The sequence below is a fragment of the Dioscorea cayenensis genome, chromosome 12 (assembly GCF_009730915.1).
Source record: "Dioscorea cayenensis subsp. rotundata cultivar TDr96_F1 chromosome 12, TDr96_F1_v2_PseudoChromosome.rev07_lg8_w22 25.fasta, whole genome shotgun sequence".
Classification (NCBI taxonomy): Eukaryota; Viridiplantae; Streptophyta; class Magnoliopsida; order Dioscoreales; family Dioscoreaceae; genus Dioscorea; species Dioscorea cayenensis.
In genome coordinates, this window is record NC_052482.1 from 12,247,110 (window position 1) to 12,391,288 (window position 144,179).

Here is a 144,179-nt window from a genome sequence, read left to right on the forward strand (position 1 = left end):
GTAACGTAAATGGGCACACGTTCACGTCGTGGATCACTTGCTTCTTCAATGATATACAAGTTGGTGGAGCTCTTGTTCTATGTGCATAAGTCGGAATGCTCGAGTGTGACTGTCCTTGTGCCCCTCCCAATGGATGTGTGTACTCGAATACGAGGAGGTTGGCACACACTCTAGCATCTCACACCAGACCTATGTCTTCGCGTTTGAACCTTAGCAAGATTTCCTCCAAAATCGGTGCATTATGATCCACATTGGCTTCTTTCCTTCATACTCGACCTCACAACCCTACCTGTATAAAAGTAACATAAAAGCACACATATTAGTGTAAAAACCCAAGAAAAGTAATGCTGAACATAAGGAATGAATGCTTCGCATTCATATCGCACAAGCACTTATCAAACTCCCCCAAACTTAAGCTTTTGCTTGTCCTCAAGTAAAAATTAAACATTCTGTCAATCGATGAAGAAAATATTGAAAGTGCTTGGCCTTAGGTTCACCAAAGTATACAAAGAGAGCATTATACAAGAAAGGGAAATTTCAACACTAAATACGAAAAATCAATGCTCTAGATAAAAACTTGAATCAAAAAGGACAACAAACCCGAATTCGTGTACGTGTGTGAACTCGCTCAAAATAACCCAAGGTATACTCCTCAAAGTTCTAAGTACAAGGGACTTATTTATCAACAAAAGTGAAAACAATTTAAAAGATGGTAGTAGCTTCACACATCCTCTAAGGTAGCCCTTTCCAAAGCAGCCGCTAAGGTGGCTTTCACACTTTCGAGTTGGTAGCTCTTTCTACCAGGGTGGTAGCTTTCACTCATCCTATGAGATAGCTCTTTCTCACATTAGGGCATAACTAGTATCCGACTTATGAGAGTAGCTTCATACTACATAGGTGGTAGCTCTTTCCACCTAACAAACACAAATATACAATAAAACTAATTTGTTTTTTTTAATACAGGAAACAACTATAACTAGTCCCTTTAACATCAAACTTGAGTTTCCAATAGAGTTTAATGAGTGAGTAGTGCACTGAGTGTAAAACGGGCAAAAATTCCTAGAAATTCAAGTAAGAACTAGAGCATGAAAACATTCAATGTTAAAAATTCTCCTAAACTCAAGAATACAATCATTGCAACTAAGGTGAACCGCCATTGGCTATGTGGGCATATATCAATCAAGAACAATAGAAAAGATGTGTGCACTATGAAACTCCCCCCCCCACACACACTTAAGTTATACATTGCCCCCAATGTACACATGCAAGCTCACTCAAAATGTCTCTCATTCAAAAATAGATGTGGGAGAAGCAATTAAAACAATACTCCCCTAATTCCTAGTGTTGCGTTCAATGAAGCCAATTCCATGGGAGTAGTGTTCCAACGGGTTGTGAAGCTCACACGGCCAAGTGCCGAAACACCTTGGCCATGCCCATGACTAAGTCTCAGTTCCCAAGAAGACAAGACCATCTGCACGCGTACACGAGGGGTTCAATGAAGCTCAATAAAAACAAAATAACTCGAGTATATATAAAAGATAGACAATGAATACAACTCGAGATGCAAAATGAAAATATGCTCAGAAGGAGAATCCTTTATGAGTAAACAAGTCTGAAATAAAATGCATAAAAGAAAAGGAAATAAAAGTCAGGTGTCGGTGTCACCCTCAGCTCTAGTGCTGGTGTTGCTGCTGGTGTTGACGAAGATGCAAATGGTGGGTCCACCGATGCCGGGGTAGAGAATGAGAGTGCTGGAGGAAATGAGGGGACCTTAAGAGTCCTCGGCCGCAAGACAAATGAAGAGGTGATGTCTCGCTCTAAGATCTGCTATAATACATCGAAATGTGCTATGAACGCGGTGTACTGAGTGGCCTACATAGCCCTAATCTCTGCAATATTAGCGCGAGCCTCAGCTACCTCAGTCCGTATCACCCCCAACGTGCTCTCGAGCCTCTCAAAGTGATCATAAGCTCGAGATGGTGAAAACATACGCACGGGGGGTGGTTCCTCTGCCATAGGAGGTGTCTCGGTCTCCATCGGTGCTGGCTGAGGCTCGGGAGTAGGCTGAGATGCTCCGGCTTCATCACCCTCATCCTCTGCTATCTCTGGAGCTGGTAGTACTAACGCAAAAACCCCTGTCCGAACCCTGCGGACCATGCCCATCAACCTCATCGTCTCTAGGCTCAAAGGAGCAGGTATACTCGTCTTCTCGGTCCCACGAATTGAATCCAAGAGACCCATGCCCAGTAATAATCTCGTAATGTAAGGGCCCGAGAAGATTGCTCCCGGTCTAGCATAATGCCCCTAATGTCTGATGTACTCGGCCATGATGTGTCCTAAGTGTATTGGTACACGCTGCACCATCGAGTACAAGTACAGAAGTTCCTGTCGACTCAAAACACCAGTGCTATCACCATGGCCATTCACCGACCTACTCATGATGGCATGTAAATATCTGTATGCAGGTCGGGAAAGGCATGTGGCCTTGGATACCCTGGCTCGTACTGACCCTGACCACATAGCACTCTGTAAGCTCTCTGCGGAGTCAAGGTTCCGGGATAATCAGTCGGTAACTGAGAGTACTTCTCAGTATCTGTGAATACCTCCTCATACAAGCCAAGTATAACTGAAAACTGAGTGATTCTTAAGCTATGGTGGTGTCCAAGTGCTCTAAACTGAATGGTGTCCAAACTGTCGAAGCTCACGTACGATGGGTGAAACTCGAATAATGATAGCACCTCCAGTGCAAACTCGCGAATGGCTGGCTCTCTAATTGTCAATAACTACCGCCAACCACCTACTTCAACGAGATCCTCGACCTCATCGGCGAACTCATCCCCATGCTGTAGATCTCACAGTATAGTCGTGTCCAGAAATCGAGTCTGTCCGAAATGGAGTTTTGACAAGCGCTCATAACGAACCTGATGCTCTGGAATTACAAAACTCATGTTCTCGGTCTCAGGGGATGACTCACGCGGCCTCTTATCAGCTTGTTTCTTCAAGCGAGGTGCCATAATCTGCAAAATTTGAAACGAAATCGATCAAATAAGTTGATAAACCAACACTGCAGAAATCCACACAGTCGTGTGGAATTTCTGCAAGCCCGTGCGGATCCACGGGGCTGAACACCTCATGGCCGTGCTTCAAAAATCCAAAAATACAACTTAAAAATACTTCTAATTTTGTTCTAAATATAATCATCTTTCTAATTGAAGAATCGAAGCATTATTAACCAGATTAATCGATGGAGACCATGAATTGGCAAAGAAAATGATAAATAGGGCTTACCGACGAGAAGAGATGAAAAGAATGAAGCACCGGCCAGAAAACCTCACAAAAGTCCTTCCAAATGGGCGCTATAAAATCGGAGAATGATGTGAAAGTGTTTTCAGACGACTAGAGGTTGTGACCATGGAGAGAAACTATTATTCTTTTAAAAAGAACTCGTGACCCTTGATGTTCTGTGCATCCACACGGGCGTGAGGTAATTACCCACATCCGTGCGCCTCATTATAAGAGAACCACAGGGGCGTACCCACGGCCCTGTGCGTTCTCGGGAAAACACTTCTTTGACTCTGACTGCTCTAGCATGGGCGTGCGGAAAATACCCACGCCCGTGCGCCTGACCCACAGGGGTAGCCGCACGCCCCTTTGCCTTTCCTCGACATCTGAGAAAAATGCCAAGTGATCTACACGCCCGTGCAGAAATACGGCACCGGCGTGGACATTCACATGCCCCACTCACAGGGACAGCCGCACGCCCCTGTGTCTTCTCGGGATGGGGAGGACTCCTCTGCAGAGTTTCGCACGGGCGTGTGGAAATTACCCACGCCCGTGTGTGGTTTACAAGGTCGCCCACAGGGGCACGTCCACGCCCCTGTGTGCTCTCGGGATAATCTTCCCAACTCTGCAGGAATTCACACGCCCGTGCGAAAATTATCCACAGGCGTGTGACAGTTGCATGGTCGTTCACAGGGGTAGCCGCACACTCCTATGCCTTCTCTGGATGAGCTCCAGTGCAAATCCACGGGCGTGCCAAAATGCCACACGCTCGCGTGTTTTCTCTGGATGACTTAGAAAAATCTGCAGGCTATGCAGAAAATCTCTGAACATGTTTATACACTCAGAGTCTCCTCTATTATGCAAATTTTGACCAGTGAAAAACATGAAATAAAGCTCAAACGACCGAGCTTCGCCAATCCCACATGAAAACAGACAATGCTTTTAAAAACCCACAATAAAATCACAGCACAAGCATCTAAAAAAAATTCAAGACACCAACACTTAACAATTTATTCGTGTAAACAAACTAAACAAGAAGATAAGAAAACAGTAAACACTTGGGTTGCCTCCCAAGAAGCGCTTGTTTAACGTCACTTAGCTTGACGTACCTTGTCTTACCTCACGAGGGTTCAGAGATGAAGGTTGCTCTCTTACCCATGGCTTGAAAGCATGATGTGCAAAGTCTCTTGATGGTAGAGGGTGTACTATAGGGCTTGGGACCACCTAGCAATGGTTCATCCAACTTCTTTGGTTCATGCACATCTCCAACAGCCTTGGAGCATTTCCGGTGGCCTCTCCTAGCCCTTTTCATTTTCTGGAGTACCTTCTTCAAGATCCCTGGAGTAGATGGTACTTCTTCTGTCGATCCAAGCATCAATACTTCTTCATTGCCCTCCTCTTGGTCGATCCAAGCATCAAACCTTCATATGGATCCGGGTTGAATATTTCCTGCATGTATTCATCAACAATCTCATCAGTAGTGTCTAGAAAGTATAAAGTATCATCAAAGTCAAGAGAATGCCGCATGGTTTTAGCAAGGCGGTAAGTGAGCTTGTCATCTCCAACTCTCAATGTGAGCTCTCCACCGTCCATGTCAATCAATGCTTTGGAAGTCCGCAAGAACGGTCTCCCAAGTAACAAGGGTACATCCGCATCCTCATTGACATCTAGCACTACAAAATCAACCAGAAAAATGTACTTGTCCACCTTGACAAGCACATCTTCAATGATGCCTCTCGGATGTCGCACCGTTCGGTCCGCCGGTTGCAAAGTCATCCAAGTAGGCCTAGGCTCGCCCAAACCTAGATTTTGAAAGAAAGTGTATGGCATGACGTTGATACTTGCCCCTGAATCCGCCAATGTCATTTCTTCACCTAAATTGCCAATATTACACAGAATAATGAAGCTTCCCGGGTCTTTCTTCTTGTTCAGCATGTTCTTTTGCAATACCGCCGAGCAAGCAACATCTAAAATCATTGAAGCACTTTCCTCCAACTTCCTCTTGTTCATCAACAAGTCCTTCAAGAACTTTGCATACTTAGGCATTAGGGCCAATGCCTCAACAAAAGGAATATTGATGTGGAGTTGCTTGAACAAACCCAGGAACTTCTTATACTGTTCATCCGCTTGGTCATTTTTCAATCTAGAGGTATAAGGGATTCTTGGCTTGAAAGGTGGGTGTGGCACCTCCTTCTCTTTGCTTGTCCCCTCCTCTAACTCTATAACCTCATGTGTGTGTTCTTTTGGCTTCTTACTCGGAAGCCTACCTTCAACCTCACGACCACTTCTCAAAGTGATCGCCTTCACATGCTCTCGAGGGTTGGTTTCTGTGTTACTTGGTAAACTTCCATGTGGCCTTTCATAGAGAGACTTCGCAATTTGCCCCACCTGATTTTCAAGGTTATGTAAAGAGGAGGTGTGGTTGCGAAGTGTAGTCTCAACTGATTTGAACCTTGTATTTGCTGATTGCACAAATCTAGTCAAATGCTTCTCTAGGTCACTCATTCGGGTTTCCAAACCTGAAATTCTGTTGTCCACCTGGGGGGCTTGTTGTTGTTGTTGGAAATCCGGTGGCCCCATGGCTTTTTGTGGACCCTGATTACTCCAAGAAAAATTGGGATGATTCTTCCAAACCGAATTGTAGGTATTGCTATATGGGTTTCCTTGAGGTCTCATGCCATTACCTACAAAATCAACGTTCTCCACCAAAGAAACATCACTAATAGTGATCGGGCAATCGGAGGGAGCATGTCCTCCACCACACCCGGTGCAGTTAGTCACGGCCGCCACTCTATTTGAAGTTTGAAGTTACAAAAGTTGCCTTGTGCTCAGGTTCAAACCATTGTAAAAGGTTTGAACAATCATCCACTCCGGGAATCCATGTTGCTGGCACTTTCTCAGGAGCTCCTTGAACCTTTCCCATGTCTCGAATAGAGACTCCAATTCTAATTGAACAAAGGATGAGATCTCATTCCTAAGCTTTGCTTATTTTCTGGGAGGGAAATAACGGGATAGAAAAGCTTTTACCATCTCCTCCCATGTTGTAATTGACGCTCTAGGTAACGAGTGTAGCCACTGCTTCGCTCTCTCCTTTAGGGAGAATGGGAAGGCTCTCAATTTGATGGCATCATCCGTCACCCCATTTATCTTCAGCATATCATACACCTCAAGAAAGCTCTCTATGTGACTATTTGGGTCCTCATCGGCCAAACCATTGAATTGTGTGGATTGCTGCAACATGTGGATGAATGCGGGCTTCAGCTCGAAGTTCTGAGCTGTAATCAGGGGATGCACGATACTTGATTGTGTCCCCAACATTGAAGGTCTGGCATAATCAGATAATGTTCGCTGTTGCTCATTCTGTGTTGCCATGTTTTCATATTATTCTACTTCCAACTCAGCTGAATTAGACTGTTCTTGCACAGGTTCCTTCCCCTTTCTTCAAAGTGCACGTTCAAGCTAAGGAACTCCTTCAATCAATATTGAGGGATTCCCTCTGGTCATAACCTGTAGCTGCACACAAAAAGAAAGAAAAAGAAATCTAAATGATGATAGAATAAGAAGATATGAAATAGAATGTATGGTGAAATAGCTAAGAAAACAAAGTGCAAAGTATCTCTAAATGCCTACTCCCCAGCAACGGCACCAAAATAGTGATATGTGTAACAAGATGTGAAATAACAAAAGTAAAAGAACAAGAAAGAGAGCACAAGTAAAGGAGAAGGTAAGGCAATCGATATATATGGGATACCCGGATATTGTTCCGCCTAGGACAATCGCGTCAAGTGCAAGAACCCTCTATTATATTTTCTAATGGATGTAATAATTAGTTGCGGAGATCCTTAAACACATGGTCCCAAATCTAAGGTCAACCATGCTTAACTCTATACATGTCTTGTAGGAGAAATCGAATAACCTCTCAACCTCGCACTCGTATTGAATTGCAATGAGTTCTAGGGATTCCAAGTGATAAATCCTCTTTCTTGATGTAGACATAACCCTTTGGTCCATATAGAAGGTCCCTAGCCACAATTAAGCCCTAGATGCTAAAATCACTTCAATGCTTCACTCCATTGCACCCGCAACTAAGCCCCACCGGAAGGTCATCCTTTAGCCCATTCACTCTACTATGGCCACAAAGAACTTGAGGAAATGGAGGTAGAATAAATCACACCAGAGTGGAAAGGGGACGCTCCGCTACCTCTCGACTCATCCTCTCAACCCTCTCCAATCTATCTTTGTCTAACTCTCATGGTGTGTCACTCACTCACAAGCGTTACCAACAAGAACTCTCAACCCTAGTGTCACTCTAAGGGAGTATTCATACAATCAAGCATTCAAGATTGGAACTCAAATAAAACATCAATTAATTCAAATCATAATAAAGAGGTTCAATGAAACGAATACATCCTAGGGTTCACAAATAGCCAAGTACCCACTAGGGGGTTTAGCTCTCCATGGAGCTAATTACAATCAATAAAATCAAATATAAAAGCAAAGAATCCATAAAAAACCCCCCCTCGATAGTCATGGAGATGGTGTTGTGGAGAGTCCTCTACTTGTCCAAGGTTCACTTTGTCCAGCCTAGGATACACCTCGCCGGATCGGTGCGCACGAAAGCTCTCCCATTAACCTTCTTCCAAATGGAGCATGATGTTAGAGCAGTAGAACCTCTCTAAATCCTTATCCATTACCTCTCAAAACCCTAGCAGCCGCTCTCCCTCAAGTTTGGGAAACGATGGAGAAAAGAATTCTGAGATCGGGGCTGAAATCGGCCTTAAATATGGCTAGAATCAGGAATCCACGCACCCATGTGGACACGCACGTGGATTTTTCGCACGGGCGTGTAGAATTTCAACACACTCATGTGAATTCTCTGTTTTACTTCTTCTTCGGCAGGCTGTGAACAGTACCTCCTACATGTCTGCTATAGTGTTTGGTATAGCACCCTGCTACAGTCCGGGCCGAAACACTCCTGAATCCATGTTTTCATCGAGGTAACATAAACGGGCACACGTTTATGCCGTAGATCATTTTGCTTCTTCAATAACGGACATGTCGGTGGAGATCTTGCTATACATGTACAAGCCGGAATGCTTGAATGTGACTGCCCTTGTGCCCCTCCAAATCGTTGTGCTAACTTTAATATGAGGAGGTTGGCACACATTCCCGCATTTCGAACCCGACTTATGTCTTCGCTTTTGAATCTTCTAAAGATTTTCTCCAAATGGTGCATTTATGATCCACATTGGCTTATTTTTCTAACCTTTGACCTCACAACCCTATCTGCATGAAAGTAACATAAATACACACATATTAGCGTTAAAACCCGATAAAAGTAATGCTCATCATAAGGAAAGAACACTTCACATTCTTATCGCACAAGCACTTATCAAACTCCCCCACACATAAGCTTTTGGTTGTCCTCAAGCAAAAATTAAAACATTAAAGTATAGACCAAGGAAATATTGGAAGTGCTTGGCCTTAGGTTCACCAAAGCATGCAAAGAGAGCATTCTACAAGTAAGGGAGATTTCAATACTAAATAAGAAAAATTAATGATCTAAATAAAAATTTGAATAAAAAAGGACAACAAACCCGAAATCGTGTAAGTGTGTGAACTCACTCAAGTCAACCCAAGGTATACTCCTCAAAGTTCTAAGTGTAAGGGTCTAATTTATCTACAAAAAGTAATAACAATTTCAAAGATGGTAGTAGCTTCACACATCCTCTAAGGTAGCCCTTTCCAAAAAGGCCGCTAAGGTGGCTTTCATACTTTCGAGGTGGTAGCCCTTTCTACCGTAGTGGTAGCTTTCACTCATCCTATGAGATAGCTCTTTCTCTCATTAGGGCATAAATAGTATCTGACTTATGAGCTTCATACTTCATATGAGGTAGCTCTTTCCACCCAAAATGCTCAACTAAACAATAAAAACTATTTTTGTTCTTTCTTTTCATTTTTCTCTTTTTTTATTTTTTTATTTTTTTGTTTTTATTTTTTTCAGAACTAACAAAAGAAACAACAAAAACTAGTCCCTTTAACATCGAACATGAGTTTACAAAAGAGTTTAAAGACTGAGTAGTGCAACAAATGTCAATCGGGCAAAAATTCCTACAAATTCAAGCAAAAACAAGAATATGAAGACATTCAATGTTAAACATTCTCCTAAACACAAGAATACAATCATTGCAACTAAGGTGAACCACCATTGGCTATGTGAGCATGTATATCAATCAAAATTAATATAAAAGAGATGTGTGCGCTATGAAACTCCCGTCCCCCCCCCCACACACACACTTAAGTTGTACATTGTCCCCAATGTACACATGCAAGCTCACTCATAATGTATATCAATAAAGAACAAATGTGGGAGAAGCAATCAAAACAATACTCCCCTCACTCCTAGTGTTGTATTTGATGGAGCTAGATCCTTGGGAGTAATGTTCCAACGGGTTGTGAAGCACACACGGCCAAGTGGTGAAGCACCATTGCCAATGCCCATGACAAGTTCTTCATTCCCATGTTGACAGGGCCATCTACACGCATACATGAGGCCATTTAGTGAATTTTAATAAAACAAAAACAACTCGTGTATATAAAAGATAAGGTAATGAATACACCTCGAGACAACAAAATGAAAATAAACTCAGAAGGAAAGTCCTTTCTGAGTATACAAGTCTAAAATGAAATGAAAAAAGTAATAAAAATGATGTAAACAAAATAAATCAAATGTCGATGTCATCAGGTCTCTGCTCCGCTGCTGATGCTGGTGGTAGATCAAAGGGTGCCGGTGGAGATGGTCATAGTGATGCTGGAGGGGCATGAGGAGTCCTTGGCCACAAGACAAATGACGAGGCGACGTATCGCTCGAAAATCTATTGTAACGCGTCAAAACTTGCCATGAATTCTGTATACTGTGTGGCCTACGCAGCCCGAATCTCAGCAATCTCTGGTTGGACCTCAGCGACCTCTGTCCGTATTATCCCCACAGTACTTTTGAGCCTCTCAAAGCGATCATGGGCTTGAGATGGTAAAAACATATGTACTGGGGGTGGGTCCTCTGCCACTGGAGGTACCTCAGTCTCCATCGGTGCTGGCTGAGGCTCAGGAGCAGGCTGAGAAGCCTCGGCATCATCACCCTCATCCTCAGCTATCTCTAGAGCTAATAGAAATAAGGCATAAACTCCTATCTGGACACTGCGGACCATACCCATCAATCTCATCATCTCCAGGCTCAGGGGCGCAGGTGTACTCCTCTTCTTGGCCCCGCGAATCACATCCAAGAGACCCATGCCCAAAACTAGTCTCATAATGTAGGGGCCCGAGAAGATCACTCTTAATCTGGCATATTGCCCTTGATATCGAATATACTCTGCGATGATGTGCCCTAGATGAATCGGTATGCCTTGCACCATCAAATACATGTACAGAAGCTCCTGCCAACTCAGAACGCCAGTGCTATCACAACGGCCATTCAACGACCTATTTAGAATGGAGTGTAAATATTGGTACATAGGTTGGGAAAAGCACGTGGCCTTGGACACCCTCGGTGCATATTGACCCTGACCACACAACACTCAGTAAGCTCTCTGTGGGGTGAACGCTCTAGGGTAATCTGTCGGTAACTGGGAATACTCCTCAGTGTCTGTAAATACCTCCTCGTACAATTCAAACAGAACTGAAAACTTAGTGATGCTCATTCTATGGTAATGCCCAAATGCTCTGAACTGAATGGCGTCAAGGCTGTCGAATCTTGCATAAGATCTATCAAACTTGAATGATGATAAGACCTTAAGTGTAAGCTCACGAATGGCTGGCTACCTAGTCAACAATAATTGCCTCCATCCACCCACCGAAACGAGATCCTCGACCTCATTTGCGAACTCATCTTCCTGCTATAAATCTCTCAATTTGCTCATGTTCAGGAATCGATTCTATCCGAATTAAAGTTTCGACAGACGCTCAAAACAAGCCTGATGCTCGGGGATAGTGAATCTCATGCTCTTGGACTCAGGGGATGACTCACGCGACCATTTCTCGGCTTGATTCTTTGACCGAGGTGCCATAATCTGCAAAATATTGAAAGAAAATTAATCAAACCAGTTAATTAAGTAATGCTGCAGAAATCCACATAGTCGTGGGGAACTTCCGCACGCCCGTGTGGATCCACGGGGTGTCAAAAACTCACGGTCGCGCCTCAAAAATCCAAAAATACACCGTTAAATCACTTCTAACTTTGTTCTAAACATGCATAATCATTCTAATTGTAGAAACAAAGAATTATTAACTAGTTTTATCTATTAATATCAAGAATTGGTGAAGAAAACAAAACAAAAGATAGGCCTTACTGACGAGTTGAGATTAAAAACCTTGAATCGGTCTGAAAACCAAGTAAAAATCCTTCCACATCAGCAATGCGAGGTCAGGAAATGATGTGAGAGTGCTCTCAGAAAAATGGAGAATGTCAGGATGAAGAGGAACAGCGATCCTTTAAAAAGAACTCATGTCTCTTGGTGTTCTGTACATCCGCACTGGCGTGCGGAAATTACCCACGCCCGTGCGCCTCCACAGGGGAAAGACACAGGGCAGACGCACACCCTTGTGCGCTCTTGGGATAACACTCAATCTCTCTGAATGCAACCACACGGCGTGCGAAAAATACCCACGCCTGTGCGCCCGACCCACAGGGGCAGCCACACGGCCCTGTGCCTTCTCTGTCCAAGTGGAAAGAATTGCAAAGTGTTTCGCACGCCCGTAAGGAAATTCCGTACAGGCATGGACATTTACAGACCTAACTCACAGGGGCAAGCGCACGCCCCTATGCCTTCTCAGGATGGAAAGAACTCTTTTGTATAGTTTCACATGGGCATTCGTAAATTACCTACGCCCGTGTGTTTTTCACAAGTTTGCCCACAGGGGCGAGTCCACGCCCCTGTGTGCTCTCAGGATAAGTTGCCAAGTCTCTGCAGAAAAATGCACGCCCATGCGGAAATTACCCATAGGCATGTGGAAATAAGAAGGCCGCTCACAAGGGCGAGTCCACGCCCCTACGCTTTCTCCGAATGAGCTCGCAATACAGATCCACGGGCGTGTGGAAATTCCACATGCCCGTGTGTTTTCCCTGGATGCCTTAAAAACTTAGCAGGCTCTGCAGAAAATTCTTGAACATGTTTACACACTCAAAGCCTGCCCTATTATGCAAACTATACCAGCGAAAAACATGAGAGATAGCTCAAACGACAAAAAAATTGAGAAATTTACATAAAAACACACGATGAAAATAAAACCCACAATAAAATCACAGAAACAACATCTAAAAATCAAGACACCAACACTTAAAACCTTATTCATGCAAATACTTAATAAAAACTAGAAAAATATTAAAAACTTAGGTTGCCTCCCAAAAAGCGCTTGTTTAATGTCACTAAGCTTGACATACCTTGTCTTACCTCACGGGGGTTCATAGATGAAGATTGCCCTCTTACCAATAGCTTGAAAGCATGATGAACAAACTCTCTTGAAGGTAGAGGGGGAGTTATCGGGCTTGGGACCACCTAGCAATGGTGCATCCAATTTATTCAGTTGACGCGTGTATCCAAAAGCCTTGGAGCATTTCCAATGGCATCTCCTCGCCCTCTTCATCTTCTGGAGCACCTTCTTCAGGATCCCCGTAGTAGATGGTACTTCTTCAGTCAAACCAAGCATCATAACTTCTTCATTTTCCACCTCTTAGTCGAATAAACCCTCGTACAGGTCTGGATTAAACATTTCCGGCATGTATTCATCAACAATCTCATTAGTAGTGTCTAGAAAAAACAAAGCATCATCGAAATCAAGAGAATGCCACATGGCTTCAGCAAGGCGGTATGTGAGCTTATCATCCCCAACTCTCAATGTTAGCTCCCCGTCGTCTATGTCAATCAATGCCTTGGAAGTCAGCAAGAACGGTCTCCCAAAGAATCAAAGGTACATCCGCACCTTCATCGATGTCTAGCACTACAAAATCTATAGGAAAAATGTACTTGTCCACCTTGACAAGCACATCTTCGATGATACCCCTCGGATGTCTCATCATTCGATCCGCCTATTGAAAAGTCATCTGAGTGTGTCTAGGCTCGTCCAAGCCTGCCTTCTGAAAGAAGGTGTATGGCATGATGTTGATACTGGCCCCTGAGTCCTCCAATGCCATTTCTTCACCCAAATTGCCAATATTACACCGAATGATGAAGCTTCCCGGGTCTTTCTTCTTGTTCAGCATGTTCTTTTGCAACACCGCCGAGCAAGAAGCATCTAAGATTACTGAAGCCTATCCTCCAACTTCCTTTTGTTAGTCAATAAGTCCTTCAAGAATTTTGCATACTTAGCCATTTGAGACAATGCCTCAACAAAAGGAATATTGATGTGGAGTTGCTTGAACAAACTGAGGAACTTCTTGTACTGCTCATCTCCTTGGTTATTCTTCAATCTAGAGGGATAAGGGATTCTTGTCTTGAATGGTGGGGGTGCCACCTCCTTCTCTTTGCTTGTTCCTTCCTCAACCTTTATAACCTCGGGTGCGTGTTCATTGGGCCTCTCACGCAAAAGCCTACCTTCAACATCACGATCACTTCTCAAAGTGATCGCCTTCATATGCTCTCTAGGATCGGTCTCAGTATTACTCAGCAAGCTTCCTTGTGGTCTTTCCAATAGAGACTTCACAATCTGCCCCACTTGATTTTCAAGATTGTGCAAAGAGGCGGTGTGGTTACGAAGTGTAGCCGCGACTGATTGAAATCTTCTATCTGATGATTGCACAAACCTATTCAAGGCCTTCTCGAAATCGGTCATTCGGGTCACCAAACCTGAAACTCAGTTTTCCATGTTTGGGGCTTATTGTTGTTGGAAACCTGATAGCCCCATGGCCTTTTGTGGATCTTGGTTGCTCCACAAAAAATTGGGATGATTCTTCCAACCCGGATTGTAGGTGTTGCTATATGGATTCCCTTGGTTCGTCATTGCATTACCCAAAAAATTGACATTCTCAACCGAAGATGCATCACCAATAGAGATTGGGCAATCAGAGGGAGCATGTAATCCACCACACCCGGTGCAAGTAGTCACTCCTGTCACTGTATTCGAAGTTAGAAGATCTAACTTCTTACTCAATGATTCCACTTGAGCCACCAATGAAGTTACTTCATCTATCTCATGGAGCCTGGTCACTTTTTTCTTCTCCCTAGCATTTAATTGGTATCTATTTAACTTCATTTCTTCAATTAGTTCACGGGCCTCACCGGGGATCTTGCTACCTAAGGTACCTCCTGTTGCCATATCCATGAGTTGTCTTGTACTCGGATTCAACCTATTGTAAAAGGTCTGAACAATTATCCACTCTAGGAATCCGTGTTGCAAGCACTTTCTCAGGAGCTCCTTGAACCTTTCCCATGTCTCAAATAGAAAATCTAATTCTGATTGTACAAAAGACAAGATCTCATTCCTAAGCTTTGCAGATTTTCTGGGAGGGAAATAATGGGCCGAAAAAGCTTCTAGCATCTCCTCCCATGTGGTAATCGATGCTCTAAATAATGAGTATAGCCAACGCTTCGCTCTCCCCTTTAAGGAAAATGGGAAGGCTCTCAACTTGATGGCATCATTCGTCACCCTGTTTATCTTAAGAATATCACACACCTCAAGAAAGTTCTCTATATGACTGTTTGGATGCTCATCTGCCAAACCATTGAACTGTGTTGATTGTTGCAACATGTGGATGAAAGCCGGCTTTAGCTCGAAGTTCTAAGCTGTAATCATGGACGCACAATACTCAATTGTGTCCCCAATACTGAAGGTCTGGCATAATCAGATAATGTCCGATGTTGCTCATTCTGTTCTACCATGTCTTCAGATTCTTCTACATCAAAATCAGCTAGATTAGATGGTCTTACACAGGTTCTTTCCCTTTTCTTCTAAGTGTATGTTAAAGTTTAGGATCCCCACTAATCTTCTTTCAAATAGAATGCGATGTCGGAGCCGTAGAACCTCTCGAAATCCCTAGTCAATCCCTCTTTAAACCCTAGTCGCCACTCTCCCTCAAGTTGAGGAAAAGATGGAGAAAAGAATTCTAAAATCGGGGCAGAAATTGGCTTTTTATATGGCTAGAATCAGGAATCCACACGCCCATGTGGGCGTTCTTGTGGATTTTTCGCACGGGCATGTGGAATTTCCACACGCTTGTATGAATTCTCTATTTTACTCCTTCTTCAGCCGTCTGTAAACAACACCTGCTATAATATTTACTACAGTATTTGCTGCAGTACCCTGCGATAATGCTCCAACCTTCCTCTCTAGACATACATCTTCTAACCACATGGTCTGCACAAACACAGAATAGGTAGGGATCATCCCAAAAATAGTTTTTCAAGACACTGAAAAACTTTTTCTTCTGTTAAAGACTGAGTCCTTCGTTCAGTACCTTCCCAGACAAACAGTTTGCAAAATCCGTGAACCATGGAGCATCCTCTGACTCTGACTCCTGAACTACATACAACTGCTCTTCGGGGAAGAAATCATTAATTTCCTTGCTTGCCGGTTCTTGCCCCTGGTAATCTCCCAATCTTGAAAGATGATCCGAAACTACATTTTCAGTTCCTCTCTTATCTTTTATTTCCATATCAAACTCTTGTAATAATTAGATCCAACAAATTAATCTTGGTTTTACGTCATCCTTGTTCATGAGATAGCGGAGTGTTGAGTGAACTATAAATACTGTGACCCTAGATAGATGAGGTATGGCTTAAACTTGTTGAATAATTCTCCTGAGCACTTGTGAGAGTCTTGCTAGCATAATAAATCGGTCAGAACTACTTATCTATCCTTTGACCCAAAACTGCTCCAACAGCATAATCACTTGTGTCGCACATGAGCTCAAACGGTTCGTTCCAATCCGGTATAGTTAAAATTGGTGCCTACACTATTCTCTCCTTCAGCAAGTTGAATGCAGTCAGACAGTCATTCCAAAATCAAAAAAGGCATCTTATTCAATAAACATCAATTAATTGAAAGCATAATAAAGAAATTCAATGAAACAAATACATCCTAGGATTCACAAATACCCAAGCACCCACTAGGGGTTTAGCTCTTGTGGAAGTGCACGGGTTTGTCAAAGTAATAATCCCGGGTGAGCGGGTATTGAATCCACAGGGAATAGGGAACAAAAATACTTAATTTGATTCTTAGCTATGCGAAAGATCAATATTGATAAGTGTGAAAATGATTCAATTCTCAACAATAAAAACAACAAGTAAGAGAGCAAAAGTAAAGAAGGGGGGTAAGGCAATCGATAAAGATGGGGTACCTGGATAATGCAACGCCTAGGATAATCATTTCAAGTGCAAGAACCCTCTATTATGATTTCTAATCAATGCAATAGTGAGTCATGAAAATCCTTAATTACATAGTCCCAAATCTAAGGTCAACTATAGCTAACTCTACACATGTCCCGGAGGAGAAATCGAACAATCTCAACACCTCGCACTCGCATAGAGTTGCAATGAGCACTAGGGATTCCAAGTGATAAATCTCTTCCTAATTATAGACCTAACAATTTGGTCCAGGTGGAAGGTCCCTAACCACGATTAGGCCCTAGATGCTAAGATCACCTCAGTGCTTCACTCCATTGTACCCGCAACTAAGCCCCAGTGGAGGTTCATCCCTTAGACCATTCACTCTATTATGGTCGCAAAGAACTCGAGGAACAGATGTAGAATTTATCACGTCGGAGGGGAAATGGGACGCTCCTGTACCTCTCGACTCACCCTCTCAACCCTCTCGAACCTAGCTTTGTCTGACGGTCATGGTGTGTCACTCACTCACAAGGTTACCAACAAGAACTCTCAACCCTAGTGTCATTCTAGGCGAAATGTTCATACAATCAAGCATTCAAGGTTGGAACTCACAATAAACATCAATTAATTGAAAGCATAATAAAGAGATTCGATGAAATTAATACATCCTAGGGTTCATAAATACCCAAGTGTCTACTAGGGGTTTAGCTCTCCATGGAGCTAAATACAATCAAAGAAATAGAATGTAAAAGCAATGAATCCATAGAAAAACCCCCTCGATGGTCATGCCGATGGTCTTGTGGAAAGTCCTTTAATCGTCGTCCAAGGATTCCTTCATCCGGTATAGGATATGCCTCGATGGAAGCTCCCCTACCAACCTTTTTCCTAAGGAATGATGATGTCGGAGCCGTAGAACCTCTCCAAAATCTTGGCCAATACCCCTCAAAACCTAGTCGAAGCCCTTTCACAAGTTGGGGAAAAGATGGAGAAAAAAATAGAAAAATCGGGGCTGAAAGTTTTAAATAGGGCTGAAATCGGGCGACTCCATGGGCGTGCATAATGTCACATGCCCCTGTTGAATTTCCACACGATCGTGGGTAATTTCCACACGGCCGTGTGGATTCTCTGGTTTCCTGCTTTCTAGCCGGCTGTGAACAGTGCTGCTACAGTATTTTGCTATAATTTTGCTACATTCCTCTGCAACAGTATCCGGCCTGAAATACTTCCCGAATCCATACTTTCATCAGGGTAACGCAAACGGGCACACATTCACGTCGTGGATCATTTGCTTCTTCAATGATAGGTAAGTTGGTGGAGCTCTTATTTTATGTGCATAAGTCAGAATGCTCGAGTTTGACTGTGTTTGTGCCCCTCCAAATGGTTGTGCTCAATTAAATACGAGGAGGTTGGCACACACTCTAGCATCTCACACCCGACCTATGTCTTCGCGCTTGAACCTTAGCAAGATTTGCTCCAGAATCGGTGCATTATGATCCACATTGGCTTCTTTCCTTCATACTCGGGCCTCACAACCCTACCTGTATAAAAGTAACATAAAAACACACATATTAGTGTAAAAACCCGAGAAAAGTAATGCTCAACATAAGGAATGAACGCTTCCCATTCATATCGCACAAGCACTTATCAAACTCCTCCACACTTAAGCTTTTGCTTGTCCTCAAGCAAACATTAAAACATTTTGTGCATCAATGAAGAAAATATTGAAAGTACTTGGCCTTAGGTTCACCAAGGTATACAAAGAGAGTATTGTACACATAAGGAAAATTTCAACACAAAATACGAAAAATCAATGCTCTAGCTAAAAACTTGAATCAAAAAGGACAACAAACCCGAAATCGTGTATGTGTGTGAGCTCACTCAAAACAACCCAACGTATACTCCTCAACGTTCTAAGTACAAGGGACTTATTTATCTACAAAAGTGACAACAATTTCAAAGATGGTAGTAGCCTCACGCATCCTCTAATGTAGCCCTTTCCAAAGCGGCCGCTAAGGTGGCTTTCACACTTTCGAGGTGGTAGCTCTTTCTACCCGAGTGGTAGCTTTCACTCATCCTATGAGATGGCTCTTTCTCTCATTAGGGCATAGCTACTATCCGACTTATGAAAGTAGTTTCATACTTCATAGGTGGTAGCTCTTTCCACCCAACAAACACAATTAAACAATAAAACTATTTTGTTCCTTCTTTTCATCAATTTTTTTTTTTAGAATTTAACACAAGAAACTACTATAACTAGTCCCTTTAACATTGAACATGAGTTTCCAATAGAGTTTAAAGAGTGAGTAGTGCACTGAGTGTACATCGGGCGAAAATTCCTAAAAATTCAAGCAAGAACTAGAGCATGAAAACATTCAATGTTAACAATTTTCCTAAACTTCAGAATACAATCATTGCAACTAAGGTGAACCGCCATTGGCTATGTGAGCATATATCAATCAAGAACAATAGAAAAGATGAGCACATTATGAAACTCCCCCCCACACTTAAGTTATACATTGTCCTCAATGTACACATGCAAGCTCACTCAACATGTATATCATTCAAAAATAGATGTGGGAGAAGCAATCAAAACAATACTCCCGTGACTCCTAGTGTTGCGTTTGATGAAGCTAATTCCATGGGAGTAGTGTTCCGATGGGTTGTGAAGCTCACACGACCAAGTACCTCAGCACCTTGGCCGTACCCATGACTAAGTCTCAATTCCCAAGATGACAAGACCATCTGCACGCATACACGAAGGGGTTCAGTGAAGCTCAATAAAACAAAACAACTCGAGTATATATAAAAGATAAAGCGATGAATACAACTCGATAATGCAAAATGAAAACAAACTCAGAAGGAGAATCCTTTCTGAGTGAAAAAGTCTAAAGAAAATAAAAATAAAATAAAATGCAAGAAAGTAAAGGAAAGGTCGAATGTCGGTGTCGCCCTCGGGCTCCTGTACTACTGCTGCTGCTGAAAAGGAACATGGTGGGTCCACCGGTGCTGGGGTAGAGGATGGAGGTGCTGGAGGAACTGAGGGGGCCCGAGGAGTCCTCAATAGATCTCATAGAAAGTCTAACTGGGCCATAAGATCTGTATACTGAGCTGACTGTATAGCACGGAGCTCCGCTACCTCGGTCCAAATCTCTCACATCGCTCTCAAGCCTCTCAATACGGTCATAAGATTGAGTACCCTGTGCTATAGAAGGTGTGGGAGTCTGCTGGAAATCTTCCACAGTATCTCCTTCGCTCTTGGTGCTATCTGGGGTAGCTGTAGCAAGAATATAGACCCCTGGCCCAAATCTCCGTACCAACCCCATCCTCCTGATCGTATCAAACGCAAGAGGAGTAGGCACAACTGTCCTCTCAACACCATTTAAAGCGTCGGCCAAACCCATTTACAAAATGAGTTTGGTGATGTAGGGACCAGCAAATAATAAACCCACTCTCGTCGAATGACCCTGGTACTGCAGAATATCCGCTAATATACACCCCAAATGAAGCGGCACATTATGGGCCATGGAGTATAAAAAGAGCAAATCCAGCTTGGTAAGAGCAGCTATGTTATCTGCTCGACCTGACACAGACCTGTTGATAACTGCGTGCAAATACCTGTAGCTGAACCGCGATAAGTTAGTGGCCTTCGACAACCCCGGTTCATACTCACCATGTCCACACAGAATCCTATACGCATGATATGGAGTCACTGATAATGGAAAATCTGTCGGTAATCATCCATACTCCACTGTACTTGTGTAAGCGACATCGTACAGGACTGTCCGAATCAAAAACTTAGTGACACTCATGGAGAACAGATGTCCGAATGCCCGAAACTGTATCGCCTCCGTAGTGTCAAATCTCCCATGCATCAAACGAAACTCAAAAGATGCTAAAACCTCAAGCATCAATGCGCGGTAAGCTGGCTCACTGATCGCCAGTAGCCTCCTCCAGCTTCCTACTGCTAGCATCTTATCAATTTCATTAGCCAGCTCGTCACTCTGCTGAATGTCTTTCAGCACTTGCAAATCCGTGACACAAGTCTGACCAAACCCGAGTGCTGAAAGTCTCTCAAATCGAGCTTGATGCTTGGGGTTTGAGAATTCCATGTGCATTGGATCAGGTGGGGTGAGTCTGAAATGCTTTACTTCATTCTTCTTCATGCGAGGTGCCATATCTGTAGTACAAAAGAAGAAAAATGATCAAAGAATCTCAAAAGCGATATACTACAGAATTCCACACGGGCTTGTGGAAATTACCCACGCCTGTGTGGATCTGCAGGGCGTGAAATCCCTGCACGGGTACAGAACAACTCTCAAAAATTAAATTTAAAACCACTTCTAGATGTTTCCTAAACATACACCATGCATGAAAATTCGCAATTACAGATATTTAATCTGTGAAAAATAAGTGTTGGAGAAGAAAAGAGGATGAAAAGGTTACCGAAGAAATAAATGTGAAAACTCTGAAAACCGGTATGATATGTAAAGCAAAATCCTCCAAAACAACAATGAGCAGTCGAACAGATCATCAGAAGTAGTTTCCAGGCGACTGGGGATGAAGAATGAGACGGATCACAAGCTTTTTAAGGAAAAAATCGCGTCTCTTGGAATTCTGTGCATCCACACGGGGTTGTGGAAATTCCCACGCCCGTGCGCCTTACTTCAAGAGCACCACAGGGGCGTACACACGTCCCTCTTCTCTCTCGGGAAAATGCTCTTTTGACTCTGACTGCTCTCGCACGGGTATGCGGAAAATACCCACGCCCGTGCACCCGACCCACAGGGGCAGCCGCACGCCCCTGTGGCTTCTCTGGACATCCGAGAAAAATACCAATTGTTCCACACGCCCGTGCAGAATTTCCCCATGGGCGTGGACATTCACATGGCCAACTCACATGGGCAGCCAAACGTCCCTGTGTCTTCTCGGGATGGAGGGTTCTCCCTGCAGAGTTTTGCACGGGCGTGTGGAAATTCCCCACGCCCGTGTGTGGTTCACAAGGTTGCTCACAGGGGCGAGTCCACGCGCCTGTGTGCTCTCGGGATAAATCGCCCAACTCCGCAAGAATTCACACGCCCATGCGGAAATTACCCATGGGCGTGTGACAGTCGCATGGTCGTTCACATAGCCAGCCGCACGCCCCTGTGACTTGTCTGGATGAACTCGCAGTGCAAATCCACGGGCGTGCGGAAATTCCAAACGCCCGTATGTTTTCTCTGGATGCCTTAGAAAATTCTGCAGGCTGTATAGAAAATGTTTTTAACATGTTTACACACTCAGAGCCTACTTTAATATGTAAGTTTTACCAGTGAAAAACATGAGAAATAGCTCAAACGACCAAAACTTTACCAAAACACATGAAGCACAAGATAACACTAATAGTCCACAAGAAAAGCATAGCAATGACATATAAGAATCAAAACACCAACACTCATGCTCTTATTTATGCAAACACTAAACTAAAAACTAGGAAAACAGTAATTGCTTGGGTTACCTCCCAAGAAGCGCTTGTTTTACGTCACTTAGCTTGATGTACCTCTTCCTTACCTTATGGGGGCTTGAAAAGAGTGTGTTCCATCCGAGAAAAATATTTGTTTGAGAGTCCAACCATCTTACCTTTGGCCTCCACGGAAACAATTTGGGTTGGGAATTGTCCAAGCTTAGCACAGGTGGGTCATTGGATGGCTTCAATCTCCTACCCACATCTTCTTCCAAACCCAAAAACTCTTTCCTGCAATTTATGAGTTGATCAATCCCAAAGAGTGGAGCTTGTTCCATTACCTTAGGATTTACTTCCTCTTGTGTATTTTCAGCTTGAAAGGAACATGACACTAACAAATCACCTTGAAAATTTTCTCTCTCACAAGCACAATCTTCATTCACAGTGTCCAAAATCTCAAAATGGTATTCAGCTTCTCCCTTTTCAATGTCTACACCAATGTAATCAATTTGCCCAACTTCTTCATTGTCGTTCACTACCACATCATCTCTACAAGGAACTTGAATTGCGTGCTGAAATGCTTGTTGTTCCTTGGAGAGTGTGTCAAGTATCCCCCCTAATTGATGCTCAAGGTTTTTATAGGAGGCTTCATGACATCTCAGTGTGGTCTCCATATTTTGGACGCAGACATCGGATGCTTCAATGAAGTTAGCTAATACTCTTTGTAACTGAAGTGCATCCTCTACGAGTATCTCACCCTTTTGACTTTCCTCTTAAGGGGCTTCCCAAAATTGTCCATCACTATTCCACAAGAAGTTTGGGTAGCCCTTTTCAATTGGATGATATGTGTTGCAACAAGGAATGCTCGGTTGTTGTCAAGCAAAAATTCAATCAACTTTTTCACTCAGAGCTTCAACCTGCAAATATAGAGCAACAACTGGGTCAATCATCATTTAAAATCCTTGCAAGAAAAAGTAAGACATGACAAAAGAAAACAAATGAGAATGATGGAAGAATAAGAAAGTGTGAAATAAATTTTTGTTTCTTTTTTTTTTTTAGAACAAATCAGAACAGTGATAGAGAAGAGATGTGAAATAGAATGAAGGGTAAATAGCTAAGAAAACAAAGTGCAAAGTATCTCTAAACGCCTATTCCCCGGCAACGGCGCCAAAAACTTGACAAGGTCCCCTTGCATATATCCCGCAAGTGCACGGGTTTGTCGAAATAATAATCTCCGGTGAGCGGGTATCGAATCCGCAGGGAATAGGGAATAAAAACACTTAATTTGATTCTTAGCTATGTGAAAGATCAATATTGATAGGTGTGAAAATAATTCAATTCTTAACAATAAAAACAACAAGTAATAGAGCAAAAGTAAAGAAGGGGGTAAGGCAATCGATAAAGATGGGGTACCCGGATAATGCTCCGCCTAGGATAATCATTTCAAGTGCAAGAACCCTCTATTATGCTTTCTAATCAATGCAATAATGAGTCGTGGAAATCCTTAATTACATAGTCCCAAATCTAAGGTAAACTATGCCTAACTCTACACATGTCCCGGAGGAGAAATCGAACAATCTCAACACCTCGCATTCGCATAGAGTTGCAATGATCTCTAGGGATTCCAAGTGATAAATCTCTTCCTAATTATAGACCTAATCCTTTGGTCAGGTGGAAGGTCCATAACCATGATTAAGCCCTAGATGCTAAGATCACCTCAACGCTTCACTCCGTTGCACACGCAACTAAGCCCCAGCGGAGGTTCATCCCTTAGACCATTCACTCTATTATGGTCACAAAGAACTCAAGGAACGGAGGTAGAATCTATCACGTCGGAGGGGAAATTGGACGCTCCTGTACCTCCCGACTTACCCTCTCAACCCTCTCCAACCTAGCTTTCTCTGACACTCGTGGTGTGTCACTCACTCACAAGGTTACCAACAAGAACTCTCAACCCTAGTGTCACTCTAGGGGAAATGTTCATACAATCAAGCATTCAAGATTGGAACTCACAATAAACATCAATTAATTGAAAGCATAATAAAGAGATTCAATGAACTGAATACATCCTAGGGTTCACAAATACCCAAGTAACCACTAGGGGTTTAGCTCTCCATGGAGCTAAATACAATCAAAGAAATAGAATGTAAAAGCAATGAATCCATAAAAAAACCCCCTCGATGGTCGTGTCGATGGTTTTGTGGAAAGTCCTCTAATCGTCGTCCAAGTATTCCTTCGTCCGGTATAGGATACGCCTCGATGGAAGCTCCCCTACCAACCTTCTTCCTAAGGAATGACGATGTCGGAGCCGTAGAACCTCTCCAAAACCTTGGCCAATACCCTTCAAAACCTAGCCGAAGCTCTTTCACAAGTTGGGGAAAAGATGGAGAAAAAGAATAGAAAAATCGGGGCTGAAAGCTTTAAATAGGGTTGAAATTGGGCGACTCCACGGGCGTGCATAATGTCACATGCCCCTATGGAATTTCCACACCGGCGTGGGTAATTTCCACACGCCTGTGTGGATTCTCTGGTTTCCTGCTTTCTGGCCGGCTGTGAACAGTGCTGCTACAATATTTTGCTACAATTTTGCTACATTCCTGTGCAACAGTATCCGACCTGAAATACTTCCCGAATCCATACTTTCATCGGGCTAACGCAAACGGGCACCCGTTCACGTCGTGGATCATTTACTTCTTCAATGATAGGTAAGTTGGTGGAGCTCTTGTTTTATGTGCATAAGTCGGAATGCTCGAGTTTGACTCTGTTTGTGCCCCTCCAAATGGTTGTGCTCAATTAAATACGAGGAGGTTGGCACATACTCTACCATCTCACACCCGACCTATGACTTCGCGTTTGAACCTTAGCAAGATTTCCTCCATAATCGGTGCTTTATGATCCACATTGTCTTTTTTCCTTCATACTCGGCCTCACAACCCTACATGCATAAAAGTAACATAAAAACACACATATTAGTGTAAAAATCCGAGAAAAGTAATGCTCAACATAAGGAATGAACGCTTCGCATTCATATCGCACAAGCACTTATCACTTGGCTTGTGCATTAATAGCGAGATCTTCACTGATGAAGCCGTTGTTGAAGAAGTAAAGCGACCTACAATATGTAAATGTGTGCCCATTTATGTTATCTCGATGAAAACATGGATTCGGGAGTGTTTCAAGTCGGCACTGTAGTAGTGCACTATAGCAAACATTGTAGCAATTCTTTGTAGCAGGTACTGTTCAAAGCCAGCCGAGAAAAGTAAATTCCACAAAATCCAAACGAGCGTGGGGAAATCATCCACGCCAGTGTGGAAATTACATTGACTGTGTGGTGAATCTACAGGGGCATGTGGATGCCCGATTCTAGCGCTATTTGTGGCTGATTTCAGCCACGATTTGAAGATTCTTTTCTCCATCTTTTCCCCAAATTGAGAGAGGGCGGCACCTAGGGTTTGGAGAGGTATTGGATAAGGATTAGGAGAGGTTATACGGCTCTGACATCGCACTCCATTTGGAAGAAGGTTAGTGGGAGAGCTTTCATTGGCACCGATCCGGCAAGGTGTATCCTAGGCCGGACAAAGGGACCCTTGGACGAGTAGACGCTTCTCCACAAGACCATCGTCATGACTATCGAGGGAGTTTTCTATGGATTGCTTATTTTTACATTGGATTTAATTTATTGTAACTAGCTCCATGGAGAGCTAAACCCCCTAGTCGGTCTTTGGATTTGTGAACACTAGGATGTATTTGTTTCGTTAAACCATTCATTATACTTTCATTAGTTAATGTTTTAACTGAGTTCCAATCTTGAATGCTTGATTGTGCGAATACTCCCTTAGAGTGACACTAGGGTTGAGGATTCTTATTGGTAACCCTTGTGAGTGACTGACACACCATGAGAGTTAGACAAAGCTAGATTCGAGAGGGTTGAGAGGGTGAGTTGAGAGGTAGCAGAGCGTCCTTTTCCCCTCTGATGTGATTTATCCTACCTCCATTTCCTCGGGTTCTTTGCAGTCATAGTAGAGTTAATGGGCTAAGGGATGACTTTCTGCTGGGGCTTAGCTGCAGAGGCAACAGAGTGAAGCGTTGAAGTGATTTTAGCACCTAGGGCTTAATTGTGACTAGGGACTTTCCACCTAGACCAAAGGGTTAGGTCTACATTTATTAAGAGGATTTATCACTTGGAATCCCTAGAACTTATTACGATTCTATGCGAGTGCAAGGTTCAGAGATTGTTTAATTTCTCCTCTAGGACATGTATAGAGTTAGGCATGGTTGACCTTAGATTTGGGACCATGTATTGAAAGATCTCCACGACTCGTTAATGCATTAGTTAAAAAGCATAATAGAGGGTTTTACACTTGAAATGATTATCGTAGGCAGAACAATATCCGGGAACCCCATTTTTATCAATTGGTCACCTCCCCTTTACAGTGTGCTCTCTTTCTTGTGTCTTTTACTTTTCTTACGTTATATCTTGTCACACAACTACTTATCACTTTAAGCTTAGTTAAGAAATAATTTAAGTGTTTTTATCTCCTACTCCTTGTGTATATGATACCCACTCATCTGGGATTTATTACTTCGACAAACCCGTACACTTGCTGGACATAAGCAAGAGGCATTTATCAAAGACCAATTTTCAGTTGGCTGAGGTCGTGGAATTTAAGGAGAGAGCAAAAGACAAGGAGGTGCCATGACAACATCTTTTTTGTGTGTACCGTAAGTCCACGGGTTATAGAAGTAATAAAAGTACCCTGGTGAGTGGGTAGTCGTATCCACAGGGAATAGTGATTAGAAACACTAGATTTGCTATTTAACTATGGTGAATATGAATCAATAGTGGTGTGAACAATATCAATGTGAGAAACAAAAGAAATAACAAAAGCAAGAAAGAGAGATGCAATAAAATGAGAGGAGAGGCAATCGATAGAAGATGGGCACCCGAATGTTACTCACCCTAAGACTATTTGCTTTAAGTGTAAGACTAATCATTATGTCTTCTAATTGATATCTAATGAGTCATGGAGATCTATAAACATACAGTCTCAAACCTGAGGTCAACCGTGACTAACCTACACTATGTCGCGGTGGAGAAATCGCTTAGTCTCAATACCTCACACTATGTGATAAGTGCTTGAGTAGACATATTTTTATATATGTTTTACATGCATTGAGCATCATTTTTACTACGGTTTATGTCTCATATTGTGTATTTGGTGTTCTTTTATGCATATAGGTTGTGAATGCCTTGAAGAGTAAAAAGGAAGCAAAGATAGGCTATAAAGACACAATGTTGGGAGTTCTTGTTCAATTCAAGGACCAAGACACGAGAGGAGTTCATAAATGTGGAGATGTGTGCCAACTTCCAAGAAGATTCAAGTCAATTCACTAGTTGGAAGGACACAAAGGTGGCCACATCTTCATGTTCCTTCTCTTTGTGAAGATTGCAAGACCTCTCAAAGATACATCGATGAAGAAAAGTTTTATAGCCTACCACATGGATGTGTGCTCGGACATGTGGCCTCAAGAGAAGAGTGTTTGGACAGTGTTTTTGTGAAAAGTACTGTAGCAATAGACTGCAACAATTTTGCTATAGTAATTTCACTATAGCAGTACTGTAGCGAAATTACTGTGGAAATTCCTTCAACCCACGCGGCCGCGTGGAAAATCCATACGGGCGCGTGAGGGCACGTGACAGTCGCGGTTTTGGGCTTTAAATAGGCCGTTTGCCCTATTTTTGATAGTTTTGACGAGGGTTTGGGCGAGCACTTTGAAGGCAAGGTGACCAGGGTTATGGAAGAGGTCTTTGGCGATATTGGAGGAGGTCATAGCATAGAGGGAGCCTTCGGTGACCTAGCTTTGAAGAAGGATTCTTCAAGATGTTTAGCGACCCATCAAGGCCATCATCATGAATTTAAGGGGGTTTTACTTCATGGTTTTCATTGCTTTTCATTGTATTAATCATTGTTTTGTAACTTGTTCCAAGGAGGGCTATACCTTAGTAGGTATTTGGGCATGTGAACCGTGGGATCTATGTTTTTGGTTATGATTTGCTTTATGTTTCTATTAAATCCGAGTTGATTTGAGTTTTAATATTGTATTCTCATTGCTTTATAGTTTAATTAATCCTTGTGGTTGATTGGATTCACATGAATTGTTACTTTGATGTGAGAGAGGTCTCCATTAGAGTTTGAACTTCAAGGTTAAAGAGGGTTGAGAGGGTGAGTCATGAGATAGTGGAGTGTCCCCTTTCCCTTCTGATTGAGTGTTTCCTATCTCCGTATTTTCTAAACTCTATGCAACCATATTTGGTGTGAGGCGTGAGATTGAGGATTTCTCCGCCGGGACCTTGTAGGGGGCTAGAGATCCTTCATCGGTAATTAGGGTTAGATCTATCTTCAGGAATCAGTTTCACTCTTAGGTGTCCCTAGAGCGTATTGAGGTCATATGGGTTGTGAGGTGTTGAGAATGATTGATTTCTCCGCCGGGACCTTGTAAGGAACTAGTACTTGTGGTTTGGAGGCAAGGGCCGGTAGTTCTTGGATTAGCTCGACTCATTAGACTCGGTTTAGAAGCATTTAGTGAATCACGAGCTTCATGTTAGATCTTTGGGTGAGCATTGTCCAGGTAGCTCATCTTTATTGATTGAGATCTCCTTTACTTGTTTTCTTGCTCGTTTGCTTGCTTATTAATTCTCTTGCAATTAGTTCATTTCATTACATCCATTGATTTCGGCTAGATAACTAAAAATTGGTTAATACTAATACTTCCGTTCCCTGTGGATTCGACTACCCCCTGACCGGGGTAATTATTACTTTGACACTCGTGCACTTGCGGTTTACACGCATATTCGGACGTGTCAAGTTTTTGGCACCGTTACCGGGGAACGAGATATTAGGAACACTAGGACTTGGTTACTTTAGTCATTCACATTTTTATTTACTATTTCCACTTCATACTTCTCTCTTTCGCCATTCTTATTGTTTTTTTTCATTGATTTCAGCTACAAGTTATTACCCGAGGAACCCTTCGACATTAGTTGAAGAGGATCCTGAAATTATGCGAAGAATTCGTAGAAGGGGCAAGGAACCTATTGAGGAATAGAATTTTCTAGCTGAAATAGAGGTTGAAGAATATGAGAATATGGCAGAACAAGGGGTCAACCAAGGACACTTTCAGATTTTGCTAGGCCTACAATTCATGGGACATAATCGAGCATTGTTAGGCCACCGGTAGCAGCCCAGAATTTTGAGTTAAAGCCGGGTTTCATTCAAATTGTTCAACAGTCCGCACAATTTAATGGGTTAGCGGATGAAGACCCAAACAATCATATTCAGAATTTCCTTGAAGTTTGTGATATGTTGAAGATCAATGGGGTTTCGGATGATGCAATTCGCTTGAGGGTTTTCCCATTCTCAATAAAGGGAAGAGAAAAATAATGGCTCCATTCATTGCCAAGAGCTTCAATTACAACATGGAACGAAATGGCAGAGGCTTTCCTTGCAAGGTATTTTCCTCCGGGGAAATCGGCAAAACTTCGTAATGAAATATCATCATTTGTTAAAATGGAGCTTGAATCTTTATTTGAAACTTGGGAACGATTCAAGGACCTCTTGCGGAAGTGTCCACAACATGGGTTCCCCAAGTGGATGGTTATTCAATCACTTTACAATGGGTTGAACTCGAGCAACAAATAACTTCTTGATGCCGCCGCAGGAGGAACAATGGGAAATAAGACCCCGAAGAAGCCCAACAATTGATTGTGGAAATGGATTTGAATATTGATAAGTGCTTGTGCGATATGAATGCGAAGCGTTCATTCCTTACGTTGAGCATTACTTTCCTCGGGTTTTTACATTAATATGTGTGTTTTTATGCTACTTTTACGCAGGTAGGGTTGTGAGGCCGAGTATGAAGGAAATGGGCCAATATGGACCATAATGCACCTATTTTGGAGGAGATCTTGTTAAGGTTCAAACGCGAAGACATAGGTCAGGTGTGAGATGCTATAGTGTGTGCCAACCTCCTCGCATTCGAGTGAGCACATCTATTTGGAGGGGCACAAAGGCAGTCACGCTCGAGCATTCCGACTTATGCATATAAGAACAAGAGCCCCGCCAACATGTACATCATTGAAGAAGCAAGTGATTCATGACGTGAATGTGTGCCCGTTTGTGTTACCCCGATGAAAGTATGGAATTGGGAAGTTAATCAGGTCGAAGCTGTAGCAGAGCAATGCAGGAAATACTGTAGCAACACTGTTCACAGCCGTCCGAGAAATCAGAGAAACAGAGAATCCACACGGGCGTGTGGAAATTATCCACGCCCGTGTGGAAATTCCGCACGGGCGCGTGTATTGTCCACGCCCGTGGAGTTGCCCGATTCCAGCCCTATTTAAAGCCGATTCAGCCCCGATTTTATTATTCTTTTCTCCATCTTTTCCCCAACTTGTTAGAGGACTTCGGCTAGGGTTTCGAGGGGTATTGGCCAAGGTTTTGGGAAAGTTCTACGGCTCTGACATCGTGATTCCATTAGGAAGAAGGTTGGTAGGGGAGCTTCGATCGAGGCGTATCCTATACCAGACGAAGGAATCTTTGGACGACGAGTAGAGGACTCTCCACAAGACCATCGACACGACCATCGAGGGGGTTTCTTTATGGATTCATTGCTTTTACATTCGATTTCTTTGATTGTATTAAGCTCCATGGAGAGCTAAACCCCTAGTGGGTACTTGGATGATTGTGAACCCTAGGATGTATTTGTTTCATTGAACTTCTTTATTATGCTTTCAATAAATTGATGTTTATTGTGAGTTCCAACCTTGAATGCTTGATTGTATGAAAATTTCCCCTAGAGTGACACTAGGATTGAGAGTTCTTGTTGGTAACCTTGTGAGTGAGTGACACACCACTAGCGTTAGACAAAGCTAGGTTGGAGAGGGTTGAGAGGGTGAGTCGAGAGGTACAGGAGCGTCCCCTTTCCCCTCCGACGTGATAGATTCTACCTCCGTTCCTCGAGTTCTTTGTAGCCATAATGGAGTGAATGGTCTAAGGGATGAACCTCCGCTGGGGCCTAGTTGTGCGTGCAATGGAGTGAAGCGTTGAGGGGATCTTAGTATCTAGGGCTTAATTGTGGCTAGGGACCTTCCATCTGGACCAAAGGAATAGGTCTATATTTAGGAAGAGATTTATCACTTGGAATCCCTAGAGCTCATTGCAACTCTATGCGAGTGCGAGGTGTTGAGATTGTTCAATTTCTCATCCGGGACATGTATAGAGTTAGGCATAGTTGACCTTAGATTTGGGACTATGTTTGTAAGGATTTCCACGACTCACCATTGCATTGATTAGGAAGCATAATAGAGAGTTCTTGCACTTGAAGTGATCATCCTAGGTGAAGCATTATCCGAGTACCCCATTCTTTATCGATTGTCTTACCCTCTTCTTACTTTTGCTCTTTCACTTGTTGTTTTTATTGTTGAGAGTTGAATCAATTTCACACTTATCACTATTGATATTCCACATAGTTAAGAATCAAATTAAGTATTTTCAATCCCTACTCCCTGTGGATTCGACCCCGCTCACCCGGGATTATTACTTCGACAAGCCCGTGCACTTGCGGGATATAAGCAAGGGGACCTTGTCAAATATCTAACAATGGAATGCAAGAGAAAAGAAGAAAGTGGTTGGACTCCATGAGATCGACGCGGTTACATCCTTGGTAGCCCAAGTAGAAGCATTGAGCAAGAAATTAGACACTTTGACTTCATCAAAGGTAGCCGCAATCACAAGTTGTGATGGTTGTTAGGGCTCACATATGTTTTTAGATTATCCTATCTCGATTACATGTTCAGCCCCAAGTGAACAAGTAGATTTTGTGGGCAATTCAGGAAGAGGACAAGGTAATCCGCATAGCAACACCTATAAGCAAGGGTGGAGAAACCACCCAAATCTCTCGTGGGGCAATCAAGGGCAACAAAAGACCACTGCTCCACCCGAACTTCAAAAAACACCTTCGATTCCGGAGAGAGTTTTAGAATTAGAAAGGGTTTTATCAAAGTTTATTCAATCAACCGACACAAGGTTCCAAAACATAGAGGTAATACTCCGCAATCATACCGCTTCTTTACATAATTTGGAGAATCAAGTTGCATAAATAGCGAAGTCATTGGTGGAGAGGCCTTTAGGAGCCTACCATGTAACACCGAGACTAACACAAGCGAGCATTTGAAGGCGATCACTTTGAGAAGTGGTCCAGAGCTACAAGAAGAGCTCACTGCTGAGAAAAATTCTGAAATTCTTCAAGCTAAAACCCCCATTGGGAAGACTGCTGAATTTCCTCAAAAACTGCCAAATGATAAGGTACAAGATAATGAGAAGCGGCCAGCTGCGTCACTTCCTTCATATACTCCAAGGATCCCTTATCCGGCGCGTTTGAAGAAAGACTAAGTTGATGTGCAAAACAGGAAATTTTTGGATGTATTCAAATAGTAACACATTAACATTCCCTTTGTAGAGGCATTATCTTAAATGTCTCATTATGCAAAGTTCTTGAAGGACCTCTTGACCAACAAGAGGAAGATGGAGGAAAGTGTGGTTGTGGTGTTAGAAGGGAATTGTTCGGCAATGCTTCAGAAGAATCTGCCAAACAAAATGAAAGATCCGGGATGCTTTATCATACCTTATGCAATCGAATGTTTGGGGAAGAAAAACCATTGGCCGTTTCGGGAGCTAGTGTTAATGTCATGCCGTACATATTGTTTCAGAAATTGGGGTTGGGAGAGCCAAGGCCAACCGCATGACTTTACAGCTAGCCGATCACACCGTTCGTCATCCTCGAGGTATAATTGAAGATGTTTTGGTAAAGGTTGACAAGTATATTTTTCCTGCAGATTTTGTTGTGTTAGATGTCAATGAAGATGCGGAGGTTCCATTAATTCTAGGAAGACCTTTCTTGAGAACCTCCAAGGCTCTCTAGACATGGATGGAGGCGAGATGACATTGCGCATTGGAGAAGAAAAGATCACATACCGTCTCGCCGAAACAATGAAGCACTCTCTTGACTTTGATGATACTTGTTATTTTTTTTATGTCAATGATGAGATTTCTGATGAGTACTTGCAGGAATTTCTCAATCCAGATCCATATGAGGTGTGGCCGGATATTGAGGAGGAGGACACAACCAATTGTGAAAAACATGTCCTCAATGAGCAACCTCAAGGAGGATTTTTGAAATAGATTTTTCACCGAGTCAAGAGGTCGAGACGTCACCACCGAAAGTATTCCAACACAGTAGGGGACAAGCATACAATGGAAGAGCCGACATTCCCTCATTCGGTAACATAGTTAAAAATTTCTCCTTGAGTATGAAGAACTTCTGTCCATCATGTGTGGAGGTTGCTAGGAAAGAGGTTTTTCATCTTTATGAGCCACCATGAGGTAAAAACAGGTACATCAAGCTAAGCGACGTTAAACAAGCGCTTCTTGGGAAGCAACCTAAACTTGTAATTAGTTTTTAGACTCAAAAATTTAAATTCTGCAGAAATAAATTCATGAGTGTGTGTCTTCATTAATTTTGTTGATTGCTGGTGTTTTCTTGGAATTTTTTCAGTGATTTGAATTATTGTTTATGTGTATAGCATGGGTTAGTGTCAATTTGATGTTTAATGTTGAAAAAAAATTGGTGTTAATTTGGAGTTTCAGGCACTTTTTGGACTATCTAAAGTAATTTTGCAGTCCACACGGCTGCGTGGAATTTTCGCGCGGTCGTGTATAGTACCAACGTGGGGGTGTGGAAAATCCACACCCCCATGTGCCTATAAGAACATGAAGGGGCACTATTCATCATCTTCCATTATCAAAGAAGCCTTTCATCTTCCACATTTCACTCCTATAAAACTCAAGTTTTGATCTCTAAAACCAATTGTTTTCAACTCTTTGGAGGATTAGAGGTGATTTGCCAGAGTTTACACTGAGTTTCTTCTCTGATTTGCCCCGGTGAGCCTTCACTCCCTTCCACCCTTTCCATGTTCTTCAAGGTCATTTTCATGGACTTTTCATGGTATTTTTATGGTAGTTCTCATAGGGAAACATGCTATAAACTTGTTCAAAGTATGAGAATGATTTGTATGATGCATAGGAGGCCACCTCCACCCAAAATGCCAGAGTCCGGCACCCACGCGGTCACGCGGCCTGCCCATGCAACCACGTGGGTTGGTGGCGCACTGGCCGCAGGGCCATGCGGCTGCGTGGCCCCCTTGGCCGAGAGCTGCGCCCAGCCACGCGACCGTATGGCTGGGGTGCATGGCCGCGTAGTGCGCAGCCTGCGCGCCCACGTGGTTCACCCATGCGGGCGCGTGACTGCTCGGCCGAGCCGAGCACACGCCCACGCGCCCGCGTGGGATGGAACAGAGGCCAGTTGGCCCTATTTTTTTCCCCGGCTCATTGCTCTTGCGCATGTGGTGCCCAGTTTACACTGTATTCATGCTGAACTGATGTTTTTAATTATTTTTTTCGCAGCTATGGCACCACGAACCAAGAGGATGGCCCAGAAATGTTCTTCCCATGATAGGGAGCCAACCCGACCACCGGTAATCGAATTTCGTGACCCCTTTCATCTGCAGCGGTTTGAGCATCTCCAGCACCTGAAGATTGGACAGTCACGTTTTATCGACTGGGATGCAATAGAGGACATTAGTCTTGCTGAGGAGGTCAGAGCACTTATTAGTGTGGGGGGTTGGGACCGATTATTCTCCATTCAAGAACCTATCAGGCGAGATATCACCTTGGAAGTTCTTGCCTTATTTTCTTTCAATCGTGACACAGTTGATATCAATTTTAATATTTCCATTGCCATTCATTTCTGAGCTTTTGGTCAGCCCCATAGGATGTCTTTGACCCAGTTCTCGATATATCTCGGATTGTACGATCAAAACTATGCTGATACTATCGAGTACACTGAGCTCCTCACCGATTATACTTATTATCTTACTCCACGGCAGGTTTTCCATGATCTAAGCGGTGGTCGTCAATATTCCGCAGTATAGTCGAAGGCCTCATTGCTTACTCGACTGGCGCACAAGTACATCCATGTTGTTCTTAGCAAGTCTGTGATAGGTTGGGGAGATGGTACTGGTTCACTTCGCAGGACAGATCTTTTGTATCTCCATTTCATGGTCAATGGAGTCCCTCTCCACTTAGGATATGTGGTTGCCGATTACTTTCGTTATCAGAGTGAATATTTGCGATTGGGAGCATTGTTCACAGGACCTTACATCTCTCGTCTTATGTTCAAGATGGGTCTTATCCGCTCGGTCAGAGGCGATGAGAGAGTCAATAGTCCAGCACCATTGGGTTTGGCTACTCTCCGTTTGATGGGCATTGTGAGAAGTACAAGCTCGGCGGATATGCACTAGTAGAATCATCATCTGGGGACGATGAGGAGCCTGCTGAGGCTACAGAGGCACCACTTATAGCCGAGCCCATAGTCACTGAGGCAGCTCCGGCAGCATCAGCCGATCTTGAGTCATCTTCCCCTCGAGTTCACGAGCATCTGGCTCGACTCGAGGCTGCCGTTGCTACCATCCTTGAGAACCAGGCACAGATTCGGGAGCATCTTGATCGTATTCAGCAGACTCTTGATGAGGAGGTCTCATCCACTTCTGTGCTAGCACCAGCACCAGCTACAGATTCTGACGTTTGAGGCGTCACATGCATGAGACTGTTATTTTAGTTTCTTGCTCTTAGTTGTTTTGTTAGTAGCTTTTAGACTATTGTACATAGAAAGGCTTCACCTTCTGAGAGTTATCTTCTGGTCTTTCTTTTGTGCGAGTATATGCTCTATTATGTTATTTGTATGAACTCGTATTTTCTTGAACCACTTATATTCAGTGCAGATGGCCTTGAGAGTGATGTTGATGGTGTTTTAGTCATAGAAAAGATCATGTGATGTTGTCACATGGTCACGTGAGCTTCACAACCCATACAACAAGCCCATGAGTTAGACTTCACCAAACGATTAAGGAGGAGTTTAGGGGAGTATTGTTTTAATTGCATTCCCGCACACATTATGCTTCCATTGTTATTATTTTTTTGTGCTTGCATGCGTACATTGAGGACAATGTAAATCTTAAGTGTGAGGTAGGGTTCACCTTATACATGACTTTTACTTGTGCTTTCTTGAGTATGCTCTTGTTGCTAATGACGGTTTACTTTAGGGTTTAGAGTTTAATTCTTAGTTTTTCAAGGTTATAAACATTGGATTTTATGATGCTCTAGTTTTCATCCAATTTTCTTTGAATTTTTTTGTCCGATTGCTCTTTGTGCACTTTTCTCACTCATTAGACCTATGAAGATGCTAGTTCATTATGTTTGGGACTTTAGTGTGCTAGTTTTTATAAAAAAAAAACAAGAGAATTGGAAATTGTTTATTGTTTGTATATAGGGGGTGGAAAGAGCTACCACCCATGATGTATGTAGCTACTATAATAAGTCAGATACTTGTTATGCCCTAATGAGAGAAAGAGCTATTTCATGGGATGTGTGAAAGTGATAAGTGCTTGTGCGATATGAATGCGAAGCATTCATTCCTTATGTGAGCATTACTTTTCTCAGGTTTTTACACAAATATGTGTGTTTTTATGTTACTTTTTTGAAGGTAGGGTTGTAAGGCCGAGTATGAAGGAAAGAAACCAATGTAGATCATAATACACCAATTTTGGAGGAAATCTTGCTAAGGTTCAAACGCGAAGACATAGGTCAGGTGTGAGATGCTAGAGTGTGTGCCAACCTCCTCGTATTTGAGTGGGTACATCCATTGGAGGGGCACAAAGACAGTCACACTCGAGCATTCCGACTTATGCACATAGAACAAGATCTCCACCAACTTTCCTATCATTGAAGAAGCAAGTGGTCCACGATGTGAACGTGTGCCCATTTGCGTTACCCCGATGAAAGTATGGATTTGGGAAGCTATTCAGGCCGAATACTGTAGCATAGCACTGCAGCAACATTGTGGCAAAATGGTGTAGCAGCACTGTTCACAGCCGCCCGAGAAAATAGAAAACCAGAGAATCCACATGGGCATGTGGAAATTATCCACGCCCGTGTGGAAATTCCACAAGGGCGTATGACATTATGCACGCCCGTGGGGTCGCCCGATTCCAGCCCTATTTAAAGCCGACTAGACCAGATTTTAGTATTCTTTTCACCATCTTTTCCCCAACTTGCGAGAGGGCTTCAGCTAGAGTTTTGAGGGGTATTGGCCAAGGTTTTGGAGAGGTTCTATGGCTCTGACATAGTCATTCCTTAGGAAGAAGGTTGGTAGGGGAGCTTCTGTCGAGGTGTATCCTATACCAGACGAAGGAATCCATGGACGACGAGTAGAGAACTTTCCACAAGACCATCGACACGACCATCGAGGGGGTTTTTCTATGGATTCATTACTTTTACATTCTATTTCTTTGATTGTATTTTGCTCCATGGAGAGCTAAACCCCTAGTGGGTACTTGTATATTTGTGAACCTTAGGACGTATTCATTTCATTGAACTTCTTTATTATGCTTCTGATAAATAGATGTTTATTGTGAGTTCCAACCGTAAATGCTTGATTGTATGAACATTTCCCCTAGAGTGACACTGGGGTTGAGAGTTCTTGTTGGTAATCTTGTGAGTGAGTGACACACCACGAGCGTTAGACAAAGTTAGGTTAGAGAGGGTTGAGAGGGTGAGTCGAGAGGTACAGGAGCGTCCAATTTTTCCTCCGACGTGATAGATTCTACCTCCGTTCCTCGAGTTCTTTGCGACCATAATAGAGTGAATGGTCTAAGGGATGAACCTCCGCTGGGGCTTAGTTGCGCGTGCAACGGAGTGAAGCGTTGAGGTGATCTTAGCATCTAGGGCTTAATCATGGTTAGGGACCTTCCACCTGGACCAAAGTGTTAGGTCTATAATTTGGAAGAGGTTTATCACTTGGAATCCCTAAAGCTCATTGCATAATAGAGGGTTGAGATTGTTCGATTTCTCCTCTAGGACATGTGTAGAGTTAGGCATAGTTGACCTTAGATTTTGGACTATGTAATTAAGGATTTCCACGACTCACTATTACATTGATTAGAAAGCATAATAGAGGGTTCTTGCACTTGAAATGATTATCCTAGGTAAAGCATTATCCGGGTACCCCATCTTTATCGATTACCTTACCTCTTTCTTTACTTTTGCCGTCTTACTTATTGTTTTTATTGTTGAGAACTGATTCATTTTCACACTTATCAATATTGATCTTTCGCTTAGCTAAGAATCGAATTAAGTGTTTTTACTCCCTACTCCCTGTGGATTCGATACCCGCTCACCCGGGATTATTAGTTCGACAAACCCGTGCCCTTGCGGGATATACGCAAGGGGACCTTGTCAGAAAGCTACCATCCTTGGTAGAAAGAGCTAGCACCTCGAAAGTGTGAAAGCCACTCGGGAGGCATCTTTGGAAAGGGCTACCTTAGAAGTTGTGTGAAGCTACTACCTATTCTTTCTGTTTATAAATAAGTCCCATGTTAATAAGAACTTGCTAGTGGACATAGTGTTGACATGAGTTGAGTTTTTCACACAAACACGCAATTGGATTTTATCACATTCATTTTTGATTGGATTGTTTGCTAGAGCATTGATTGTTTTGTCTAGTGTTTGATTCTCTCCATGACTGTAGAATTTTATACTTGTACTCTTTTGGTGAACCTGAGGCCAAGCACTTCTCTTTTCGTTCCATGAGTTTAATGTTTAATTTTGCTTGAGGACAAGCAAAGACTTAAGTGTGGGGGAATTGATAAGTGCTTGAGTAGACATATTTATATATATATTTTACATGCATTGAGCATCATTTTTACTATGGTTTATGTCTCATATTGTGTATTTTGTGTTCTTTTATGCATATAGGTTATGAATGCCTTGAAGAGTAAAAAAGAAGCAAAGATAGGCTATAAAGACACAATGTTGGGAGTTCTTGTTCAATTCAAGGACCAAGATACGAGAGGAGTTCATAAACTTGGAGATGTGTGCCAACTTCCAAGAAGATTCAAGTCAATTCACTAGTTGGAAAGGCACAAAAGCAGCCACATCTTTATGTTCCTTCTCTTTGTGAAGACTGCAAGACCTCTCAAAGATACGTCGATGAAGAAAAGTTTTATAGCCTACCACATGGACGTGTGCGCTGACATGTGGCCTCAAGAGATGAGTGTTTGGACCGCGTTTTGTGAAAAGTACTGTTCACACGCCCGCGTGGATGATAAGTGCTTGAGTAGACATATTTTTATATATGTTTTACATGCATTGAACATCATTTTTACCATGGTTTATGTCTCATATTGTGTATTTGGTGTTCTTTTATGCATATAGGTTGTGAATGCCTCGAAGAGTAAAAAGGGAGCAAAGATAGGCTATATAGACACAATGTTGGGAGCTCTTGTTCAATTCAAGGACCAAGACACGAGAGGAGTTCATAAATGTGGAGATGTGTGTCAACTTCCAAGAAGATTCAAGTAAATTCACTAGTTGGAAGGGCACAAAGGCAGCCACATCTTCATGTTCCTTCTCTTTGTGAAGATTGCAAGACCTCTCAAAGATACGTCGATGAAGAAAAGTTTTATAGCCTACCACATGGATGTGTGCCCGAATATATGGCCTCAAGAGAAGAGTGTTTGGACCGCATTTTCTGAAAAGTACTGTAGAAAAACACTTTAGCGATTTCAATATAGTAATTTTACTGTAACAGTCTGTAGTAAAATTACTGTTCACGCGCCCCCCGTGGAAATTCCATGCGCCCACCTGGGAGCGTGGAAAATCCACATGGGCGCGTGGGGGCACATGACAGATGCAGTCTAAGGCCTATAAATAGCCGTTTTGCCCTATTCTTTCTTATCTTTTGTGCTGCTCTTGAGGGGTGATACGGCTAGGGTTTGGAGAGGAGGTCTTTGCGGTTTGGAGGCGCTTCGTCGCCAAATCTGATCGATTCCTCCTCCGTCATAGCATCAAGGAACCTACCGGTGAACCTAGCTTCGGAGTGGGTCCTTCAAGACGTCGAGGCTCTCCATCAAGGCCATCAGTTCATGTATAAGGGAGTTTATTTCTATGGTTTTAATGTACTTTCATTCATTGATGGTGTGTTTTGTATGTTGCTTCATGGAGAGCTAAAACACTAGAGGGTATTTGGACTTGTGAACCCTAAGATTCTCATCTTTTGTGGATTTGCTTAGTGTTTCTATTTAATCCGAGTTTGATTAAGTTTTAATCTTGATTTTCTACTGCTTGCTTGCCTTATTGATCTTTTGGTTACTTGGTTTGCATGATTTGTTACCTTGGTTAGAGAGAGGTCTTCCTTAGGGTTAGAATCTCAAGATCGAAGAGGGTTGAGAGGGCGAGTCATGAGATAGTGAGCATCCCCTTTCCCCTCCGATTGGTGTATTCTATCTCTGTTCCCTAAGCTCTATGCAACCATATTTGGCGTGAGGCTTGAGATTGAGAGATTTCTCCGCCGGGACCTTGTAGGGGTTAGGATTTTCATCGGGAATTAGGGTTGGACAATCTTTAGGAATCGGATACACCTCTTGGAATCCCTAGAGTGCTTTGCAGTCATATGTGGTGTGAGGTGTTAAGATTGAGCGATTTCTCCACCGGGATCTCGTAGTGGACTAGTATCGGTGATCGGGATGCTGGATCCGATTATATTTAGATTTCCATGACTTATCTTACTCTTCATAGAAACACTTTGCTCATTCTGTACCTAATATCTGAATCCTAGGGGGAGTATTGCCCGAATACCCCACTTTTACTGATTGAGATCCCCCTCCATTTCACCCTTGCATATTCGTCTCCGGTATTTATTTCTTCACACATTAGATCACCACACTTTTCCATTTATCATTAGGCTAGAAAGAAGAGAAAACGTTAGTACTAGTAGCCCTGTTCCCTGTGGATTCGACTACCTGACTCACCGGGTATTTTATTACTTCGACACCCGTGCACTTGCGTCCATCACCAACTTTGATCGATCCTCTCTCCGTCATAGCATAGAGGGAGCCTTAGGTGACCTAGCTTCGGAGAAGGATTCTTCAAGACGTTGGGCGACCCATCAATGCCATCATCACGAATTTAAGGTGGTTTTACTTCATGGTTTTCATTACTTTTCATTGTATTAATCATTGTTTTGTAACTTGCTCCAAGGAGGGCTATACCTTAGTAGGTATTTGGGCATGTGAACCGTGGGATCTATGTTTTTGGTTATGATTTGCTTTATGTTTCTATTAAATCCGAGTTGATTTGAGTTTTAATATTGTATTCTCATTGCTTTATAGTTTAATTAATCCTTGTGGTTGATTGGATTAGCATGAATTGTTACTTTTATGTGACAGAGGTCTCCATTAGAGTTAGAACATCAAGGTTAAAGAGGGTTGAGAGGGTGAGTCATGAGATAGTGGAGTGTCCTCTTTCCCTTCCGATTGAGTGTTTCCTATCTCCGTATTCCCTAACTCTATACAACCATATTTGGTGTGAGGCGTGAGATTGAGAGATTTCTCCGCCGGGACCTTGTAGGGGGTTAGAGATCCTTCACCGGGAATTAGGGTTGGATCTATCTTCAGGAATCGGTTTCACTCTTAGGTGTCCCTAGAGCGTATTGTGGTCATATGGGGTGTAAGTTGTTAAGATTGAGCGATTTCTCGGCCGGAACCTTATAGGGGACTAGTACCGGTGATTTGGAGGCAAGGGCCTATAGTTCTTCGACAACCAGGGTAATTGGTTAATACTAATACTAATACTTCAGTTCCCTGTGGATTCGACTACCCACTCACCGGGGTAATTATTACTTCGATACCCGTGCACTTGCTGTTTACACGCACATTCGGACGTGTCACTATGCATGGTTGCTTAAAGCTCTAGGGACTCCAAGTGATAAATCCTATTGCCAAATCTAGATCTAACCCTTTGGTCTAGGTAAAAGACCCCAAGTCATAATTAAGCCCTAGCACTAACGATTACTTCAATGCTTCACTCTGTTGTTTACACAACTAAGCCTCAGCGGAGTTTCTCTCTTAGCACTTCACCCTACTGTGATTGCAAATAACTCTTAGAACACGGAGGTAGGATAAATCACACTGGAAGGGAAAGGAAACATCTCGTTACCTCTCGACTCACCCTCTTAACCCTCTCCAACCTAGCTTTGTCTAATCCTCATGTTGTGTCACTGATCTACAAGGATTATCAAGAAGGATTCTTAACCCAAGTGTGACTCTAAGGGAAAATAAACTTAACAAACATTCAAGGTTGGAACTCAATTCGAACATCAATTAAAGAAACATAATGAAAGATTAATGAAACAAAGGTATCCTAGGGTTTACAAGTCCAAGTAGCCACTAGGGTTTTAGCTCTCCATGGAGGAAGATACAATCAATAATGAAATCTAATGTAAAAACATGCAATCCACACTCTTCATCCTGGGGTTTTATAGTGATTTGCTAAAGTACTTCACTATGATAAGCTACTACAGTACTTCACCAAAATGTTCCCGAATCCACACTCTTCATCGAGACCACCTGAATGAGCACACATCCATGCGATAGATCATGTTACGACTTCAATAAAAATCACATTGACAAAAATCTTGCTAGCCTTCCACAAGTCAGAACACGCGAATGTGACTACCTTTGTACCTCTCTAAACTATGTGTTTGCTTAAACACGATAGAGGTTGGCACACAATCATGTGTCTTTGAGCACAACTTCTATCTTCGTGTTTGTTCACTCCAAGATTTCATCAACAAAGTGCATCAACAATCTACTTTTGGTTTTTTTCTTTCATAATCATCTCCACTAACCCTACATGCACAAAAGAACACAAATACACATGTATAAGCGATAAAACATGAGAAAAGTAATGCTCAATGTAACAGAAGAATACTTCGTATTGTGGCACCCCTATCTTACAAGCCAAGATTCCCTTATGCTTCAAGATTGAAGAACGACCAAGATGATGAGCAATACAATAAGTGATGAGTGCACTTTGCATACATGTCTCCATACACTAATTTTGTTATTTTTACTTGTTCTCAAGTGTACTTTATACATGAGCAGTGCTATTATGGATATTCTTGGCATATGTGCAGAGATTAGGGGTTTAATTCTTTTTAGCGCAAATTCATGATGAAAAGACCCCAGAGGATTTCAAGTGTTCAAGCCTGAAATAGGCGGGACACGCTCGTGTCATTCCCCCCAAAGTTCTCACGCAATTGTTGATGCAGTAACATTTTGGAGCTGAAGATAGTTGCAAGATTGACACGGTCATGTCATTGCCCCCGAAAAACCCAGGCCATTAGCAAATCGCTTGGAAAATTATTGATATGAGTTGGGTGCCCATGACACAATCATGTCATAGCATCGCACGGTCACAACACGATCGTGTCCTTACCCCCGAACTTTGCTGGCTGAGACACTCCTTGTCAGTTATGTCACTCCTAGCATGACACGGTCTGAGACAATGATGAGTGCATTTCATATATACATTTCCATACCCTTTTTCATGTATTTATTATGTCTTCAAGCATTTATTTATCGTGATTTGGTGCTACTTTATGCATTATAGTGTATTTGTGCAGGAAAACAGGTCCCTGTGTAAAAGAGCAAGATTCGGCGCAATTAGAGTGCGAAAAGATGGGAATGTATAGTGCTTTTAGGCCTGACACGGTCTCAATATGACCGTGCACGTTCCATTAATAATTTGCAGGCGATTTGTGAAGATGAGTATTGTAGTATTTCACTGTAACATTTACTGTAGCACAAATCTGGAGAAGGGACACGGTCTGAAAATCTACATTTCGGTGATTCTTCTTTTCAGTGATTTTTAGGCGGATTGGTACCCTCGTGTCCACGGCGTTTTGTGCTTGGAATCCACGTTTTAAATTGGATATAGGGCATTTTTCGGGATTCTTCTCTCCATCCTTCATTCTTCTTCTTGGGGGTGGCTGCCATAGTCTTCTCCTTCACATTTCTGGGGCCAGTAGTGGAGGCACAAGAGATGTGAGGCTAGTAATGGAGCTCGACATTGGAAGTGATCTTGAAGAGAAAGGAGTCGCTTCTTCTTTCTCTAGATCTATTGTTATTTTCTCCATGTTGTATCAATTCCTCAACGGCTAACAGTCCATGGTGCCCTGGGATGTTGAATTTTTATGCTTTGTATGTTTTGAATGCTTTCTTGTAATGTTCTACGGAGTTATTATGGTTTCTTGTGTTTAATGATGTGTTTGCATAACTTGATATGTTTGATGTGCTTAAATGCTTTGGTAAAACTTGGTGTATGGATGACTATAGTTGTGATTGCTTGTTGTGATTCCAAAACTTGATGCGTTTGAGATGCATAGTTAACCTACTAGATCTTGGTGTTTTTGACAACTATAGATGCAACATTGCTTTTGGGCACATGTAAGAACCATAGAATGTACCTGGTAGGCATTAGAGGTCAGTCGGCATAAGATAGCTCATAGGAATTGTCCCGGCGCATTGCTCTCTTGTTGTTTCTATCTGTGCATATCTCACCTAGTTTCATTCCAGCCCTTACCTGTCATCCTTCCCCCCTTAGGATCTAGTTACCAACTATTATTGACCGGCTAGAGATTAGAAGATCAATTATTACTTTTAGTCCAATCCCTATGGTTCGACAACCATACCCCTCACGGGGTACCACTTTACTACTTGTGTACAACCCGTATACTTGCGGAGAACACATCAGACATCGAGCATATCATGGTTTGGGGATCTGCTTGTCCTCTAGGAGGACTTTGTTGAGGACAGAAATCGAGCTTATCCATAACTTCTAAGGCGTAAGGGAGCAAGTTGGAGGCACAAGGGATGTAGTGTTAAAGCAAAGAGCTCGACATCAAAGGCATATCATAGTGTGAAGAGAGTCATGTCTTCTTTCTCTGGATCTAGTCTTTTCTCCTCCATGTTGTACCTACCCATGAGGGGATAACCGGCCATGGTGCCCAGGGTAGAACTTTGTACTTCAAATGCTAAAAATGCTACCACTCTTTTGTTCTACGGAGTTCTTTCGTTTCTTGAGTTAATTTTGTGTTAGCATAAATCGATGTGTTTGATGTGCACAATTCTTGGGGTATAACTTGATGTGTGGATTGCCATAGTGATAAGTGCTTGTGCGATATGAATGCGAAGCATTCATTCCTCATGTTGAGCATTACTTTTCTCTGGTTTTTACATTAATATGTGTGTTTTTATGTTACTTTTATGAAAGTATGGTTGTGAGGCTGAGTATGAAGGAAATAGGCCAATGTGGATCATAATGCACCAATTTTGGAGGAGATCTTGCTAAGGTTAAAACGCGAAGACATAGGTCAGGTGTGAGATGCAAGAGTGTGTGCCAACCTCCTCGTATTCGAGTAAGCACATTCATTTGGAGGGGCACAAAGGCAGTCACACTCTAGCATTCTGACTTATGCATATAAGAACAAGAGATCCACCAACATGTACATCATTGAAGAAGCAAGTGATTCACGACGTAAACGTGTGCCCGTTTGCGTTACCCCAATGAAAGTATGGAATTCGGGAGTATTTCTGGCAGATTACTGTAGCAGGGGTGTGTGACATCATACACGCCCGTGTAGTCGCCCGATTCCAGCCCTATTTAAAGCTAATTTTAGCACCGATTTCATTATTCTTTTCTCTATCTTTTCCCCAACTTGCGAGAGGGCTTCGGCTAGGGTTTCGAGGGGTATTGGCCAAGGTTTTAGAGAGGTTCTACGGCTCCAACATCGTGATTCCATTAGGAAGAAGGTTGGTAGGGGAGCTTCGATCGAGGCGTATTCTATACCGGACGAAGGAATCCTTGGACGATGAGTAGAGGACTTTCCACACGACCATCGAGGGGATTTCTTTATGGATTTATTGCTTTTACATTCGATTTCTTTGATTGTGCTTAACTCCATGGAGAGCTAAACCCCTAGTGGGTACTTGAGTGATTGTGAACCCTGGATGTATTCGTTTCATTGAACTTCTTTATTATGCTTTCAATAAATTTATGTTTATTGTGAGTTCCAAACTTGAATGCTTGATTGTCTGAACATTTCCCCTAGAGTGACACTAGGGTTGAGAGTTCTTGTTGGTAACCTTGTGAGTGAGTGACACACCACGAGCGTTAAACAAAGCTAGGTTGGAGAGGGTTGAGGTGGTGAGTCGTGCGGTACAGGAGCGTCCCCTTTCCCCTACGACGTGATAGATTCTACCTCCAATCCTTGAGTTCTTTGCGTCCATAATAGAGTGAATGGTCTAAGCGATGAACCTCCACTGGGGCCTAGTTGCGCGTGCAATGGAGTGAAGCGTTGAGGGGATCTTAGTATCTAGGGCTTAATTGTGGCTAGGGACCTTCCGCCTGTACCAAAGGGTTAGGTCTATAATTAGGAAGCGATTTATCACTTGGAATTCCTAGAGCTCATTGCAACTTTATTCGAGCGTGAGGTTGAGAGGTTATTTAATCTCTCCTCCGGGACATGAATAGAGTTAGGCATAGTTGACCTTAAATTTGGGACTATGTATGTAAGGATTTCCACGACTCACCATTGCATTGATTAGGAAGCATAATAGAGAGTTCTTGCACTTGAAATGATTTTCCTAGGTGAAGTATCATCTGAGTACCCCATCTTTATCGATTGCCTTGTCTCCTCCTTACTTTTGCTCTCTTACTTGTTGCTTTTAATTGTTGAGAATTGAATGATTATCACACTTATCATTGTTGATACTCCACATAGCTAAGAATCAAATTAAGTGTCTTTACTCCCTACTCCCCGTATATTCGACCCCGCTCACCCGGGATTATTACTTCGACAAACCCGTGCACTTGCGGGATATACGCAATGGGACCTTGTCAAGTTTTTGGCGCTGTTGCCGGGGAGCTAGGCGTTTAGAGATACTTTGCACTTTGTTTTCTTAGCTATTTCACTACATATTATATTTCATATCTTCTTATTCCATCATTGCTCTAATATTTCCTTATTTCTTTTTGCTGCAAAAAACGATTAACATATTTGAATCATTTGACACTATCATGAGAATGGTTGAACATGTAGAGCAGAAAGTTCAAACAGTAGCATGGAATGATACATCGTGTTATTCCTATCGTGGACAATGTACAACTCAACAGCCCTTGGAAGAGTCGGTTGAAGAGTACATTGCCAGGATTCAAGGGCAAGGCGGTTAGTTAGATAGTGTGATAAAGCAGTTTGAAGAATCCATGTTAGTGTCAATGAATGGCTAATTTGATGACAGTATAGAAAGAATCCTTGCTAGGTTTGAGTCTTCCTATCCAGATCAGAGGCAAGAACTCTTTTCAGTTGGTTTTACTATCTCAAATTTGGAATTCTGTGGAATGGACAAGTTGACATCCATTGCAGACTGTAAAGAAATAGATGACCAGATGGATAAGGAAGAAAGTAAGTGTGAACATGAGGCGAATGATTTCGAGGAGATTGATAAATTGAAGGAGGGTAGCTTGGGGCCATCAATTGTTGAACCACCAGAACTTGAACTTAAAACTCTTCCAGCACATTTGGAATATCTATTTTTAAAGGAAGACTCTAAACTCCCCGTAATCGTGGCGTCGAACTTATCTGCGGAGCAAAAGGATAAGCTTGTTAGCATGTTGAAAAAGCACAAATCGGCTATTGCATGGAAGATTTCCGACATTAAGGGTATAAACCCATCATTCTGCACTCATAAGATCCTAATAGAGGATGATTATAAATCTGTAATCCAACCTCAGCGAAGATTGAACCCGAATATGATGGAGGTTGTTAAGCGGAGGTAATAAAACTTTTGTATGCAGGAATCATCTACCACATATCCGACAGCAAGTGGGTGAGTCAGACCCAAGTTGTCCCGAAGAAAGGAGGAATAACAGTAGTGAAGAATGAAAAGAATGAGTTAATCCCCACGAGGACAGTGACTGGTTAGCGAGTCTGGATTGATTATAGAAGACTAAATGATGTCACTCGGAAAGATCACTTCCCTTTGCCCTTCATTGATCAAATGTTGGAGGGATTAGCAAGACATCATTTCTATTGTTTCCTTGATGGCATGTCTAGATACTTTCAAATTCCGATAGCCCCAGAAGATCAGGAGAAAACCACATTTACTTGCCCTTATGGTACCTTTGCTTATAGAAGAATACCTTTCGGGTTGTGTAACGCCCCTGCAACATTTCAGCGTTGCATAACGGCCATTTTTGACGATTTTCTCGAAGATATTATGGAAGTTTTCATGGATGACTTTTCAGTGTTCGGGGACTCTTTTGATGCTTGCTTAAACAATTTGGAAAGAGTACTAGTGCGATGTGAAGAGACGAATCTCATCCTTAACTGGGAGAAGTGTCACTTTATGGTGCAAGAAGGCATCGTTCTTGGACATAAGATTTCTCAGGCAGGTATGGAGGTGGATAAGGCAAAGATTGAGATAATTGACAAACTTCCACCACCTACGAATGTGAAAGTGATCCGCAGTTTCTTGGGTCATGCAGGTTTTTACAGAAGGTTTATTAAGGACTTTTCGAAAATCTCTCAACTGTTGACCAAACTTCTGGAAAAGGATACCCCTTTTGACTTCGGGAATGACTGTTTGAATGCATTCAATGTATTGAAAGAGAAGTTAGTGTAAGCACCAATCCTGACAACACCGAAGTGGGATGAGCCATTCGAAGTAATGTGTGATGCTAGTGATTATGCAGTGGGAGCGGTTTTAGGGCAGAGAAGAAATAAGCAATTTCAACCGATTTATTATGATAGCAAGACCCTCACAAGTGCACAAGAGAATTACACCACTACTGAAAAGGAATTATTAGCAATAGTGTATGCTTGTGATAAATTCAGACCATATCTCATCCTATCCAATGTCACCGTGTTCATAGATCATTCTACACTTTATTATCTCATGAACAAGGCAGATGAGAAGCCGAGATTGATTCGGTGGATATTGTTATTGCAAGAATTCGATATGGAAATCAAAGATAAAAAGGGGACAGAGAATGTGGTTACCAATCATTTATCGAGATTAGAAGGTTGTGAGGGGCAAGAACCGGCAAGCAAGGAAGTTAATGATTTCTTCCCCGAAGAACACCTATATGCGGTACAGGAATCAGAATCAGAAGATACACCCTGGTTTGCGGATTTTGCAAATTATCTGTCAGGAAAGGTATTGAAGCAGGGCTTAAGCTTTCAACAGAAGAAGAAATTTTTCAGTGATCTAAAGAATTTCTTCTGGGAAGATCCGTACCTGTTCCGTATTTGCGCAGATCAGGTGGTGTGAAGGTGTGTTTCTAGGGGGGAAGGGTGGAACATCATTGCGCATTGTCACTCAGGCCCATGGGGGGCACTATGCGTCAAGTCAAACTGCAGAGAAGGTTCTAGCTGCTGGGTTCTAGTGGCCGACTTTATTCCAAGATGTTCATCAATTCGTTTTACGATGTGATAGTTGTCAAAGGGCTGGAAACTTATCACGAAGGGATGAGATGCCTCAAAATCCTATGCAATTTTGCGAGGTATTTGATGTATGGGAAATTGATTTCATGGGACCATTTCCAAAATCCAATGGCAATCAATACATTTTGGTAGCAGTTGACTATGTTTCCAAGTGGGTGGAAGCCCAGGATCTTCCAACTAATGATTCAAGAACTGTGGTAAAATTTCTTAAGAAGTTATTCGCTCGATTCGGAACTCCAAGAATTATCATTAGCGATCGGTGAACACACTTTTGTAACACACAATTAGAGAAAGTGTTAAAGCGTTATGGAGTTCATCATCGTCTTGCGACGCCTTACCATCCATAAACGAGTGGGCAAGTGGAGGTTACAAACAGAGAGCTCAAGAGAATCTTGACCAAAACAGTGGATCAAGGTAAACGAGATTGGTCTGAAAGGTTGGACGACACGCTTTGGGCTCATAGAATAGCATACAGAACACCAATAGGGACCACTCCTTATAATTTGGTGTATGGAAAATCTTGCCATTTACCGGTATAGTTAGAGCACAAAGCATATTGGGCAATTAAATTGATGAATTTTGACTTGTGCAAATCTGGAGAGCAACGGATATTACATCTCAATGAGCTAGACGAATGGAGGATGAAGGCATATGAGAATGCAAGGATATATAAGGAAAGAATTCGGAAGTAGCATGACAAGCATATTAAAATACCAAAAGAGTTCAAAGTCGGCGATCAGGTGCTACTATTCAATTCCCGACTATGTTTATTCCCGGGGAAACTTAAATCAAGATGGTCTGGTCCGTATACCGTAACTGAAGTTTCACCTCATGGAGCCATTGAGATTAATCATTCAGAGAAGGGCACATTCAAGGTGAATGGACATAGGCTGAAACCATACCATGGCGGAGAGATTTGCAGTGATAATAGAGAAGTATTTTTCCTCCATAAACCCCCGTGAGGTAAGAAAGATACGTCAAGCTTAGTGACATTAAACAAGCGCTTCTTGGGAGGCAACCCAAGTGTTTACAATTTTCGTGCCTTTTAGTTTAGTTTGTTTGCATGAATAAATTGTTAAGTGTTGGTGTTTAAATTTTTGAGTGCTTGTGCTGGATTTTATTGTGGGTTTTAAAGGAATTCATTGTGTGTTTTGTTGCGAATTGGCGAAACTTGGTCATTTGAGTTCTATTTTTGTGTTTTTATCTGGTAATTTTTGCATAATAGGGCAGGCTCTGAGTGTGTCAACATGTTCAGAATATTTTTGCAGAGCCTGCAGGTTTTTCTAAGTCATCCAGAGAAAACACACGGGCGTGTGGAAATTACACACGCCCGTGGATGGGTACTGCGTGCTCATCCAGAGAAGGCACAGGGGCGTTCCTGCCCTTGTGGACGACCATGCGACTAGCGCACGCCCGTCGGTAATTTCCACATGGGCATGGGAATTCCTGCAGAGTTGGGTAGTTTTTTCCGAGAGCACACAGGGGTGTGTACTCGCCCCTGTGGGTGACCTCGTGAACCACACATGGGTGTGGGTCATTTCCGCACGCCCGTGCGAATCTCTGCAGGTTGCTTTCTCCATCCCGAGAAAACACAGGGGCGTGCGGCTGCCCCCTGTGAGTTCGGCATGTGAACCACAGATACTAAGATCACCTCAACAGTTTACTCCGTTACACGCGTAACTAAGCCCCAGTGGAGGTTCATCAGTTAGATCATTCACTCTATTATGGCCGCAAAGAACTCAAGGAACGGAGGTAGAATCTATCACGTCGGAGGGGAAAGGGGACGCTCCTGTACCTCTCGACTCACCCTCTCAACCCTCTCTAACCTAGCTTTGTCTAACGCTCGTAGTGTGTCACTCACTCACAAGGTTACCAACAAGAACTCTCAACCCTAGTGTCACTATAGGGGAAATGTTCATACAATCAAGCCTTTAAGGTTGGAACTCACAATAAACATCAATTTATTGGAAGCATAATAAAGAAGTTCAATGAAACGAATACATCCTAGGGTTCACAATCACCCAAGTACCCACTAGGGGTTTAGCTCTCCATGGAGCTAAGTACAATCAAAGAAATTGAATATAAAAGCAATGAATCCATAAAGAAACTCCCTCATTGGTCGTGTCGATGGTCTTGTGGAGAGTCCTCTACTCGTCGCAAGGGATCCTTTGTCCGGCCTATGATACACCTCGCCGGATCAATGCCAACGAAAGCTCTCCCAATAACCTTCTTCCAAATGACGCGCGATGTCGGAGCCGTAGAACCTCTCCAAAACCCTAGCCAATACCCCTCAAAATCCTAGCCAAAGCCCTCTCTCAAGTTAGGGAAAAGATATAGAAAAGAATACCAAAATCGGAGCTGAATCGGCTTTAAATAGGGCTGGAATCAGGCGACCACACGGGCATGGATGCTTCACACGCCCCGGTGGAATTTCCACATAGGCGTGGATAATTTCCGCACGCCCGTGTGGATTCTCTGAATTTCTGTTGTCCCGGTCGGCTGTGAATATTGCTGCTACAGCCCATTGCTACAGTGTCTGGCCTGAATAGCTTCCCAAATCCATACTTTCATCGGGGTAACACAAACGGGCACACGTTCACATCGTTGATCACTTGCTTCTTCAATGATATACAAGTTGGTGGAGCTCTTGTTCTATGTGCATAAGTCGGAATGCTCGAGTTTGACTGCCCCTATGCCCCTCCAAATGGATGTGCCCACTCGAATATGTGGAGGTTGGCACACACTCTAGCATCTCACACCCGACCTATGTCTTCGCGTTTGAACCTTTGCAAGATTTCCTCCAGAATCGGTGCATTATGATCCACATTGGTTTCTTTCCTTCATACTCGGCCTCACAACCCTACCTGCATAAAAGTAACATAAAAACACATATTAGTGTAAAAACCCGAGAAAAGTAATACTCAACATAAGGAATGAATGCTTCACATTCATATCGCACAAGCACTTATCAAACTCCCCCACACTTAAGCTTTTGCTTGTCCTCAAGCAAAAAATAAACATTCTGTGCATCGATGAAGAAAATATTGAAAGTGCTTGGCTTTAGATTCACCAAAGTATACAAAGAGAGCATTCTACAAGAAAGGGAAATTTCAATACTAAATACAAAAAATCAATGCTCTAGCTAAAAACTTGAATCAAAAAGGACAACAAACCCGAATTCGTGTACGTGTGTGAACTCACTCAAAACAACCCAATGTATACTCCTCAACGTTCTAAGTACAAGGGACTTATTTTTCTACAAAAGTGACGACAATTTAAAAGATAGTAGTAGCTTCACACAGCCTCTAAGGTAGCCCTTTCCAAAGCGGCCGCTAAGGTGGCTTTCACACTTTTGAGGTGGTAGCTCTTTCTACTGGAGTGGTAGCTTCACTCATCCTATGAGATAGCTCTTTCTCTCACTAGGGCATAACTAGTATCCGACTTATGAGAGTAGTTTCATACTATATAGTTGGTAGCTCTTTCCACCCAACAAACACAAATAAACAATAAAACTATTTTGTTCTTTCTTTTCCTTTTCCATTTTTTTTAACACAAGAAACAACTATGACTAGTCCCTTTTACCTCAAACTTGAGTTTCTAATAGAGTTTAAAGAGTGAGTAGTGCACTGTGTGTAAAACGGGAAAAACTTCCTAGAAATTCAAGCAAGAACTAGAGCATGAAAACATTCAATGTTAGAAATTCTCCTAAGCTCAAGAATACAATCATTGCGACTAAGGTGAACCGCTATTGCCTATGTGAGCATATATCAATCAAGAACAATAGAAAAGATGTGTGCACTATGAAACTCTGCCCCACACTTAAGTTGTACATTGTCCCCAATGTACACATGCAAGCTCACTCAAACTGTCTATCATTCAAAAATCGATGTCGGAGAAGCAATCAAAACAATACTCCCCTGATTCCTAGTGTTGTGTTTGATGAAGCCAATTTCATGGGAGTGGTGTTCCAACGGGTTGTGAAACACACACGGCCAAGTGCCGAAACACCTTGGCCATGCCCATGACTAAGTCTCACTTCCCAAGAAGACAAGACCATCTGCACACATACATGAGGGGGTTCAGTGAAGCTCAATAAAAACAAAATAACTCGAGTATATATAAAAGATAGACAATGAATACAACTCCAGATGCAAAATGAAAATATACTCAGAAGGAGAATCCTTTCTGATTAAACAAGTCTAAAATAAAATCCATAAAAGAAAAAAAAAAGAAATAAAAGTCAGGTGTCGGTGTCGCCCTCGGGCTCCGGTGTTGGTGCTGCTACTGGCACTGATGAAGATGCACATGGTGGGTCCACCGGTGCTGGAGATGAGGATGGAGATGCTGGAGGAACTGAGGGGGCATGAAGAGTCCTTGGCCGCAAGACAAATGAAGAGGCGATGTCTCGCTCTAAGATCTGTTGTAATACATCGAAACGCGCCATGAACTCGGTGTACTGAGCGGCTTGCATGGCCCTGATCTCGGTGACCTCTGTCCGCACCACTCCTAAAGCATTCTCAAGCCTCTCAAAACGATCATGAGCTCGAGATGGTGAAAACATACGCACGGGGGATGCATCCTCTGCCACTGGAGGTGCTTCGGTCTCCCTCGGTGCTGGCTGAGGCTCGGGAGCGGGGTGAGATGCCCCGGCTTCATCACCTTTATCCTCGAATGGTATAATCAGCACATAAACACCATTTGGATATTTTCTGACCAAACCCATTAGTCTCATTGTCTCTAACCCAAGTGGTGCTTGTATTATCATCTTCTCGGCTCCGCTGATTGTGTCACGTAGACCAATCCCCAAAATAAGTCTAGTAATGTATGGACCTGAGAAAATGACACCTAATCTAGGATACTATCCTTAATGCTTCAAATACTCTGCTAAAATGTGCCCCAGATGGACCGGTTCGTTCCAAACCATGGAGTATAAGTACAGAAGTTCTTGCTTGTTTATGACTCCCGTGCTATCACCGCGACCATTCAATGACCTGCTTATGATGGCGTGAAGATATCTATAACTAGGTCGAGATAAACATGACACCTTAGACACTCCTGGTTCATATCGCCCCTTACCACATAGTATTTTATACGCCTCCGTGGGAGATAATCCCGACATGTCAATTGGAAGACTCTCATACTCCTTAGTCTCAGTGTACATCTCATCATATAGAACAAGTCTAGTGGAGAACTGTGTGACACTCATACTATGATATTGCCCATAAGCTCTGAATTGAATAACGTCGACACTATCAAAATGAGCATAAGAGCTGTCGAACTCAAATGAAGCAAGCACCTCTAAAGTGAGTGAGCGAATAGCAGGGTCATGAATATTCAATTACTTTTGCCAACTACTGACCAATAATAGTTTCTTGACCTCATCAGCCATGTCATCTGCTAGTTGTACCTTCCTAAGTGACCCAACATCCGGGATTCGTGTTTGACCAAACTTAAGCTTTGCTAACCGCTCAAACCGAGCTCGATGCTCAGGAAGTGTAAATTCCATGACTTCCGGCTCAAGGGCAGGCCCTCTAGGACGTTTAGCAACTATCTTCTTCGCTCTCGTGGGCATACCTGCATGTATTAGAAAAAGAAAATCAATCAGTTTCATTCAGACTGCAGGAAAATAAAAACGCACGGCCGTGCGGAAATTCCACGTGCCCGTCCACTTTCACGGGGCGTGGAAAACGCATGACCCTTGTAGCCATTCTTTAAGCTATACCCTCTATCTCACTTCCAGATCTTCTCAAAAACAAATCATAACCATTTTAGCAAGAAAACGATGTGCATTATCCATTTCAATCGGGGTTAATCAGCTAGACTCAAATGAAGTCAGTGACGAGAGGAAACAATGGCTTACCGATGAGCTTAAGCTAAACACCATTATAATCCGCACAACGCACAGTCAATCGATTTGAAGACAACAATAGGAGGACAAGAGAATGCCGATAAGTCTTCTTTGAGCGACTTAGGGTTAGCTGAGGAGCATGGTGTGACTATTGTATTGGAAGAGTAGACAGTCTTTTAATTCCTGGAGATCCACACGGGCGTGTGGGGATCACCCACGCCCGTGTGCCCTCAAACGAAGGTCTCACAGGGGTAGACGCACGTCCCTGTGGCTTCGCTGGATATCCGAGAAGCATGCCCAAATGTTCTACATGCCCGTGTGGAAATTCCGCATGGGCGTGGACATTTACAAGCCCAACTCACAGGGGCAGCTACATGCTCTTGTGTCTTCTCAGAATGGAAAGAACTCCTCTGCAGAGTTGTTCACGGGCGTGTGGAAATTACCCACACCCGTGTGTGGTTCACAAGGTCGGCCACAGTGGCGAGTACACTTCCGTGTGTGCTCTCGGGATAATCTGCCCAACTCTGTAGGAATTCCCACGCCCGTGAGAAAATTATCCACGGGCGTGTGACAATCACATGGTCGTCCACAGGGGCAGCCGCACGCCCCTGTGCCTTCTCTGGATGAGCTCACAGTGCAAATCCATGGACGTGCGGAAATGCCACACGCCTGTGTTTTTTCTCTGGATGACTTAGAAAAATTTGCAGGTTCTGCAAAAAAATCTCTGAACATATTTATACACTTAGAGCCTGCTCTATTATGCAAATTTTACCACTGAAAAACATGAAATAGAGCTCAGACGGCCAAACTTCGCCAATTCCACATGAAAACACACAATGATTTTAAAAACCCACAATAAAATCACAGAACAAGCATATAAAAAAATTCAAGACACCAACCCTTAACAATTTATTCAAGCAAACAAACTAAACAAGAAGATAAGCAAACAATAAACACTTGGGTTGCCTCCCAAGAAGTGCTTGTTTAACGTCACTAAGCTTGACGTACTTTGCCTTACCTCACGAGGTTCATGGAGGAAAAATACTTCTCTATTGTCACTACAAACCTCTCCGCCATAGTATGGTTTAAGCCTGATAAGTGCTTTTGTGATATGAATGCGAAGCATTCTTTCCTTATGTTGAGCATTACTTTTCTCAGGTTTTTACATTAATATGTGTGTTTTTATGTTACTTTTATGCAGGTATGGTTGTCAGGCTGAGTATGAAGGAAATAGGCCAATGTGGATCATAATGCACCTATTTTGGAGAAGATCTTGCTAAGGTTCAAACACGAAGACATAGGACAGGTGTGAGATGCTAGAGTGTGTGCCAACCTCCTAGCATTCGAGTGAGTACATCCATTTGGAGCGGCACAAAAGCAGTCACACTCGAGCATTCCGTCTTATGCATATAAGAACAGGAGCTCTACCAACATATATATCATTGAAGAAGCAAGTGATTCACGATGTGAACGTGTGCCCGTTTGCGTTACCCCGATGAAAATATGGAATTGGGAAGTTATTCAGGGCGAAGACTGTAGAAGAGCATTGTAGCAGTACTGTAGCAGTACTGTTCACAGCCGGCCGAGAAACCAGAGAAACAGAGAATCCACACGGGCATGTGGAAATTATCAACACCCGTGTGGAAATTCCACACGGGCGCGTGTATCGTCCACGCCCGTGGAGTTGCCCGATTCCAATCCTATTTAAAGCCGATTCAGCCCCGATTTTGGTATTCTTTTCTCCATCTTTTCCCCAACTTGCGAGAGGGCTTTGGCTAGGGTTTCGAGGGGTATTGGCCAAGGTTTTGGAGAGGTTCTATGGCTCCGACATCATGATTCCATTAGGAAGAAGGTTGGTAGGTGAGCTTCGATCGAGGCGTATCCTATACCGGACAAAGGAATCCTTGGATGACGAGTAGAGGACTTTCCACAAGACCATTGACACGACTATCGAGGGGGTTTCTTTATGTATTCATTGCTTTTACATTCGATTTCTTTGATTGTACTTAGCTCCATAAAGAGCTAAACCCCTACTGGGTACTTGGGTGATTGTGAACCCTAGGATATAGTCGTTTCATTTAACTTCTTTATTATGCTTTCAATAAATCGATGTTTATTGTGAGTTCCAACCTTAAATGCTTGATTGAATGAACATTTCCCCAAGAGTGACACTAGGGTTGAGACTTCTTGTTGGTAACCTTGTGAGGTAGTGACACACCACGAGTGTTAGACAAAACTAGGTTGGAGAGGGTTGAGAGGGTGAGTCGAGAGTTACAGGAGCGTCCCCTTTCCCCTCCGACGTGATAGATTCTACCTCCGTTCCTCGAGTTCTTTGCGGGCATAATAGAGTGAATGGTCTAAGGGATGAAACTCCGCTGGGGCCTAGTTGCGCGTGCAATGGAGTGAAGCATTGAGGTGATCTTAGTATCTAGGGCTTAATTGTGGCTAGGGACCTTCCGCCTGGACCAAAGGGTTAGGTCTAAATCTTGGAAGAGATTTATCACTTGGAATCCCTAGAGCTCATTGTAAGTCTATGTGAGTGCGAGGTGTTGAGATTGTTCGATTTCTCCTCCAGGACATGTATAGAGTTAGGCATAGTTGACCTTAGATTTGGGACTATGTATGTAAGGATTTCCACGAATTACCATTGCATCGATTAGGAAGCATAATAGAGGGTTCTTGCACTTGAAATGATTATCCTAGGTGAAGCATTATCCGAGTACCCCATCTTTATCGATTGCCTTGCCTCCTCCTTACTTTTGCTCTCTTACTTGTTGCTTTTAATTCCTGAGAATTGAATCATTATCACACTTATCATTGTTGATACTCCACATAGCTAAGAATCGAATTAAGTGTCTTTACTCCCTACTCCCTGTAGATTCGACCCCGCTCACCCGGGATTATTACTTCGACAAACCCGTGCACTTGCGGGATATAAGCATGGGGACGTTGTCACAGCCTATGCCCATTCACCTTGAATGTGCCCTTCTCTGGATGTTTAATCTCAATGGCTCCGTGAGGTGAAACTTCGGTTACAGTATACATACCAGACCACCTTGATTAGAGTTTCCTTGGAAATAAACATAGACAAGAATTGAATAGTAACACCTGATCGCCTACTTTAAAGTCCTTCGGAATCTTAATATGCTTGTCATGCCACTTCCGAATTCTTTCCTTATATATCCTTGCATTCTCAAATGCCTTCATTCTCCATTCGTCTAACTGGTTGTGATGTAATATTCGTTGCTCTCCGGATTTGCGCAAGTCGAAATTCATCACTTTAATTGCCCAATATGCTTTGTGCTCTAATTCCACCGGTAAATGACAACATTTTCCATACACTAAATTATAGGGAGTGGTCCTTATTGGGGTTTTATATGCTGTTCTATGAGCCTAAAGTGTGTCATCTAACCTTTCAGACCAATCTCATTTCCCTTGTTCCACTGATTTGGTTAAGATTCTCTTGAGCTCTCTGTTTGTAACCTCCACTTGCCCACTCGTTTGCGGATTGTAAGGAGTAGCAAGACGATGATGAACCCCATAACGCTTTAACACTTTCGCCAATTGTGTGTTACAAAAATGGGTTCCCCGATCGCTAATGATAATTCTTGGAGTTCCGAATCATGAAAATAACTTCTTCAAAAATTTCACCACAGTTCTTGCATCATTAGTTGGAAGAGCCTGGGCTTCCACCCACTTGGAAACATAATCAACTGCTACCAGAATGTATTGATTGCCATTGGACTTTGGAAATAGTCCCATGAAATCAATTCCCCATACATCAAACACCTCACAAAATTGCATAGGATTTTGAGGCATCTCGTCCCTTCGTGATAAGTTTCCAGCCCTTTGACAACTATCACATCGTAAAACGAATTGATGAACGTCTTGGAATAAGGTCGGCCAATAGAACCCAGTAGCCAAAACCATCTCTGTAGTTCAACTTGATGCATAATGCCCCCCACTGGGCCTGAATGACAATGCGCAATGATGTTCCAACCTTCCTCCCTAGAAACACACCTTCGCACCACCTGATCTGCACAAATACGGAACAGGTAAGGATAGTCCCAGAAAAAATTCTTAAGGTCATTGAAAAATTTCTTCTTCTGTTGAAAGCTTAAACCCTACTTCAATCCCTTCCTGACAGATAATTCACAAAATCTGCGAACCATGGAGTATCTTTTGATTTTGATTCTGATTCCTGTACCGCATACAGATGCTCTTCAGGGAAGAAATCATTAATTTCCTTGCTTGCCGGTTCTTGCCCTTCACAATCTTCTAATCTCAACAAATGATCGGCAACCACATTCTCTGCCCCTTTTTATATTTTATTTCCATATCAAATTCTTGCAACAACAATATCCACCGAATCAATCACGGCTTCGCATCTGCCTTGTTCATGAGATAACGGAGTGCATAATGATTTGTGAATACAGTGACATTAGATAGGATGAGATATGGTCTGAATTTATCAAAGGCATACACTACCGCTAATAATTCCTTTTCAGTAGTGGTGTAATTCTCTTGTGCACTTGTGAGAGTGTTGCTAACATAATAGATTGGTTGAAATTGCTTATTTCTCCTTTGACCCAAGACCGCTCCCACTACATGATCACTAGCATCACACATTACTTCGAACGGCTCATCCCACTTTGGTGTTGTCAAGATTGGTGATTGCACTAACTTCTCTTTCAGCACATTAAATGCATTCAGACAGTCATTTCCGAAATCAAAAGGGGTATCCTTCTCCAAGAGTTTGGTCAATGGCTGAGAGATCTTCAAAAGTCCTTAATGAACCTTCTGTAAAAACTTGCGTGACCCAAGAAACTGCGGATCCCTTTTACATTCGTAGGTGGAGGAAGCTTTTCAATTAATTCAATCTTCGCCTTATCCACCTCCAAACCTGCCTGGGAAATCTTATGTCCAAGGACAATGCCTTCTTGTACCATAAAGTGACACTTCTCCCAGTTGAGGACGAGATTCATCTATTCACATCTCACTAATACTCTTTCCAATTTATTTAGGCAAGCATCAAAAGAGTCCCCGAACACTGAAAAATCATCCATGAAAACTTCCATAATATCTTCGAGAAAGTCATCAAAAATGGCCGTCATACTGCGCTTGAATATTGCAGGGGCATTACACAACCCGAAAGGCATTCTTCTATAAGCAAAAGTACCATAAGGGCAAGTAAATATGGTTTTCTCCTGATCTTCTGGGGCTATTGGAATTTGAAATATCCCGACATGCCATCCAGGAAATAGTAGAAATGATGCCCCGCTAGTCGTTCCAACATTTGGTCAATAAATGGCAAAGGAAAGTGATCTTTCCGAGTGACGTCATTCAGTCTTCTATAGTCAATGCAAACTCGCCAACCAGTAACTGTCCTAGTGGGGATTAACTCATTCTTTTTATTCTTCACTACTGTCATTCCTCCTTTTTTCGGGACCACTTGGGTCGGCCTTATCCACTTGCTATCGGATATGGGGTAGATGATTCCTGCATCCAAAAGTTTTATTACCTCTGCCTTTACAACCTCCTTTATATTTGGGTTCAATCTTCACTGAGGTTGGATCACAGATTTGTAGTCATCCTCCATTAGGATCTTATGAGTGCAGAATGATGGGTTTATACCCTTAATGTCGGAGATCTTCCATGCAATAGCTGATTTGTGCTTTTTCAACATTCTAACAAGTTTAACCTTCTGCTCCGCAGACAAGTTTGAAGCTACAATCACAGGGAGTTTAGAGTCCTCCATTAAGAATGCATATTCCAAATTTGCTGGAAGAGTTTTAAGCTCAAGTTCTGGTGGTTCAACAATTGATGGGCGCAAGTTGCCCTCCTTTAATTTATCAATCTCCTCAAAATCATTTGCCTCATGTTCACAGTCATTCTCCTCCTCTTCCACCTGGGGATCTATTTCTTTGCAATCTGCAATGGATATCAACGTGTCCATTCCACATAGTTCCACTTTTGAAATAGCAACTCCAATTGAAAAGAGTTCCTGCCTTTGGTCTTTGATAAACCCCTAAATGTATGTATTTTATATGTATTAATCGTGTATTATTTGTGAACATGTTAACGAATTGATGCCCGTTTTATGTTTAAATTGGCTCGATACTGTAGCAAAATTATTGTAGCTTAGTACTGTAGCACCGACATGTTTTCTGGGCATTTGGCTGTGAGCTTCACGGGCTCCATGCGCCCGCATGGAGCCTGCATGGACTAACTGGATTTAAATAGAACATGATTTTCTATTGCAAAGGGAGAGCTTTTTGGGGGAGTTTTTCTCTTGGGCCTCTAGGGGCCGCCGCCCCACTCTTCCCACCGGGCGATCTATCGCAGAGGCTTCACCAAGAGGGAGACAAACTTTGAAGGAGAAGATAGGGAGAAGATCCTAGGCATCAAAAGTATCATTTGAGGAGAGATCTCTTCAAATCTTCAAGATCTTCACCATCTAAGGGGATCTAAAGCTAGAGGGAGTAGTTCTTACTTCTTTTTCTTCTTTATTTGTTCCTTGGATTTGTATGAGTGGTCCTCTTTCATGAGGCACTAACTTATTTGTGATTTGGATATGATGAACTCTAGGGTTGATTGTTTGTAATTTGGATGATCATCTTTATTGATGTATTGTTGGATGTTGTATTTCTTTTATGGAAACTTGTAGTTTGTGGTTCAAGTCTTGTGTACTTTGATGTGTTGATTTGCATGAGAACTCTGTATTTCAACTTCTAGGTTGTACTTGGTTCCGTGACCATCGCCCTTGTACTAGACACACTTGGCTTGGAAGGGATCCATGTACAAATACACCGTGACCATCGGGTATTTTGTACCCCTCCAGCAATTAGGGTTGGACCTAGTTTGAGTATCGACCCTGATTAGAGATTTCGCTGTGTAATGCAATCATACGAGGATTTGGGCGGAAGCGATTCTGACCCAATACTTGTATGGGATTAGGGTTCAATTGCCGTGACCATCGGGTTGAGCTAATTTAGGATTCTCTTGGCCCAACTACCATCTCGCATTTCATCCTAAATTCAGGACCTAATGACAACCCTAGGGCGATTCATTATCCAAATCACTCCCTTAACTGTTTGATTCTCCCTTGAGTTCGTATTGTGTGTAGTAGTACCCCGGATTTCATTGTAGTTAATTCTTTCTCTTTTTATAATTACTATTCATCTTTCGGAGTGTTAGGCTAGGAAATAGACGAAAGGGAAGTAATAGTAGCTCCTTGGGCCCAGGGAATACGACCCTCTCGTGCTCGCACGGGAGGTATTACTTGACGACTCCGTGCACTTGCGGATCTCCCACCAGTCTTGATAGGAAGAATCAAACTGAGCAAGGATTCTTTCTATACTTTCCGCCAACTAGTCACTCATTGACATTGACGTGGATTCCTCAAACTGCTTTATCACATTATCTAATGCACAGTTTTGCCCTTGAATCCTGGCAATGTACTCTTCTATTGATTCTTTTACTGGATGTTGATTTGTACACTTCTCATGGTGAGAATAACAAGGTATGTCATGCCATGCAACTGTTTGAACTTTCTGCTCCACGTGTTCAACCATTCTCATGATAGTGTCGAATGACTCACACATGTTAATCATTTTCTGTAATAAAAAAAGAAATAAGGAGAGGTCAGAACAATGATAGAATAAGAAGATAGGGAATAGAATGTATGGTGAAATAGCTAAGAAAACAAAGTGCAAAGTATCTCTAAACGCCTACTACCCGGCAACAGTGCCAAAAACTTGACAAGGTCCCCTGGCGTATATCCCGCAAGTGCACGGGTTTGTCAAAGTAATAATCCCGGGTGAGCGGGTATCGAATCCACAGGGAGTAGGGGATAAAAACACTTAATTCGATTCTTAGCTATGTGGAAGATCAATAGTGATAAGTGTGACAATGATTCAATTCTCAACAATAAAAACAACAAGTAAGAGAGCAAAAATAAAGTAGGAGGTAAGGCAATCGATAAAGATGGGGTACTCGGATAATGCTCCACCTAGGATAATCGCTTCAAGTGCAAGACCCTCAATTATGCTTCCTAATCAATGCAATAGTGAGTCATGGAAATCCTTAAATGCATAGTCCTAAATCTAAGGTCAACTATGCCTAACTCTATACATGTCCCGAAGGAGAAATCGAACAATCTCAACACCTCGCACTCGCATAGATATGCAATGAGCTCTTGGGATTTCAAGTGATAAATCTCTTCCTAATTATAGACCTAACCATTTGGTCCAGGTGGAAGGTCCCTAACCACGATTAAGCCCTAGATACTAAGATCACCTCAACACTTCACTCCGTTGCACGCGCAACTAAGCCCCAGCGGAGGTTCATCCCTTAGATCATTCACTCTATTATGGCCGCAAAGAACTCGAGGAACAGAGGTAGAATCTATCACGTCGGAAGGGAAAGGGGATGCTCCTGTACCTCTCGACTCACCCTCTCAACCCTCTCTAACCTAGCTTTGTCTAACGCTCGTGGTGTGTCACTCACTCACAAGGTTACCAACAAGAACTCTCAACCCTAGTGTCACTCTAGGGGAAATGTTCATACAATCAAGCATTCACCGTTGGAACTCACAATAAACATCAATTAATTGAAAGCATAATAAAGAGATCCAATAAAACGAATACATCCTAGTGTTCACAAATACCCAAGTACCCACTAGGTGTTTAGCCCTCCAAGGAGCTAAGACAATCAAAGAAATAGAATGTAAAAGCAATGAATCCATAAAGAAACCCCCTCGATGGTCTTGTCGATGGTCTTGTGGAGAGTCCTCTACTTGTCGCAAGGGATCCCTTGTCCGACCTAGGATACACCTCGCCGGATCGATGCCGACGAAAGCTCTCCCAATAACCTTCTTCCAAATAACGCGCGATGTCTGAGCCATAGAATCTCTCCAAAGCCCTAGCCAATACCCCTCAAAACCCTAGCCTAAGCCCTCTCTCAAGATGGGGAAAAGATGGAGAAAAAATATCAAAATTGGGGATGAATCGGCTTTAAATAGGGCTAGAATCGGGCGACCATATGGGCGTGGATGCTTCACACGCCCCTGTGGAATTTCCACACAGGCGTGGATAATTTCCACACGCCCGTGTGGATTCTCTGAATTCCTATTTTCTCGGCCGACTGTTAACATTGCTGCTACAGTCCTTTGCTATAGTGTCCGGCCTGAATAGCTTCCCAAATCCATACTTTCATCGAGGTAACGCAAACAGGCACACGTTCACGTCGTGGATCACTTGCTTCTTCAATGATATATAAGTTGGTGGAGCTCTTGTTCTATGTGTATAAGTCGGAATGCTCGAGTGTGACTACCCTTGTGCCCCTCCAAATGGATGTGCCCACTCAAATATGAGGAGGTTGGCACACACTCTAGCGTTTCACACCTGACCTATGTCTTCACGTTTGAATCTTAGCAAGATTTCCTCCAAAATCGGTGCATTATGATCCACATTGGCTTCTCTCCTTCATACTCGGCCTCACAACCCTACCTGTATAAAAGTAACATAAAAACACACATATTAGTGTAAAAATCCGAGAAAAGTAATGCTCAACATAGGGAATGAATGCTTCGCATTCATATCGCACAAGCACTTATCAGCCGTGATTGCAAAACTTGTTGCGTAAGAGACCATAGTTACCCAAGCAAAACTTGGTACATTTGAGAACCATGGCTGCCACATTACTTCTAAGCACACACTAGAACCTTAGAATACACCTGGTGGAACTTGAGAGGGAGTGAGCATATCCGAGTGGAAGTGGAACATCCCGGAGCATTGTTCTCTTCTATTGATACTTAATCTAATCGCCTTTATCTCCATCTCTTCTCTTCCTTATTTTCCCCTTTAATTGTTCCTCTATTTTTCCCAACTTTATCATTTATTTAATTATCACTAAAGATCAGTGTTAAGTTAGTACTTTTAGTACTGTCCCTAAGGTTCGATAACCCTACCCCTCATGGGGTACCACTTTACTACCTGTGTATGACATGTATACTTGTGGAGAACACACTAAGAAGTTCTTGGATCTATTCAAGCAGTTGTACATCAACATCAAATTGGTCGAGGCATTGTCATAAATGCCTTGCTATGCAAAGTTTCTCAAGGACCTCTTGATCAACAACTGGAAGTTGAATGAGAATGCATCTGTGATCATAGATGCCTCTTGTTTGGAGATGTTGCAAAAGAATATGCTGAATAAGAAGGATCCTGGAAGCTTTATCACTCCATGCAACATTTATAATTTAGTGGAAGAAAAGGCATTGGCGGATTTAGGTGCTAGCATCAACATCATGCTTTATACTTTCTTTCAAATGCTAGGCTTGGGAGAGCCTAGACCCACTCAGATGACCTTTCAATTGGCTGATCGAATAACTAGGCATTTGAGAAACATCATTGAAGAAGTACTTATGAAAGTTCACAATTACATATTTCCTGTGGACTTTGTGTGTTGGATGTTGATGAGGATGTAGAGGTTCCATTTATACTTGGGAGGCCGTTCTTGCGCACTTCTAAAGCTCTCATTGACATGGAAGGTGGAGAGTTGACATTAAGAGTTGGTGATGAAAAGTTGACATACAGCCTCCCAAAAGCCATATGATATTCTCTTGATTTTAATGATACGTTATATTTTCTCGACACTACTGATGATATAATTGATGAATATGTGAAGGAAATAATGTGCCCGGACCCATTTGAGGGCTTGCTAGATCAAGAGTTGGAGAATGAAGAAATTTTGACACTTGATCTAGCAGATAAGGTGCAACCTACAGAGGGATCATGAAGAGGATGGTCCAAAAGATGAAAGAGCAAGGAGACATCATAAGAAGAGTCCCAAGGCAAATGGGGATGTGCAAGCATGAAGTAAGGGTAACGAACCCTTGTGTGGTAACAAGCTCGATAACTCTCCCTCTACCTTAAAAGAATTATGTGCATCATGCTTCAAAGTTGTAGGTGATAAGTGCTTGTGCGATACGAATGCGAAGCGTTCATTTCTTATGTTGAGCATTACTTTTCTTGGGTTTTTACATTAATATGTGTGTTTTTATGTTACTTTTATGCAGGTAGGGTTGTGAGGCCGAGTATGAAGGAAAGAAGCCAATGTGGATCATAATGCACCGATTCTGGAGGAAATCTTGCTAAGGTTCAAACGCGAAGATATAGGTCGGGTGTGAGATGCTAGAGTGTGTGCCAACCTCCTCGTATTTAATTGAGCACAACCATTTGGAGGGGCACAAAGGCAGTCACACTCGAGCATTCCGACATATGCACATAAAACAAGAGCTCCACCAACTTACCTATCATCGAAGAAGCAAATGATCCACGACATGAACGTGTGCCTGTTTGCGTTACCCCGATGAAAGTATGGATTCGGGAAGTATTTCACGGCAGATACTATTGCAGAGTACTGTAGCAACACTGTGGCAAAAATACTATAGCAGCACTGTTCACATCCGGCTGAGAAAACAGAAAACCAGAGAATCCACACGGGCGTGTGGAAATTATCCACGCCCATGTGGAAATTCCACAGGGGCGTGTAACATTATGCACGCCCGTGCAGTCGCCGATTCCAGCCCTATTTAAAGCCGATTTCAGCCCCGATTTTTCTATTCTTTTCTCCATCTTTTTCACAACTTGCGAGAGGGCTTCAGCTAGGGTTTTGAGGGGTATTGGCCAAGGTCTTGGTGAGGTTCTACGGCTCCAACATCGTCATTCCTTAGGAAGAAGGTTGGTAGGGGAGCTTCCGTCGAGGCGTATCTTATACCTGACGAAAGAATCCTTGGACGACGAGTAGAGGATTTTCCACCAAACCATCGACAGGACCATCGAGGGGGTTTTTCTATGGATTTATTGCTTTTACATTCTATTTCTTTGATTGTACTTAGCTCCATGAAGAGCTAAACCCCTAGTGGGTACTTGGGTATCTGTGAACCCTAGGATGTATTCATTTCATTGGATCTCTTTATTATGCTTTCAATTAATTGATGTTTATTGTGAGTTCCAACCTTGAATGCTTGATTGTATGAACATTTCCCCTTGAGTGACACTAGGGTTGAGAATTCTTGTTGGTAACCTTGTGAGTGAGTGACACACAACGAGCGTTAGACAAAGCTAGGTTGGAGAGGGTTGAAAGGGTGAGTCGAGAGGTACAGGAGCGTCCCCTTTCCCTTCCGACATGATTAGGGACGACGTCCATTCCTCGAGTTCTTTGCGGCCATAATAGAGTGAATGGTCTAAGGGATGAATCTCCGCTGGGGCTTAGTTGCACGTGCAACAGAGTGAAGCGTTGAGGTGATCTTAGCATCTAGGGCTTAATCGTGGTTAGGGACCTTCCACTTAGACCAAAGGGTTAGTTCTATAATTAGGAACAGATTTATCACTTGGAATCCCTATAGCTCATTGCAACTCTATGCGAGTGCGAGGTGTTGAGATTGTTCGATTTCTCCTCCGGGACATGTGTAGAGTTAGGCATAATTGACCTTAGATTTGGGACTATGTGATTAAGGATTTCCACGACTCACTATTGCATTAATTAGAAAGCATAATAGAGGGTTCTTGCACTTGAAATGATTAGTCTAGGCGGAGCATTATCCGGGTACCCCATCTTTATCGATTGCCTTACCTCCTTCTTTACTTTTGCTCTCTTACTTGTTGTTTTTATTGTTGAGAATTGAATCATTTTCACACTTATCAATATTGATCTTTCACTTAGCTAAGAATCAAATTAAGTGTTTTTCATTTCCTATTCCTTGTGGATTCGATACCCGCTCACCCGGGATTATTAATTCGACAAACCCGTGCACTTGCGGGATATACACAAGGTGATCTTATCAGTAGGTAAGATGGCAACTTTCATTTATGAACCCACATTAGATAAGAAGAGGTACATCAAGCTTAGTGACATTAAACAAGCGCTTCTTGGGAGGCAACCCAAGTCTTCATAGCTTTTCTAGGGTTAGTTTAGTATTTGCATGAATAAGAGTATGCGTATTGGTATCTTGATCTTTTACATGCTATTACTGCGTTTTTCGCATGGATTATTGGTGTCTAAGTTTGCTTAATTGTGATTGGCAAAGTTCTAGGTCATTTGAGCATGTTTTCCATGTTTCTTTGGTCAGTTTTTTATAGTATATGCAGGCTCTTTGTGTGTATAAATGTGCATAAATTTTTCTGCAGAGTCTATAATTTTTTTAAGTCATCCAGAGAAGACACATGGCCGTATAGAAATTAGATACGAGCGTGTGTTTCCGATTAGAGCTCATCCCGAGAGGACACAGGGGTTTGTGAATACCCCTATGAACGGCCTTATGACGGTCACATGGCCGTGGGTAATTTCCACACGGCTGTATGGTTCTCTATAGAGTTCTCAGAATCCATCCCGAGAAGACACAAGGCCGTGTGAATGGCCCTGTAAAGTACACATGGGCCTGGTTAATTTCCACACGCCCATGTGAAACTCTAGAGAGAATTCTCTTCTATCCTGAGAATACACAGGTGCATGTGTATGATCTTATAAGTACCCCTGTGGGCATCCACATGCCTGTGTGGAATTTTGATAAGTGCTTGTGTGTTAAGAATCCAAAGTATTCTTTCGTTATGATGAGCATGACTTTTATCAGGTTTAAGTGCTAATATATGTGTATTTGTGTTCTTTTGCGCATGTAGGGTTGTGAAGCTAAGTATTAAGAAAAGAAGCCAAAATTAGATCGTGAACGCACTATTGCAAGCCATTACGTGAATGTGTACTAACCTCCATTACAAGCCATTACGCACTATTGCAAGCCATTACGCACTATTAAGATACGTGAATGCGTAGGGTTGCAAGCCATTACGCACTATTGCAAGCTAAGTATTAAGATACGTGAATGTGTACTAACCTCCATGTATGCAAGCCATTACATTGAGTTGGAGGGGCACGAAGGCAATCACATTTGCGTATCCCAACTTGTGCAATGATTGCAAGATCTTCGCCAATGAACCCGTTTATTGAAGAAGCGACGTGATCTATGGCATAAACGTGTGCCAGCTTATGTTGCCTCGATGAAAAGTGGATCTGGGAGTGTTTTTAGCAGGGATACTGTAGCAGGTACTGAATCAATTTATTGTAGCAGTTACTATGTATAGCCGGCCGAAAATCAGAAATCCAAAGAATTCACATGGGTATGTGGAAATTCCGCACACCAGTGTTGAACATCCACATGCCCATGTGGATGCCCGATTGCAGCCTATTTAAAGAGGTTATTCATGCCGATTTCAGCATCCTTTTCTCCATTTTTCCTCAACTTGCGAGATGGTGGCCGCTATGGTTTTGAGAGGTATTGGCTAGGGATTGGGAGAGGTTCTACGGCTCTAACATCACGCACAATTTGGAAAAAGGTTAGTGGGACAGCTTTCGTCGACACCAATCCGGCGAGGTGTATCCTAGGCTGGACAAAGGAACCCTTGGACGAGTAGAGAACTCTTCACAAGACCATCGCCACGATTATCGAGGGGGTTTTCTATGGATTCTTTACTTTTACATTTGATTTCATTGATTGTAATTAGCTGCATGGAGAGCTAAACCCCTTAGTGGGTACTTAGGTATTTGTGAACCCGAGGATGTATTCGTTTCATTGAACCTTTTTGTTATGCTTTTAATTAATTGATGTTTTATTTGAGTTCTAATCCTGAATGCTTGATTGTATGAATACTCTCTTAGAGTGACACTAGGGTTGAGAGTTATTGTTGGTAACTCTTGTGAGTGACTAACACACTACGAGAGTTAGACAAAGCTAGATTGGAGAGGGTTGAGAGGGTGAGTGGAGAGGTAGCGGAGCGTCCCCTTTCCCATCCAATGTGATCTATCCTACCTCCACATTCCAAGAGTTCTTTGCGGCCATACTAGAGTGAATGGGCTAACGGATGACCTTCCGTTGGGGCTTAGTTGCGAGTGTAACGGAGTGAAGCGTTGAAGTGATTTTAGCACCTAGGGCTTAATTGTGGTTAGGGACCTTCCACCTGGACCAAAGGGTTAGGTCTATAAATAGAAATAGGGTTTATCATTTGGAATCACTAGAACTCATTGCAATCATATACGAGTGCAAGGTTGAGAGGTTATTCAATTTCTCCTCTAGGACATGTATAGAGTGCATGGTTGACCTTAGATTTGGGACCATGTATTAAAGGATCTCCATAACTCATTAATGCATTAGTTAGAAAGCATAATAGGGGGTTTTACACTTGAAACGATTGTCCTAGGCGGAACAATATCTGGGTACCCCATTTATATCGATTACCTTACCTTCTCCTTTACTTGTGCTCTCTTCCTTGTTGTTTTACTTTTGTTATTTCACATCTTGTCAGACATATCACTATTCATCTTTCATTTAGTTAAGAAACAATTTAAGTTTTTTATTCCCTACTCCCTGTGGATATGATACCTCACTTATATAGGATTTTATTACTTCGACAAATCCATGCACTTGCGGGACATACACAAGGGGCGTTGTAAAGTTTTTGGCACTGTTGCCGGGGAATAGGCATTTTAGAGACACACTTTACACTTTGCTATTTTAGCTATTTATCATTCATTCAATTTCACACTTTCTTTTTCTTCCATCATTCTCATTTGTTTTCTTTTGTCATGTCTTACTTTTTCTTGCAAGGAGTTTAAGTGATGATTGATCCGCTTATTGCTCTGTATTCTCGGGTTGAAGCTCTAAGCGAACAAGTTGATAGAATTATTACTTCACAACAACAGAGCATTCCTTGTTGCAACACAAATAATCCAACTGAAAAGGGCTAAGTAAACTTCTTGTGGAATAGTGATGGACAATATTGGGAAGCACCTCAAGAGGAATGTCAAAAGGGTGAGATACTCAGAGAGGATGCACTTCAATTGCAAAAAGACTAGCTAATTTTATTGAAGCAACCGATGTCCGTGTCCAAAATTTTGAGACCACAATAAGATGTCATGAAGCCTCCTTTAAAAACCTTGAGCATCTATTAGGAGGGATACTTGACACACTCTCTGATGAACAACAAGTATTTGAGCAAGCAATTCAAGTTTCTTATAGAAATGATGTGGTAATGAATGACAATAAAGAAGTTGGCAAAATTGAGTACATTGGTGCAGACAATGAAAAGGAAGAAGCTGAATAACATTTTGAGATTTTGGAGTGTGTGAATGAATATATTGCTAGACACGTCCGAATATGTGTGTAAACCTCAAGTGCACGGGTATCGAAGTAATAATTACCAAATGAGTCGGGTAGTCGAATCCACAGGGAACATGGCTACTAGTACTAACTTCTCCTCTGCTCTCTAGGATAATGATAATGGGATAGTCTGGTGATCTAATGTACGAAGAAATGAGTACTAGAGACGAATATGCAAGGATAAAATAGAGGAAGATCTTAATTAGAAAAATTGGGGTATTCGACCAATGATCCCCCTAGGATTCAGGTATTAGGTACCAAATATGCAAAGTGTTTATATGATGAGTAAGTTAAGTCACAGAAATCCAAATATAATCGGATCTATCTCCAGATCACTAATACTAGCCCTCTATGAGGTCCCGGTGGAGAAATCGCTCAATCTTAACACCTCACACCACATATGACCGCAAAGCACTCTTAGATACCGAAAGGTGTAACTGATTCCTAAAGATTGATCCAACCCTAATTCTTGGCGAAGGATCCTAACCCCCTACAAGGTCCCGGTGGAGAAATCGAGCAATCTCACGCCTCCCACCAAATATGGTCGCATAGAGTCTAGAGAATGGAGATAGATTACACCAATCGGAGGGAAAAGAGGATACTTCACTATCTCATTACTCACCCTCTCAACCCTCTTCAATCTTGAGGTTATAACCCTAATGGAGATCTCTCTCCCACCAAGGCAACAAATCATGCAAACAAAATAACCACAAGATCAATGAGGCAAGTAAGCATTAAACAATCAAGAATGAAACTTAATCAAACTCGGATTAAATAGAAACACAAAGCAAATCCACACAATATGAGAATTATAGGGTTCACAAGCCCAAATACCCTCTGGGGTTTTAGTTCTCCATGGAGAAACATACAAAACACACCAACAATGAATGAAAGTACATTAAAACCATAGAAATAAACCACCTTATATATGAACTGATGGCCTTGATGGAGAGCTTCGACATCTTGAAGGACCCTCTCTGAAGCTAGGTTCACCGGCGGCTTCCTTGATGATATGACGGAGGAGGAATCGATCAAAGTTGGTGACAAAGCACCTAACAAGTTGCAAAGACCTTCTCTCCAAACCCTGCCCGTCTCACCCATCAAGAGCCGCACAAAAGATGTCAAAGAATAGGGCAAACGGCCTATTTATAGCCCAAAACCGCGCCGGTCACGTGCCCCACGCGCCCATGTAGATTTTCCACGCGCCCGTGTGGGCTGCAAGAATTTCCACGCGGGCGCGTGAACAGCAATGTTGCTATAGTGAATTTGCTACATTATTTAGCTACAGTACTTTTCACAAAACACGGTCCAAACACTCTTCTCTTGAGGCCACATGTCCGGGCACACATCCATGTAGTAGGCTATAAGACTTTTCTTCATCGACACATTTTTGAAAGGTCTTGCAATCTTCACAAAGAAATGGAACATGAAGATGTGGCTGCCTTTGTGCCCTTCCAACTAGTAAATTGACTTGAATCCTCTTGGAAGTTGGCACACATCTCCACATTAATGAACTCCTCTCGTGTCTTGGTCTTTGAATTGAACAAGAACTCCCAACATTGTGTCTTTATAGCCTATCTTTTCTTTCTTTTTACTCTTCAAGGCATTCACAACATATATGCATAAAAGAACACCAAATACACAATATGAGACATAAACCATGGTAAAAATGATGCTCAATGCATGTAAAACATATATAAAAATATGCATACTCAAGCACTTAGCAGTGCTTATGAGCAAGAATATTTTCAAGAGGATTTGCTAGTGTCATGTCCCTTTCAAGCCTAAAATACACAAGAAGAAGTAAATCCTAAGGTAATGGAACAAGCACCTCTCCTTGGGATAGATCAATTCACAAATTTCAAGAAAGAGATTTTAGGTTTGGAAGAAGATGTGGGTAGGAGATTGAAGCCATCCAATGACCCAGCTGTGCTAAACTTGGACAATTTCCAACTCAAATTGTTTCCTTGGAGGCCAAAGGTAATATGGTTAGATGACACGTCCAAGTATGCGTGTAAACCACAAGTGCACGGGTGTAGAAGTAATAATTACCCCGGTGAGTGGGTAGTCGAATCCACAGGGAACGGAAGTATTAGTATTAACCAATTCTTAGTTATCTAGTTGAAATCAATGGATGTGATGAAATGAACTAATTGCAAGAGAATTAATAAGCAAGAAAATGAGCAAGAAAACAAATAAAGGAGATCTCAAACAATAAAGATGAGGTACCTGGACAATGCTCCCCCTAGGATCTAACATGAAGCTCATGATTCAAGAAATGCTTCTAAACCAAGTCTAATGAGTCGAGGTAATCCAAGAACAACTGGTCCTTACTTCCAAGCCACCGGTACTAGTCCCCTACAAGGTCACGGCGGAGAAATCTCTCAATCTCAACACCTCACACCCCATATGACCGCAATACGCACTAGGGACACCTAAGAGTGAAACTGATTCCTAAAGTTAGATCCAACCCTAATTCCTGGCGAAGGATCTCTAACCCCCTACAAGGTCCCGGCGGAGAAATCTCTCAATCTCACGCCTCACACCAAATATGGTTGCATAGAGTTTTGGGAATAAGGAGATTGGAAACACTCAATCGGAAGGAAAAGGGGACACTCCACTATCTCATGACTCACCCTCTCAACCCTCTTTAACCTTGAAGTTCTAACTCTAATGGAGACCTCTCTCACATCAAAGTAACAAATCATGCGAATCCAATCAACCACAAGGATTAATTAAACAAGCAAGCAATGGGAATACAAGATTAAAACTCAAATTAACTCAGATTTAATAGAAACATAAAGCAAATCATTACAAAAAACATAGATCCTAGGGTACACATGCCCAAATACCTACTAAGGTTAGCCCTCCATGGAGCAAGTTACAAAAGAATGATTGTTACAATGAAAAGCAATCAAAACCATGAAGTAAAACCCCCTTAAATTTGTGATGATGGCCTTGATTGGGTCGCCCAACGTCTTGAAGAATCCTTCTCCGAAGCTAGGTCACCGAAGGCTCCCTCTTTGCTATGACGGAGAGAAGATCGATCAAAGTTGGTGATTGATGCCCCCTAATATCGCCAAAGACCTCCTCCAAAACCCAAGCCGCCTTGTCTTCCAAGTGCTTGCGAAAACCATCGCCAAAAGTCTCAAAAAATAGGGCAAATGGCCTATTTAAAGCCCAAAACTGCGCCCGTCACGTGCCCTCACGCACCCGTGTAGAATTTCCACGCGGGCGCGTGAACAGTAAAATTGCTACAATACTCCCAACATGTCCTGGCCACATTAATTTTGCTATAGTACTTTTCACAAAACGCGATCTAAACACTCTTCTCTTGAGGCCACATGTCCGGGCACACATCCATGTGGTAGGCTATAAAACCTTTCTTCATCGACGTATCTTTGAGAGGTCTTGCAATCTTCACAAAGAGAAGGAACATGAAGGTGTGGCTGCCTTTGTGCCCTTCCAACTAGTGAATTGACTTAAATCTTCTTGGAAGTTGGCACACATCTCCACGTTTATGAATGACAAGTTCCCCTTGCGTATATCCCGCAAGTGCACGGGTTTGTTAAAGTAATAATCCCGAGTGAGCGGGTATCGAATCCACTCGGAATAGAGAGTAAAGACACTTAATTCGATTCTTAGCTATGTGGAATATCAATAATGATAAGTGTGACAATGATTCAATTCTCAACAATTAAAAGCAACAAGTAAGAGAGCAAAAGTAAGGAGGAGGTAAGGCAATCGATAAAGATGGGGTACTCGGATGATGCTTCACCTAGGATAATCGCTTCAAGTGCGAGAACTCTCTATTATGCTTCCTAATCAATGCAATGGTGAGTCGTGGAAATCCTTACATACATAGTACCAAATCTAAGGTCAATTATGCCTAATTCTATTCATGTCCCGGAGGAGAGATTAAATAACCTCTCAACCTCGCACTCAAATAAAGTTGCAATGAGCTCTAGGGATTCCAGGTGATAAATCTCTTCCTGATTATAGACGTAACCCTTTGGTCCAGGCGGAAGGTCCCTAACCACAATTAAGCCCTAGATACTAAGATCCCTCAACACTTCACTCCGTTGCACGCACAACTAATCCCTAGCGGAGATTCATCCCTTAGACCTTTCACTCTATTATGGCCGCAAAGAACTCAAGGAACGGAGGTAGAATCTATCACGTCGGAAGGGAAAAGGGACGCTCCTGTACCTCTCGACTCAACCTCTCAACCCTCTCCAACCTAGCTTTGTCTAACGCTCGTGGTGTGTCACTCACTCACAAGGTTACCAACAAGAACTCTCAACCCTAGTGTCACTCTAGGGGAAATGTTCATACAATCAAGCATTCAAAGTTGGAACTCACAATAAACATCAATTTCTTAAAAGCATAATAAAGAAGTTCAATGAAATGAATACATCCTAGGGTTCACAATCACCCAAGTACCCACTAGGGGTTTAGCTCTCCATGGAGCTAAGTACAATCAAAGAAATCGAATGTAAAAGCAATGAATCCATAAAGAAACCCCCTCGATGGTCATGTCGATGGTCTTGTGGAGAGTCCTCTACTTGTCGCAAGGGATCCTTTGTCCGGCCTAGGATACACCTCGCCGGATCGATGCCGATGAAAGCTCTCCCAATAACCTTCTTCCAAATGACGCGCGATGTCAGAGCCATAAAACCTCTCCAAAAACCTAGCCAATACCCCTCAAAACCCTAGCTGAGGACCTCTCTCAAGTTGGGGAAAAGATGTAGAAAAGAATACCAAAATCGGGGCTCAATCGGCTTTATATAGGGCTGGAATCGGCGACTCCACGGGCGTGGATGGTACATGCGCCCGTGCGGAATTTCCACACGGCCGTGGATAATTTCCACATGCCCGTGTGGATTCTCTGTTTCTCTGATTTCTCGGCCGGCTGTGAACAGTACATGCTACAGTGTTGTTGCATTACTCTGCTACAGTCTTCGACCTGAATAACTTCCCAATTCCATATTATCATCGGGATAACGCAAACGGGCACACGTTTACGTCGTGAATCACTTGCTTCTTCAATGATATACATGTTGGTGGAGCTCTCGTTCTTATGTGCATAAATCGGAATGCTCGAGTGTGACTGCCTTTGTGCCCCTCCAAATGCATGTGCTCACTCGAATGCGAGGAGGTTGGCACACACTCTATCGTCTCACACCTGACCTATGTCTTCGCATTTGAACCTTAGCGAGATTTCCTCTAAAATAGGTGCATTATGATCCACATTGTCCTATTTCCTTCATACTTGGACTCACAACCCTACCTGCATAAAAGTAACATAAAAACATACATATTAGTGTAAAAACCTGAGAAAAGTAATGCTCAACATAAGGAATGAACACTTCGCATTCATATCACACAAGCACTTATCAAACTCCCCCACACTTAAGCTTTTTCTTGTCCTCAAGCAAACATTAAAACATTTTGTGCATCAATGAAGAAAATATTGAAAGTGCTTGGCCTTAGGTTCACTAAGGCATACAAAGAAAGTATTCTACAAGTAAGGAAAATTTCAACACTAAATACGAAAAATCAATGCTCTAGCTAAAAACTTGAATAAAATAAAAAAAAGGACAACAAACCCGAATTTCGTGTATGTGTGTGAACTCACTCAAAACAACCCAAAGTATACTCCTCAAAGTTCTAAGTACAAGGGACTTATTTATCTACAAAAGTGACAAAAATTTTAAAAGATGGTAGTAGCTTCACACATCCTCTAAGGTAGCCCTTTCCAAAGTGGCCGCTAAGGTGGCTTTCACACTTTCGAGGTGGTAGCTCTTTCTACCCGAGTGGTAGCTTTCACTCATCCTATGAGATAGCTCTTTCTCTCATTAGGGCATAACTAGTATCCGACTTGTGAGAGTAGCTTCATACTTCATAGGTGGTAGCTCTTTCCACCCAACAAATACAAATAAACAATAAAACTATTTTGTTCCTTCTTTTCATTTTCATTTTCATTTTTTTTTGAATTTAGCAAAAGAAGTAAACCTAACTAGTCCCTTTAACATCGAACATGAGTTTCCAATAGAGTTTAGAGAGTGAGTAGTGCACTAAGTGTAAATCGGGCAAAAATTCCTAAAAATTCAAGCAAGAACTAGAGCATGAAAACATTCAATGTTAACAATTCTCCTAGACTTAAGAATACAATCATTGCAACTAAGATTAACCGCCATTGGCTATGTGAGCATATATCAATCAAGAACAATAGAAAAGATGTGCGCATTATGAAACTCCCCCCTACACTTAAGTTGTACATTGTCCTCAATGTACACATGCAAGCTCACTCAAAATATATCATTCAAAAATAGATGTGGGAGAAGCAATCAAAACAATACTCCCCTGACTCCTAGTGTTGCGTTTGATGAAGCTAATTCATTGGGAGTAGTGTTCCAACGGGTTGGGAAGTTCACACGGCCAAGTGCCGAAGCACCTTGGCCTTGCCCATGACTAAGTCTCAATTCCCAAGATGACAAGACCATCTGCACGCATACACGAGGGGGTTCAGTGAAGCTCAAGAAAAACAAAAATAACTCGAGTGTATAAAAGATGAAGCAATGAATACAACTCGGTAAATGCAACATAACATAAACTCAGAAGGAAAAATCCTTTCTGAGTCAACAAGTCTAAAAACAAGAAAATAGAATAAAGTAAAATGCACGCAAGGAAATAAAAAGTCAAGTGTCGGAGTCGCTCTCGGGATCCTGTGCTACTGCTGCTGCTGCAGAGGTGGCATATAGTGGTTCCTCCGGTGCTGGGGTCGAGGATGAAGATGCTTGAGGAACTGACGGAGCCTGAAGGGTCCTCGGCTCCAGGACAAATAATGAGGCAACGTCTCACTCTAGGATTTGCTGTAATATGTCGAAACGTGCCATGAACTCTGTATACTGAGTGGCCTGCGAAGCTCGAATCTCGGCAACATCAACTCGGACCACTCCTATAGCATTCTCGAGCCTCTCAAAGCAATCATTGGCTCGAGATGGTGAAAACATACGCACTGGGGGTGGTTCCTCAGCTGCTGGAGATGCCTCGGTCTCCATCGATGCTGGCTGAGGCTCGGGGGCAGGCTGAGATGCTCCGGCTTCATCACCCTCATCCTCAGCTATCTCAGGGACTGGTAGGACTAAAGCAAAGACCCCTGTCCGAACCCTGCGGACCATGCCCATCAACCGCATAGTCTCTAAACTCAAGGGAGCGGGTACACTCGTCTTCTCGGCCCCGCGAATCGAATCCAAGAGACCCATGCCCAGCACTAATCTAGTAATGTAGGGGCCCGAGAAGATCGCTCCCAGTCTAGCATAGTGTCTCTGGTGTCTAATGTACTCTGTCAGAATGTGCCCTAAATGAATCGGTACACGCTCTACCATCGAGTACAAGTACAGCAGCTCCTGACAGCTCAAAACACCAGTACTATCACCGTGGTCATTCACCGACTTACTCATGATGGCGTGCAAATATCTGTATGCAGGTCGGGAAAGGCACGTGGCCTTGGACACCCCTGGCTTGTACTGACCTTGACCACATAGTACTCTGTAAGCTCTTTGCGGGGTCAAGGTTCCAGGATAATCAGTAGGCAACTGTGCATACTCCTTTGTATCCGTGAATGCCTCCTCGTATAAGCCAAATAGTACGAAAAACTGCGTAATGCTCAAGCTATGGTGGCATCCAAATACTCTGAACTGAATGGTGTCCAAACTGTCGAAGCTCGAATACGCTCTATCAAACTCGAACGAGGATAGCACCTCCAATGCAAACTCTCGGATGGCTGGCTCTCTAATCGTCAGCAACTGCCGCCAACCACCTTCTGAAACTAGATCCTCGATCTCATCAGCAAACTCATCTCCCTACTGAAGCTCCCGCAGTATAGTCGTGTCCAAAAATCGAGTCTGTCCGAAATGGAGTCTTGACAAACGCTGATAACGGACCTGATGTTCGGGAATTGCAAATCGCATGCCCTCGGGCTCAAGGGATAACTCACGTGGCCTCTTATCAGCTTGCTTCTTTGACCTAGGTGCCATGATCTGCAAAATTTAAACGAAATTGATCAAACAAGTTGATAAAATAATGCTGCAGAAATCCACACGGTCGTGCGGAATTTCCGCACGCCCGTGTGGATCCACGGGGCGTGAGAAACGCACGGCCACGCATCAACAATCCAAAAATACAGCTTAATAATACTTCTAACTTCGTTCTAAACATAAATCATCATTCTAATTTAAGAAATGAAGCATTATTAACCAGATTAATCGATAGAAACTATGAATTAACAAATAACAATGTTTAGCTGCAGTATTTTCGCTACAGTACCCGAGTATTGAGAATTTCCAGCAAACCTCACGGGCACCCATGCGGGCGCATGGAGCCCGTGAAACTCACAGCCAAATGCCCGCAGCAAGAACAATGACCTGCTACAATACCGCTACAGTGCTGGGACCCCAAAAATGCTGTTTTCGGTGTCGAATTCATCCAATTTACTTTTTTGAGCATCGTTCGACTCATTTAAGACCTGCAACACCGAAATAACAAATTTAGACATAAAACGGGCATCAATTTGTTAACATATTCACAAATGATACAAGATTAATACATATAAAATACATACATTTAGGCGTTTATCAAACATCCCCACAGCTAAGCGTTTGCTTGTCCCCAAGCAAACACACCTAAGGGCGGAATGATAAATGACTAAACGTACGACATCAAGCTCAAATAGTGAAGAACCCCGCAGGCACAGATGAAATGAATTCAAGGAAATGAGTTGTACAATAACTAACTCAGTAGAGATAGTCATGATTCCTCTAGAGTGCTTTCCTCGTGAGTATGTGTATGCTTCATCCCTCGCTCTCCCTATTCACACCACATTCAATGACAACCGGTGTTAAAAATGTTAAAGACACCCTCAATAGTAGGTCAAGAGTCCTTCGGTCCACATTCAACACTTTAGTAACTAAGTGAATGCATGATTGAGTCCGGGAGAACAAATACTTCTTTCTGTCTTTATTTATTTATTTTTTTCCGAGTCCGCCTAACGTAGACTGCACAAAATATCTTATAATCTTTCAGAGCCACCCAACTTACATGCTAATTAGGCACAAGAGCCACCCAACTTACTTGATTACAATCTACATAGACGCATTCATGCTAAATTAGCAGAGGAATACTGACATAGACTCATTTTTTTTATTTTTCAAATTTTTTTTTCATATATATATATATATATATATATTTTTTTTTACAAGTATCCGGAGCACTTTCATGCAAAACTTCACTTAGGGATAAAGTAAAATGAACAAAAGAACCAAAACCTCTTAAAGGACCATTGAGGAATGAATTTACCACTCTAACACTTTAAATCAAAGCAATAGTTTAGCTGGGGCAAACAAGGTAGAAGTTCAATGTCAAAGTTGCGAAGAAAGCTCTAGAGAGAAAACATGACTTCCTTATAGCACAAATAACACTACAACTCATTACTATCATTCATTCAAGCCAGGAGGTTCTTAACAATAAATCATAGCTATCATGGGTGACTTAAGCATGCAAATAACCCGTCCCCACACCTAGAATCGTACATTGCCCTCAATGTACATTAATCAATAGAACATGGTGTAAAATCCATAATAAAGAAATGAAGCATGAAAAGGAAGGGTAAAGAGACTGCCCCAATTGGTTCATGAAGATTGTTCAGTGAAAGCACAGTCAATGGGCAACAAATTCAGCAAAGAGCAAAGGAGGTGGGGCAACAATCCGTGAGAAGTCCTACAAAAATAAGTAAGGCAATCACGACGTGTAAGAAAATAAAGGAGAAGGAAAACATGCATAATAGTTAAAATAAAAGTAAAACAAGCCTAGTAAAAATTCAGCCTTTGCTACAGTGACTCGTGAAAAAACATTTTGCAAGAGTTTCTCCTAGACATGGAGCTTCCCAAAATTAACAAATGAAGGAAAAACTCGAATAATTAAGCATACACCACATCACAACATCCAAATATGTCATACAAGCTTCAAAGATAAGATAAGAACACAACAAAAGCCAAGTATGAGACAAAACCTTGAATTAGGGCTTGAAAGTTTGGAAGGAAGAGATCCCGTCAAAAAGATGGTAAAATTCTGATTAAATTCCAAGGTTGAGTTGGAAAGATGGAGGAGAGGAGATTAGAGAAGAAAAAACCAAGGAACATGGTGGAGAAATGATGTAGAATGAAAGAGAAATGAGAGAAAACTTAAGAGGAGAAGATGGAGGTTGGAGTAGAGAGAGAAGGGGGAAGAACACCCCTTAAATGGGCAGCCCAGCCCATGCGGGTCCCATGCGGGCGCATGGTGCCCGCATGGGCTGGAAAATTCCAGCCTGAAAGGCTCACGGGTGCCATGCGGGCGCATGGCGCCGGTGAGCTTTTCATCCTGCGCGCGCAGCGTGAGGCCGAGAGCCTCACGGGCGGCCTCGCGGGCGCATGGCGCCCATGAGACCCACAGCCCATGAAAAATACTCCTCGCGAAGGGTCTCTTGCGGCCGCAATGATGCCCGCAAGGCCCTGGAACATGCCACAAGTGTCCATACGGGCCGTATACAGCCCGTATGGACCTGGAAAATTGAAAAATTGGCATGGTTCCTCTTGCACACTCAATAAAATACGAATTACAACCATTTAAGCGCCGGGATGACAATGAAACACAACTAAACAATACTAATTCAAGGCCAAATACAAGCGAGCAAACCAAAGCATGAGTTTAGCACAAAAACATCAACAAAAGAAAAATACGAAAAACACACAAACATAAGCATTGAACCACAATATAGAAACTAAGAAACTAAAAGAAATACGAAAATTTAAAGACAACGAATTTAAAAACTTGGGTTGCCTCCCAAGAAGCGCTTGTTTAACATCATTAGCTCGACGTACCTTTTTCTTACCTCAAGGTGGATCAAATGGTGGGGACTTACCTCCAAGCCCAAGAGAAGTGCTCCAAGATAGGTATGGCTTCAATCGGTGACCGTTAACCTTAAATGTACCTTTCTCCGGATGAGTTATCTCGATGGGGCCATGGGGAAAGACTTGTGAAACTGTGAAGGGTCCGTGCCATCTCGATTTTAACTTCCTCGGGAAGAGTCGTAACCTCGAATTGAAGAGAAGAACCTGGTCCCTTTCCTTGAAGTGTTTCCCATGTTTAATGTGTCGGTCATGATACTCCTTGATCCTTTTCTTGTAAAGCAAGGAATTTTCATATGCCATAGTCCGCCATTCATCCAACTCACTTAGTTGGAACTTCCTCTTATGACCGATTAGCTGAGGATCAAAAATTCAGCTGCTTTAATAGCCCAAAGATGCTTCATGTTCCAATTCGACGGGTAAATGGCAAGCTTTCCCGTAGACTAGCCTATAAGGGGTCGCTCCAAGAGGTGTCTTATACGCTGTCCGATATGCCCAAAGGGCATCATCCGATGATCCGCCCAATCCTTCCTCGTGGTCGACTTTCACGGACTTCTCCAAAATCCGCTTTCAATTCGCATGTTAGAGACTTCAACTTGCCCACTAGTTTGAGGATGGTACGGAGTTCCAACCATGTGGAATACTCCATATCGCTTCAGGGTGTTTGCAAACTGAGAGTTACAAAAGTGGGTACCTCTATCGCTGATGATCGTCTCGGTGTACCAAACTGGAGAATAGTTTTTTTAAAAAAATTTTTACTACCACTGTGCATCACTTGTGGGGGATGCCCGTGCTTCAAACCCATTTAGAAACATAATCTCATGACTACCGTAATAAACCGTGACCACGAGGAACTAGGGAAGGGTCCGATGAAATCAATCCCCCACACATCGAACACCTCACAAGCTTGGGTCCAGGTTTGTGGCATCTCATCTCTCCTTGAAATGTTTCCAGTCCACTGACACCTATCACAACATTGAACAAACTTTTGTGCGTCCTGAAAGATGGTCGGCCAATAGAAACCTGCATCTAGAATTTTCCTAGTCGTTCGGTTGGCATTGTAATGCCCCCAGCGGGACCGGCATGGCAATGCTCCAAGATAGAATACCCTTCCGAATGAGATACACATCTCCTTACCACCTGGTCGGCGCAAGTTCTAAACAAATAGGGATCTTCCCAGAAGTAATATTTTATATCAGAGTAGAACTTCTTCCGTTGTTGATAAGTCAGCCGATCAGGACGTGTCCCTGCAACAAGATAGTTTGCAAAATCAGCGAACCATGGAATTTCTTCTTCTCTCATTATTTGAATGCTAAATAACTGCTCATCAGGAAAACCATCATTTATCTCCTTTCTATCCTTGGTGCTCTCCAATGGGATCACAAGGCGCGATAGGTGGTCGGCGGCCAAATTTTCAGCCCCCCGCTTATCCTTAATCTCCATGTCAAACTCCTGAAGCAAGAGTACCCACCGGATCATACGAGGTTTTGCATCCTGTTTGCTCAAAAGATATTTTAGAGCAGAATGGTCTGTGAACACGATCACATTTGATAACACTAAATATGAACGGAACTTGTCAAACGCAAAAACCACAGCAAGCATTTCTTTCTCGGTGGTCATATAATTCTCCTGAGCATCATTCAATGTCTTGCTTGCATAGTAAATAGGGTGGAAATGACCCCCCCGATGTTGCCCAAGAACTGCCCCCACTGCAAAGTCGCTAGCATCACGCATAAGTTCAAAAGGTAAATTCCAATCGGGGGACACAATAATCGGGGCTTCAACAAGCTTTTACTTAAGGGTAAGAAAAGCAGTCATGCACTCATCACCAAACTCGAATGCCGCGTCCTTCTCAAGAAGTTTTGTAAGTGGTCATGCAATTAATGAAAAATCCTTGACGAATCTTCTGTAAAAACCTGCATGTCCCAAAAAGCTCCTAATGGCTTTCACCGATGTTGGGGGAGGTATCTGCTCGATGGTGGAAACCTTGGCCTTATCCACCGCAATTCCTTGTTGTGATATCCTATGACCAAGCACAATGCCTTCCTTGACCATAAAATGACACTTTTCCCAGCTGAGAACCAAGTTGGTTTCCTCACATCTGGCTAAGACCCGCTCTAGATTTTTGAGGCAGAGGCCGAAAGAATCACCAAAAACTGAGAAATCATCCATGAAAACCTCCATAATATCTTCCACAAGATCATCAAATATGGCTATCATGCATCGCTGGAAGGTAGCTGGCGCGTTACATAGACCGAAAGGCATACGACGGTAAGCAAAAGTACCATAGGGGCATGTGAAAGTTGTCTTCTCCTGGTCTTCTAGGGCAATTGGGATTTGAAAGTATCCGGAGAGACCATCCAAGAAACAGTAATATGAGTGTTCTGCTAGTCGTTCAAGCATTTGGTCAATGAAAGGTAGAGGGAAATGATCTTTTCTAGTAGCATCATTGAGTTTTCTGTAGTCTATGCACACCCTCCAACCTGTGACCGTTCTAGTGGGGACTAATTCATTTTTTTCATTAGTGACCACCGTCATCCCCCCTTTTTTCGGCACCACCTGCACTAGGCTCACCCACTCACTGTCAGAGATAGGGTAAATGATGCCAGCATCAAGAAGTTTGATCACCTCACTGCGTACTACTTCTTTAATATATTAGGGTTGAGCCGCCTCTGGGGTATAGCTGTCGGCCTATGATTATCTTCCATGAGAATTTTGTGTGTACAAAAGGAAGGACTAATCCCCTTAATATCTGAAATCTTCCACGCAATTGCTTTTTTGTGCTTTTTTAACACACTCAGAAGGTCGGATTTTTGCTTAGGGGTCAAGTCTGAGGCAATGATTATTGGAAGTTTTGATCCCTCTGCCAGAAATGCGTACTTCAGGTGCTCGGGTAGCGGCTTCAGTTCTAGATCCGGGGGTTCCTCAATTGATGATTTTAATCCCCCAAACTTCCCAAAATCAAAATCTTCGAATCTTCTATACTCCTCATCCGTGGAGCTACCACTATCCAAGCACTCTTCTATAGCGTGAATCTCACACCCTGATGACCCTGAGTCACTTCCCCCCATGAGATCTATTTCCTCTTCATCTCGCTGAACTAGTACACCAGAGTTATCAGACCTATTCCTTTCCTCCTCAGCGATGGGGATGGAGGGGAGGATAAGTGGAGTAAGCTCAACTATTGGCAACACATTGTTGGTCTTCAGATAATGCGCGAATAGATCCTGCACATCAAGTTCTTCCAAGGGTAAAGTTCTAGCCACACTGTAATGCTCAGACCATCTACAACTATCAAGAATGTGCGTTCTAATCATCCCTTCTGGTTCAAGTGCCACTAGAGAATCAAGTAGGGAATTCGAGTATGGAGTATGCAGACAGGAAGCATCACCCCAACTACTGGCTGAAAACATGATTGTAGTGGATAATGAATAACTAGAAAATGTTAAACAAAAAGAACTATTTAAAAGCAGAAAATAATTTCGAATAAAATAAAAAGGAACAAAAGTGCAAAATAAAAGAAACAAATGTACAGAATTAAGGAAATAATGGCTAAATCAATAAACTCTAAGTTTTCCGAGTATTCCTTGTGGGTCCCCGGCAACGGCGCCAAAAACTTGATGAGCGATCCGCAAGTGCACGGAGTCATCAAGTAATACCCCTCGTGCGAGCACGAGAGGGTCATATTCCCTGGGCCCAAGAATCTACTCTTACTTCCTCTTTGCGTATTGTCTAGCCGAATGATTCGAAGGGTTTCTCTAATCTATTACTTGAAATAAAAGAACTACAAATGGAGTCTATGATAAGGTAGGGGTATAAAATTAGGGGAAAGAAATGGTCACGGATGCGGATTCCCTAGGGGCTACTAAAGTGCAAAGGTTGCTAAGAATGTCATGCAATTGAAGGTTTGGACCTAGAGATTTCCTAAATTAGATCAACCCAATGGTCACGGCAATTAACCCCTAATCCGGTATAAGTATTGACACAGAATTTCTTCTGATCAAATCCTCATACGATTGCATTAACAAGTGGGGATATCCCTAATTTGGGCCTGAACACAACTTGGTCTAGCCCTAATGGTGGAGGGGTACAGAATACCGGATGGTCATGGCGTATTCATACATGAATCCCTTCCAAACTTGGTGTGTCTAGTAAAAGGGCGATGGTCACGCTACCAAGTACAACCTAGCAGTTGGTTTACAGAGTTCTCATGTAAGCAACACATCAAATGCACCAAGAATGAATCACAAATACACAACAATTGCAATAGACAAAATTAAATCATCCAAATACACAAGTTTACCCCAAGGTTCACCGGCATCCGGTGACCTTGGGGTCTACTCATCCATGCAAACAAATACAAGCAACAAGTCCATGAAAACAACTACAAGTGGCATAAGAAAACTCCCTCAAACAATAGAAGTAGGAAGACAAGCCAAGCTAGGTGGAAATGCTTCCACGGACGCCGCGATGGGGGCGGCTTCCCTCGTCGTCTACAAACTCCCAAAGAAGAGATCGATGAAGATCTAGCCAAAATCGAGCTTCTCCCTTTGATTTTCCTTCTCCAAAACGTGTGATCTTGCCTCCTAAAGACTGGTGAAAATCGGCTCCAAGAACTCTCCCAAAAACTCCTCCCCTTACCCTAGAAAAATTGGTTTCATTTATATCCCGTCAGTCCATGCGGGCGCATGGAGCCCGTGAAGCTCACAGCCAAATGCCCAGAAAAAATGCCTGTGCTACAGTATTGAGAATTTCCAGCAAACCTCACGGGCACCCATGCGGGCGCATGGAGCCAGTGAAACTCACAGCCAAATGCCCGCAGCAAGAACAATGACCTGCTACAATACCGCTACAGTGTCGCTATAGTGCTGGGACCCCAAAAATGTTGTTTTTGGTGTCGAATTCATCCGATTTACATTTTTGAGCATCGTTCGACTCATTTAAGACCTGCAACACCGAAATAACCAATTTAGACATAAAACGGGCATCAATTCGTTAACATATTCACAAATGATACAAGATTAATACATATAAAATACATACATTTAGGCGTTTATCAATTTACCAACTAGGAGTAGTGAGAAAATGAAGAGCCGGCCGGAAAACTTCGCTAAAATCCTACCAAACTGACGCTACGGACTCGAAGAGTACTGTGAGAGTGTTTTCAAGTGAAAAGGAGTCATGAAGAAGGAGAGGAATCATCCTCTTTTAAACAGAACTCGCGAATTTTGCTGTTCTGTGCATCCACACGGGCGTGCGGAAATTACACACGCCCGTGCGCCAGACACACAAGGGCAGACGCACGCCCCTGTGGCTTCCCTGGTCATCTAAGAAAAATATCAAGTCTTACACACGCCCATGCGGAAATTCCCTACGGGCGTGGACATTTGCATGCTCAACTCACAGGGGCAGCCACACACCCCTGTGTTTTCTCGGGATGGGGGGAACACCCTGCAGAGATTCGCACGGGCGTGCGGAAATTACCCACGCCCGTGTGTGGTTCACAATGTCGCCCACAGGGGCGAGTCCACGCCCCTGTGTGCTCTCGGGAAAATCTGTACAACTCTGCATGATTTTACACGTCCATGTGGAAATTACCCACGGGCTTGCGCCAGTTGCATGGTCGTTCATAGGGGCAGCCACACGCCACTGTGCCTTCTCTGGATGAGCTCGCAGTATACACCCACAGGCGAGTGGAAATTCCACACACCCGTGTGTTTTCTCTGGATGACTTAGAAAAACCTGCAGGCTCTGTAGAACTATTCTGAACATGTTTACACACTCAGAGCTTGCTATATTATGCAAAATTTACCAGATAAAAACACGAAATAGAACTCAAATGACCAAACTTCACCAACTCTCAACTAAACACACAATGAGTTCTTTTAAAAACCCACAACAAAATCGCAACACAAGCACTTAAAAATTGAAACACCAACACTTAACAGTTTATTCATGAAAACAAACTAAACTAAAAGGTGCGAGAACAATAAACACTTGGGTTTCCTCCCAAGAAGCGCATGTTTAACATCACTAAGCTTGACGTATCTTTCTTACCTCACGGGGGTTCATAAATGAAGGTTGCCCTCTTACCCATGGCTTGAAAGCATGATGAGCAAAGTCTCTTGAGGGTAGAGGGTGTACTCTCGAGCTTTGGACCACCTAGCAATGGTTCGCCCAACTTCCTTGGCTCATGTACGTCTCCAACAATCTTGGAGCGTTTTCGGTTGCGTCTCCGAGCCCTCTTCATTTTCCAAAGCACCGTCTTCAAGATCCCCGGGGTTGATGTTTCTTCTCCAGTCGAACCAAGCATCATTACTTCTTCATTGCTCTCCTCTTGGTTGAACAAACCTTCATATGGATCCGGGTTGAACATTTCCTGCACATATTCATCAACAAGCTCATCAGTAGCGTCTAGAAAGTATAAAGTGTCATCGAAATCAGCGAATGCCGCATGGCTTCAGCAAGGCGGTATGTGAGCTTGTCATCTCCAACTCTCAATGTTAGCTCTCCGCCGTCCATGTCAATCAATGCTTTGGATGTCCGCAAGAATGGTCTCCCAAGTATCAAGGATACATCCGCATCCTCATCGACATCTAGCACTACAAAGTCAACTGGAAAAATGTACTTGTCCACCTTGACAAGCACGTCTTCAATGATGCCTCTCGGATGTCGTACCATTCGGTCCGCTAATTGTAAAGTCATCCAAGTAGGCCTAGGCTCTCCTAAACCTAGCTTTGGAGGAAAGTATATGGAATGACGTTGATACTTGCCCCTGAATCCGCCAATGCCATTTCCTCACCTAAGTTGCCAATGTTACATGGAATGATGAAGCTTCCCTGGTCTTTCTTCTTGTTCGGCATGTTCTTTTGCAACACCGCCGAGCATGAAGCATCTAGCACCACTGAAGCACTCTCCTCCAATTTCCTCTTGTTGGTCAATAGGTCTTTTAGGAACTTCGCGTACTTAGGCATTTGAGCCAATGCCTCTACAAAAGGAATATTGATGTGGAGTTGCTTGAATAGACTCAGGAACTTCTTATAATGTTCATCCCCTTGGTCATTCTTCAATCTAGAGGGGTAAGGGATTCTTGTCTTGAATGGTGGGGGTGCCACCTCTTTCTCTTTGTTTACTCCCTCCTCAACCTCTACAACCTCGGGTGCATGTTATTTCGGCTTTTCACTCGGAAGCCTCCCTTCAACCTCACGACTACTTCTCAAAGTGATCGCCTGCACATGTTCTCTAGGATTGGTTTCCGTGTTGCTTGGTAAACTTCCATGTGGCCTTTTGGAGAGAGACTTCATAATTTGCCCCACCTGATTTTCAAGGTTGTGCAAGGAGGCAGTATGATTGCGAAGTGTAGCCTCGACTGATTCAAACCTTGTATTTGCCGATTGAACAAATCTAGCCAAGTGCTTCTCCAAATCTGTCATTCGGGTTTCTGATAAATGCTTGTGCGATATGAATGTGAAGCGTTCATTCCTTATGTTGAGCATTACTTTTTGCAGTTTTTTTACATTAATATGTGTGTTTTTATGTTACTTTTATGCAAGTAGGGTTGTGAGGCCGAGTATGAAGGAAATGGGCCAATGTGGATCATAATGCACCTATTTTGGAGGAGATCTCGCTAAGGTTCAAACGCTAAGACATAGGACAGGTGTGAGATGCTAGAGTGTGTGCCAACCTCCTCACATTCGAGTGAGTACATCCATTTGGAGGGGCACAAAGTCAGGCACACTCGAGCATTCTGTTTTATGTATACAAGAACAAGAACCCCACCAACATATATATCATTAAAGAAGCAAGTGATTCACGATGTGAACGTGTGCCCGTTTGCGTTACCCCGATGAAAGTATGGAATTGGGAAGTTGTTTAGGTCGAAGACTGTAGCAGAGAAATGCAGCAATTACTATAGCAGCACTGTTCACAGCCGGCCGAGAAATTAGAGAGACAGAGAATCCACACGGGCATGTGGAAATTATCCACGCCCATGTGGAAATTCTGCACGGGCGCGTGTACCGTCCACGCCCGTGGAGTTGCCCGATTCCAACCCTATTTAAAGCCGATTCAGCCCTGATTTTGGTATTCTTTTCTCCCATCTTTTCCCCAACTTGCGAGAGGGCTTCGGCTAGGGTTTTGAGGGGTATTGGCCAAGGATTTGGAGAGGTTCTATGGCTCAGACATCATGATTCCATTAGGAAGAAGGTTGGTAGGGGAGCTTCGATTGAGGCGTATCCTATACCATGAGCGTTAGACAAAGCTAGGTTGGAGAGGGTTGAGAGGGTGAGTCGAGAGGTACAGGAGCGTCCTCTTTCCCCTCAGATGTGGTAGATTCTACCTCCATTCCTCGAGTTCTTTGTGGCCATAATAGAGTGAATGGTCTAAGGGATGAACCTCCGCTGGGGCCTAGTTGCGCGTGCAATGGAGTGAAGCGTTGAGGTGATCTTAGTATCTAGGGCTTAATTGCGGCTAGGGACCTTCTACCTGGACCAAAGGGTTAGGTCTAAATCTAGGAAGAAATTTATCAATTGGAATCCCTAGAGCTCATTGCAACTCTATGCGAGTGCGAGGTGTTGAGATTGTTTGATTTCTCCTCTGGGACATGTATAGAGTTAGGCATAGTTAACCTTAGATTTGGGACTATGTATGTAAGTATTTCCACGACTCACCATTGCATTGATTAGGAAGCATAATAGAGAGTTCTTGCACTTGAAGCGATTATCCTAGGTGAAGCATCATCCGAGTACCCCATCTTTATCGATTGCCTTGCCTCATCCTTACTTTTGTTCTCTTACTTGTTACTTTTAATTTCTGAGAATTGAATCATTACCACACTTATCATTGTTGATACTCCACATAACTAAGAATCGAATTAAGTGTCTTTACTCCCTATTCCCTGTGGATTCGACCCCGCTCATCCGGGATTATTACTTCGACAAACCCGTGTACTTGCGGGATATAAGCAAGGGGACCTTGTCAAGTTTTTGGCGCCGTTGCCAAGGAGTTAGGCATTTAGAGATACTTTGCACTTTGTTTTCTTAGCTATTTCACTACACATTCTATTTCATATCTTCTTATTCTATCATCATTCTGATTTTCTTTTTCTTTACTTTTGGTGCAGCTCCAAGTTATGACCCGAGGGAATCCATCAATATTGATTGAAGGAGATCCTGATCTTGAATGTACACTTCGAAGGAAAGGGAAAGAACCTGTATAAGAACAGCCTAATCCAGCTGATTTGGACACAATCGAGTATTGTGCGTCCCCCAATTACAGCTCAGAATTTTGAGCTAAAGCCAGCATTCATCCATATACTGCAGCAGTCCACACAATTCAACGGTTTGGCCGATGAGGATCCAAACAGTCACATTGAGAGCTTCCTCGAGGTGTGCGACATGCTGAAGATAAATGGTGTGACGGATGATGCCATCAAGTTGAGAGCCTTCCCATTTTCCTTAAAGGGGAAAGTGAAGCAGTGGCTACACTCATTACCTAGAGCATCAATCACTACATGGGAGGAGATGGTAGAAGCTTTTCTAGCCCGTTATTTCCCTCCCGGAAAATCAGCAAAGCTTAGGAATGAGATCTCATCCTTTATGCAGTTGGAATTGGAGTCTCTATTCGAGACATGGGAAAGGTTCAAGGTACTCTTGTGCAAGTGTCCGCAACACGGATTCCTGGAGTGGATGATTGTTCATACCTTCTACAATGGTTTGAACCCGAGTACAAGGCAACTCTTGGATGCGGCGGCAGGAGGTATCTTAGGTAGCAAAACCCCTGACGAGGCTCGTCAATTGATTTAGGAAATGGGGTTAAATAGTTACCAGTGGAATGTTAGGGAAAAGAAAAAGGTGGCCGGTCTCCATGAAATTGATGCGGTAACTTCATTGGTGGCACAAGTGGAGAGTTTGAGTAAGAAACTAGATCTTATAGCTTTGAATAGAGTTGCGGCCATGACAAATTGCACCGGTTGTGGTGGAGGACATGCTCCCTCCGATTGCCCAATCGTCATTGGTGATGTTTCTTCAGTTGAGAATGTCGACTTTGTAGGTAATAGAATGAGACCTCAAGGGAATCCATACAGCAACACCTATAATTCAGGTTGGAAGAATCATCCCAACTTTTCATGGAGTAATCAAGGACCACAGAAGACCATGGGGCCATCGGGGTTCCAACAACAACAAGCCCCTGAAGTGGAAAACAAAATTTCAGGCTTGGAAACTCGAATGACGGATTTGGAGAAGCACTTGGCTAGATTTGTTCAATCGGCAAATACAAGGTTTGAATCAGTCAAGGCTGCACTTCACAATCACAACGCCTCCTTGCACAATCTTGAAAATCAAGTGGGGCAAATTGCGAAATCTCTTTCCAAAAGGCCACATGGAAGTTTACCAAGTAACACGGAAACCAACCCGAGAGAACATGTGAAGGCGATCGCTTTGAGAAGTGGTCGTGAGGTTGAAGGGAGGCTTCCTAGTGAGATGCCGAAAGAACACGCACCCAAAGTTATAGAGGTTGAGAAGGGAGCAAACAAAGAGAAAGAGGTGGCACCCCCACCTTTCAAGCCAAAAATCCTTTATCCCTCTAGATTGAAGAATGACTAAGGGGATGAACAGTATAAGAAGTTCCTAAGTTTGTTCAAGCAACTCCACATCAACATTCCTTTTGTTGAGGCTTTGGCTCAAATGCCTAAGTATGCGAAGTTCCTGAAAGACCTATTGACCAACAAGAGGAAATTGGAGGAGAGTGCTTTAGTGGTGCTTGATGCTTCATGCTCGGCGGTGTTGCAAAAGAACATGCCGAACAAGAATAAGGATCCGGGAAGCTTCATTATTCCGTGTAACATCGGCAACTTAGGTGAGGAAATGGCATTGGCGGATTCAGGGGCAAGTATCAACGTCATGCCATATACTTTCTTCCAAAAGCTAGGCTTGGGTGAGCCTAGGCCTACTCGAATGACTTTACAATTGGCGGACAGAATGGTATGACATCCGAGAGGCATCATTGAAGACGTTCTTGTCAAGGTGGACAAATACATTTTTCCAGTTGACTTTGTAGTGCTAGATGTCGATGAGGATGTAGATGTACCCTTGATACTTGGGAGACCGTTCTTGCGAACTTCCAAAGCATTGATTGACATGAACGGCAGAGAGCTTACATTGAGAGTCAGAGACGATAAGCTCACTTACCGCCTTGCTGAAGCCATGCGGCATTCTCTCGATTTTGATGACACTTTGTATTTTCTAGACACTACTGATGAGATTGTTGATGAATATATATACAAGAAATGTTCAACCCGGATCTGTATGAAGGTTTGTTCGACTAAGAGGAGAGCAATGAAGAAGTAATGATGCTTGGTTCGAATGGAGAGGAAACATCTACCCCGGGGATCTTGAAGAATGTGCTCTGGAAAATGAAGAGGGCTAGGAGACGCCACCGAAAATGCCCCAAGACTATTGGAGACGTACATGAGCCAAGGAATTTGGACGAATGATTGCTAGGTGGTCTGAAGCCCGATAGTACATCCTCTACTCTCAAGAGACTTTGCTCATCATGCTTTCAAGTTATGGGTAAGAGGGAAACCTTCATTCATGAACCCCCGTGAGGAAAAAAAGATACGTCAAGCTTAGTGACATTAAACAAGCGCTTCATGGGAGGCAACCCAAGTGTTTACTATTTTCGTGCCTTTTAGTTTAGTTTGTTTGCATGAATAAATTGTTAAGTGTTGGTCTTTAAATTTTTGAGTGCTTGTGCTGCGATTTTATTGTGGGTTTTAAAGGAATTCATTGTGTGTTTTGTTGCGAATTGGCGAAACTTGGTCGTTTGAGTTCTATTTTGTGTTTTTATCTGGTAAATTTTGCATAATAGTGCAGGCTCTGAATGTGTCAACATGTTCAGAATATTTCTACAGAGCCTGCAGGTTTTTCTAAGTTATACAGAGAAAACGCACGGGCATGGGGAATTTCTACACGTCCGTGGATGTGCACTGTGAACTCTTCCAGAGAGGGCACAGGGGCGTGCGGCTGCCCCTGTGGACGACCATGCGACTGGCGCACGCCCGTGGGTAATTTCCACACGGGCGTGTGCCTTCCTGCAGAGTTGGGGCAGATTTTCCTGAGAACACACAGGGGCGTGGACTCGCCCCTGTGGGTGACCTTGTGAACCACACACGGGCATGGGGTAATTTCCGCACGCCCGTGCGAAGCTCTGCAGGTTGTTCCCTCCATCTCGAGAAAACACAGGGGCGTGCGGCTGCCTCTGTGAATTGGGCTTGTGAATGTCCACGCCCGTGGGGAATTTCCGCACGGGCGTGTGGAAGACTTGATATCTTTTTCGGATGTCCAGGGAAGCCACAGGGGCGTGCGTCTGCCCCTGTGGGTCTGGCGCACGGGCATGGATAATTTCCGCACGCCCGTGGGAGATCGTTCTAAGTCAGTGAGAGTTTTTCCAGATAGCGCACAGGGGCGTGCATACACCCCTGTGGAGCTTTTGAAGTGAGGCACACTAGCGTGGGGAATTTCCACACGCCCGTGTGGATGCACAGAACGTCAAAAGTCATGAGTTCTGTTTAAAAAGGGGATGATTTCTCTCCTTCTTCATGACTCCTTTTTACTTGAAAACACTCTCACAACATTCTCCGAGTCCATTGCGCCAGTTTGGTGGGATTTTAGCAAGTTTTCCCGCCGGCTCTCTATTTTCTCACTTCTCCTCGTCGGTAAATTCATTTTCTTTATCTTCTTCGTCAATTCATGATTTCTATTGATTAATCTGGTTAACAATGCTTCATTTCTTCAATTGGAACAATGATTTACATTTAGAATGAAGTTAGAGATATTATTGAGTTGTATTTTTGGATTGTTGATACCTGGCCGTGCGGTTCTCACGGCACGTGAATCCACACGGGCGTGCTGAAATTCCACACGACCGTGTGGATTTCTGCAGTATTGTTTTATCAACTTGTTTGACTAATTTTGTTTAAATTTGGCAGATCATGGCACCTAGGATAAAGAAGCAAGCTGATAAGAGGCCACGTGAGTCATCCTCTGAGCTCGAGGCATGCGATTTGCGATTCCCGAACATCAGGCCCGTTATGAGCACTTATCGAGACTCCACTTCGGACAGACTCGATTCCAGGACACGACTATATTACGAGATCTTCATCAGGGAGATGAGTTCGCTGATGAGGTTGAGGACCTTGTTTCAGATGGTGGTTGGCGGCAGTTGTTGATGATTAGAGAGCTAACTATCGGAGAGTTTGCACTGGAAGTGCTCTCCTCATTTGAGTTTGATAGAGCGTATGCGAGCTTCAACAGTTTGGTCACCATTCAGTTCAGAGTGTTGGGACGCCACCATAGTTTGAGCATTACGCAGTTTTCCATACTACTTGGCTTATACGAGGAGGCATTCACAGATTCAGAGGAGTATGCACAGTTGCCTACTGATTATCCTGGAACCTTGACCCCGCAGAGAGCTTACCGAGTGCTATGTGGTCAGGGTCAGTACGAGTCGGGGGTCTCCAAGGCCATGTGCCTTTCCCGACCTGCCTACAGATATTTGCACGCAACCATGAGTAGGTCGGTGAATGGCCGTGGCGATAGTACTGGTGTCTTGAGCCGCCAGGAGCTGCTGTACTTGTACTCGGTGGTAGAGCGCGTACTGATCCACTTAGGGCACATCTTGGCTGATTACATCGGACACCAGGGACAGTACACTAGACTGGGAGCGATCTTCTCGGGTCCTTACATTACGAGATTAGTGCTGGGCATGGGTCTCTTGGATTCGATTCGCGAGGCCGAGAAGACAGGTGTACCCGCTCCCCTGGGTCTAGAGACGATGCAGTTGATGGGCATGGTCCGCAGGGTTCGGACAGGGGTTTTTGCGTTATTTCTACCAGCCCCAGAGATAGCTGAGGATGAGGGTGATGACGCCGGAGCATCTCAGCCCACCCCCGAGCCTCAGCCCACATCGATGGAGACCGAGGCACCTCCAGCGGCTGAGGAACCACCCCCAGTGCATATGTTTTCACCTTCTCGAGCCAATGATCGCTTTGAGAGGCTCGAGAATGCTATAGGAGTGGTCCGAGCCGAGGTTGCCGAGATTAGGGCTACGCAGGCCACTCAGTACACAGAGTTTATGGCGCGTTTCGACATATTACACCAGATCCTAGAGCAAGATGTTGCCTCATCATTCATCCTGCAGCCGAGGACTCTTCAGGCACCGCCAGTACCTCCAGCACCTCCATCCTCGACCCCAACACCAGACAACCCACTATTTGCTTCCACTTCAGCAGCAGCAGCAGCGGAGCCTGAGAGCGACTCCGACACTTGACCTTTCTTTAACTTTCATGCATTTTACTTTATCTTATTTTCTTGTTTTTTGACTTGTTCACTCATAAAGGATTTTCCTTCTGAGTTTATGTTATTTTGCATTATCGAGTTGTATTCATTGCTTCATCTTTTATACACTCGAGTTATTTTTATTTTTCTTGAGCTTCACTAAACCCCCTCGTGTATGCATGCAGATGGTCTTTTCTTCTTGGAAATTGAGACTTAGTCATGGGCACAGTCAAGCTGCTTCGGCACTTGGCCGTGCGAGCTTCACAACCCGTTGGAACACTACTCCCAATTAATTAGCTTCATCAAACGCAACACTAGGAGTCAGGGGAGTATTGTTTTGATTTCTTGTCCCACATCTATTTTTGAATGATATATTTTGAGTGAGTTTGCATGTGTACATTGAGGACAATGTACAACTTAAGTGTGGCGGAGAGTTTCATAATGCACACATCTTTTCTATTGTTCTTGATTGATATATGCTCACATAGCCAATGGCGGTTCAGCTTAGTTGCAATGTTTGTATTCTTAAGTCTAGGAGAATTGTTAACATTGAATGTTTTTCATGCTCTAGTTCTTGCTTGAATTTTTAGGAATTTTTGCCCGATTTACACTTAGTGCACTACTCATTCTTTGAACTCTATTGGAAACTCATGTTTGATGTTAAAGGGACTAGTTAGGTTTACTTCTTTTGAAAAAAAAATAATAAAATAAAAAAAATAAAATAAAAATGGAAAAATGAAAAGAAGGAACAAAATAGTTTTTTATTTATTTGTATTTGTTGGGTGGAAAGAGCTACCACCTACGAAGTATGAAGCTACTCTCACAAGTCGGATACTAGTTATGCCCTAATGAGAGAAAGAGCTATCTTATAGGATGAGTGAAAGCTACCACCCGGGTAGAAAGAGCTACCACCTCAAAAGTGTGAAAGCCACCTTAGCGGCCGCTTTGGAAAGGGCTACCTTAGAGGATGTGTGAAGCTACTACCATCTTTTAAAATTTTTATCACTTGTGTAGATAAATAAGTCCCTTGCACTTAGAACTTTGAGGAGTATAAGTTGGGGTGTTTTGAGTGAGTTCACACACTTACACGAAATTCGGGTTTGTTATCCTTTTTGATTCAAGTTTTTAGCTAGAGCACTGATTTTTCGTATTTAGTGTTGAAATTCTCCTTACTTGTAGAATGCTATCTTTGTATACTTTGGTGAACCTAAGGCCAAGCACTTTCAATATTTTCTTCATTGATGCACAAAATGTTTTAATGTTTGCTTGAGGACAAGCAAAAGCTTAAGTGTGGGGGAGTTTGATAAGTGCTTGTGCGATATGAATGCGAAGTGTTCATTCCTTATGTTGAGCATTACTTTTCTAAGGTTTTTACACTAATATGTGTGTTTTTATGTTACTTTTATGCAGGTAGGGTTGTGAGTCCGAGTATGAAGGAAATAGGCTAATGTGGATCATAATGCACTTATTTTGGAGGAAATCTCGCTAAGGTTCAAACGCGAAGACATAGGACAGGTGTTAGATGCTAGAGTGTTTGCCAACCTCGTTGCATTCGAGTGAGTACATCCATTTGGAGGGGCACAAAGGCAGGCACACTCGAGCATTTTGTCTTATGCATACAAGAACAAGAACCCCACCAACATATATATCATTGAAGAAGTAAGTGATTCACGACGTGAACGTGTGCCTGTTTGCGTTACCCCGATGAAAGTATGGAATTGGGAAGTTGTTCAGGTCGAAGCTGTAGCAGAGCACTGCAGCAACAATGTAGCAATTACTATAGCAGCACTGTTCACAGCCGGCCGAGAAATCAGAGAGACAGAGAATCCACACTGGCATGTGGAAATTATCCACGCCCGTGTGGAAATTCAGCACGGGCGCGTGTACCATCCATGCCCGTGGAGTTGCCCGATTCCAGCCCTATTTAAAGCCGATTCAGCCCCGATTTTGGTATTATTTTCTCCATCTTTTCCCCAACTTGTGAGAGGGCTTCGGCTAGGGTTTCGAGGGGTATTGGCCAAGGTTTTGGAGAGGTTCTACGGCTCCGACATCATGATTCCATTAGGAAGAAAGTTGGTAGGGGAGCTTCGATCGAGGCGTATCCTATACCGGACGAAGGAATCCTTGGACGACGAGTAGAGGACTTTCCACAAGACCATCGATACGACCATCGAGGGGGTTTCTTTATGGATTCATTGCTTTTACATTCAATTTCTTTGATTGTACTTAGCTCCATGGAGAGCTAAACCCCTAGTGGGTACTTGGGTGATTGTGAACCCTAGGATGTATTTGTTTCTTTGAACTTCTTTATTATGCTTTCAATAAATTGATGTTCATTGTGAGTTCCAACCTTGAATGCTTGATTGTATGAACATTTCCCCTAGAGTGACACTAGGGTTGAGAGTTCTTGTTGGTAACCTAGTGAGTGAGTGACACACCACGAGCGTTAGACAAAGCTAGGTTGGAGAGGGTTGAGAGGGTGAGTCGAGAGGTACAAGAGCGTCCCCTTTCCCCTCTGACGTGATAGATTCTACCTCCATTCCTCGAGTTCTTTGCGGCCATAATAGAGTGAATGGTCTAAGGGATGAACCTCCGCTGGGGCCTAGTTGCGCATGCAATGGAGTGAAGCGTTAAGGTGATCTTAGTATCTAGGGCTTAATTGTGGCTAGGGACCTTCCGCCTGGACCAAAGGGTTAGGTCTAAATCTAGGAAGAGATTTATCACTTGGAATCTCTAGAGCTCATTGCAACTCTATGCGAGTGTGAGGTGTTGAGATTGTTTGATTTCTCCTCCGGGACATGTATAGAGTTAGGCATAGTTGACCTTAGATTTGGGACTATGTATGTAAGGATTTCCACGACTCACCATTGCATTGATTAGGAAGCATAATAGAGAGTTCTTGCACTTGAAGCGATTATCCTAGGTGAAGCATCATCCGAGTACCCCATCTTTATCGATTGCCTTGCCTCCTTACTTTTGCTCTCTTACTTGTTACTTTTAATTTATGAGAATTGAATCATTACCACACTTATCATTGTTGATACTCCACATAGCTAAGAATCGAATTATGTGTCTTTACTCCCTACTCCCTGTGGATTCGACCCCGCTCATCCGGGATTATTACTTCGACAAACCCGTGCACTTGCGGGATATAAGCAAGTGGACCTTGTCAGTTTCCAAGAATGAAATTCTATTTTCCACTTGAGGGGCTTGTTGCTGTTGTTGGAAACCCGATGGCCCCATGGTCTTCTGTGGTCCTTGATTACTCCATGAAAAATTGGGATGATTCTTCCAACCTGAATTGTAGGTGTTGCTGTATGGATTCCCTTGAGGTCTCATGCCATTACCTACAAAGTCAACGTTCTCAACTGAAGAAGCATCACCAATGTCGATTGGGCAATCGTACGAAGCATGTCCTCCACCACAACCGGTGCAATTGGTCACGGCCACAACTCTATTCGAAGCTATAAGATCTAGCTTCTTACTCAAACTCTCCACTTGGGCCGCCAATAAAGTTACAGCATCAATTTCATGGAGATCGGCCACCTTTTTCTTCTCCCTAGCGTTCCACTGGTAGCTATTTAACCCCATTTTCTCAATCAATTGACGAGCCTCATCGGGGGTCTTGCTACCTAAGGTACCTCCTGCCGCTGCATCCAAGAGTTGCCTTGTACTCGGGTTCAAACCATTGTAGAAGGTTTGAACAATCATCCACTCCGGGAATCCGTGTTGTGGACACTTTCACAGGAGTTCCTTGAACCTTTCCCATGTCTCAAATAGAGACTCCAATTCCCACTGCACAAAGGATGAGATCTCATTCCTAAGCTTTGCTGATTTTCGGAGAGGGAAATAACGGGCTAGAAAAGCTTCCACCATCTCCTCCCATGTAGTGATTGCTGCTCTAGGTAATGAGTGTAGCCACTGCTTTGCTCTCCCCTTTAAGGAAAATGGGAAGGCTCTCAATTTGATGGCATCATCCGTCACACCATTTATCTTCAGCATGTCGCACACCTCGAGGAAGCTCTCTATGTGACTGTTTGGATCCTCATCGGCCAAACCGTTGAATTGTGCGGACTGCTGCAGCATATGGATGAATGTCGGCTTTAGCTCGAAGTTCTGAGCTGTAATTGGGGGACGCATAATACTCGATTGTGTACCCAACACTGAAGGTCTGGCATAATCGGATAGTGTTCGTTGTTGCTCATTTTGTTCTGCCATGTTTTCAGATTCTTCTACTTCCAAATCAGCTGGATTATGCTGTTCTTGCACAGGTTCTTTCCCTATGATGATAGAATAAGAAGATTTGAATTAGAATGTGTGGTGAAATAGCTAAGAAAACAAAGTGTAAAGTATCTCTAAACGCCTAGCTCCCCGGCAACGGCGCAAAAAACTTGACAAGTTCCCCTTGCGTATATCCCGCAAGTGCATGGGTTTCTTAAAGTAATAATCCCGGGTGAGCGGGTATCGAATCCACAGGGAGTAGGGAGTAAAGACATTTAATTCAATTCTTAGCTATGTGGAATATCAACAATGATAAGTGTGACAATGATTCAATTCTCAACAATTAAAAGCAACAAGTAAGAGAGCAAAAGTAAGGAGGAGATAAGGCAATCGATAAAGATGGGGTACTCGGATGATGCTTCACCTAGGATAATCGCTTCAAGTGCAAGAACTCTCTATTATGTTTCCTAATCAATGCAATGGTGAGTCGTGGAAATCCTTACATACATAGTCCCAAATCTAAGGTCAACTATGTCTAACTCTATTCATGTCCCGGAGGGGAGATTAAATATCCTCTCAACCTCGCACTCGAATAAAGTTGCAATGATCTCTAGGGATTCCAGGTGAGAAATCTCTTCCTAATTATAGACGTAACCCTTTGGTCCAGGCGGAAGGTCCCTAACCACAATTAAGCCCTAGATACTAAGATCCCCTCAATTCTTCACTCCGTTGCACGCACAACTAAACCCCAGCGGAGATTCATCCCTTAGACCATTCACTCTATTATGGCCACAAAGAACTCGAGGAACGGAGGTAGAATCTATCACGTTAGAGGTGAAAGGGGACGCTCCTGTACCTCTCGACTCACCCTCTCAACCCTCTCCAACCTAGCTTTGTCTAACGCTCGTGGTGTGTCACTCACTCACAAGGTTACCAACAAGAACTCTCAATCCTAGTGTCACTCTAGGGGAAATGTTCATACAATCAAGCATTCAAGGTTGGAACTCATAATAGACATCAATTTATTGAAAGCATAATAAAGAAAGTCAATGAAACGAATACATCCTAGGGTTCACAATCACCCAAGTACCCACTAGGGGTTTAGCTCTCCATGGAGCTAAGTACAATCAAATAAATCGAATGTAAAAGCAATGAATCCATAAAGAAACCCCCTCGATGGTCGTGTCAATGGTCTTGTGGAGAGTCCTCTACTCGTCGCAAGGGATTCTTTGTCCGGCCTAGGATACACCTCACCGGATCGATGCCGACGAAAGCTCTCCCAATAACCTTCTTCCAAACGACGCGCGATGTCGGAGCCGTAGAACCTCTCCAAAAACCTAACCAATACCCCTCAAAACCCTAGCCGAGGCCCTTTCTCAAGTTGGGGAAAAGATGGAGAAAAGAATACCAAAATCGGGGATGAATCGGCTTTAAATAGGGCTGGAATCTGGCGACTCCACGGGCGTGTGGATTCTCTGTTTCTCTGATTTCTCAGCCGGCTGTGAACAGTGATGCTACAGTACATACTCCAGTACTCTGCTACAGTCTTTGACCTGAATAACTTCCCAATTCCATATTTTAATCTGGGTAACGCAAACGGGCACACGTTTACGTCGTGAATCACTTGCTTCTTTAATGATATACATGTTGGTGGAGCTCTCGTTCTTATGTGCATAAATCGGAAAGCTCGAGTGTGACTGCCTTTTTGCCCCTCCAAATGGATGTGCTCACTCGAATGCGAGGAGGTTGGCACACAGTCTAGCATCTCACACCTGACCTATGTCTTCGCGTTTGAACCTTAGCGAGATTTCCTCCAAAATAGGTGCATTATGATCCACATTGGCCTATTTCCTTCATACTCGGCCTCACAACCCTACCTGCATAAAAGTAACATAAAAACACACATATTAGTGTATAAACCTGAGAAAAGTAATGCTCAACATAAGCAATGAACACTTCGCATTCATATCGCACAAGCACTTATCAATGAACTCCTCTCGTGTCTTGGTCCTTGAATTAAACAAGAACTCCCAACATAGTGTCTTTATAGCCCATCTTTGATTCCTTTTTTCTCTTCAAGGCATTCACAACCTATATGCATAAAAGAACACCAAATACACAATATGAGACATAAACCATAGTAAAAATGATGCTCAATGCATGTAAAACATATATAAAAATATGTCTACTGAAGCACTTATCATTAGACTCTCCAACAAATATTCCACCCCGGCAAGTAGATTTTTGGTTTAAATGAAGTAGCTTTGCATTGTCTAGTTGAGAGGAACATACTCTTTTCAAGCCTCCATAAGGTAAGGAAGAGGTACGTCAAGCTAAGTGACGTAAAACAAACACTTCTTGGGAGGCAACCCAAGTTTTTAATGTTTTTTTTCTAGTTTTTAGTTAGTATTTGCATGAATAAGGCTTTAAGTGTTGGTGTCTTGCTTTTTAGTTGCTTTTGCTGTGATTTTCTTGTGGACATTATGTTGTTATCATGTGCCTAATCATGTGTGACAAGAATCTTGGTCGTTTGAGCGTGTTTTTCATGTTTTCTCTGGTTAGAATTGTATTGTTAGGCAAGCTCTGAGTGTATATCTATGTTTAGGAATTTTTTGAAGAGCCTCAAAAGTTTTCTAAGTGTCCAGAGAAAACACACGCTTGTGTGGAATTTTTGCACGGGCGTGCCTTTTTGTTCAGATCTCATCCAGAGATGGCAGAGGGGCGTGGACTCGCCCCTGTGAGCGACCATGTGATGGTCCATGTCTGTGTGGAATTTTTGCACGGGCGTGTGTTTTCCTACAGAGACTTAAAGATTTTTCTTGAGAAGACACAGGGGCGTGCATCTATCCCAGTGAATTACCCAGTATGGATCCACGCCCGTGTGGAATTTCCGCAAGGGAATGTGAAACACTTAGAGAATTTTCTTGATTGGACAGAGAAGCTACAGGGGCATACGTCTGCTCCTGTGGGTCAGGTGCACGGGCATGGGAATGTTTCACACGCCCGTGTGGATGCATTTAGAAGCATAAGGTGTCATCCCAAGAAACCATAGGGGCGTGGGTATGCCCTTGTGGGTCTCTCCAGTGGAGTCACACGGGTGTGGGTAATTTCCACACGGCCGTGTGGATGTACAGAACTCAAAAGGCTATGTTTTCTCTTTTCATTTTTTCACTCCCAAACATTATGAGAATGCGTCCTTGTACTATCCCAACCTCTCACCGTCGTTTCAAAGGGTTGTTAATTGAGTTTTCCGGCCATTTTTTTTTTCTATTCTTTCATTCTCATTTTGTTGGCAAGCTTCTCTTTCTCGTTCTTCGCCCAATCTTCATTTATTTTGCAGCACCAGCATCATCTTCACCAGCAGCGGTAACAAATGCACCACCAATTGACACAGACACTTGAGGCGTCTTTACCATCTTTGCTCTTACTTTTAGTATTTTATTTTTGCATTTTATTTTGAACTTGTATACTCAGAAAGGATCTTCCTTCTGAGTTTATCTTTTATTTTTGTTTTGAGTTGTATTTCATTGCTCTATCTTTTATATACTCGAGTCATTTTTTTATTGAGCTTCACTGAACCCCCTTGTGTATGCTTGTAGATGGTCTTGTCAGCATGGGAAATGAGAACTAGTCATGGACACGGTCAAGATGTTTTACACATGTTCGTGTGTGCTTCACAACCCATTGGAACTTCACACCAAAGGATTTAGCTCCATCAAACACACCACTAGGAGTTAGGGGAGTATTGTTTCAATTGAATTATATTACTTTTATTTTGCTTGCATACGTACATTGAGGGTAATGTACATCTTAAGTGTGGGGGGAGTTCACATTGCACATGTCCTTTATATAAATTTTGATTGACATACATACTCACATAGCCAATGGTGGTTCATCTTAGTTACAATGCTTGTATTCTTGAGTTTAGGAGAAATTTTAACATTGAATGTTCTCATGCTCTAGTTTTTACTTGAATTTCTAGGAATTTTTGCTCGATGAATATTTGTGCACCACTCTCTCATGAAACTCTTTTGGAAACTCAAGTTTCATGTTAAGGGACTAATTAGTTTTGTTTCTTGTTCTATTTTGGTAAAAAAAACATAAAAAAAATATATCGTTTAGTTGTGCATTCGGGGTGGAAAGAGCTACCACCTATGAAGTATGAGCTACTCTCATAAATCGGATACTAGTTATGTCCTCATGCGAGAAAGAGCTATCTCATGGGATGAGTGAAAGTTACCACCCAGGTAGAAAGAGCTACCACCTCGAAAGTCTGAAAGCAACCTTAGTAGCCGCTTCAGAAAGGGCTAATTAGAGGATGCGTGAAGCTACTACCATCTCTTTGTTTTGTTACGTTTTGTAGTTAAATAAGTCCCTTATACTTGGAACATTGAGGAGTATACTTTGGGTTTACTAGAGTGAGTTTACACACACTTACACGATCTCGGATTTGTTGTCCTTTTTTATTTGAGTTTTTAGCTAGAGGATTGATTTTTCATATTTAGTGTTGAAATTTCCCTTACTAGTAGAATGCTCTCCTTGCATGCTTTGGTGAACCTAAGGCCAAGCACTTTCAATATTTCCTTCTTCTATACTTTAATGTTTTATTTTTACTTGAAGACAAGCAAAAGCTTAAGTGTGGGGGAATTTGATAAGTGCTTGTGTGTTAAGAATGCAAAGTATTCTTTCCTTATGATGAGTATAACTTTTATCAGGTTTAAGCGCTAATATATGTGTATTTGTGTTCTTTTGCGCATGTAGGGTTGTGAAGGCAAGTATTAAGAAAATAAGCGAAAAGTATATCGTGAATGCACTATTTGGTGGAATCTTGGAAGCAACAAACGCGAGAACACAAGTGGGGCTCAAAGATACGTGAATGTGTGCCAACCTCCATGTATTGAAGCCACTACAATGAGTTGGAGGGGCACGAAGGCAATCACATTTGTGTATCCCAACTTGTGCAATGATAGCAAGATCTTCACTAATGAACTCATTTATTGAATAAGCGACGTAATCTACATCATAAACGTGTACCCGTTTACGTAGCAGGTAATGCAGTATTTTACTGTAGCAATTTACTTTAGTAGTAACTGTTTACAGCCTGCCAAAAATAAAAAATCCAAAGAATTCACAGGGGAGTGTGGAAATTCCACAGGGACGTGTGGAACATCCACAGGTCCATATGGATGTGATGAAGGTTAGTGGGAGAGCTTTCTTCCGTACCGATCCGGTGAGGTATATCCTAGGCAGGACAAAGGGACCCTTGGACGAGTAGAGGACTCTCCACAAGACTATCGCGATGACTATCAAGGGGGTTTTCTATAGATTCTTTGCTTTTACATTTGATTTCATTGATTGTAATTAGCTCTGTGGAGAGCTAAACTCCCTAGTGGGTACTTCGGTATTTATGAACCCTAGGATGTATTCATTTTATTGAACCACTTTATTATGCTTTTAATTAATTACTATTTTATTTGAGTTCCAATCATAATGCTTGATTGTATGAATACTCCCTTATAGTGACACTAGGGTTGAGTGTTCTTGTTGCTAATCCTTGTGAGTGAGTGACACACCACGATAGTTAGACAAAGATAAATTGGAGAAGGTCGAGAGGGTGAATCGATAGGTAGCGGAGCACCCCTTTTCCCCTCCGATGTGATTTATTCTAACTTCATTTCCTCAAGTTCTTTGCGGTTATAGTAGAGTGAATGGACTAAAGGATGACCTTCTGATAAGTGTCTAAATGTTGGTGTTTTCATATATATATATCTGATAAGTGCTTGAGTAGACATATTTTTATATATGTTTTACATGCATTGAGCATCATTTTTACCATGGTTTATGTCTCATATTGTGTATTTGGTGTTCTTTTATGCATATAGGTTGTGAATGCCTTGAAGGGTAAAAAGGAAGCAAAGATAGGCTATAAAGACACAATATTGGGAGTTCTTGTTCAATTCAAGGAGCAAGACACGAGAGGAGTTCATAAACATAGAGATGTGTGCCAACTTCCAAGAAGATTCAAGTCAATTCACTAGTTGGAAGGGCACAAAGGCAGCCACATCTTCATGTTCCTTCTCTTTGTGAAGATTGCAAGACCTTTCAAAGATATGTCGACGAAGAAAAGTTTTATAGCCTACCACATGGATGTGTGCCCGGACATGTGGCCTCAAGAGAAGAGTGTTCGGATCGCATTTTGTGAAGAGACTGTAGCAATAGTACTGTAACAACTCTACTGTAGAAGTACTGAATCAAAATTACTATTCACACGCCCGCGTGGAAATTCCTGCAGCCTGCGCGACCGCGTAGAAAATCCACATGGGCGCGTGAGGGCACGTGACAGAGTTTGATTAAGTTTCAATCTTATATCTATGGTTTTAATGTACTTTCATCCATTGATGGTGTGTTTTGTATGTTGCTCCATGGAGAGCTAAAATCCTAGAGGATATTTGGGCTTGTGAACCATAGGATTCTCATCTTTTATGGATTTTCTTAGTGTTCCTATTTAATCCGAGTTTGATTAAGTTTTAATCTTGATTGTCTAATGCTTGCTTGTCTTATTGATCTTTTGGTTATTTGGTTTGCATGATTTGCTTCCTTGGTGAGAGAGAGATCTCCATTAGGGTTAGAATCTCAAGATTGAAGAGGATTGAGAGGGCGAGTCATGAGATAGTGAGCATTCCCTTTCCACTCCGATTGGTGTATTCTATCTCTGTTCCCTAATCTCTATGCAACCATATTTGGTGTGAGGCGTGAGATTGAGAGATTTCTCCACCGAGACCTTGTACGGGGTTAGGATCCTTCTCCGGGAATTAGGGTTGGATCAATCTTTAGGAATCGGATACACCTCTTGGAATCCCTAGAGTGCTTTGCGGTCATATGTGGTGTGAGGTGTTGAGATTGAGCGATTTCTCCACCGGGACCTCGTAGGGGACTAGTATCGGTGATCGGGAGGCCGGATCCGATTATATTTGGATTTCCACGACTTAACTTACTCTTCATAGAAACACTTTGCTTATCCGGTACCTAATACCTTAATCCTAGGTGGAGCATTGCCCGAATACCCAACTTTTACTGATTGAGATCTCCATCCATTTAACCCTTGCATATTCGTCTCTGTGACAAGGTCCACTTGCTTATATCCCACAAGTGCACGGGCTTGTCGAAGTAATAATCCCAGGTCAGCGGGGTCGAATCCATAGGGAGTAGGGAGTAAAGACACTTAATTCGATTCTTAGTTATGTGAAGTATCAACAATGATAAGTGTGGTAATGATTCAATTCTCAGAAATTAAAAGCAACAAGTAAGAGAGTAAAAGTAAGGAGGAGGCAAGGCAATCGATAAAGATGGGGTACTCGGATGCTGCTTCACTTAGGATAATCGCTTTAAGTGCAAGAACTCTCTATTATGGTTCCTAATCAATGCAATGGTGAGTCGTGGAAATCCTTACATACATAGTCCCAAATCTAAGGTCAACTATGCCTAACACTATTCATGTCCTAGAGGAGAGATTAAATAACCTCTCAACCTCGCACTCGAATAGAGTTGCAATGAGCTCTAGGGATTCCAAGTGATAAATCTCTTCCTACATTTAGACTTAACCCTTTGGTCCAGGCGGAAGGTCCCTAGCCGTAATTAAGCCCTAGATACTAAGATCCCCTCAACGCTTCACTCCATTGCACGCGCAACTAGGCCTAGCGGAGGTTCATCCCTTAGACCATTCACTCTATTATGGCCGCAAAGAACTCAAGGAATAGAGGTGGAATCTATCACGTCGGAGGAGAAAGGGGACGCTCCTGTACCTCTCGACTCACCCTCTCAACCCTCTCCAACCTAGCTTTGTCTAACGCTCGTGGTGTGTCACTCACTCACAAGGTTACCAACAAGAACTCTCAACCCTAGTGTCACTCTAGGGGAAATGTTCAGACAATCAAACATTAAAGGTTGGAACTCACAATAAACATCAATTTATTGAAAGCATAATAAAGAAGTTCAATGAAACGAATACATCCTAAGGTTCACAATCACCCAAGTACCCACTAGGGGTTTAGCTTTCCATGGAGCTAAGTACAATCAAAGAAATCGAATGTAAAAGCAATAAATCCATAAAGAAACCCCCTCGATGGTCGTGTCGATGGTCTTGTGGAAAGTGCTCTACTCGTCATCCAAGGATTCCTTCGTCCGGTATAGGATACGCCTCGATTGAAGCTCCCCTACCAACCTACAGTGTATTGCTATAGTACCTGCTACAATAATCTACCATAAATACTACCGAATTCCATACTTTCATTCGGGTAACGCAAACGGCCACACGTTTACGTCATGAATCACTTGCTTCTTCAATGATGTACACGTTGGTGGATCTCTTGTTCTTATATGCATAAATCAGAATGCTCGAGTGTGACTGCCTTTGTGCCCCTCCAAATGAATGTGCTCACTCGAATACGAGGAGGTTGGCACACACTCAAGCATCTCACATCCGACCTATGTCTTCGCTTTTGAACCTTAACAAGATTTCCTCCAGAATCGGTGCATTATGATCCACATTGGCTTCTTTCCTTCATACTCGGCCTCACAACCCTACCTGCATAAAAGTAACATAAAAACACACATATTAGTGTAAAAACCCGAGGAAAGTAATGCTCAACATAAGGAATGAACGCTTCGTATTCATATCGCACAAGCACTTATGAAACTCCCCCACACTTAAGCTTTTGCTTGTCCTCAAGGAAACATTAAAACATTCTGTGCATCAATGAAGAAAATGTTGAAAGTGCTTGGCCTTAGGTTCACCAAAGTATACAAAGATAGCATTCTACAAGTAAGGAAAATTTCAACACTAAATACGAAAAATCAATGCTCTAGCTAAAAACTTGAATCAAAAAGGATAACAAACCCAAATTTCGTGTAAGTGTGTGAACTCACTCAAAACACCCCAAGTTATACTCCTCAAAGTTCTAAGTGCAAGGGACTTATTTATCTACACAAGTGAAAAAAAATTTTAAAAGATGGTAGTTGATCGACACGAAGTGTGTACACCCGCAAGCGCACGGGGTCGTCTAGTAATAAACCACTCGCACACGCGCGAATGGGTCGTATTCCCAAGGGGCCTGAGGAGCTACCCTACTCACTTCTTACCTGTTGTTTAGCTCACCGATTCCAAGATAAGAGAAAAGAAGAAAAGAAAGCAAAACGAAAAGCGAAATGAAATCTTAAGAAGTACGAAACAAGTAAAATACGGGAGATGCCCAAGTTTGGAAAACAGTCACGGATGCGGATTCACAAGGGGCTACTATAGTGAGTAGGAAATTGAGTAATAAAGCACGTGTCTAGTTGGACCGAGAAAACCAAGACCTAGGTCAACCCGATGGTCACGGCAACTGACCCCTAACTCGGTGCAAGTGTTGTGCGCGGAATCTCTTCCGCCCAACTTCCCACATGGTTGCAAGGAGAATGTAAGTTTTCACAAGTTAGGGTGGAAACACAAGTAGTTTTCAACCCTAGGATTGGAGGGGTACAAATACCCGATGGTCACGGCATATTATACAATGAACCCTTCCTAGTTTGGTGGAGTCTAGCACTAAGGCAATGGTCATGCTACAAAGTGCTACCAAGAATTTGATACATCACTCAATCAAATGTACCAAAACAAGCAAGAACACCAAACAAGGATCACAACAAGCGAAACATGCATAAACTACTCAAACAATCCAAAACATCACAAGTTCGCCCCCTAGGTTCACCTACATCCGGTGACCTAGGGGTTTAGTTGTTCATCTTCAACAAGAAAACCAAATAATCCATATAAACAACTAAAGTAAACATGAGGAACACTCCCTCAAATGATGAAGGTCGAATGACACAAGAATCCCCGGAGAAAGCCTTCCGAAGACGACACTCGAAGGGGTGGCTTCCCGTTGTCTTCAACCTCCAAGCAATGATGCCCTAGAAGTAGATCCTCCTCGTTCTTGCTCTCCCCGCCGAGAAAATGCTCGGATTTCCTCCCTTTTTGCCCTCCTAAAGCTTGGGTTCAAGTGATGTGGAAGTGTTCTCCAAACCCTAGCCGGCCTTGTCCCCCAAAGAAGAAGAAAAATCAAGAAGAAGATGCCCAAAAATGACCTTCAAGACCTTATAAGTGCCCAGATCCCGACCGGTAAACGGGTCAGTACACCGGCCGTATACCGACCCCTCGGGAATTTCAGTTTCTGCCGAGAAGCCCACGATGAGCTACAGTGACTGCTACATCGAAACTTCTACAGTAACACCGCTACAGTACTATGCTGCAGTAATCCCGGCCCCCCGGAAACGTCGTTTTGATGCCGAATTCATCCCCAATCGCGTCGCCGAGGTACCTAGGCTTCAAAAGGGCCTGAAATGCAAAAATACTACAATTTAGACCAAAAAGGCATTGATTCAACAAATAAATATAAAGAATAATACAGAACAAATACATGCAAAATACATACTTTTAGACGTTTATCAAACATCCCCACACCTAAGCGTTTGCTTGTCCCCAAGCAAACAAACATGAAGAACTAAGGGAAATAAGATAAACGGCTAAAAATACGACCTCAAGCTCAAAAGTAAAGAACTCCACAAGCACGAATGGACAGAAATCAAGGAGTGAGCTGGTAAATGAATAGTGAAGTGATATTAGCTTTGTCTCATCTAGAATGCCCCAATGAGTGTGTGCAACCTCCCACCTTGACCTCCACACCCTGGATTATCCCAGGATGCCCTTTCACCACACACATAATGAAGATGACATTAAAGTGCCAAAGACTTCTTCAATACTCAGGTAAAAGTCCTCTGGTTCCTCAACACGATTTTAACCCTTAAGTGATTGCGAAACAAGTTCCAAGAGATCACAAGAGATGCTTTATTTTCTTCCCACACATTTATACACACTTTCTCTTTTTCTTGGGTCCGCCTAACATAGACTGCACAGAAAATAATCTTTCAGATGGATGCACATGCTGGTTAGGCACAAGAGTCACCCACTTACTCAATTACAGTCTACATAGACGCATTCATGCTTATAAACTTATAAAGCAGAGGAATACTCGACATAGACCCCTTTTTAACCTCTCATGATCCCCGACAAACAACTCTGTTACAAACAAGTTCGAGTGGAGGAACTCAGAAGCTTTTAAAAGTGCATTGAAGACCGAACTTAACAAATTAATGCCAATGTCATCATGATGGGTTGGTTAGAGCATACAAGGTGAGAGTGATCATGAACATGTATACAGGTGCACTAAAGATGAAACATAGCTACATTCAAGCACATTCAATGTACAGCTCACACCTATCATTCTACCAAGCCAGGAAGCCCCTAACTAAACATTCATAGCCATCATAGGTAGTAAGCATGCAAAAGGATAAAATACTCCAAGTAAGAAAATCATCCCCACACCTAAAGTCGTACATTGCCCTTAATGTACCTAAGTCAGCAGAGAAAAATGGGGAATGAAAAACAATAAGCACAGAAATGAGGTAAAGACACTTCCCTGATTCCCTGGTGTGATTCCAAATTGCTCCACATGGATCAGGGGCATACCACATAATGAGGGTGAAAAGTACAAGCTTCACAAAATTAATGGCCCTGAAAAGAACAAGAAGCCTATCATCATTCACAAATTTTTTTTTTAAAAAGGGGGAAATGGAAATAAAATATGGGAGAGAGAGCGCCAACATAAACAAAATAGGAGCATAATAGGGGAAAGGCCCTAGCTAGCTCAAAAGTACAAGTCTGAACAACACACAACAAACAAAGATAGAATAGAAGAACAAATACAAAATACACAAAAGTATGTCATGGGTCTATGAAGCCGGAGAAAATCCTCAATGGAAAATAATTTATCCCAACCATCATGTGAAATGAGCTCCAACACCTTGCCATCAACACCCAAAGTGCTCAAAGCTTCCCAATCGATTTTTCTCACTGTGCCGAACACCTTGCGTGATAAGAGGGCATAACGTGTTTTGTGTTCTTCTTTAGAAAACCTTGGTTCTTGCACCGGAGGAGTAGGTTCCCTCCTAGCCCTCTTGGAAGCAAATCTCTTGATGGGCATCCTGCACAAGCAAAGTGGAGATCATTCAATCAACTTACAAGAAAAGAAAGCACCAAAAGAATGAAAAAATTCAAGAAAATGCCCAGTGCTACAGTAAAATCGAAAAAAAAATTTCCAAGAACTTTGCTTGTAAAAATAGCCAAAAATTCTTGATAATCATTAAGCATTCATTCAACAACAAAAATCCAAGAAACTTCACCCACAAAAGCATGAAAAGCTTAAAGTTTTGAGTGAAAGAACAAACTTTCAACCAAGAGTAAGATGAGCAAATATAATGGTTGGATCCGGCCAAAAGCTTGCTCAAACTCCAATTTTATGTCACTAAAATGGAGAAGAGGGGGAGAAGAGCAAACTAGAGCAAAAAAAATGAAGGAAAATGGTGGAGAAATGAGGGAGAAAAGGGTAGAAGAGTGGAGAAGATGAATGAATAGTGTGCTGCCCTAAGTCCTTAAGTACCCTTCACTCGGGTGGTCTTGCCGACCATCCTTGCGGCCGCAAGGATGGTCCTCAAGACCCTCGGGATGAGTCTTGAGGGGCATCCTTGCGGCCGCAAGGATGATCCTCAAGACTCACTGGATGAGTCCCGAGGGGCATCCTTACGGCCGCAAGGATGGTCCTCGGGATTTTCCTGACGCACGTCGATTCTCCACGCATTGCACACTTCGTTTATGATTAAAACCATGAAAAATAAAGCCGGAAACATCGACAAAACACTCAAAACAACATCAAGATTGCATAAAAAACAAGAATTACTCAAAGACCACATGACAAATAAGAGAATATGAAGGCTAATTAGCTAAGAAAAACGATGAAAACACAAAAACAACCAAACCACACTAAAAGTACAAGTTAAACACACAAACACAAATGAGATAGATAATACGAGGAATGAAATGAACTTGGGTTGCCTCCCAAGAAGCGCTTGTTTAACGTCGTTAGCTTGACGTGCATTACTTCAAACGATCATGGTGGAACAAATGGATGGAAGTTACCTTGAGCCCTTGGAGTTGTGTTGCCACTTGGAAAATTCAATGAAAGGCATGAGAAAACTTTAAATTTACCATGGTTTCCAAAGAATAAATTATCAACTTCATCCGGGTGTAATGTGGACAACTTTTTCTCCACTTTTTGTTTCTCCTTCGATTTTCTCCAAATCTTCTTAACACCCTTAATTTTCTTGCCATTGAGTGGTGAATTACCCTCCACTTGATTAATTTGTTGTGTTGGTGGAGAGGGAAGTTCTTCCTCGGCATCTTGGCACGGGAACTCATCCAAGTACTCATCCAAAGGGTTTAAGGCAAGCACCTCCTGCACACAATCAGAAATAATCTCATCAGTAGTATCAGTGAAGTACAGTTTGTCATCATGATCAAGTGTGTGCTTCATTGCTTCAGGGAGGGTGAAGACCACTTGCTCGTCTCCGACCCTCAAGGTCATCTTGCCCTCTTTAACATCAATTAGAGCACCTGAAGTACTAAGGAATGGACGTCCAAGGATCAAGGGAACCTCAGCATCATCATCCACATCTAGAATCACAAAATCTAAAGGAATGATGAGTTTGTCAACTCTAACAAGGACATCTTCGACTACCCCTCGAGGCCTTCGCACTGATCTATCAGCAAGCTGCAATGTCATTCTTGTAGGCCTTAGGTCTTCTAATCCCAGTTTCAAGAACAAGTTGTATGGCATTACATTTATGCTAGCCCCAGAATCGGCTAGAGCATGCTCCATCATTCCTTCACCAAGTACACAAGGAATTACAAAACTACCCGAATCCTCTAACTTTCTCTTATTAGTGAGCAGCTCCTTCAAAAACTTGGCATACTTTGGCAGTTGAGCCAGTGCCTCAATGATTGGAATATTTATCTGAAGTTGTTTGAAGATATTGAGAAATTTCTTGAATTGGGCCTCATCCTTATCTTGTTTGAGTCTCGAGGGGTACGGTATCACTGGCTTGTATTCGTACCCCCTTGAAATGTTAGGATTGGGGGAGTCTTCAACAAGTCTCCTCCTGTTGTCGTTGCATGCATGTTCATCCAAATTAGGGTCTTCCCGGACGGTTACCCCATCATTGGGAGCACTTGGGATCTCTTTTTCCCTTGCTTCCAACTGCCTCCCACTTCTCAAAGTAACAGCTTGTAATTGTTCCCTTGGGTTGCATTCGGTGTTGCTCGGCAAACTCCCTGAGGATTGTTCAGCTTGACCACGAGCAAGCTATCCCACTTGGTTTTCTAGAGATTGGATGGACGCTTGAACATTTTTCAGTACGGCACCGAATTCATCAAGTTTCTTTTCATTCTGCGCAAAACGTGCCTCCGTGACAAGCATGAATCTTGCCAATATATCCTCCGTGGAGAGTTTCTTCCCTTGTGGAGGAGGGGCATGGTATTGGTTTCCCTGAAATGGTGGAGGCTTGTACTGAGATTGGCCTTGATTCCAAGAGGGATTTGACGAGCCTCTCCAACCATAATTGTAAGTGTTACCAAATTGGTTCCCTGGTCCTCGTGGTCCACCCCCAACATAATCAACTGTTTCTACATGAGGTGATGGGGCAACAAAAATAGGACATTGTGATATTGCATGCCCAGCCCCACAAGTGTCACATGACAAAACGGCCTTGGAACCCGAACTGGACACCAACCTGAGCTGGTCAACTATTCGTGCTAGGGCATCATGCTTCGAATTCTGCTCAGCGATATGCTTCGTCAAGGCATCAATCTTCGCAGCCAATGCTGTGGATTCATTCACCTCATACAGCCCTGCAGCCCTTGGAGGCTTCTGTCTAGTGCTCCAATGACACTCGTTGCTGGACATATTCTCAATTAATTCCTCGGCCTCTTCAGGAAGCTTGTTGCTTAAAGAACCACCTGCCGCTGCATCAATAAGCTGCCTAGTAGCATAGTTCAGCCCGTTACACAACATCTGTACTCTCATCCATGGAGGGAAGCCGTGATGAGGACACTTGCGAAGAAGATCCTTAAATCGTTCATGGGCTTCAAATAGTGTCTCACTATCACCTTGCCTGAAAGACGATATCTCCTGTCTCAATCTTGCAGCCTTGCTTGGAGGAAAATATCGTGCTAGGAACTTCTCGACCATTTCCTTCCAAGTGGTGATGGACCCCGGAGCTAAGGATGTGAGCCATCTGTATGCTGCACCTCTCAAGCTGAACGGGAACAACCTCAGTCTGATGGCATCATCTGACACTGAATTGATCTTGAAAGTGGAGCAGATTTGAAGGAACCGAGCAAGATGGGCATGGGGATCCTCATCCGCTAGACCATCAAACTATACTGAATTCTGAATCATCCCTATGGTACTCGCCTTGATTTCAAAGTTATTAGTCGGAACGGTTGGTACTTGGATACTAAATTCTTCTCCGGTGAACTGTGGCCTTTCATATTCCGATAGGGTCTTCCTAGGCTCCTCCACGACTGACGGTTCACTTGACTCAACCCGAACCTCTTGTTGTCTAGAACTTTATGCTGCTTCTCTCAATCTTTGATGCAAAGTTCTTTCTATCTCGTTATCGGGTTCAGTCAAGTTTGCTTGACTCGCTCATGTCATAAGATGTGTACCTACACGAATTGAGGAGTCAAGAAGTTAGTTAATAGTAAGAACACAAAGATGGGTAATTACAAAAGATCATCAACCAGAAACACAAAAGACAAACAAAACAAAAGTGCAAAAACAAATGAAAAAGAAAAGGCTAAATCAACAAGTGTAAAGCTTTCCAAATATTCCTCAGTGATTGGTCCCCGGCAACGGCGCCAAAAACTTGATCGACACGAAGTGTGTACACCCGCAAGCGCACGGGGTCGTCAAGTAATAAACCACTCGCGCACGCGCGAATGGGTCGTATTCCCAAGGGGCCTGAGGAGCTACCCTACTCACTTCTTACCTGTTGTTTAGCTCACCGATTCTAAGATAAGAGAAAAGAAGAAAAGAAAGCAAAACCAAAAGCGAAATGAAATCTTAAGAAGTATGAAACAAGTAAAATACAGGAGATGCCCAAGGTTGAAAAACGGTCACGGATGCGGATTCCCAAGGGGGATACTATAGTGAGTAGGAAATTGAGTAATAAAGCACGTGGCTAGTTGGACCGAGAAAACCAAGACCTAGGTCAACCCGATGGTCACGGCAACTGACCCCTAACCCGGTGCAAGTGTTGAGCGCGGAATCTCTTCCGCCCAACATCCCACACGGTTGCAAGGAGAATGTAAGTTTTCACAAGTTAGGGTGGAAACACAAGTAGTTTTCAACCCTAGGATTGGAGGGTTACAAATACACGATGGTCACGGCATATTTATACAATGAACCCTTCCTAGTTTGGTGGAGTCTAGCACTAAGGCAATGGGCATGCTACAAAGTGCTACCAAGAATTTGATACATCACTCAATCAAATGTACCAAAACAAGCAAGAACACCAAACAAGGATCACAACAAGCGAAACATGCATAAACTACTCAAACAATCCAAAACATCACAAGTTCGCCCCCTAGGTTCACCTACATCCGGTGACCTAGGGGTTTAGTTGTTCATCTTCAACAAGAAAACCAAATAATCCATACAAACAACTAAAGTAAACATGAGGAACACTCCCTCAAATGATGAAGGTCGAATGATGCAAGAATCCCCGGAGAAAGCCTTCCGAAGACGCCACTCGAAGGGGTGGCTTCCCGTTGTCTTCAAGCTCCAAGCAATGATGCCCTAGAAGTAGATCCTCCTCGTTCTTGCTCTCCCCGCCGAGAAAATGCTCGGATTTCCTCCCTTTTTGCCCTCCTAAAGCTTGGGTTCAAGTGATGTGGAAGTGTTCTCCAAACCTTAGCCGGCCTTGTCCCCCAAAGAAGAAGAAAAATCAAGAAGAAGATGCCCAAAAATGCCCTTCAAGAGCTTATAAGTGCCCAGATCCCGACCGGTAAACGGGTCAGTATACCGGCCGTATACTGACCCCTCGGGAATTTCAGTTTCTACCGAGAAGCCCGCGATGAGCTACAGTGACTGCTACATCGAAACTTCTACAGTAACACCGCTACAGTACTATGCTACAGTAATCCCGGTCCCCCAGAAACGCCGTTTTGATGCCGAATTCATCCCCAATCGCGTCGCCGAGGTACCTAGGCTTCAAAAGGGCCTGAAATGCAAAAATACTACAATTTAGACCAAAAAGGCATCGATTCAACAAATAAATATAAAGAATAATACAGAACAAATACATGAAAAATACATACTTTTAGACGTTTATCAGTAGTAGCTTCACACATCCTCTAAGGTAGCTCTTTCCAAAGCGGCCGCTAAGGTGGCTTTCACACTTTCGAGGTGGTAGCTCTTTCTACCCGGGTGGTAGCTTTCACTCATCCTATGAGATAGCTCTTTCTCTCATTAGGGCATAACTAGTATTCGACTTGTGAGAGTAGCTTCATACTTCGTAGGTGGTAGCTCTTTCCACCCAACAAATACAACTAAACAAAAAACTATTTTGTTCCTTCTTTTCATTTTTCCATTTTTTTTATTTTTATTTTATTTTTATTTTTATTTTTATTTTTTATTTTTTATTTTTTATTTTTTATTTTTTTTTCAAAAGAAGTAAACCTAACTAGTCTCTTTAACCTCAAACATGAGTTTCCAATAGAGTTCAAAGAGTGAGTAGTACACTAAGTGTAAATCGGGCAAAAATTCCTAAAAATTCAAGCAAGAACTAGAGCATGAAAAACATTCAATGTTAACAATTCTCCTAGACTTAAGAATACAAACATTGCAACTAAGGTGAACCACCACAATCAAGAACAATAGAAAAGATGTGCGCATTATGAAACTCCCCCCCACACTTAAGTTGTACATTGTCCTAAATGTACACATGCAAGCTCACTCAAAATATATCATTCAAAAATAGATGTGGGAGAAGCAATCAAAACAATACTCCCTTGACTCCTAGTGTTGCGTTTGATGAAGCTAATTCATTGGGAGTAGTGTTCCAACGGATTGTGAAGCTCGCACGGCCAAGTGCCAAAGCACCTTGGCCGTGCCCATGACTAAGTCTCAATTTCCAAGAAGACAAGACCATCTGCACGCATACACGAGGGGTTCAGTGAAGCTCAAGAAAAACAAAAATAACTCGAGTGTATAAAAGATGAAGCAATAAATACAACTCGATAATGCAAAATAACATAAACTCAGAAGGAAAATCCTTTCTGAGTGAACAAGTCTAAAAACAAGAAAATAAGATAAAGTAAAATGCATGAAAGTAAAAGAAAGGTCAAGTGTCGAAGTCGCTCTCGGTCTTCGCTGCTGCTGCTGCTGAAGTGGAAGCAAATAGTGGGTCCTCTGGTGCTGGGGTCGAGGATGGAGGTGCTGGAGGCACTGATTGTCACACCCACCCCTTCTACCGAGGTAAATGTGGCACCCATCAGTTAAAAATTTCTTTTTAACTGGAAACCTGACACCTCTCAGAAAACAAATCAGACTTACAAATTATAATTTACAACTTTACACCAACTGCAAGATTCAAATATATAAATACAACAAATATAATAACTCAAATTTGCGGGTACAACCGCTACAAGATCACAACAACAATAAATAGAAAGAAAGGAAGGGGGACCCACTGCAATCCTGGACTTAACCCTGACTAGCTCTAAACTTGAACAGGCAATCTAGGGTCTTGCTCCTGCAGTTACAGCACATTCAGTTGGTCGGTAGTGGCTTAATAATTTCAAATACTCAAATACAATATATATAAAGTATATAAATACCAACTTCTCAAATAATTTTCCAACTTTTCCAAAATACCAGAATTCTAGCAAAATACATTTTTAAAGAACTTTTGAAACATAAATTCATCATAAATCAATATCAAATCAATTTTCTAAGAAAATCCAAATAGTTGTGAGAGACTGCCCTCCTAAGAGCGACAGCTGGGCTTCGCCCCCTCATCACAACCCAAAATAACAAGTAATATAAAAATCTATTCTTAATTCCACAGCCTAAAGACTCTCCCCCACTTAGCTGCCGTCGCGACTAGGTTGGGAGCCGCCAAGGTCTTCGCACCCTTGACGTTGGCCCATCGGTCCCATATGGTGACTCTGGGATCCCGATGTATAATCCAATCAGGGCTCTACGCTCCCACCTGATCTGGACAAATCAACACTTAGGTCCACCACGCCACCTCTAAAGGCTGGCCCGTGGAGACCCACTACTGCAGTAGTCGGGACTTAGCCCGCCGTCACCATCCAAACCAACATGTAAATACAGCAATAAAATAAACTGTATAAATCATAACATATGGTCCTTATCCAGGACAAACATTCACAGTACGATACATGCATAATACCAGTAAAGCTCAAATACATGATACTATTCATATATCAAGAATGAAACCAATTCCACAAGTATTGTCGGTAAACCTTTTTAATATGCGCACATGATTTCACAAATCATTCCAAATCAAAGCATAGATAACCATCAAAAATAAATACATGAATTGAATAATTAAATCACATATACATGTATTTTCACTATTCACAAATACGTATAATTATACAAAACTGATGTATCGATATGATTGTCAGGAACATCAACGGCAAGTAAATATACGTATATTTTAACCTTATACGCAAATTAAACATGATAAAATGAAATACTTAAATGATTATTTCCAAAATACTAGTTATTAAATAGTTATTTCAAAATAATAATAATTAATCAATTATTTAAAATAATAGCCACTACCAACTCACCTGGTGTCCTTGGGTTCCTTGCTAGACCTGGAACTCCCTCCCAAGACTGAACAACACCTAACAGAATAATAATATAAAAATAAATAACACATTTAAACCCAAAATAAAATACAATAAACAATAATAGACTCTCTATTGGGCCCAATCACTCCAATCGGTTAAAATCCGACCTTGCATAATCCAACTGGCTTTCAATTGCACTTAAACCAACTCAGTTTAGGCTAAACACTGCTGAACCAATCTCAATTCCACTAAATCAAGCTTAATTGCACTGAACCAAACTCAATTTCACTGAACCAGATATAATTAAACCAACCAGCCTTGAACCAACTTAATTCTTATATAAAATCCATTGAACCAACTTGGTTCAGTCCAAAATCCTTAACCCAAATCAATTGAACCAAACCCAACCCATCTCAACTTGATTTGATCAAGCCCAACTCAACCAAATCAACTCAACTTAACCAAATCAATTCCAACTTGGTTTGATCCAACAAAATCAACTTGGCTAACTCAACTAATTCATTCTAACCATCATCATTAACACCTTAATCATCATCATCATCAACTTAATTAATCAAACCAAACCCTAATCTCGGTGCTACAGTAATTGCCAACCATCTCAACTTGATTTGATCAAGCCCAACTTAACCAAATCAATTCAACTCAACCAATTCAACTTGGTTTGATCCAACCAAATCAATTGGACTAACTCAACCCATTTCAATCTAACCATCATCATTAACACCTTAATCATCATCATCATCATCAACTTAATTAATCAAACCAAAACCTAATCTCGGTGCTACAGTAAATCCGGCAATCTCATCTTTGATTTATCATGGATACAAGGTTTTCCGGCACAAATTTCATCTCAAAACAACACCCTCATCATTCTCATTAATATTTCTTCAAATTCATCAACATTTTCATCAAATCCAACCATAAATACATATATATACATGCATACATACACATGCCAAAAACAATACAAGGAAGCCTCTTACCAAGCCAAGTCATCCCTCCGGCGAGCTCCCTCCGACGATCTTCAAGTTTTTCTCTTTAAAACCTCCAATTTCTTCCCATTTCTTCATTTTTTTTTTTTAAACTCTCGGGTTACTGTAGCAGCAAGAAGAATGATGGAGAAGAAGATGAACAACACTCAAGCTCTAGATTTTTCTCTCAATTAACTCTTCAGCCGAAATTCCGTTTTAGTCCTTGAAAACATAATTTCTTACAAAACAGTCCCTGAAAAACTCCACAATGGTCCTTGAATTATGAAATAGTATTCTCAAAAGGTCCTTTTAAATTATCCAATGGTCCCTGGATTATAAAACAACATTCCCAACTGATCTCTTCAACTTACCTTTTAGTCCTTGGTTTCCAGAAACATTTCATATCAATCCTTTTTCTATTACTCTTTAACCCAAAATCTTTTAAAAAGTTTTACATTTCGGTCCTTGTTCTTTCCACTTGGGGTTTCTCCACAAGGTTACTCTGTAGAAAACCTTACTGCAACTGTAGTAATACCCTGAATATATTTTCCAATAGTTAATCATAGGTTCAGGGTATTACACTGATGATCCGGGTCTCAAGAGATCTCGAAGGAAATCGAATCGGGCCATAAGATCTGTGTATTGAGCCGACTGCAAAGCCCGGAGCTCCTCTATCTTAGTCCGAATCTCCCTAACATCGGTCTCCAGCCTCTCGATACGATCATAGGCTCGAATACCCGGTGCAACAGAAGATGGAGGAGTCTGCTGGACACCCCCCGTAGTATCTCCTTCGCTTCTGGTGGTATCAGCGGTAGCTGTAGTGAGAATATAAACCCCTGGCCCAAACCTCCGTACTAACCCCATCATCTTGATCGTATCGAACGTAAGAGCGGTGGGCACAACTGTCCTCTCAGCACCACTTAGAGCGTCGCTCAAACCCATTCCTAGAATGAGTCTGGTGATATAAGGGCCCGCAAATAGTAGACCCACTCTCGTCGAACGACCCTGGTACTGTAAAACATCTGCTAGAATGCACCCTAAGTGAAGTGGTACATTGCGAGCCATGGAGTATAAGAAAAGCAGATCCAGTCTGGTCAAAGCGACTGTGTTATCTGCTCGACCTGTCACGGACCTGCTGATGACTGCGTGTACGTATCTGTAACTGAACCGGGACAAACTAGAAGCCTTCGATAATCCTGGTTCGTACTCCCCACGCCCACACAAAATCCTATATGCATGATATGGGGTGACTGACACTGGAAAATCTACTGGTTCGTACTCCCCACGCCCACACAAAAACTCAGTGATGCTCATGGAGAATGGATGTCCGAATGCCCGAAACTGTATCACCTCTGTAGTGCCAACTCTCCCATGTAGCACTCAAAACTCAAAGGACGGTAAAACCTCTAACGTAAGTGTGCGGTAAGCTGGTTCACTAATTGTCAGCAGCCTCCTCCAGCTTCCCACTGCCAGCATCTCATCAATCTCATTAATTACCTCATCACCCTGCTGAATATGTTGAAGCACTTGTACATCCGCAAAGCAAGTCTTACCAAACCCGAGTGCTGACAGTCTCTCGAAGCGAGCCTGATGCTCGGGGTTCGAGAATTCCATATGTATCGGCTCGGGTGAAGTAAGTCTGAGGCGCTTAACTTCGTTCTTCTTCGCTCGAGGTGCCATAGCTGGAGTGCAAAAGACGAAAATAGTAAAAAATCTCAGAAGCAATATACTGTAGAATTCCACACGGGCCTGTGGATATTACCCACGCCCGTGTGGCTCTGCAGGGCGTGAAACTCCCGCACGGGTGCACAACAAATCTTAACAATTAAATTGTAAAACCACTTCTAAATGCTTACTATACATCCATCATGCATGAAAACTCGCATTTAAAAGCATTCAATCCGTGAAAAACCATAATTGGCGAAGAAAAAAGGATAAAAGGATTACCGAAGAGATGAATATGAAAATGTCTGAAATTCGGTAAGATTAGAGAAGAAAATTCCTCCAATTAGCGACGAAGGGTCGGAAAAATAATCGGGAACCGTTTTTCGGCGACTGGAGATGAAGAATGAGATGGATCACAAGGTTTTTAAGGGGAAAATCGCGTCTCTTGGAATTCTGTGTATCCCCACGGGCGTGTGGAAATTACCCATGGCCGTGCGCCTTACTTCGAGAGCGCCACATGGGCGTATACACGTCCCTGTGCTTTCTCGGGAAAACGCTCCTTTGACTCTGACTGATCTCACACGGGCGTGCGAAAAATACCCACGCCCGTGCGCCAGACCCACAGGGGCAGACGCACGCTCCTGTGGCTTCCCTGGACATCCGAGAAAGATATCAAGTCTTCCACACGCCCGTGCAGAAATTCCCCACGGGCGTGGACATTCACAAGCCTAATTCACAGAGGCAGCCGCACGCCCCTGTGTTTTATCGGGATGGAGGGAACAACCTGCAGGGCGTCGCACGGGCGTGCGGAAATCACCACACGTCCGTGTGTGATTCACAAGGTCGCCCACAGGGGCGAGTCCACGCCCCTGTGTGCTCTCGGGAAAAACTACCCAACTCTGCAGGAATTCGCACGCCCGTGCGGAAATTACCCACGGGTGTGCGCCAGTCGCATGGTCATCCACAGGGGCAGCTGCACGCCCCTGTGCCCTCTCTGGAAGAGTTCACAGTACACACCCAGGGGCGTGTGGAATTTCCACACGCTCGTGTGTTTTCTCTGGATGACTTAAAAAACCTTGCAGGCTCTGCAGAACTAGTCTGAACATGTTTACACACTCAGAGCATGCCCTATTGTGTAAGATATACCAGATAAAAACACAAAATAGAACTCAAACGACCAAACATCGCTAATTCTCAACAAAACATACAATGAATTCTTTTAAAAAACCCACAATAAAATCGTAATACAAGCACTGAAAAATTGAAACACCAACACTTAACAATTAATTCATGCAAACAAACTAAACGAAAAGGTACGAAAACAGTAAACACTTGGGTTGCCTCCCAAGAAGCGCTTGTTTAACGTCACTAAGCTTGACGTATCTTTCTTACCTCACGGGGGTTCATGAATGAAGGTTGCCCTCTTACCCATAAGTTGAAAGCATGATGAGCAAAGTCTCTTGAGGGTAGAGGGTGTACTATCGGGCTTCGGACCACCTAACAATGGTTCGTCCAACTTTCTTGGCTCATGTACGTCTCCAACAGTCTTGGAGCATTTTCGGTGGCGTCTTCGAGCCCTCTTCATTTTCCGGAGCACCTTCTTCAAGATTCCTGGGGTAGATGTTTCCTCTCCAGTCGAACCAAGCATCATTACTTCTTCATTGCTCTCCTCTTGGTCGAACAAACCTTCATACGGATCCGGGTTGAACATTTCCTGTATATATATTCATCAACAATCTCATCAGTAGTGTCTAGAAAATACAAAGTGTCATCAAAATCGAGAGAATACCGCATGGCTTCAGCAAGGCGGTAAGTGAGCTTATCGTCTCTGACTCTCAATGTGAGTTCTCCGCCGTCCATGTCAATCAATGCTTTGGAAGTCCGCAAGAACGATCTCCCAAGTATCAAGGGTATATCTGTATCCTCATCGACATCTAGCACTACAAAGTCAACCGGAAAAATATACTTGTCCACCTTGACAAGCACGTCTTCAATGATGCCTCTCAGATGTCGTACCGTTCGGTCCGCCAATTGTAAAGTCATCCGAGTAGGTCTAGGCTCACCCAAGCCTACCTTTTGGAAGAAAGTATATGGCATGACGTTGATGCTTGCCCCTGAATCCGCCAATGCTATTTCCTCACCTAAGTTGCCGATGTTACACGGAATAATGAAGCTTCCCGGGTCTTTCTTCTTGTTCGGCATGTTCTTTTGCAACATCGCTGAGCATGAAGCATCAAGCACCACTGAAGCACTCTCCTCTAATTTCCTCTTGTTGGTCAATAGGTCTTTCAGGAACTTCGCATACTTAGGCATTTGAGCCAAAGCCTCAACAAAAGGAATGTTGATGTGGAGTTGCTTGAACAAACTCAGGAACTTCTTATACTGTTCATCCCCTTGGTCATTCTTTAATCTAGAGGGATAAGGGATTCTTTGCTTGAAAGGTGGGGGTGCCACCTCTTTCTCTTTGTTTGCTCCCATGTCAACCTCTACGACCTCGGGTGCGTGTTCTTTCGGCTTCTCAATCGGAAGGCTCCCTTCAACCTGCACCAAAAGTAAAGAAAAAGAAAATCAGAACGATGATGGAATAAGAAGATATGAAATAGAATGTGTAGTGAAATAGCTAAGAAAACAAAGTGCAAAGTATCTCTAAACGCCTAGCTCCCCGGCAACGGCGCCAAAAACTTGACAAGTATCCCTTTCTTATATCCCGCAAGTGCACGGGTTTGTCGAAGTAATAATCCCCGGTGAGCGGGGTCGAATCCATAGGGAGTAGGGAATGAAAATACTTAATTTGGTTCTTAGCTATGTGGAAGATCAATAGTGATTGGTGTGAAATTGATTCAATTCTCAATAATAAAAGAAACAAGTGAGAGAGCAAGAATAAAGAAAAGGGTAAGGCAATCGATAAAGATGGGGTAGTCGGATGATGCTTCACCTAAGATAATCGCTTCAAGTGCAAGAACTCTCTCTATTATGCTTCCTAATCAATGCAATGGTGAGTCGTGGAAATCCTTACATACATAGTCCCAAATCTAAGGTCAACTATGCCTAACTCTATTCATGTCCTGGAGGAGAGATTAAGTAACCCCTCAACCTCGCACTCGAACAAAGTTGCAATGGGCTCTAGGGATTCCAAGTGATAAATCACTTCCTAATTATAGACCTAACCCTTTGGTCCAGGCGGAAGGTCCCTAGCCACAATTAAGCCCTAGATACTAAGATCCCCTCAACGGTTCACTCCATTGCACGGGCAACTAGGCCACAACGGAGGTTCATCCCTTAGACCATTCACTCTATTATGGCCGCAAAGAACTCAAGGAACGGAGGTAGAATCTATCACGTCGGAGGGGAAAGGGGACGCTCCTGTACCTCTCGACTCACCCTCTCAACCCTCTCCAACCTAGCTTTGTCTAACGCTCGTGGTGTGTCACTCACTCACAAGGTTACCAACAACAACTCTTAACCCTAGTGTCACTCTAGGGGAAATGTTCATACAATCAAGCATTCAAGGTTGGAACTCACAATAAACATCAATTTATTGAAAGCATAATAAAGAAGTTCAATGAAACGAGTACATCCTAGGGTTCATAATCACCCAAGTACCCACTAGGGGTTTAGCTCTCCATGGAGCTAAGTACAATCAAAGAAATTAAATGTAAAAGCAATGAATCCATAAAGAAACCCCCTCGATGGTCGTGTCGATGGTCTTGTGGAAAGTCCTCTACTCGTCGTCCAAGGATTCCTACGTCCGGTATAGGATACGCCTCGATCGAAGCTCCCCTACCAACCTTCTTCCTAATGGAATCATGATGTCGGAGCCGTAGAACCTCTCCAAAACCTTGGCCAATAGCCCTCGAAACCCTAGCCGAAACACTCTCACCAGTTGGGGAAAAGATGGAGAAAAGAATACTGAAATCAGGGGTGAAATCGGCTTTAAATAGGGCTAGAATCGGGCGACTACATGGGCGTGTATGATGTCACACACCCCTGTGGAATTTCCACACGGGCGTGGATAATTTCCACACGCCTGTGTGGATTCTCTGTTTCTCTGAATTCTCTACCTGGCTTCTACAGTACTTGCTGAACTGTTTTGCTATAGTACCTGCTACAATAATCTGCCGGAAATACTCCTGAATTCCATACTTTCATTGGCATAACGCAAACGGCCACACGTTTACGTCGTGAATCACTTGCTTCTTCAATGATGTACACGTTGGTGGATCTCTTGTTCTTATATGCATAAATCAGAATGCTCGAGTGTGACTGCCTTTGTGCCCCTCCAAATGAATGTGCTCACTCGAATACGAGGAGGTTGGCACACACTCTAGCATCTCACACCTGACCTATGTCTTCGTGTTTGAACCTTAGCAAGATCTCCTCCAAAATAGGTGCATTATGATCCACATTGGCCTATTTCCTTCATACTCGGCCTCACAACCCTACCTGCATAAAAGTAACATAAAAAACACACATATTAATGTAAAAACCTGAGAAAAGTAATGCTCAACATAAGGAATGAACGCTTCACATTCATATCGCACAAGCACTTATTATGTCTAAATGTAGGTGTTTTCATATATATATATATCGTATTCACTTTGCATATACTTTGTGAGGTTTGATGCCCGTTTTATGCTTAGTTATCTACTATTTACTTTGTAGGGAATAAGAAAGCCATGGAGAACAAGAAGATATCATTTAGCCGAAAAGACAAAAAAACAGGAATTTCATACCACCCCCATACTATGCAATATGGGGGCTGTATGCACTGTAGCAGCGGAATGATTTTGAGTTGTCTGCCCTGATTTCCATACTACCCAGTATACGGTGCTGTATGGAGGCCGTATGCACCCCGTATGAAACGTGAATCTAGGGTTTTTGAGTGCTATACAACCCCCATAAAACCCCTATACAGCCCGTATATCGTGGGGGGTATAAATACTAACATTTAGGGCAGAACAAGGGGCTTTTACTGGGCTTATTTTGGGAGACCACTTGAGAGGCTTTGGGGGACCTCGGGAAGGAGAAGAAGGGCAAGGAAGCTAGGAGATCATTAAAGGCCAAGGTCCAAGACTCTGAAGGCAAGAAGGCAACATCATTCAAGGGAAGATGTACCACGATTTGAAGGAAGGAGACACGCGGCTAGAGGAAGCATCATTCGGTATTCCTTTGGTTGGGAAGCATTATTCGGCATATATTCTACCTCCTCCTCCACCATTTCATCTAGGGAGTGACACTTATGCTTTTCTTTTGTGTTTCACTTGATTGTATTGCTTGTTTTGGATAATGACACACTAGACCCCCAAGGCCACCGGGTGTTGGTGAACCTTGGGGGGTTTTATCATGTATTTTGGTTGATTACTTGGTAATTCCATGCTTGGGTAATTTTGAGATTTAATCCATTGTTTTCATGCTAAGTGCTACACTAAGGAGAAATCCGTAGCTCTTTTATGAGTGATGCATGTAGATGTGACTTTCTCGCATGTATTAGATCATGAATGGATTAGAAGGGGATACTTGTATCATCACGCCGAGAAATCGGGTGTTTGGTAGCCTTCCATATAGGTTTAAGCCGAAGAAGAGTAGGCTTGCTCCTAAGTAAGATTTCCTCGTACTTAATGCAATCGTAGGAATGCGGATTTGGAATAAATTCCTATCTATGTTCGTATGGGATTAGGGTTCAATCACCAAGAAATAGGGGTTGTTCTAATCTTGGAATCTCATGGTCCACTTTACCGTTACATCTTTTATTCATTATCCATATTTTATGATAACCGCTCAAGGGGATCCACATCCATAGGCCTTTGCATTACATTGCGTTTCTTGCTTGCTTATCGATTGTTCTCTCTAATTTGTTGATAATCTTGTTTTAGTTTTAATTGTACCTAGTAGAGTAAATTCCCTCACTTGAGATCTTAGGCTAGATAATAGCTCGAGAAGGAGTAATAGGAGATCCTTAGTCCCGTGTAATACGATCCTCATGTCTTCACATGAGGTATTACTTGGCGATTCCTTACACTTGCGGGGAAGCAATCACCTTCCACTGGGGCTTAGTTGCTTGTGCAAGGGATTGAAGCATTAAAGTAATTTTATCACTAGGGCTTAATTGTTGCTAGGGACCTTCCACCTAGACCAAAGGGTTAGGTCTACATCCCTTAGCCCATTCACTCTACTATGTCCGCAAAGAGATCAAGGAAATGAAGGTAGGATAAATCCAATCGGAGGGGAAAAGGGACGCTCCGCTACCTCTCGACTCACCATCTCGACCCTCTCCAATATAGCTTTATCTAACCCTCATGGTGTGTCACTCACTCACAAGGTTTACCAATATGAACTCTCAGCCCTAGTGTCACGCTAAGGGAGGATTCAGTCAATCAAGCATTCAAGATTGGAACTCAAATAAAACATCAATTAATGAAAGCATAGTAGAAGGTTTAATGAAACAAATACACCTAGGGTTCACAAATCCAAGTACCCACTAGGGGGTTTAGCTTTCCATGGTGGTAGTTACAATCAACAATGAAATCGAATGTAAAAACAAGTAATCCAAAGAAAAACCCTAGATAGTCATGGCAATGGTCTTGTGGAGAAGACTCGTCTCCTCCAAAGGTCCCCTTGTCGGACTTAAAACACATCTCGCCGTATCGGTGCCTATGAAAGTTTTCCCAATAACCTTATTCCAAGTTTAGTGTGATGTGGAAGCTGAAAATCCTCTCCAAAAACACTGCCAATAGCTCTCAAAACCGTAGCCGCATCCCCCTCTCAAGTTTGGGAAAGAATGGAGAAAAGAATGATGAAATCGGGGCTGAATCACGGCATAAATAGGGCTGGAATTGGGCATCCACACGCCGCTGTGGATATGCCACATGGCCCTATAGAATTTCCGCATGGGCGTGGATAATTTCCACACGCCTGTGTGTGTTCTCTGGAATTCTTCTTTACGGCCGGTTGTAAACAGTACCTGCTACAGGAATTTGCTACAGTGTTTTTTACCGTGCTTGCTGCACTACTGTCCCCAAAACACTCCCAAATCCATGTTTTCATCGAGGTAACACCAACGGGCACATGTTTATGTTGCAGATCACTTTGCTTTTTTCAATAACCGGCCTCATTGGTAAAGAACTTACCATCAATGCACAAGCCGGGATACTCGAATGTGATTTCCTCTGTGCCACTCCAAACCATTGTGCTAGCTTGAATACATGGAGGTTGGCACACATTCTCGCATCTTGAACCTGACTTATGTCTTCGCGTTTGACCCTTCTAAAAATTTCCTCCAAATAGTACGTTCATGATCTACATTGGCTTCTTTCTTTAACATTCGGCTTCACAATCCTATATGCATGAAAGTAACAAAATTACACAAGTATTAGCGCTAAACCCTAATAAAAGTAATGCTCATCATAGGGAAAGAACACTTCGTATTCTTCTCACACAAGCACTTATCAGGTACTCGGATAATGCTCTCCCTAGGACTAATGTTTCAAGTGCAAGACCAACTATTATGTCTCCTAATTGATGCTTAATGAGTCATGGACATCCTTGAATACACGGTCCCAAACCTAAGGTCAACCGTGACTAACTCTACACTATGTCCTGGCAGAGAAATCAAACAATCTCAACAACTCACACTGTGTAAAGTTACAAGATGCTCTAGGGATTCCAGGTGATAAACCCTATTCCTATGTATCGATCCAATCCTTTGGTTCAGGCGAAAGATCCCTAGTCACAATTAAGCCCCAGTTGCTAAAGTCACTTCAACGCTTCACTCTGTTGCTCGTGAAACTAAGCCCCAGAGGAGTTCATCCCTTAGTCTTTCACTCTACTATGATCGCAAATAACACTTGGAACATGGATGTATGATAAATCACATCGCAAGGAAAATGGGACGCTCCGCTATCTCTCGACTCACCATCTCGACCCTCGCCAACCTTGCTTTGTCTAACCCTCATAGTGTCACTCATCTACAAAGGTTACCAAAATGGTCTCTCAACCCTAGTGCCACTCTAAGGGAGAAATTATTCAACAAGTATTCAAGATTAGAACTCAATTAGAAACAACAATTAAGGAAATCATAATAAAAGGTCAATGAAATAAAAAAAATACATCCTAGGTTTACAAAATCTAAGTACCCACTAGGAGGGTTTAGCTCTCCATGGAACAAGATACAATCAACAATGAAATAGAAAGTAAAAAACATGAAATAGAAAGTATCAATGGTCTTCTGGAGTGGCCGTGTTTTTCCAAAGCTTCCCTTTTTAAGCCTAGGGCACACCTCGCTGGATCGGTACCGACGAAAACTCGCCCAATAATTATCTTCCAAGGGAATCACTGTGTCAAAGCTATAAAACCACTCCAAAAGGTATGCCAAAGCCCCTCTAAACCCTAGCCGTCAGCCTCTCATAAGATGGAGAAAAGATGAGAAATAGGATGCTAAAATCGGGCTAAAAAATGGCTTTAAATAGGCTGGGATCGGGCATCTAGACAGGCGTGTGGATGTTCTGCATGCCCGTGTGGATTCTCTGGAATTCTAATTTTTGGTCGGCTGTGAACAGTAATTGGTACAGTAAACTCCTACAATGATTTGATACAGTACCCCCCCCCCAAAAAAAAAAATCCTGAATCCACTTTCCATCTAGGCAACATAAACGAGCACATGTTTATGACGTAGATCACATCGTTTCTTCAATAAACGGATTCATTGGTGAAGATCTTGCTACTATTGCACAAGTTGGGATACAAAAATGTAACTACATTCGTGCCCCTCCAACTTATTATAATGGCTTGAATACATGGAGGTTGGCACACATTCACATATCTTAGAGCCCCACTTGTGTCTTCGCATTTGTTGCTTCAAAGATTCCACCAAATAGTGCTTCATGATCTACTCTTGGCTTCTTTTCTTAATACTTAGCTTCACAACCATATATGCGTAAAAGAACACAAATACACATGTATTAGCACTTAATCCTGATAAAAGTTATACACATCGTAATGAAAGAATAATTCGCATTCTTAACACACAAGCACTTATCAGGGAGATTCTGCTACCTCTTGACTCACCCTCTCGACCTTTTTCCCACCTAGTTTTATCTAACCATCATGCTATGTCACTCATCTAGAAGGATTACTAACACACCCCTTGTGAATGCATACTGCAAGTGCCCGGGTTATAGAAGTAATAAAGTACCCTGGTGAGTGGGTAGTCGTATCTACAGGGAATAGTGATCAAAATACAAGAATTGCTATTTAACTATGGTGAAGATGATTTAAAGTGGTGTGAACAATATCGATGCAAATAGAAATAAAAAAAAATGAAGGAGACGCAATAAAATTATAGGAGAGGCAATTGATAGAAAGTAGGGCACCCGGACATTTCTCACCCTAGGACTATTGCTTCAAGTGCAAGACCGATCATTATAACTCCTAAATATTGTTTAATGAGCCATGGAAATCCTTAAACACATGGTCCCAAAGCAAAGGTCAACCGTGACTAACCCTACAATATGCCCAGTGGAAAAGAATGCTCTCGACGCCTCACACTGTGTGAGGTTGCAAGAAGCTCTAGCGGAAAAGAATACTCTGTTGCTTGCGCAACTAAGCCCCAGTAGAGTTTCCTTTTTAGCACTTCACTCTATTGTGACTTTGATAAGTACTTGAGTAAACATGTTTTTATATGTGTTTTACATGCATTGAGCATCATTTTATATATGGTTTATGACTCATATCGTGTATTGGATGGTCTTTTATGCATACAGCTTGTGAATGCATTGTGTACGCAAAAGGAAGCAAAGATAGGCTATTAAGGCACTATGTTGAGAGTTTCTGCGCAAATCAAAGATGAAAGCACAAGAGGAGTTTATGAATGAGGAGATGTGCGCCAACTTCCATAGATATGCAAGTCAATTCACCATTTGGAAGGGCACAAAGGCAGTCACATCTTCACATTCCTACTCTTTGTGAGGATTTCAAGATGTTTCAAGATGCATAGATGAAGAAAAGTCTAATAGCCTACCACATAATCGTGTGCCCGATTATGTGGCCTCAAGAGAAGAATGTTTAGATCATGTTTATGGAAATCAATGTAGCAAAAGAATGTAGTAATTTTACTGTATTAGTACTATAGCAAAATTATTGTTCACGTGCCCATGTCGAAATTCCTGCAGCCCATGCGAGCACATGGAAAATCCACATGGGCGCATGGGGGCACGTGACAGACGCAATCTAAGGCCTATAAATAGCCATTTTGCACTATTCTTTCTCATCTTTTGTGAGGCTCTTGAGGGGTGAGATGGCTAGTGTTTAGAGAGGAGGTCTTTGCCGATTTGGAGGGTGTTCTTCACAAACTTTAATAGTTTCCTTGGACATCATAGCACTTGGGAAGCCACCGGCAAACTAGCTTCAGAGAGGAATCCTTTAAGACGTTGAACTACCTACCAAGGCCTATCATCACGAATACAAGGGGGTTTTTTGTATGGTTTTTGTTGCTTTTCATTGTATTAATCATTGTCTTGTAACTTGCCCCATGGAGGGCTAAACCCTAGTAGGTATTTGGGCATGTAAACCCTTGGATCTATGTTTTTGTGTTGATTTGCTTTATGTTTCGATTAAATCCGAGTTTATTTGGGTTTTAATCTTGTATTCCCATTGCTTGCTTGTTTTATTAATCCTTGTCGTTGATAAGATTTGCTTGATTTGTTACTTTGATCAGAGAGAGGTCTCAATTAGAGTTATAACTTCAAGGCTAAAGAGGGTTGAGAGGGTAAGTCATGAGATAGTAGAGTATCCCCTTTCCTTTCTGATTGAGTGTTTCCTATCTCTGTATTCTCTAGACTCTATGCAACCATATTTGTTGTGAGGCGTGAGATTGAGTAATTTCTCCACCAAGACCTTGTAGGGGGTTAGGGATCCTTTGCTGGGAATTAGGGTTGGATCTATCTTTAGGAATCGGTTTCACTCTTCGGTGTCCCTAGAACGTATTGCTGTTATATGGGGTGTGAGGTGTTGAGATTAAGCGATTTCTCCATCAGGACCTTGTAGGGGACTAGTACCGGTGTCTTAGAGGCAAGGGCCGGTTATTCTTGGATTATCTCGACTCTTTAGATTCAGTTTAGAAGCATTTTCTAAATTTTGAACTTCATGTTAGATCCTAGGATAAGCATTGTCCAGGTACCTCATCTTTATTAATTGAGATTCTCCCTCCATTTCATCCTCACATATTCATCTCCGGTATTCATTTCTTCAGACATTATATCACCACACCTCTCCATTTATCATTAGGCTAGAAAGCAGAGAAGAAGTTAGTACTAGTAGCCCTGTTCCCTATGGATTCGACTACCCGGCTCACCGGGTATTTTATTACTTCGATGCCCGTGCACTTGTGGTACATACACGCATATTTGGATGTGTCAAGTTTTTGGTACCGTTGCCCGTGAACAGGATACTAGGAATGCTAGGACTTTGTTGCTCTAGTCATTTATCTTTTTCTTTGTTTTGTCTATTTCACACTTTCTTTTTCTTCCATCATTCTCATCGGTTTTTGACTATTTCACTCTATCTTCTTCCGCTGTTTGCATTTATTTATTTTGTCTTGTGCTTTTTCTTGCATGGAACTTGAATGATGATTGATAAACTTATAGATTTATGTTTACATGTTGATGCTGTCACTAGGAAATTGATCGACTTGTTGCAGTTCATCAACAAGGCAATCCATATCGCAGCACCTATCACCCAAATCAAAGGAGCTACCCAAATATTTTATGGGATATTGATGGACAACATTGGGAAGCACCTCAAGAAGAATTTTAGTGGGATGAGATAGTTGAAGAGGATGTACTTTGGTTGGAAAGAGTGTTACCTTGATTTGTTGTGATGTCCGATTCAAAAATATTGAGGCCACATTAAGTTGTCACAATCAAGACAAGTGTCTCCCATACATGATGAGGCATGAAAAACATTGAAGAAATTGGGCAAATTGAGTACATTGGTGCGGAAAATAAAAAGAAAGAAGTTGAATACCATTTTGAGATTTTGGATTGTGTAACTGAAGATTGTGTTTTTGAGCGAGAAAATTTTCAAGAGGATTTTCTAGTGTCAAGTTCCTTTCATGTTGAAAATTGATGAGCGATCCGCAAGTGCACGGAGTCGTCAAGTAATACCTCTCGTGCGAGCACGAGAGGGTCGTATTCCCTGGGCCCAAGGATCTACCCTTACTTCCTCTTCGCTTATTGTCTAGCCGACAGATTCAAAAGGTTTCTCTAATCTATTAATTTAAATAAGATAACTACAAGTGGAGACTAAAATACAGAGAGGGGTATAAAATCAGGGGAAAGGAACGGTCACGGATGCGGATTCCCTAGGGGCTACCAAAGTGCATAGGATGCTAAGAATGTCATGCAATTGAAGGTTTGGACCTAGAGATTTCCTAGATTAGGTCAACCTGATGGTCACGGCCATTGACCCCTAATCCGGTATAAGTATTGACACAGAATTTCTTCCGATCAAATCCTCATACGATTGCATTAACAAGTGGGGAAATCCCTAATTAGAGCCGGAACACAACTTGGTCTAGCCCTAATGGTGGAGGGGTACATAATACCCGATGGTCACGGCGTATTCGTACATGAATACCTTCCAAACTTGGTGTGTCTAGTACAAGGGCGATGGTCACGCTACCAAGTACAACCTAGCAGTTGGTTTACAGAGTTCTCATGTAAGCAACACATCAAATGCACCAAGAATGAATCTCAAAACACAACAATTGCAATAAACAAGCTTAAATCATCCAAATACACAAGTTCACCACAAGGTTCACCGGCATCTGGTGACCTTGGGGTCTACTCGTCCATACAAACAAATCCAAGCAACAAATCCATGCAAACAACTACAAATGGCATAATAAAAACTCCCTCAAACAATGGAAGAAGGAAGACAAGCCAAGCTAGGTGGAAAGGCTTCCACGGACGCCGCAATGGGGGCGGCTTCCCTCGTCGTCTACAAACTTCCAAAGAAGAGATCGATGAAGATCTAGCCAAATCCGAGCTTCTTCCTTAGATTTCCCTTCTCCAAAACATGTAATCTTGCCTCTCAAAGACTGGTGAAAATCGGCTTCAAGAACTCTCCCAAAAACTACTCCCCTTGCCCTAGAAGAAATCAGCTTCTTATATACCCCGTCAGTCCATGCGGGCGCATGGAGCCCGTGAAGCTCACAGCCAAATGCCCAAAAACCCTGCCGGTGCTACAGTTTTCAGCTACAGTATTTTTGTTACAGTACTTTACTACATTGTTGCTACAGTACCGAGACTTGCGAATTTCCAGCAAACCTCACGGGCATCCATGCGGGCGCATGGAGCCCATGAAACTCCCAGCCAAATGCCCGCAGTAAGAACAATGACCTGGTACAGTGGTGCTACAGTGCCGGGACCCCCAAAAATGCCGTTTTTGATGTCGAATTCATCCGATTTGCATTTTTGAGCATTGTTTGACTCATTTAAGACCTGCAACATCGAAATAACCAATTTAGACATAAAACGGGCATCAATTCGTTAACATATTCACAAAAGATACAAGATTAATACATATAAAATACATATATTTAGGCGTTTATCAAAAATACACAAGATGGAGCAAGCTCCAAGGTAATGGAACAAGCAACTCGTTTTGGGGTTGATCAACTAATACAATGCTAGAAAGAGGTTTTGGGAAGGAAAGAAGATGTGGGTAGGAGATTGAAGCCATCCAATGACCCACCTATGTTAAGCTTGGACAATTCCTAACCCAAATTGTTTCCTTGGAGACCAAAAGTAAGATGGTTGGACTCTCCAATTAATAGTCCACCCCGATAACTAGATTCTTAGTTTAAAGGAAGTAGCTATGCAATGTCTAGTCAGGAGGAATATACTCTTTCCAAGCCTCCATAAGGTAAGGAAGAGGTACGTCAAGCTTAGTGACGTAAAACAAGCGCTTCTTGTGCTATCAGGGGGAGGGGGTACCTCGGTCTCTATCGGCTCCTGCTACGGCTCAAAAGCAGGCTAGGAGCCCTCTCCGGCATCTCCTTTTCCCTCGGTTGTCTCTGACGGGGGCATGATCATCACATATATGCCCGGCCTTTATCTCCTCACCATGCCCATCAAACGCATAGTCTCTATACCGAGGGGAGATGGTATAATCATCTCTTTAGCCCCTCAAATGCCATCTAGATGACATATCCCTATGATGAGTCTAGTAATGTAGGGTCCAGAGAAGAGGACGCCGACTCTCGCATACGGTCCCTGGTGCCTTAGGTACTCTGCTATAATGTGCCTAAGATGAATCAACTCACTTTGCACCATCGACTACAAGTACAGCAACTCCTGACGGCTCAACACCCCTCTACTGTCACCTCATCCTTTTAGTGATCTGCTAACAACGGTGTGGATATAGCGGTAAGAAGGCCTAGAAAGGCATTTTACCTTAGAGACTCCTAGCTCGTATTGTCCCTGTCCGTACAGTGCTCTGTATGTGTGCTGAGGTGTCAAGCTGCCAGGGTAATCTGTCAATAGCTATGCATACTCCTCTGTATCAGTGAATGCATCATCATATAGTCTGAGCCGGACCGAGAACAGGGTGATGCTCATGCTGTAGTACTATCCAAATGCTATGAACTATATAGTATCGATGCTCGAGAAACAACTATATGAACGATCAAACTCGAAAGAAGAGAGCACCTCTAAAGTAAGCATACAAGTCGTTGGCTCTCGTATAGACGATAATCTCCTCTAGCTACTGACTGAGAGGATCTCATCAACTTCCTCAGGAGCCTCATCTTCTCTCTGGATCTCTCTTGGTTGTGGGTGCCATATCTGCAAGAAATGAAAAAGAATAGATCAAATAAACTCAAGAAATCAATACTATAGAAATCCACATGGTTGTATGGAAATTCCACACATCTGTGTGGATATTCACGACGTTAAAGCTCCACGGACACTATGTGAAAACCCCAAAAATACATCACAAATTCATTATAAAATCACTCTAAAAGCAAATACCAACTATTTAAGCATGAAATCGAAGCAATATTCAACAGTTGAGACAATGATAAGTGCTTATGTATTAGTAATACGAAGTATTCTTTTCTTACATTGAGCATTATTTTCTCAGATTTTATCACTTATATATGTGTATTTGTCTTCTTTTGTGCATGTAGGGTTGTGGAGATGATTATGAAAGAAAGAAATCAAAAGTAGATCATGGATACACTTTGTTGATGAAATCTTAGAGTGAACAAACGTGAAGACACAAGTTGTGCTCAAAGACACATGATTGTGTGCCAACCTCTATCGTGCTCAAGCAAAACCATGGTTTAGAGGGGCACAAAGACAGTCACATTCACGTGTTCCGACTTGCGCAAGGCTAGCAAGTTTTTCATGAATGTAATTTTTATTGAAGACGCAACGTGATCTACCGCATGGATGTGTTCCCATTCATGTGGCCTCGATAAAGAGTGGATTCGGGAACATTTTGGCAAATTACTGTAGTAGTTTACTGTACCAAATTAATATAGCAAAATATTGTAGTAGTTACTGTTCACAGCTCGCATAAAACTGAAGTTCCAGAAATTCACTCAGGTGTGTGGAAATCATGTAGATACTAGGATGGTTTTGTTTCATTAATCTTTCATTATGTTTCTTTAATTGATGTTCTAATTGAGTTAAAATATTGAATGTTTGTTGAGTTGATTTTCCTTTAGAGTGACACTAGTGTTGAGAATCCTTCTTGGTAGTCCTTGTGGATGAGTGACACACTATGAGGATTAGACAAAGCTAGGTTGAAGAGGGTTGAGAGGGTGAGTCGAGAGGTAGTGAAACTTACCCTTTTTCTTCCGGTGTGATTAATCCTATCTCTGTGTTCCAAGAGTTCTTTGCAGTCACAATAGAATGAAGTGAAAAGAGATGAACTCTATTGCGGCTTAGTTGCACAAGCAAATGAGTGAAGCATTGAAGTAATCCTTAATATATGGGGCTTAATTGTGCCTAGGGGTTTTTCGCCTGGACCAAAGGCTTGGATCTAGATTAGGGAATAGGGTTTATCACTTGGAGTCCCTAGAGCTTTAAGCAACCTTGCATATTATGAGGTGTTGAGACTGAGTTGTATCTCCGTCGGGGCATAATGTAGGGTTAGTCACGGTTGACCTTAGGTTTGGGACCATGAGTTAAAGGATTTTCATGACTCAGTAGACATCAGTTGGGAGACATAATGATTGGTCTTGCACTTAAAGAAATAGTCATAGGGTGTGCAATGTCTCGGTGCACCATCTTCTATCGATATCCTCTTCTCTCATTTTATTGTGTCTCTTTCTTGCTCTCTTAATTTCTTTTCTTTCTGACATTGATATTGTTCGTACTACTATTGATTCATATTCACCATAGTGAAATAGCAAATCTTGTGTTGCTAATCACTATTCCATGTGGATACAACTACCCACTCACCAGCATACTTTTATTATTTCGACAACCCGTGCACTTACGGTCCACACAAAAGGGTGTTGTCAGACAAAATAAATCAAGATTGGCGAAGAAAAGCAGAAAAAGGGCTTACCTACAAAATGTAAATCACTTTAAAGTCCCCCCAAACAGTCGATAAGAAGGTTGGGCGAGCAAAAGGAAACGTTCTTTGAGTGTGGAGATATTTAAAGTGAAAAGGAGCATGTGAATTATAAAGAAAGGTCGTGGCTTTCTGAGTTCTGTGCATCCACACGGGCGTGTGGAAATTACTCACACCCGTGTAACGCCACAGGGGAGCTTCATAGGGGCAGACACACGCCTATGTGCTCTCGGGATAGCTCAAGATGTCTCTGAATGTATCCACACAGGCATGTGGAGATTCCCCACGTCCGTGTGCCTGACCCATAGGGCACCAACAGGCCCCTGTGTGTTCTCTGTCCAATAAAAAAATTGACTAAGTGTTCCACATGCCCCTGTGGGAATTCCACACGGGTGTGTGAATACTCATAAGGGTACTCACAGGGGCATTCACATGACCCTATGTCTTCTCGGGATAGAAGAGAATTCTCTGCAGAGTTTCACATGAGCATGTGGAAATTATCCACACCCATGGGCAGTTCATAGGGTCATCAACAGGGGCATTTACACCCCCCTGTGTCTTGTTGGGATGGAGTCTGAGAACACTATAGAGAAACACATGCCCATGTGGAAATTACCCACTTGCATGTGACCATCACAAAGGCCGTTCACAGGGGCATTCACACATCCTTGTGTCCTCTCATGATGAGCTTTGAACAAAAACACACGCCCATGTGGAATTTCCACACAGCCGTGTGTCTTCTTTGGATGACTTAGAAAAATTACAAACTCTACAGAAAAATTTCTTCACACTCACACACACAGAGCCTGCATATATTATGAAAAACTAACTAGAGAATCATGGAAAACATGTTTAAAAGACCTAGAACTTCACCACGCACAATTAAGCACTTATAAGTGCTTGTGTGATAAGAATGTGAAGTGTTCTTTCCTTATGATGAACATTGTTTTTATCGAGTTTTAGTGATAATATGTGTGTATTTATATTACTTTCATGCATATAGGGTTATGAAGCCGAATGGTAAAAAATGAAGTCAATGTAGATCGTGAGCGCACTATTTGGAGGAAATCTTTACAAGGTTCAAATGTGAATACATAAGTCGAGTTCAAGATACAAGAATGTGTGCCAACCTCCTTGTATTCAAGTTAGCACGATGGTTTGGACGGGTACAAGGGCAGTCACATTTGAGTATCGCAACTTATGCATTGATTGGAAGATCTTCACCAATGAAGCCGTTTATTGAAGAAGCAAAGCGATCTACGACCTAAATGTGTTCCCGTTTACGTTACCTTAATGAAAACATGGATTCGGGAATGTTTCGGACCGATACTATAGTAAAACACTATAGCAATTCACTATAGCAGATAATGTTCACAGCCTGCCAAAAAAGTGAAGTTCAAAGAATCCACACGGGTGTGTGGAAATTATCCACGCCCATGCGTAATTTCCACAGGCCCGTGTGGAGAATCCACAAGGACTTTTGGATGCCCGATTTCAGTATTTTTTTCTCCATCTTTTCCCTAAATTGAGAAAGGGCTGCGGCTAGGGTTTTGAGAGGTATTGGCAAGGATTTGGAGAGGTTCTATGGCTTTAACATTGCGCTCCATTTGGAAGAAGGTTAGTGGGAGAGGTTTCATCATCACCGATCTGGCGAGGTGTATCCTAGGCTGGAAAAAGGGGCTTTTGGAAGAGTCGAGGCTTCTCCACAAGACCATCATCATGACTATGCAGGGGGTTTTCCATGGATTACTTGCTTTTACATTAGATTTCATTGTTGATTATAACTAGCTCCATGGAGAGCTAAACCCTCTAATGGGTACTTGGATTTGTGAACCCTAGATGAATTTGTTTTATTAAACCTTTTATTATTCTTTCATTAATTGATGCTTTAATTGAGTTTCAATCTTGAATAATTGATTGAATGAATACTCCCTTATTGTGACACTAGGGTTGAGAGTTTTTATTGGTAACCCTTGTGAGTGAGTGACACACAACGAGAGTTAGACAAAACTATATTGGAGAGCGCTGAGAGGGTGAGTCGAGAGGTAGTAGAGCCTCTCCTTTCCCCTTCGATGTGATTTATCCTACCTCCATTTCCTCGATTTCTTTGCGGTCATAGTAGAATGAATGAGCTAAGGATGACCTTCCTCTGTGGCTTAGTTACAGAGGCAACGGAGTGAAGCGTTGAAGTGATTTTAGCACCTAAGTTTTAGTTGTGACTAGGGACCTTCCACCTGGACCAAAAGGTTAGGTCTACATTTAGGAAGATAATTTATCACTTGGAATCCTTAGAACTCATTGTGATTCTGTACGAGTGTGTGGTGTTGAGATTGTTCCATTTCTCCTCCGTTACATGTATAGAGTCAGTCATGGTTGACCTTAGATTTGGGACCATGTATTGAAGGATCTCCACAACTCATTAATGCATTAGTTAAGAAGCATAAAAGAGTGTTTTACAAATGAAATGATCGTCCTAGGTGGAACAATATCCGAATACCCCATTTATATCGATTGCCTTACCTCCCCTTTACTAGTGCCTCTCTTTCTTGTCTCTTTCATTCTTGTTTACATTACATCTTATTAACAAAATCATTATTCATGTTTCACTTGGTTAAGAAACAATTTAAGTATTTTTATTCTCTACTCCCTGTGGATACGATACCCACTCACCTGGGATTTTATTACTCAACAAACCCATGCACTTGCGAGACATACGCAAGGAGAGTTGTCAAGCACACTCAAACACCAACAATCCATGAGAAAAATGCATCAATTATATGTAATAGATCAAGACAGCAACATTCATGTTCTTATTCATGCAAGTACTAAACTAAAATCTAGAAAAATAGTAAAGACTTGGGTTGCATCCTAAGAAGTGCTTGTTTAACGTCACTAAGTATCAATGGAACCTTGCCATCCTTATTAACATCCAACACCACAAAGTCCACAGGAAATATGTACTTGTCAACTTTTACAAGTACGTCTTCAATGATGCCCCTCGGATGTCTAACTATTTGATTGGCCAATTTATGTGTCATTTGAGTGGCTCTAGGTTCTCCCAAGCCTAGTTTCTGAAAGAAAGTATAATGCGTGACGTTGATGCTAGCCCCTGAATACTCCAATACCTTTTTTTCCCCTAAATTACCAATGTTGCATGGAATGATAAAGCTTCTAGGGTCCTTCTTCTTGTTCAGCATATTCTTTTGCCACACCGCCAAACAAGAGGCATCCAAGATCACAGTTGCACTCTCCTCCAACTTCCTCTTGTTAATCAAGAGGTCCTTGAGAAACTTTGCCTAGCGAGGCATTTGAGAGAACAACTTAACAAATGGGATATTGATATGCAACTACTTGAATAAACCCAAGAACTTCTTGTGTTCTTCATTATTTTGGTCATTCTTCAATCTTGAAGGGTAAGGGATTCTTGGCTTTTAAGGTGGGGGTGCCACCTCCTTGTCTTTTGCTCTCTCCACAACCTCCATAACCTATGGTAACTAAACATTGGTCTTCTCACTAGGGAGCCTACTTTCAACTTCACTAACACTTCTCAAATTGATTGCCTTCACATGCTCTCTTGAATTGGTCTCCGTATTGCTAAGAAAACTACCTTATGGTCTTTACAAGTTTGACTTCGCAATTTGTCCCACTTTGTTCTCCAAGTTGTGGAATGAAGCGGTGTGGTTACTAACAAGTACATCTTGCTTATATCCTGCAAGTGCATGGGTTTGTCGAAGTAATAATCCCGGGTGAGCGGGGTCGAATCCACAAGGAGTAGGGAATGAAAATACTTAATTTGGTTCTTAGCTATTTGGAAGATCAATAATGTTTGGTGTGAAATTGATTCAATTCTCAATAATAAAAGAAACAAGTGAGAGAGCAAGAATAAAGAAAAGGGTAAGGCAATCGATAAAGATGGGGTACTCGGATGATGCTTCACCTAGGATAATCATTTCAAGTGCAAGAACTCTCTCTATTATGCTTCCTAATCAATGCAATGGTGAGTC

At 42.6% G+C, this 144,179-nt stretch overlaps 1 protein-coding gene, 6 non-coding genes and 1 pseudogene across 7 annotated transcripts; 4 read left to right on the top strand and 4 right to left on the bottom strand.

The window, feature by feature from the left end:
• The first annotated feature begins 6,157 nt into the window (after positions 1–6,157).
• LOC120274213 lies at positions 6,158–6,264 on the top strand. Its single transcript, XR_005540747.1, has one exon. It is a non-coding gene; the product is annotated as a small nucleolar RNA R71 (small nucleolar RNA).
• An 8,395-nt stretch (positions 6,265–14,659) lies between these two features.
• Positions 14,660–14,766, top strand: LOC120274290. The gene has a single exon (XR_005540820.1). It is a non-coding gene; the product is annotated as a small nucleolar RNA R71 (small nucleolar RNA).
• A 14,810-nt stretch (positions 14,767–29,576) lies between these two features.
• On the bottom strand, positions 29,577–29,683 carry LOC120274263. Its single transcript, XR_005540794.1, has one exon. It is a non-coding gene; the product is annotated as a small nucleolar RNA R71 (small nucleolar RNA).
• Positions 29,684–49,169: 19,486 nt separating this feature from the next.
• LOC120273165 lies at positions 49,170–114,833 on the bottom strand (annotated as a pseudogene).
• Positions 92,137–92,243, bottom strand: LOC120274203. The gene has a single exon (XR_005540737.1). It is a non-coding gene; the product is annotated as a small nucleolar RNA R71 (small nucleolar RNA).
• LOC120274180 lies at positions 100,625–100,731 on the top strand. Its single transcript, XR_005540716.1, has one exon. It is a non-coding gene; the product is annotated as a small nucleolar RNA R71 (small nucleolar RNA).
• A 579-nt stretch (positions 114,834–115,412) lies between the features above and the next one.
• LOC120273166 lies at positions 115,413–116,297 on the bottom strand. The gene has a single exon (XM_039279809.1). The coding sequence runs from the start codon at positions 116,295–116,297 to the stop codon at positions 115,413–115,415; it is 885 nt and encodes a 294-aa protein (XP_039135743.1).
• Positions 116,143–116,249, top strand: LOC120274317. The gene has a single exon (XR_005540845.1). It is a non-coding gene; the product is annotated as a small nucleolar RNA R71 (small nucleolar RNA).
• Positions 116,298–144,179: the final 27,882 nt, after the last annotated feature.

Bases quoted from the DNA above. Each gene is read 5' to 3' on its own strand.
- LOC120273166 (XM_039279809.1), bottom strand. From the start codon at position 116,297: ATGGTCGAGAAGTTCCTAGCACGATATTTTCCTCCAAGCAAGGCTGCA.